Raw genomic sequence first — 144179 nt, forward strand, 5'->3', positions numbered from 1 at the left:
TAACAGATGATGTGGCGTGAGTTGGCAGAGAGAGAAAACATGATGGAGGAGAGAGAGTGACGGTGTTATAACGGAAGGGGGTCATATGGGTATTTCTTGTAAAGTAGGGGGCCAGGCGGGAAGCTGGTCACAAAGTAGGTGGTCATTAGGGAAATAACCCAAAAAAAAACTATGCCCAAAATTCTCAACTACCATCTTCACCAAACACAATAAACAACTACTTTTCTGTATTCTCTCCCTACAACTCTTTATAAAACCCCTTCATATCTCTGTACTCTGCAGCAGCCTCTCTCTCTCTCTACATTTCCCACATTACTTTCTCTCTCCTTTCTGAAGAAGAGAAAAAACAATGGCTCTTACTAGCAATTCTCATCTTTCTACCAAATCACTTCTCCAATCTCAATCTTTCACCTCTTCCTCCAAATCCAATCAATCTTCTTCACTCCCCTTCCTCCCCACCAAACCCAAATCCAGATTCCTCAAATCCATCATATCAGCTGTTCATGCTGCTGATTCCTCCAAGAACAATCTAGTTACAGAGAAACCTACCAAACCAACATCATCTCCTGTAACAAAATCTACTCCTTTAAAATGGACCATTGATAGCTGGAAATCAAAGAAAGCTCTTCAATTACCAGAATACCCAGATCAAAAAGATCTTGAATCTGTACTTAAAACCCTAGATGATTTCCCTCCAATTGTTTTTGCTGGAGAGGCGAGAAATTTGGAAGAACGTCTTGCTGAAGCCGCCATGGGTAGGGCTTTTCTTCTCCAAGGAGGAGATTGTGCTGAAAGTTTTAAGGAATTTAATGCTGTTAATATTCGTGATACTTTCCGTATTCTTCTTCAGATGGCTGTTGTTCTTATGTTTGGTGGTCAAATGCCTGTTATCAAGGTTAGATCTTAATTACTTTTTTTTTTTTTTATTCAGATCTCTTTATTTGTTCCTTGATTGAATTGATTTGAGATTGAAAATTGTGGATTTTTTTGTTTTGGGGTGAAATGATTGTTTAGGTAGGAAGAATGGCAGGTCAATTTGCAAAACCTAGATCAGATGCATTTGAGGAGAAAGATGGAGTTAAATTGCCTAGTTATAGAGGAGATAATGTTAATGGTGATGCTTTTGATCTGAAATCAAGAACTCCTGATCCCCAAAGGTTGATTAGGGCTTACTGTCAAGCTGCTGCAACTTTGAATCTTCTTAGGGCCTTTGCTACTGGAGGTTATGCAGCTATGCAAAGGGTTACTCAATGGAATCTTGATTTCACAGAGCATAGTGAACAAGGAGATAGGTAATTATAATTCACCCAAATCTCCTCATTTTCACTCGGTAACTCTGTTTTATAAACTCCATTATAAATTAAAACGATACAAATCTATATATGTTATCAACCTATTACTTTGCAAATATACCTTTTAATATCGATATGACGTAAAAGATGTGAATCTCCATGAAATGTCGATAATAAATGTTAGATTATCCCGAAAGCTCAAGTACCGGTCGTTGTCCTTATAATGTTTTAGAAACAATAATGCTTAGATTCGTGTCATATCTGACTGTCATTCTACTTTTGCTCTCAATATTTTCGAGATTTGAAATTGCCTATTTTGAGGAAGTGTTGGTATTAACTGATCACAATTTGTCAAGTAGGGGATCACTGTGGTACTACTGATCTCTTAAAATAGTGAACTCGGAGAATTTGTGTTCTTGAATTTGTTATTCATTGCTTGTTATACCAACCCAAATTTTAAAATTTGACATTTTTGAAGGGTAATTGCTTAAGGCTGATTATTCTTGTTCTGGGGTTCGACAGGTATCGGGAGTTGGCTCGCCGAGTTGATGAAGCCTTAGGGTTCATGAGTGCTGCTGGACTCACTGTGGATCACCCGATTATGACATCCACCGAGTTTTGGACATCACATGAGTGCTTGCACTTGCCTTATGAACAATCTCTTACCAGAGAGGATTCAACGTCTGGACATTACTATGATTGCTCCGCTCACATGCTTTGGGTTGGAGAACGAACTAGGCAACTCGATGGGGCTCATGTGGAGTTCTTGAGAGGTGTTGGTAATCCACTTGGAATCAAGGTACCTATTCCATTTTCTTTTGATATTATTTTTATCTTATTACTATTCAATTAAGCAAAATCTACCCGATTTTGAATGAGAAAAGAGAAGCTACTTACCAAAATTAGTTCGTAATCCGAAAAATCTCTAGTAAATCTAATGCGAACTAAGTTGTGATACAGATTAAATTCATCTATAGACATCTAGATTGATGACTAACTGAAGTATACTTGTAATGCAGGTAAGTGATAAGATGGATCCAAATGAGCTAGTGAAGCTCATTGACATCCTGAATCCCAAGAATAAAGCAGGAAGGATAACGGTAATCGTTAGAATGGGTGCTGAGAATATGAGAGTGAAGTTTCCCCATTTAATTAGGGCTGTCCGAAGAGGAGGGCAAATTGTTACTTGGGTCAGTGACCCTATGCATGGCAACACCATCAAAGCTCCATGTGGTCTAAAAACTCGTCCTTTCGATGCAATCAGAGTAAGATCTTTATTTGGTGTCTATTTCTCACATTTAGTAAACATAGAAAGTTTTGTCTATCTGTAAATATTTTCTAAATTTGCATCAAACTACGACAACCGTCAACCCGCAACTTGGAAATTTAATTATTGGCGTGGTGTTGCTGTCTTGTCTTAAAAGCTTTTAGTTAGGTCGAAATCAATTATAAATTTATTAACAAATATTCAATTAGCATAATAAAATATTTTCTCTATTTAATCAATGTAGGCTGAGGTGAGGGCATTCTTCGATGTCCATGAGCAAGAAGGAAGCAACCCAGGAGGAATTCATCTCGAAATGACGGGGCAGAATGTGACAGAGTGCATTGGAGGATCAAGAACTGTGACTTTCGATGATTTGAGTTCTCGTTACCACACTCACTGTGACCCTAGGCTCAACGCTTCTCAATCTCTTGAGCTTGCTTTCATCATCGCAGAGAGGCTTAGAAAGAGGAGAATTGAAACACAGGCTCCTCTCAACTCCTCCTTGGGCTTATAAAAGAGAAGAGTAATATGCAGTGACTAATAGTCATCCCCCCTTATTTGGTTCATTTATTAGAGTATTATTTTGATCAATGTGGTTTCCTTTATCTTTGAGAATTGAATTTTACTACTTTTTCTGTATGGACCATTATTTGCTACGATGTATCAAGAGTCGAAATAAAACAAAAGCTGCTAAAACAATTAAGCTAGTTTATTGATGTATGAGTGACCGGAACCGTGTTGCCCACATAAATCTAAAAAAATGAAAATTAATAACAGATGGATTCAGGTTCTTCATTTAGATTTCACAAATGTGTTGATCTTCATTCAGATTCTTCAATTCGAGTGTTATGTGCCCTAGAGATTTTGACTTAATTTGTGATTTGAAGACTTACTTTCACTGAAAGACAAAATAATTCTAAGTTTGACTAGGATCTGGACCGTTCTTTTACGCGAGTGAGTCATCTCATAAATTAAGTTAAGATCTTTTGTTTCAACAAAAAAAAAAGTTAAGATCTTTTGTATACTAAGGTTGTGTTTATTTTTTATGTATTTGAATCTGAAATGTCCGAATCTGAAAAGGCTGAATCTGAATTAGCTGAATAATTTTACCAATTAGATGTTTGTAAAAAAAAGAGAATTGTAACGATTTGTATTGATTTTCATAGCTATTACATAAGATCTTTATAAGGAGTACAAGAGAGAAGTTTAAGTAATTGGACAATGTGGGACTATAACTTTTCAAACAATGTGTCTTTTAAATCTGAATCGTTTGGTCTGAACCGTCTGAAATAACATTTTTACCTTTATACCCTTGAACAATTTATTTGACCAAAACAAAACTCATCTTTGTCATTCTTCGAGGATAAAAATAAAACTAAAAAAATGGTACAAACCATATTAGGATTTCTTTCCCTTTCTCCTTCAACTGTTCAACAATAGAACAAACCTCTCAGATCCCTCTCTATCTCTCTCCACCTCTCTCTCTCTCTCTCTCACTCTCTCTCTTTCTTTCTCTCTCTCTCTCTCTCACTCTCTCTCTTTCTTTCTCTCTCTCTCTCTCTCTCTCTCTAACGAAGACCTGGAAAGAAGTCTCGCCAGATCTCTCTTTCTTTCTCTAACAATGGTTTGGCAAGAAGTCTCGCCAGATCTCTCTTCCTCTCTAGCTGAAGATCTGGTAAGATGTCTCGCCATATCTCACTTTCTCTTTAACCGAAGGCATGAAAAGCTAAAGTCTCGTCGGATCTCTGACTTTGTCTCTAATCGAACTAAAGCCTCACAAAATCTCTCGTTATATCTTTCTATAACAAAAGGTCTGGAAAACTAAACCCTCGTCAGATCCGGTGAGGGTTTCGAATAAGATGCATAAATGACGCTCGCCAGATCCAGTGTGTGGTGGTCTCGTTTGTAAAAGGTTGTGTTCTGTTGGTGGTGTCGGTGTTGTGTAGGTGGTGGTGATATGGTCTGCTGGTGCTTTTGCCGGTAATGGTGCTTTTGCCGGTGGTTGATTTTGAATATGAGACGAGATTTTTTAGATCATATGGGTAGTAGCGTCATTTGACTAATTTCAGAAATTGGTCTTATGTTTCAAAAAAATTTGAAGTCTGAAAAATGTGGATTTCTTTTCAGCCTATTCAGACCAATGGATAAATTCAGCTAACTTTTCAGAATTTCTTAAGTTAACAGCAAGCATCTCAAATCTGAAAAAAAACAGTACATAAGCATTTCGCTTCTTCAAAAGCTCTAGACGAAAGTCGAAAATAGATAGAGAAGAGGATGAGAGAGAATGGGGTCTCCATTCAAATTATTATTTTTTGGTTAGCTCTTTCTATTTTGTACAAAACACGCGCGAGGAAATTGGTCTGAAAAATGTGGATTGGTCTTATGTTTCAAAAAAAATTTGAAGTCTGAAAAATGTGGATTTTTTTTCAGCCTATTCAGACCAATGGATAAATTCAGCTAACTTTTCAGAATTTCTTAAGTTAAAAACAAGCATCTCAAATCTGAATTGGTTTCCAATTCAGATTTCAAATCTGAAAAAAAAACAGTACCTAAGCATTTTGCTTCTTCAAAAGCTCTAAACGAAAGTCGGAGATAGATAGAGAAGAAGATGAGAGAGAATGGGGTCTCCATTCAAATTATTATTTTTTGTTAGCTCCTTCTGTTTTGTACAAAACACACGCGAGGAAGAAGATGAAATTTCACAACAGAAATTTTTTAATTTTCTGTTCAGAAATGCTACGTTCTCGTAAGAATTTGACGAATTTTCACAAGATGACAGGGGAACTCCTTTTTGAAAATTTAACCAAATCTGGACCGTTAACGACCCATAGTGATTCTTTTTGTCAACCCCAGTTAGTCTGTCACCCACTTTTGAGAGAGAGAGGGGGAGCAAAAAGAGAGAAGATCAAGAATTTTTTAGTTAATTTTCTTTATGTCCTAAACCTCTCTACTTTAGAGATTTTTCTACTAATTTATGTTCCTAAACTGATTTTAGGCCTTTTTGTTATTGATGTAAACGTATTAGGATTTTTTGCTACTGATTTTAGGACTTTTATCTACTAATTATAGGGTATAGGATTTTTTGCTATTGCCTTAAGGTTTTCATATTGAAATCCATAACACATCTAAGTTGGCATAGATAAAATTAGTAATAGTATTTGAAATTGGAAGAGAAGGAAATGTACAATATTGATTTATATTTGTTGTTTAAGGAGTTTTATGTGAGATGTGGTGTTTTAGTTTTAGAGAGAGAAGAAGTGACAGAAAAGTAGAAGGAGAAGAAGAATTACCTTTTCTTCTCCCTCTCGTACACTCTCTCTCAAAGCATTACAGACATTCGAATCTGGGTCGTTAACAGATTAACGACACAGATTGGTTGAATTTGTAAAAAGGAGTTGCCATATCATTTTGTTAAAAAATTCGTCAAATTCTTACTGAAACGTAGCATTCTCGTTTTCTGTTCTGCAAGAAAAACGAAGTAAGTTTCATATCGAAATATCTTTCGACTTGTTAACATTTGGTTCTCCAAGTGGTTAACATTGTTGACCAAAACTCCAAAACCCTAGAGGTCCAAGGCTCGATTCCTAGAAGAGGATTTTATTAAACTTCATTTATTAAATGTATAAATAAAAAAACTTAGTTGGCTTTAGACCGTAGTTTTAGATAGATAGTCTCTTATAAAATTTAAGATTTAACAGTTATCATACTTATCACATCTTTGATGTATCTTGCAGTGACATTCCTAGTCAATTTTCACAAAACATACCACTTAACAAAAGAACCCTCAATAAATTATAGAAGAGAGAGAAAAAAAAAGTATACCTTGATAAACACATGGGAATCATCTGCCCACGTGAACCTCGCGCATTCCTCACCTGTTTGAGGTTCATTTCCATTCGTGTCCACAGAGGCACACACATGTGAGAGTAAATATAGCAATAAACAAGTGCATTAAATTATTAAGATATGATTGCATTTAGATGATTTCTTGTTCGTTGTCTAACCTTGACCAGACCTGAATTTAATAAACTAAAAATCAAATTATTATCAGTTCTTTCAAATCTGAATCAAATCCTTTTAAAACTCAAACAAGATTTCCCTAAAAAAAACAAAACACTATCTTAATCGATAATTATAGTATAAACGTGAATATATTCTTTTGAGGAATTATCACATTTATTTTCTTTACTATAATTTCTAATATCTATTATTTATATAATAATTGATGTAGGTTTGTTGCTATTTCATTATTTTTATGTGCAAATCTGAGATGTTAAAATAGTTTGAGTAAATCGTGATCTTTCTTTTTAAACAATCTTATATAAAAATCAAAACAACTACTCACTTATAATTCTCACGCTATTTTTATCTCTCTTATCATAAAACTTCAAATTCACGGTTCTTTTTGGCTTTTGGTATAGGAAGAACACTATTTAGTAAAGATAGTGCGTTAGAAAGGTCAATTTATATATTTGCTCTTCCTTTACCAAATTAGTTTAAGGAGGGCGTTATAAGGATCATTTAACAAATAATGCCAAAATATAAGGACTTAGATAAAAATTAATAATAAATGTAAATTTTTTTTTACTTGTAGTTTCTCTCACATGAACAACCAAAACTCTAATATCGTCACTACTATCAACATCACCATTAGTATTAAAAAGCTTGCAAAGTTTACTATCACTATAGTCTTAGTTTCGAGCTTTTAATGATGCCTCAAGATCTCATGGATAAGGAACCACCGTTAATGAAGGATACAACCTACATCAAGAAAGAAGATTTCCTTGACTTAAATGTAGACATCAACTTAAACGAAATCATCGACTTAAACAAGGTTAAACGAAGTTATTGACTTAAAAAAAGACATTTATAATTAAGATAATATGTCTTAGGTAAAGAAATACCATTTTCTTGTCTTCCTCTATGGTGGAACAAACGTTTCAGGATTAGGTCGCTTTTTTTCGTAAAGAATTTTCGGTTGGATCGGCTGAAAAAGACAACAAATTTCGGTTGGGTCGATTGAAAAAGATAACAAATTTCGGCCGGTCCCGCTGAAAATAGTAATAAATTTCACATGAGATGGCTAAAATTAGTCTCTTTTCAACCGCTCTGGCCGAATTTTTTAAAAAATTTCAGTTAGTATTCATGAATTTTTATTTATGCTAAGCGAAATTTCTTTCATGTAAATGTCACTTATATATTTTTCGAGTTACATCTTATTGGTATTCTTCATTGCAATATTGATACTTGAAATCTTTAAAAGTTACTTAGTTAGTGTTAAAACCCTAAAAATCTAGGTGGCCACTACGTGGACAACCGTTTTTCCTATATGGACAACTATCTTATGTGGACAACCAAAATAATTAATTTTTTTATATGGACACCCGTTCTAAGGGGACAACTCTCTATTATTTTCACTCAAGTCCTATTTGAATTAGATGTATTATTTTAACACCTCCCTCTTTTCTCCATAAATCCTAAGTAAGTTTGGTCTTTTTCTACTACTTCATCTTCATCATCAACCCAAAATTCTAGAGAGAATTTTTTGGAGAAGATTATGACATCAAACAAAGGGAAGGGAGTTGTTGAAGGATATTCCTAACCAAAAAGATCAGATCTAAAAACCCTAAAACCCGTTAAACTTTTAAAACTTAGAAATCAAAAATTTCAAAACCCTAGATTTTTTTACAAACAAGTAGAGTTGCTCGTGCTTCGTGGAAAATCGACAAAACACAAGAGATCTTAATTTCTGACTTTTTGTAAAAAAAATAAAAATAAACTCTGACTTGCCAATTTCGTAAATTTGCCACGAAAATTTTGCAAGACAGAACGATACTTGCCACGAAAATCTAGCATATTTTCGTGGATTTCCCACGAAATTCTGGGAATTTTTTCTTCACTTCGATTTTTTGCCTTGAAATTGTTTTGTATTCTTTCAAACTACCAAACGAAAATACAAAATAAAATTAAAAAAATTAGAGTTTTACCTCATCAATGTAAGGTTTGATTAAAACCCATCTACGGTTTGATAAAAAAACAAAGGGAAGTATTAGAAACTATAGTTCACTAAAAAACAAAGAGAAGTGGTAGAAACTATAGTAAAAAAACAAGGGAAGTGGAGATTGATGAGTTTTATCTTCTTCATTCATCTAGGGTTTGATAAAAAAACAAAAGGAAGTGGTAGAAACTATAGTTTACTTTTAGTAGTAGTAAAAGAATAAAAATAAGACTAAGAAGAAGGGAGAAGAAGAAGATGATGAAGAAGATGATGAAGAAGAAGACAACTTAGGTTTTCAATTTTGAACTATTATTTTGTTAATGGTCCACGAGTTAGTAACTGTTAGTATTTAAGACTTTATGGAGTTGCCCCCTTATTAAATCAAAGTCAACTAAGTCAAGCATAATTGACTCACACCGGGCCCGAAAATAGTTGTCCATATAAAAAAAACAGTTGTCCACGTATTGGCCACCAAAATTTATGGAGAAATCAAGCAATAAAAAAAATTACAAACTCTCTATGGAGATGAGTGTTGTGTTAGTCATCTAGGATTTAGGTTTCTATCTCTATATCTCTCTTTTTGATAGAATCAAATAGATTTAGTGTTTTTCTCCTTTTCAGGATGTTTATCTCTCTTCTCTCTCTTTTGGTCCAAAATAGTTTGATGGGAGGGACCAAAGTATAAATTTGAGATATTTGAAAAAAAATGTTTATCCCTCCCTATTCTAAAAAGAGTGCTCTCCCTATCTAATGCACTACCTTTCCTAAAAAGTGCTCTTCCTATACCAAAACCCCTTTTTTTTCTCTTCATGTTCTCTTCAAACAACAAGGGCCGAATCCACATTAAGGTCTGCCGAGGCACGTACTCCCACAATCCAATGAGAGTTCCCCTTAATAGTAGCTAGTAGGTAGGTTTTTAGCTTAAATTGAAATCCTACTTTAATGGTCAAGCACAGACCACGGAATACTCAACGAAATTTTTTTTTTGAGTTAATTCCTATTTGACCTCCTACTTTGTGACCAGCTTCCTTTATGGTCTCATGTTTTCTGTAAATTCAAATATGACTCCCTTTTTTGAGATAAATAACATAACTACCCTTCCTATATATATTTTTTCAGATAAAATTAATTATAAAACATGAAATTCCACCTCACTTCCACCTCACCTCTCTCTCCACCTCACATCTCTCTCTCTCTCTCTCTTTAACTCACCCCTCTCTCTCTCTCTCTTCAACTCACCCCTCTCTCTCTCTCTTCAACTCACCTCTCTTTTCTCCGACGAAGGTCGTCGACCGGAAAATTTTTAACCGGCGACCTTCAAACATAAAAAAAAATAAAAAATTCTCTCATCTTTCTCTCTCTCTAAACATTAATCAATACTATGCCATTCTACTACATAATCAAAAGCACAGATGGCAACCATCAAATTATACCTCATTATAAGCAGAATCTAGCTAACAGTGTTGAAGAAACTGGATCTGGGTTTTTGCCTAATCTTCACTTCACTTGAATTTGAAGGAATGAAGTTGATGTAATCTCCATTAACAATGTTAGCAAAATTTGAAAGCCTAGCAGCTCGGTCAATCATATCCATGTTCGAAATGAAGACTGGAGAAGAATTAGATGAGTAACTTAGATATTGTTGTTCCTTTGGTGTTGCTTCTCCAAATTCCATGGAGGATATCGCCGTATAACTTCTAGATACCGGTTCCTGATGAAGAAGTTCCATTGCTTGATTCGGTGGAAGTTCAAGAAGTGCAGTAAAAGAGTTACCAATTTCAGGCGGTGGCACTTCCAGTTCCAGAGTGTTTTCCGTCATAAATCTTCAATTTATGCAACAATCAGATAAACGCAAGTGAGTACGTTAAATCAAACTAGATCTATAAAATTTTCAAATAAATTCCAAAATTTCTGTTTGAAACTTGAACAACAAGAAGCATTTCTGGAGTACAAATTGACATTTAATTACTCTTTTGTACTTCTGTTTTTGTTGTTTTGTTGCTTCCACCACCGGGATTTTCCGATTTTAGTTCTTGAATAAATTCAAGAGAAGAGAGAGAAAATAGAGAGAGAGAGAGAGAAGAAGAAGGAATGCGTGTGAGATTTATTTATGAAATGGTTTAATGGACGTCTTATGTTTCTATCTCTTTAATATTATGTTCACTGGGATCGGGTCATGGCCGTTCATGTCAAGATTGGGTTTTTTTTAATGTTTAGAGAGAGAGATGAGAGATTTTTTTTTTTTTTTTTTTAATGTTTGAAGGTTGCCGGCCGAAAATTTTTCTGGTCAATGACGTTCGTCGGAGGAGAGAGAGAGGTGAGGTGGAGAGAGAGAGAGAGAGGTGAGTTGGAGAGAGAGAGATGTGAGGTGGAGAGAGAGGTGAGGTGGAATTTCATGTTTTATAATTAATTTTATTTTGAAAAAATATATATAGGAAGGGTAGTTATGACATTTACCTCAAAAAAGGGGGTCATATTTGAATTTACGGAAAACAGGGGGCCATAAAGGAAGCTGGTCACAAAGTAGGGGGCCAAATAGGAATTAACTCCTTTTTTTGTTGAGAGTACAGAAACAGTCTATTACAACCTAGCTAGTACGCGAAAAGAAAGATGGAGTTGAGTTCCATATGCGCTTTTGATTGTTCATTCTGGCCCACTTGTCAGTAAGTCCGTTTGCTGGTTGTGTTGCCTTGTGATGTGACTGAAGACAATGCCCGCGAAGCTTGAAGATAATTGCCTGATTTGCTTGAGGTGCTTATCGGTTTGCCATTGAATGCTCACCTCTTTACTCTTAAGATAATTGATAATGTTGTTGTTGTCGCTTTCAATGTGGACATGGTTGAGACCCATAAAATGGCTTGATGAATCGCTAAGCTTTCACATTCTTCTGAATTTTGTCCTCTGATTTTGTTTGCTAAGGCTGCTAAGAATTTTCCTTGGTCATCGTGTATGACACATCCTATACCTGCTATTTCAGTGTTTTTAGTAAACGACTCGTCAACATTGATTTTTAGGAATGGAGCTTCAGGTGGTTTTTCAAGTTGGTTGATCCTTCTGTTGCGGAGTTGTTGTTACTTGTATTCTGCCAATAATTTCCATTGGAGTGACGTCTTGCTTTGCGAAGCATTTTTCACATCGTGCCTTCCAAATAGTCCAAAGGATAGTTGCATATAGGTTTTGTAGATTCATATCTAGGTCTTTCTATTGTAGCATCCATTGTCTCACCGAGGTTATATTGTTTGTTCTTACCCGAAAGGCAAACCAAATAGTACGCGCAAAGTGACAGTGGATAAGAGTATGGTCAATCGTTTCATTGTAATCACAATAAGGACATGTAAAATAGTTGCCTATATATTTACCTATTTTACCACGCACTGGTAAACTATTAGTACAACATTTCCACGTAAATAGTTTGATTCTTGATATTGTATTAATGTTCCATATAAATACCCATTCGACAGTTTGATTAGTCTTATCATACTTGTTTGTTTTGATGTGTTGGTACATGGAATTGATAGTGTATTTACCTGCTTTTGTCAACAGTCATTTCATTTGATCTTCAGACTCCGCTTGCAAATTAATACTAAGAATAGCGTTCTTAATATCATTATCGAAGTAAGCATCAATAATATTCATATTGGTTGTTATTAATGAGTTGGGCCACCCAAGTAAGGCCAAGGTTTATAGTATTAGGTAATGGAGGTGGGTGGTTGGGTATCCAATAATCTTCCCAAATGTTAATGTGCGAGCCTTTGTTAACATTCCAGAAAATGAGGTTGGTAACTTGGTCGAGGTGTTTCCTAATGGATTTTGGTCCAAGAGTGAGAGGGTTTAGCTTGTCTGGGCTTGGGGTTGTCTGGGAAATACTTAGCTTTGAGAAGACGTTAAGTTATACTCCCTCCGTCCCATTTTGTTTGACTTTTTGGGAGATCCAACTTACTAAGGATTTTCATTTATTGCTTCCTAACTAAATGTATTTTCCTATATTACCCATATTTACTTTAGAGTATTACAATGAAAACTACATTGAAACTAGTGTAGAACCAATAGAAATTTTTTATTAGTATTAAAAGTAAAGGTAGATTGGGAAACATCAATAAAACTAGTAATAAATGAGTCTTATTTCAAGTAAGTGGACAAACATTTTGGGACTTCCTTAAAAGAAATAACACCCAAACAAAATGGGACGGAGGGAGTATAATTTTTTAGATCATTAAAAAAATGCACAATCTCTATAGGGAGAAACTAATCTCAGACGAATCTCTAAAGAGAGAAAATGGGCCATCTTTCCCACTCAGTGTTCGTGGTGGTTGGGATCAAACTTCCCGTCGGATACTGCTGTTGTGTTTAGTTCTTTTAGATCATTACTCAGTCAAAGAAGTTCAGAATATGGCAATATCATCATTAAAGGATTAGCTATTTCGTGGCTTAAAACCCAAGTTACAGCTTGTCAGCTTAGCATTAACATAGGAAATATCATAGTTGTAGAGAAATTTAGCATCATGGCTTTGTTTGCCACTTTGTCGCCCATTAGCATAGGCAGTGATACGATCCTGTCGGTTTCGACTCTGTTGGCGTCGAATCCTGTTAGGCAAGATTTGTAAGGTGGAAGGTGTTGAGGTCTTACCTTGAGTTTCTGGAAGCACGCCCTGCTCATGACCTCGGTCGAGCTACCCGTGTCGGCTAATATACGTCCGACGTTCCAACTGGCTACCACGACCGTTTTTACCAGTGGGTCAGTATGCGGGGTAATTACTCCGGCCAAGTCGTCATTCGTGAAAACGATCGACGGAACCTCTACGCTTGTTTAGTAAACAGGGCTGGCAGAGTCTTTGCTTCATTAGCGTACCTGCACTGCTTGTTTTCCGTGTCCCCTTTGAGGGTCGCACCCCTGGCTATGGTGATGATGTTACCCTTTGCTCCTGGGTGTCGCTTGAATCCTCCCTTGTCTGAGGGTCTTTTATCTTTGTAATTCGGAGGTTGCCCTCCCTTCTCATGTTCGTTGGACCAACACTCTCTTTTCGTGCGTTGATCGAGTTCTTCCTCTCTTGCGAGTTGTTCTGCTAGAGTTTCTGACACTCCGTTGAGTTTCCGAGTCAGCTCCACCATCTGTTGTGCCAGTATCTCATTGATCGTCATGGCGTTTGTGCGCTCAGGATCGGTCGTCGATCGCTTTGGAATACTTGGTCGGTCCAAGTTGGGTATTCTGACATCATCTGATACTCTTCCTTAATTCCCCCGACCAGGGTGACCGATAGTCTAGTGGCATGTTCATTCGTGAAGATGCCTTCGGGCGTGAAGAGAAACTTTCGGGCTCGGCTTTTGATCGCTCCCATCATTTCCTCCATCATTACCTCTTTCCGAGTAGTTCTGGCCTTGCAGAGGTTTTCCAACAGTTGCTTCATCTCTTGTTCTTTTTGTAGCTGGTACACTTATAGTTGTTTGATTTCACCTAGGAGTTCGTCTGCAGTGGGAGTTTTAAGTTGAGTCTCTCGTGGAGAGTGGTCGTCTGAAGACATGATTGCCTGAAGGGCTAAAGGAAACGGTTAATTTTGAGATTTTGGGAGAATTCGGGTTACCGAATTGATGATATCACTGGAGAGACTCCACCCCCCCCCTCTAGCGCCAAATGTTAATGTCAAAAAATGGTTTTCCGTTATATCAGCATGAAACATGGACTTGATGGATGACAACGTCCGTTATGATTGAGTATTTTGTTAAGTTGAATGAGATTCCTTTCATCTGCTCCTAGCTCCAGCTCCAACTCCTTGCTCTAGCTTCCTGTTCTTTGCTCTAGCTCCTGCTCCTTGTTCTAGCTCCTGTTCCATCTCCTTGCTCCTTGTTTCTTGGGGGGAAAACCTACAAAGGGTTCGAAAACCGCTCCGACGCTCAAGACAGTCAGGGTGTTCTTTGTAGTAAAGGATTGAATATTGATTGAACCTTTTGGGGGGCGAGTATGGGAACTCTCTATGAAGTGCTTGTGTTTCAACCTGTCTTGTGGAAGACGATGGGGGCCCTCTTATAGGCTGAAGTAGACCGACTGTGATTAGACGGTCTAGATTAGGTGGGTGTGACCCACCGTTTAGGAAGTTTCCCACTGTTCATGGTTAGGATTTCCCTTGTAGTTATCCCGTATCTAGGATAAATAGAAGTTCTTAAGTTCAAGGATCCTTCGTAGATATCCTGCCGAGGTGATAGATCTTCTAAGAGATGCTTCCTCTATTGAGACTCTTGAACTCCAAGCTTGCTTAAACACTTAAGATCTTTAGCCGACTGGGATCTCTTAAGGAGATTCCGAGATCAAGTTGGTAAGTTGTTGGCGCATTTCCGCCTTCCCAGTTTAGGGTGTGAGGCATCGGCCTAACTTATGTTGATCCCCCTCATTCCTTTAGAAAACTCAAGAGTTGATTTGTGTGTGTCGAGGGCGAAACAGAGTTGATACCTCTAGCCGACCTCCTAGTTAGGGGCATAGGTGGCGAAATGTTGAGGGTTTAGGTGTTCTATTACCTTAAGTCGGGTTGACCCGTTGACATTTTGTGCATCATCAACTACTACTACTACTACTACGACTACTACTACGACCACCACGACCACTACGACCACCATTCTAGATATCCATTTAAGGTGAAACAACTCTTCGAATCATGTCCAACCATCTTGCAATATGAACATACCAAGCTGGATTTCTCGCGTCCATCTGACCGTGTTTTGATAGTAAGGGCCATGATATCTGCTCGTTCATCCTTTCCCCGAGATATCGTTTTGACTCGCTCTTCTTGAATCAAAGTTGAGTATACTTTGTTCAAATTAGGAAGTCGATCTTGAGCTAAGATGTTAGGTCTGACTGCGCCATACACATTATCATCTAACCCTATAAGGAATGAATGCACTTTTTATTCTTCATGTTTCTTCTCCAAAATTGACTTGATATCACAGGTACACCTTCCAAACTTGCACGTCGGCAGTTTTCATAATTTCCGAGTTCATCCCAAATTTTCTTGAGTCGACCACAATAGTCTACAATAGGCACACCTCTTTGCTTGCAATCAGCAAGTTCAGATTTCAATTGTTAAATTCGTGGTCCATTAGTGATAGAAAACTGATCTCAAATATCATTCCAAAGAACTTGTGCTACTTCCACGTGCGAGATTGTAGATCGCAATGTCGGTACAATAGTATTACAAATCCAAGAAACCAACAATGAATTAATAGTCCACCAATCTTCATAGTCACCCAAGTTTTCGTCTGGTTCCACTATCGTTCCATCAATGATCCAAACTTCTTTCGAGCTCTCAAGACCGTTCTGAATGAACGAGCCCATTCATCATAATTTTATTCTTTAAGTTGAACTTGAGTGATCAAAAAACCTGGATTATCAAAAAGAAGTGATATCATATGGTGATATCGTCTTCCTCATCTCACCGATAGGGTTATTCCCACCGTCAGCCATGTTTGAATTCTGAAACGACTATGGCTCTAATCCCATAATAAGTTGCGTAAAATCAAGTTGTCTTATTCTGCTTTTAGGGTTTTGTATATATACAAATAAAACTACTAAAAGAAAAGGATCTTATCTTGATCCAGAATAACAGAAAATAACTATTATCTTAAAATCTAAGATATTCTTGAACACATTCCTAAATATAATATTTTCTTAATATTCTCAATACTACATTCCTAAATATAATATTACCAAATATTCTCAATACATACTGTTAAGTTTGTGGTCATCCAACTCAAAACCAATTGCCAATGAGTGGAGAGAAGATCTAGACTTTATATTCTTGGTTGCTAGTTATCCCTTCTCTGATGTGGGACTATTCTCACACTGCCCCCTCACATATGGCGGGGTTAGCCTAACACGTGTATTTTTTTTTCAGGGTGGCGTGCAGCACGTGGGGCTTTTAAGTCTATCACGCGTGGGCCTAGCTCTTATACCATGTTCAGTTTGTGGTCGTCCAACTCATAACCAATTAGCAATTAGTGGAGAGAGGACTAAAACATTATATTCTTGGTTGCTAGTTACCCCTTATCACATATGAGACTATCCTCACACATACATCTCCAAGTTTAACTTTTGTTAAATTTGCTTTTTCCCTACTCTCATTTTTATTCCGACAAGTCTATCAATGACCATCTTTTATTACAAAAAAATAAAAAAAAAAATCTAACAATGTAAACAACTATTACCCCCTTATTGGTTGGTGAAGATTAGAATCCAGAAAATAAAAACAGCAACCAATAAAAAAACATTAGAGAGAAAAACAGAAGTACTTCAGTGGCTGGGCCGTATTTGGGCACGTGCGGGCAGGGCGCTCGCAGGGCCCCCACCTATAAGGGCCCATTCTTCATAATTTCCAACTGTTAAAATATATAAGACTTAAAATACATTGTATAACATAAAAGTCTCTTAGCCGAGTTGGTTTGGGATTTTTAGTTCCACCAAGGAGAGGAGGGTTCTCTGTGTGTGATGTCAATGGTACTATTGTTAATTAACTCTTTCTTTATACTCTCTTACACTTCATTTTAACATATTATTATTTGGGGGGATTTTTTGAACTGTGTTTAGAAATAGATATCTAAAAATTGTAAAAACTTCGAAAATATGTAAATATATATGTACAAAATCGTGATACTAAACGTACTACATAAAAATTCGCTTTCTAAACTATATCTTGTACAAAAAAAAACACACCTATAACAAAGAAACTATACATTGTTCAGATTTTGTTTGTAATTTTTTTGTCTTTTTAAAAGGTCCAGATTTGAATTTCGCACGGGGCCCCTAAATTCTCAACCACGGTGGTGGATTGGAGAATAAGAGCTTCAGACAAACATGTCGTGTTAACAAAGAAAGTTATAACAAACCGTAAAAAGGAGTCAAAGTTGGAGTACAATATAGAGAGAAGTGATGGGTCAATGAATATAGAAAAAGGGAAAGAGAGAGCTCCATAAAAAGAGAATAATTGAGGAAACGAGACTCATCCTTACTGAGAGAGAGAAAGAAAGAGAAAAAGAGAGACAGAATGGCAACAGTTGAAGGTCTCCTAGTTAATGGTGTAAGTGAAATCTTGAAGAAACTGGTGGGTGTTATCTCGAATGAGATCATTCCTGTTTGGAACGTGAGAGGTGACCTGAAAACTCTTGAGAAGACAATGGAGATGATTTTGGCTGTAATATCTGATGCCGAGGATCGACAAGTGAATGAAAATTCAGTCAAGCTTTGGTTGAAACGCCTCAGAGATGTGGCTTATGATGCTGATGACGTGCTTGAGGAGTTTGCCTACGAATTAATGCGTCGAGACGCAATTATGAACCTTGGTCGTAAGCGAGACAAGGTACGCAATTATTTATTTTCAGTACCCAAGTACATCTCATTTGATTCCAAGATGGCTACTAAAATCAAAACTATCAACACAAAGTTAGATGCTGTTACCAAAGATATGGCTAGCTTTGGATTCAACCTGCTGGGTAGTTGTACTAGTACTAGTGATCATCTTCAATGGGACCGCAGAAACAACACCGACTCCTATGGAGACGAATCCGAAATCAATGTCGAAAGAGAGAATGATATAACCCACATAGTTGGCTTACTAATCAACTCAAATGGTGGTGAAAAAGTTTCTGTCATATCCATTGTGGGTATGGGAGGGATTGGAAAGACAACACTTGCTCAACGAGTCTATAATCACGAGAATGGAACCAAACACTTTGACTTAAAAATATGGGTTTATGTCTCTAATCGGGATATTGTTGTCGATAAAGTTTCAAAAGATATACTTGACACAATTACTGGATCCACTTCCGACACACCTACTACTGACGTGTTGGTAGGTCGACTTCGTAGAGAGTTGAACGGTAAGAAATATTTGTTAGTCCTCGACGATTTTTGGGACAAAGACATGGGAAAATGGGCAAGTCTTAAAAGTCGGCTGGCAGTCGGCGCTCAAGGGAGCCAAATTTTAGTAACTACACGAAGCGTTGATGTTGCATCAAACATTAAGGGAGCGATTTCTCCATATATTTTGCAACAGATTTCGGACGAGGGTTGTTGGTCTATTATCAAACACCGAGCATTTTCTCCTGGCGGAGCACGGGAGAGCTCAAACATGATAGATCTAGGAAAGGGCATAGCAAGTAAATGTGGCGGTATTCCCCTTGCAGCACGAATACTAGGAAGTCTCATGCACAACAAAAATCAAGAAAACGACTGGGTGAAAATAGAAGACATGCCCGTGATGAAAATCTTAGAAAATGAAAGTAGAATAAAGGAAGTACTGAAATTAAGTTACGATCATTTGTCGCCTAATCTAAAACAGTGTTTCTCTTATTGTTCTATGTTTCCAAGGGGCTGGGAATTTGAGAGAAAAACTATGGTACAATTGTGGATAGCAGAAAGGTTTGTTCCATCACAAATGGAAGAAGAAGGAAATAAATGTTTTGATATTTTGGTAAACAATTCATTATTCCAAAAGTATTCAGCAAAAGTGTATTGGTTGAGAAATAATAACTACAAGATGCATGATCTTATATATGACCTTGCACAAAGTGTTAGTGAGAGTAATGAGTTCTTAAATATGAAGGAGAGCGAAATGGATGCCATTTCTAACAAAGAAGTTCGTCGCCTAGGGGTGGTTTTTGACAAGGAAGAAATTCCAATAAAATTTCCAAAGAAATTGCGCACTTTTCTTACCTTCAATGCAAGAGATCCGTGGGCATCCAATTGTGTCTTTAATAATGAGTACTTACGGATATTAAGTTTGAGTCATCCAGCAATTACCAGTTCACCTCTTTCTTTTGCCAAATTGAAACACTTAAGATACCTTAGCCTCTCAAACTGCTCACTCCAAATACATGATTTGACTATCGGTGCTCTATATAATTTGCAAACACTCCTTTTAAAGAATTGTGATGATCTTCGAAGTCTCCCTAATGACATCGGAGCATTAAAAAATCTAACACATCTTGCTCTGTCTTACTGTCCACAATTTGAAGAACTGCCCAAGTCTAGTTGTAGCCTGTCTAACTTGCAGTTTTTGTTCCTCCAGGATTGTGTTAAATTACAAGGGTTACCCAGTGACATTGGAAATTTGAAAAAACTGAGGATTCTTGATCTCGATCATAGTCGGATAAATAAATTACCTGACTCCATTTCTGATTGTCATGGTTTGGAAGTGTTGAATGTTGCAAGCTGTGCAAACCTTAGTAGGCTACCGAAAGAGTTGGGAGCTTTGAAACGTTTACGTGTCCTAAATATTTCTTCAACAAGTATAAGACATTTGCCTGACAGTATTACTGAGTTGATGGGATTGACCGAATTAGATTTGGGATGTAACGGCATAGAAGTATTACCCAAAAGAATAGGAGATTTGAAACTTAGGAAACTCAACCTGAAAGATAGTAAAATCAGATTTTTACCAGAGTCGTGTACTAATACCGGGGGGCTATGCAATCTGGAGGAAGTAAATCTGAGGAACTGTCAGCCTCCCAAATACATAGGAAATTGGACCAACCTGAGAATTCTTACATGGCCTGAATACTACACAATCGGAACAATGCTAGGTATGGATCGCCTAACTCGCCTTGAAAGATTAAATAGGTATGATGTGAGTGGATCACATTGTGCTGTTGGTGGTGGTGGTATTGGAGACCTGGGAGGTCTAAACCTCATTCATGGTGAGTTAAGGATCAATTGTTTGGAGAGGGTAAGAGGTGGTGGAATAGAGGAAGCCAAACGAGCTAATTTAAAGGAAAAATCATATATTACCCATTTGACACTAAACTGGGGTCATCGTTCAGATATTGATATTGATGATGTTGACGAAAACGGATATTTGGATGAAGACGTACTGGAGGGCCTTCAAGCTCATTCTAATCTGGAGATAATGATAATTGATGGCTATAAAGGTTTGAAACTTCCATCATGGACGACTAATACATTGTCTCTACCAAATTTGTTAAGGCTAGAACTGGACAACTGCAAGAGCATTCAACAACTTGGAGGCCTTGGTCAACTTCCTCACTTGAAAAAGCTTAGTTTAGTTCATTTAGAAAATTTAGAAGGATGGATTGAAGAGGAGAAGGCTGCTATTGCAGCAGAATCCACCAGAGTTTCGGAACATTCTTATTTTCCCATGCTTGTTGAGTTGGTCATTAAATATTGCCCAAAGTTGATTACACTGCCAACTACTTTTCACTGTCTTGAGGAGATCTCCCTTGAACAAGTCAATTCCAAGGTATTGAATATCATCAACATGACTTCTCTAGACCGCCTTGGAATATGGGATGTTCCACAACTTGAGTTTCTACCGCGCCAGATATTACATCCTACACTAAGCTATCTGTTAATTAGAAAATGTCCTAATTTCCAAGGTTTCCTTCTGTGAAATTGTAAATACGATGTAAATGCTAATGAATGTAAGTTTAGAGTAATGAGAGAAGACGAGATTTAGAGATGAAATTCTCAGTGGTTTTGTATTGATAATCATATCTATTTATAGAGTACAAGTCGGTGTTAGGATATACATCAAAAGATACACATAAAATCATAACTAATATGTATACAAATCACATGAAATCATAACAGTTTGGTTAGATCCGATTGTGCTGTTGTGGCGCCTCTATGCTGCTGGTCCGTGGGCTATGTTGCTGGTCCGTGGGTTATCTTTGGTATTTGACCCGTAATACTCCCCCTCAAGGTGGAGCAGATATAGTAATGATGCCCAACTTGCCAATTGTTTTCATAAACGCGTCACCACCAAGTGGTTTGGTAAAAATGTCGGCAAGCTGATCAGCAGTTGGTGTAAAACGAGGAGCAATGGTATTGTCTTTAATCTTTTCACGAACGAAGTGACAGTCGATTTCAATGTGTTTCGTTCGTTCATGAAAGACTGGGTTGTCGGCTATGTGAAGGGCCGCACGATTGTCACAATAAATAGACATAGGAGAAGAATGATTAATACCAAGGTCACGGAGAAGTGACTTAATCCATTTGAAGTTCACAAGTGAGATTTGCTAATGCACGATATTCAGCTTCGGCCGAAGATTTTGCAACAGTGGGTTGTTTCTTGGATTTCCAAGATAATGGGCTGGATCCAAGCATAGTGAAAAACCCAGTAGTGGATCGTCTGGTTGTAGGGCAACCAGCCCAGTCTGAATCACAATAGCCCGAAATGTGAAGTGGACTTGTGGCTGAGAGAAATAAACCATGATTAATACTTCCCTTAAGATAACGAAGTATTCGATGAGCCGCATCTAAATGCAAGTTTGTTGGATGTTGTAAAAATTGACTTAAATTATTTACTGCGTAACAAATGTCAGGCCGAGTGACGGTAAGATAGAGTAGTCGGCCAATGAGGCGACGGTAGATGGATGGATCGGAAAGAGGATCCCCATCAGAAGGACCTAAGCGTAATTTTTGTTCCATTGGAAATGAGGATGGACGAGAAGCTGTGAGTCCTGAATCATTGATGATGTCAAGAGCATATTTTCTCTGACATAAAAAAATACCTTTCGAAGACCGGGATACCTCAATCCCTAGGAAGTATTGTAAGCGTCCAAGGTCTTTGATAGAAAAGGTGGTATGTAAGAAAGATTTCAAATCAGAAATCGCAGAATCATTGTTACCTGTGATGATGATATCATCTACATAGACAAGGACATAAAGGACGATGGAAGACGTCTGCAGAGAGAAAAGAGAATAGTCAGAGAGTGATTGAGTGAAACCGCGACGGATAAGAACAGAGGAGAATTTCGAGAACCATTGCCGAGAAGCCTGTTTAAGGCCGTAAAGGGATTTATGAAGTTTACAAACTTTCGACTCCCCCTGTCGAGTGAATCCTGGAGGAAGTTTCATAAAAATTTCTTCATCGAGATCTCCTTGAAGAAACGCATTGTTGACATCTAACTGATGAAGGGACCATCCCTTGATGGCAACAATGGAGAGTAGAATTCGAACGGTGACAAGTTTAGCGACCGGAGCAAACGTGTCATGATAATCGAGACCCTCTATTTGAGTGTAGCCTTTTGCAACAAGACGTGCCTTATACCGTTCAATAGAACCGTCGGAACGAAACTTGATCTTGTAAACCCATTTACAACCAATGGGTCGTTTACCTTGAGGAAGATCAACAATGGACCAAGTTTTATTTGATTCTAAGGCCGAGATTTCTTTGGACATGGCGTCCCGCCAATGTGATGATTTCATTGCTTGGGAAAAAGAAGTGGGTTCATTATTGGAAATGACTGAACCAAGAAATGCTTGATGAGTTACTGAAAAAGCATCCAAGGAAAAATAATTGACTAGAGGGTAAGGAATATTGGATTTTATAAGAGGAGGTTCAGTACTTGGTGGTCGAGAAGGATGTCCAACAGCCAAGGTTGCAGCTTCGGTGACGATAGAGTTGGAGTTCATGATATTCTGCTGGACCTCTTCTTGTTTAACCAAGGAATGGATCCGTAAAATGGACGGAAAAGGGTCCATGAGAAGAATCTGGCTCCTGATAGCAGAAAAGCGATCGTGGAGCCCTTGAAGGAACTCCATTGCACGTTCCTGATTAAGTCGATCAAGTAAGGACTTACCTTGTGTACAGATGCATGGTTCAACGATCATAAGAGATTGCAACTCGTCCTGTAATGACTTCAATTGGGTGAAATAAGTGGATACATCCAATCCCTCTTGTTTCAATGAAGATATCGCTCTTTTAAGTTGATATATCTTTGGAGCATTTGTTTGAAAGAAGCGATCGTATAGGTTTTTCCAAGTTTCAGCAGCCGATTCATCATATAAAATAGATGATTGAATATCCGGGGATACGGAGTTGAGAATCCAACTTGCAACTAAGTCGTTGCAACGTTCCCATGAATGTAAATCCGCGGGAGAGGTTGGTTTGACAATAGTACCGTCAACGAAGCCAAGTTTATCCTTGGCACGAAGAGCTTTTGTCATACCACGAGACCAGGAGGCATAGTTATCTCCTGTGAGTAGCGGAGTTATCAACACCGTAGTGGGTGAATCGGAATGATGAACGTCAAAAACTTGAGAGTTTTGAGCAGCGGAATGAGAAACAGTAGTACCATCAGAAGAAGACATCGTAAAAAAATCAAATCAAAAGCAACGAGGCTCTTATACCATGTGAAATTGTAAATACGATGTAAATGCTAATGAATGTAAGTTTAGAGTAATGAGAGAAGACGAGATTTAGAGATGAAATTCTCAGTGGTTTTGTATTGATAATCATATCTATTTATAGAGTACAAGTCGGTGTTAGGATATACATCAAAAGATACACATAAAATCATAACTAATATGTATACAAATCACATGAAATCATAACAGTTTGGTTAGATCCGATTGTGCTGTTGTGGCGCCTCTATGCTGCTGGTCCGTGGGCTATGTTGCTGGTCCGTGGGTTATCTTTGGTATTTGACCCGTAATACCTTCCACATATACAAGACATTGATTTACAAGCCCTCGAGAGAATACATCGTTTAGATATTGAATGGTTACATCCTCAATCTGATAGTACAAAGAAGATTCTTTCGAAAAAGTTTAAACACCTAAAGTGACATATATGGGGGCTACAGGTTCGTCTTATTTACTATTTTCCTGTTTTACCTTTACACATTTTATACTCCTATACTAGTTAGTAGATTGATACTTCATCTTGTTCTATTATTTTTTCTAGATTGAGGCAGCAGTGATATGCAACCAACTGAGGCATCCAATAACACAAAGCCCAGACTGAAGAAAACAAAGATGTTATTGATGATAGAGTTATGTTTTCCCACGTCAAACACTTCTCTAGATCAGTTCTAGTACATTTTCCGTTACTCCACTTGTATTTGTTGTTCGATGTTAAAAGATATAATCAGAAAACCATGAGCAATAAGACCCAATACTATCAATCAACTAAATTTCATCAAGCTTAGATTCAAAATATGAAAGACCTAAAAAAGTTAAATATCCAGAAATAACTACTAAGCTTTAAAAATATAAAAAAAAAAACACCATTAATTAAACTCAAGAAACTTGTTCCATTAGTCTCTCTATCTAAAATAACACATACTCTTCCAAATATGCCACCAAGAACACTATCACCAAAAAATTGTTTAAACACGAATGAAATAAGGAAGATAATAAGTTTGATTTTTTGTATTATGTTTCTATTGAGAAATTACAATTCTTATATTGGACAGTTATATCCCTAATTGAGAAAAATAAATCTAGTAACATATAATATGATAATATATTGGTCACTTCTGAGCGATGAGAATGTATGGCAATGAATCAATTACCATATATTCTTGATTTTAGTAACAAATGTCAACATCCCCCTCAAGTTGGCGCATATATATCACACATGCCCAACTTGTCCAAAAACTTCGTGAGCAATTGATTACATATGCTTTTGGTGAGTATATCAGCTAGTTGGTCTTCAGATCGAATCTCTAGAAGTTCCACAGTCTTTTCGTCGAGTTTTTCTTTAATGAAGAACCTATCAACCACGACATCTTTGGTTCTATCATGTTGAACTCGATAATGAGCTATATCACATGCTGCTTTGTTGTTACAATAAAGTCGGATGGGATCTTCTAGAGGGTACCCTAAACCTTGTAAGAAATTTTTCAGCCATAGTGCTTCGCAAATACCTAAAGTCATTTTTCTATATTTTGATTCCGCACTAGAACGTGCAAAAACATTTTGTTTCTTGCTTCTCCATGTCACTAAATTTCCTCCTACAAAAGTGAAATATGCAAAAGTTGATCTTCTATCATCAACTGCTCCTGCCGTGTCAGCATTAGTATAAATTTTGATATCTCTTTTATTTGTATTTTTGGAGAACAAAATTTCTTTCCCCAGAGCAGATTTAAGATACCTCAAAATTCGCGTAACAGCATTCATATGTTGTTCTCCTTCATTATGCATGAATTGAATAACGACACTTAGATCATATACAAGATCAGGTCTTGTGTGGCCAAGATACATTAATCTTCTAGCAAGTCTTTGGTATCTCCCCCTGTCTACAGACACTTGACTTAGCTCAATACACAATTTTTTATTTTCTTCCAATGGAGTGTCCACTGGCTGGCTGACAGTTATACCTGTTTCTTGTAATAAATCTAACGCATACTTTCTTTGGGATAAAAATATTCCTTTATCACAACGAGAGACTTTAATTCCCAGAAAGTATTTCAAAGGGCCTAAGTCTTTCATTTTGAATTCCTTGAATAAGTATTCTTGCAAAGCCTTCATTTCTTCTGGATCGTTGCCTGTTACTATCATGTCATCTACATAAACAATAAGTGCAGTAATCTTTCTGTGTTGCCTTTTTAGAAATAACGTGTAATCTGAATTGCTTTATTTGTATCCAGATGTTGTCATAGATTTGGTGAATGTTTTGAACGAAGCTCTAGCCGATTGTTTTAGTCCATATAACGCTTTCTTCAGTCTGTGTCCAAATGTTGTCAAGATCTAGGTGATTGTTTTAGTCCATATAAAGCTTTCTTCATTCTGCACACCTTATGTTTTTTCTTTTCTGTTATCATGCATTCAGGTGGAAGATCCATATATACTTCTTCAGATAGCTCACCATGAAGAATGCATTTTTTACATCGAATTGTTGTAATGGCCAATTAAAATTTGCACCTAAGGATAATAGAACTCTGAGGGTGTTGATTTTCGCTACAAGTGAAAATATTTCAGTGTAGTCAATCCCATATGTTTGCGTATATCCTTTTGCAACTAATCTTGCTTTAAAACGTTCCACTGTACCATCTGCTTTATATTTTACGGAGAAGATCCACCGACATCCATTTGTCTTCTTCCCGGTAGGACGATCTACTAATTCCCAGGTTTGGTTCTTTTGTAAAGAGCCATTTCTTCATTCATTGCTGCTTTCCATTTAGGATCAGTTAATGCTTCCTGCACATTGTTAGGTACAGCTACAGTAAATAAATAATTGACAAATGATTGATTCTTTTTTGACAATCGATAAGTAGATACATAATGACTCATGGGATATTTTACTTTAATTACTAGACAATTGAGGTTCATATGAAGTTTTTGGCATACGTATATTGACACGTTCTGGCAACTGTCTCCGGAATGGCTCAGGTGTTGAAGAACAAACCTCTTCTAATAACGATTGATTTTATGTATTGATCGAGAAAAACTCGGACTCATTTTTTGGAATGGTATGTCTTTCTGGATATCCATCCTCATAATGATTCAAGATTTGCTCATTTTGGTCTGGTTCATTTTTTCTGTATTCACTGTATCTAGCAAGTTATCACCACTCACATCTGAATTTTGCTCATTTTGATCCGAATGGCCTACTAATTGGTAAGTAACTTCTACTTCATTGTTCTCAAGGTCACAAGTACTTGACCACTTAATTCTAAATCGCCTACCATTTGGTCAGAAATTCCTACCTCATTATTCTCAAGATTATATTTTAGAGTCTGAATTTCCTCAAAAGACTCCCGCTGATATTCAGACTTAGCGAAATACATAGTTTCTTCATTAACGACGACATCTAGAGTAACAAACATGTGCTTGGTGGGAGGATGGTAACACCGATAACCCTTTTGATGAAGGGCATATCCCACAAAGACACATTTTAGAGCGCGTGGCATTAACTTACTTTCTGCTCGGGTGTGAACATAAACAACACAACCGAATACATGAGGAGGTAAATTAGATACTGTTTGAGCAATAACTGCATTAGCAAGTGTCTGAAAGGGTGTGTTGAAATTAAGAGATCGTGATGGTACACGGTTGATGAGATATGAAGCAGAAAGAAGAGCTTCTCCCCAGTAACATAAAAGCATGTGAGCCTCGATCAAGGAAGCGCGAACAATCTCTAATTAGTGGTGATTTTTGCGTTCAGCTACACCATTTTGTTGTGGTGTTCCTGGACAAATGGTTTGATGAATGTCACCATTAGAATCCAAAAAAATTTGAAGTTGAGCGTCACGATATTCACCACCATTGTCACTACGTAACACCTGAACTCGAACATTATATTGTGTTTCAATGGTTTTATAAAATTTTTTAAACAACATGTTAACTTCAGATTTAGATTTCATTAAACATAACCAAGTCATCCTAGTACAGTCATCGATGAAAGTAACAAACCACCGTGTCCCTCCTAGTCTTGGGACTTTTGAGGTCCCCAAACATCAGAATGAATTACAATAAAAGGAAGACGACTTTTATTCAAAACCAAAGGGTATGAAGTGCGATGACTTTTAGCAAGTTCACACACATCACATCTAAAAGAGGAATCATCTAAATTTGTAAATAAATTAACAAAAAACTTTTTTAAATAACCAAATGAGGCATGACCTAGTCGTCGATGTCATAGCTTTATTTCAATTAGTCTCTTATGGAAACTAGTGGTATCAACAACCAATGCATGTTGTAATCGATTAGAATGCTCTGACTCCAAGTCCAAATAGTAGAGCTTCCCCTTCTTAACACCATAACCAATCGTCTGTCGAGTCTGAATATCCGTAAACACGCAATGATTAGGCCAAAAAATAACAATACATGATAAAGTAGAAGTAATTTGAGAGACAGACAATAAATTATAATCTGACGAAGGAACAACTAAGATGGAATCAAGATGTAAAGTATTAGTTAGAAGGGATGATCCTTCCCCAAGTACTCAGGTGGTATGCCCATTGGTTGTGGAGACAGATTTTTGCGAGGAGGGTCGAAGGTTTCTGACTTGTCCGACATCACATGTCATATGATCAGTTACTCCGAATCAATTATCCATGCATTATTAGAAACATGTTAAGAGGTATTTAAAACCGTACCTTCGGTTGTAGTAGTGGTATTAATGCGGAAGACGTTGTAGGTGTGTGATCCTGTTTTGTTTAAGCAATAGCAGCAGTAGAAGGTCTTTTGGCATTCCGATGCCTTGTAGGATCCCACCGGTCGGGATAGCCTATAAGTGCAAAACAACGACTCTTCAAATGACCTGTTTAATGACAATGAGTACATTTTAGGTTAGATTTTTCAAAACTATGAGGATTTTTGTAGCTGACGGATTTTGACCAATCTTGAGATGATTGTGGTGGTCGATGTTGTGAAAGAATAGCGAAACCATCAGAAATGTCAATATCTGTATTTAGAGTTGTAGCTCGAACTGATTCATGACGTACTAATGAATAATATGCCTTCAAACTGAAAGGAGGATCATGGCGTAAAATTTCACGGCGAAGCTGATCTAAACTTTTATCTAGACCTCAATGGATTTGTGGTATGTTGTTACATAGTCTGGATCTTTCATGACCACTTTATCACCATGATCCGGTTCTCTAAAGATTTCTGTGAGTTCACCATAAAGAGAGGGATTTAGACCCTTGTTTAGCAGAGAATGCATGTTAATGAAGTGAATAAACCCGCATTTCATCATTACCATAAAAAAAGCAGTAGAGAGGGTTTTCCGAATTTCTCGTGCAGTAGGTATACGAAGATAACGTTTCATGATATCAGGAGACATAGACATCAAAAACCAGCGTTTCACTTTTTGATTTTCAGCATACCACTTATCATAACATTTATCAGATTCAGTAGGTTGTGTAGCGGTACCCCCTGATGTAAGCCAATTTTTCTCGTTCAACAATATCCATTTCCATCAGTTGTGACCAGATACCATAATTTGTTTCAGTAAGTAGAACACTAGTATTAAAAACACCTTCTGGCTGAACATTTTCTATTAAACCCTCCCTTTTTATCTAACCCTTCCATATTGAATACCAACTCTAACACTTCGGTTGGACCAACTTGAAGGCATTAAAGATGCTTCAACATATTTCTTAACCAAATGGCATGAGAAACCATAGAGCTAGTGGCTACATATTCCGTTTTACAAGTAGATAAAGTCACAATAGGTTGTTTCTTTGAAGACCAAGTAATGTCGTATAACCCATGACAAATACAATCACTATCGGAATAACCATTAAGCTTAAAATCTTGTGCACAGGAGAAAAAAAAACCCTTCATTGAGCGTACCTTTAATATATCGAAGAAGCCTCTTCGCAACATTAAAATAAGATTCATCCGGTGTCTAAGTGTACCTACTCACTAGCCCAACTCCATAGAGAATAACTAGTCTTGTACATATAAGATAACGTAGACTTCTAATCAAACTCTTGAAATATGTAGGATCCGCATGGCTTCTTCTTGTGCATTTTCTCAATTTCACTCCACTTTCGAGGGGGATTTTATCGGATTACACAAATCCATCTTAAATCTTTTAAAGACTTTCTTACCATATCCACTTTAAAAAATAAATATACCATTTTCCATTTGCTTCACTTCCCAAGGAAATGACCCGTTAACCCAATATTGGTCATATCAAATTCCTTGATCATGCTTTTCCTGAACTCTTAAAATAATATTGAATCATTACTGGTGAATATCAAATCATCAACATGGAGACAAACAAATAGCATACCTTCATCTTCTTTCACTCTCATATACAAAGTGTGCTCATGGGGACACTTTTCAAACCCATTTTCTTGAAAATACTTATGAATTCTTCCATTATATGCACGTGGAGCTTGTTTAACCCATAAAGTGTTTGTTTCAACTTATAAACTCTATCTTCTTTGCCCTTTTGTAACATACCCTAAAGGTTTTTCAACATATATCTCTTTCTCAAGGATATCATTCAAGAATGTCGACTTGACATCAAGTTGATAAATCTTTCATGACTATTGAGGCTCTATAGAGATTAACAATCTAATTGTTTCCATGCAAGCAACGGGAGCAAACACCTCACTACAATCATTGCCAGCCCTTTGCTTGTAAACTTTAGCTACAACTCTTACCTTGTATCTTTGGACTTCTCCACTTGCATTCTTCGTTGTCTTATACACCCTCTTCACACCAATAGGCTTATATCCATTTGGAAAACTTGATAACTCCCATCTATCATTCTTTTCAATAGCACTAATTTCTCCATTCATCGCATTTTTCCATTTTTTTTTCTCGAGTGCCTTCTTCATAACTAATAGGATCGCAACCCATAAGGAAACAACGTAAGTTCAATTCTTCTTCATTATTCATAAATTTCTCTCATGCTTCTTGTTTTCATTGGTCTTTCACTAGAGCCTCCTCCCGATGATGATGATGGAGACAAGGATGAAGGTGATAATGGTGTTTCTCTATCTACAGTGGGGTTTGTGGTTCTTTTTGAACTTTTCTTGGTGTTTCTTATTGTTCATGTTCTTGTCCTTCAAGCTCGAGTTCAACTTAAGTAATTTCTTTTCCTTTCCACTCTCATGTCATCTCTTCTTCACATACAACAACTTTACTAAGGAAAATTTTATTGGAAATTGGGTTAAATAACTTGTAGCATTTTGTTTGCTCATTATAACCAAGAAATATGCATTTCTCACCTTTATCATCAAGTTTTTTCCTTTTTGCTTCCAGTATCTTTGCATAAACAATACACCAAAATACTTTTAAATGAGCCACACTTGGTTTGTAATAGCCCCACGCCTCTTTTAGAGTCTTCATATACACACTTTTTATGGGGCATCTATTCAACAAATACGGCACATGACTTCTCCCCGAAAATTTCTAGCCAACATTTTTTCTTTAACATGCTTCTTTCCATATTTAATATGGTGTGATTTTCCTCTCGGATAATCCATTTAGTTGTGGTGTATATGATATAGTAAGTTCATGAATAATCCCATGATTTTTACAGAATATATCAAAATATCTTGAATTGTATTCTCCACCTCTATCGGATCTTAATTTCTTGATCACATATCCACTTTGTTTTTCAACCATACTCTTGAGTTCCTTAAATGTTTCAAATACTTCAAGTTTATTAAAGAAGTATACCCATGTTTTTCTACTATAATCATCAATGAAAGTAAGAAAACAGTTGTTACCTCCATTTATCATCGACTTCAATGGACCACAAACAACCCCTAATCTAAATATACACGGAGGTGGAACACAATTATAAATGCACAAGAGAAGAGAGAGAGAGAGAGAGAGAGAGAGAGAGAGAGAGAAAGAGGACTACCGAGAGGAGGTCTGCATAAGGGCTGAGGTTCTCAGCGCATACATTTTTAAGTGTTCGGGGAATCCGACGATGAATTCTTCTCTGATTGAGCTTAAATTTTGTACAGGTATTCCAGACTTGTTTATCTAGTGTTTGAGACGGAGAGATTCATGTTTGATAGCCGGAATCTTAGTGAGTTTAGGGTCGTGTTGAACTGCATATATATTTCAGGGTTGTTCTACTCTTTCTTGTGAGGTTTTTTTCCTGTTTGAGATCGAATCTTTTGGAGTCTGTGGTCTCTGGTTTTGTTTTATTGGAACAAGTAGGACGTAGTTTGTAACTCAATTGCTTATTATAGTGGATTTGGAGTGGACTACTTGTACCATAGTTTTTACTTCTCATACTGAGGAGGTTTTCCACGCTAAAATCGTTGGCTTATTTACTTTTTGTGCTTCGTTTATTAATGTCACTACGAGTGGGGGAAACTTTATTTCCGGTGCGCCGTCGCTCCTCGTTATTCCCAATGCCTAGGTACTTATTTACATGGTAGTGTTTCCAAATTGATCCAGACGACTTACCCACTTAACACCTCCATCAAATTCTTGCACTAACAACTTAAAATTCATCCCTTTTATTAGGATTTGGGATATTTGTTGTTTGGATCCCCTTTCTTATAATTAATTTGTTGTTTGGACTCCCTTTTTTCAGTGTTGCACTTTGGACTCCCTTTTGATGGAATCACCTAGGAATATTCCATCTCTAAGGTTAAACTTTAAATAGTTCCCAATTTACCCTTATATAATCAATATTTGGACTCATCTTCTTCTTTTATCTTTATCTCATCTTCTTCCTCACCTAAAATGTATTATAAACTCATCTTCTTTTTCATTTTTTATCTTTAACTCCCATTTTTAATGTCATGGTGAATATGAGTGGATTCATGTATAATGGTTGTGATGGTTTAACCGAATTGTTTCTCTGACCCAAGGCTCAAAACACCATGCTCTTGCATCTTAATAATCTCTGAAGTCAAACCAGATTGGAAGAAAATAATTCACCATGACATTAAAGCATCACAGAATTGAATAAATATTGCCCTGAGACTACAACACTTTCCTCTTTTGATCTTTCAAATTGACCTGTTCAAACAGATCTTCTCCTTCATGTGATTCACCACCCAAATCTTCAATTGTCGTGATTGTACTCAACAAACCTACCACTTGAGACGACTTCTTAATTTTTGATTCCTTCCGTTCATCACTGGCACCCCCAAAAGTAGATACTTCGAGTTCTGCTTCAACTTCTAGTACATCTACATCGTCCAGAGACTTATTTTCAGAAGCTTCCCCCTGTTCTAGTTGCTCTTATTCCATTATAATACTTTTTTTTACCTAGTAAGCCATCATCTATTACCCCCCAAATCAACTCTAAAGAAACAAACAAAAGAAATTATTTTTATAACCTTAAATAATGGATCTAGAATTTTTTTGTTCTTTCAATCTGATTAATGTAGAGAGAAAGAGAGATTTGCTATCTTCTTAACTTAAATTAAAAGTTCAAAAGCTTTGGGGTGAATAAAAATGGAAAGTATATAAATTAAAGAAATGATCTAAGAAGAAGAAGAATATGTAGAGAGAGAAAGTAAACATAGAAAGATGGGAAACCCAAGGGGTCTAAATAAGATGTGAATTAGGAGCCAGAGAAAGGGGTCATTCTTCTTTTCTATCCGCATTAGTTGAAGGTATCTCAATTTATGGGACTCCAAATTGGAGTTGAAGATAAAAAATGAAGAAGATGAGTTTATAATACATTTTAGGCGAGGATGAAGACGAGTTAAAGATAGAATAAGAAGATGAGTTAAATAAACTAGGGACTAAAAGTGCAATATTGATTATATAAGGGTAAACTGGGAATTAGTTAAAGTTTAACCTTAGAGATGGAATATTCCCAGGTGATTCCGTCAAAAGGGAGCCCAAAATGCAACACTGGAAAAAGGGAGTCCAAACAGCAAGTAAATTATAAGAAAGGAGGTCCAAACAACAAATCTCCCTCAGGATTTTCTGGTCATTAGAAATCATGAAATAATTTCAATGATTTGGTGTTGCTATGACTAACCTATCTTGCTTCCATAACTAGTTCTTGCTTTGTTATTTCACCATCTTTATTTGCAATTATAGTTTGAATTTCATTACTGAGAGCTCCTTACTCTCATTTCCTCTTCATGTTTTTCATCATCTCAATTTTCTTTCTCTACTCATCTTCATTTCTTCTCATTTATTCAAACAAAAACTTAATTACCCAAATTCTGATTTCATCTACTTGTCATGTTGTATTCCTTTTACCAGTTTATTCTTCTCTCACATGCAAAATTCTTCATCTTGACATAATCTTATAGTTTCATTCTAATTCAATTCTTTAATCTCGTAAGTAGCTTACTTTCGCTCTCTAGATTTGAATGAGAACACCAATAGTTGAGAAGAGAAGTTCTTGATCACGAACAAGTTAACTCAGAAGAAGGGACTAGTAAAGGAATTCCATTTGCCTAAATGTATCTTTATCTTACCTCTTCAATAAATGCACGCTAATGGATTTGTTTTCATTAAAACTAATGAACTTACCAATCTGTCTATGTCTGAATGAAACAAATGCGTCATCATTATCTTTCTTCAATATCATCTTCTAGTTGTTGAAGCTTTGCATTGGTGTATTAATGGTGAAAACCAAGAAAAAAAAATCAGATTCTTATTTTGATCCCAAAAAATAAAAATAAGTCCAGGCGGCCTGTGTGAACAGACCGTCCCTTGAACTCTTGTCCACATGGACAAGACGACAATGGAATTCCACATGGTCGTGAGACTTTTTGAGAGGATTGAAGAGAGAGAAGTAAAAGTTTTATTGAGGCAAGTCCAGATTGAAAAAAACGGCCCCAAAGTTAGTAGCTGAGAAATGGGAGTCTAAGTCTGAGAAGAAATGGGAGAGGATACCAATCAACGTGCAAGTAGCTGAAAATAGGGGTGGTTATGGTGTTTCACGGATCAACGAAACAAATTGAAGCGGCCGTCGGATGGTTTAACTGCAGATGTGTCGCAACAGGATTTGTTGGAACATGTGGGGGCACCAGGCTATTACTTACCGCATTACACTGAATCAGAGCCATATGTTGTCTCGAAACACATCCGAGTGCCTTCCTGAACGTCCCAACAGCATACCACATGAGCCAACTATCGTTCGATCTTCCATGTTGTTGTCACCACGTGTCCAACTTTGTTCTGGTCAATTGATTTTGAATAAAACTTTGACTTAGGCTAACTTTCTCATCCGGGTTCCGATTTGAGTTCCGCTTTCACCGTTAGCTTCGTCTTGGGCTCTACTTCTCATCTGACAACCAATGTTGACCAAAATTACCAAAACCAGCAAATGACTAAAATGCCCTGACATTTCTTTCTCTCGATTTTAATCATTTTTCGCACCGAATTCCTTATAAGACACCTGACTAAGAAAAAAATAATTCATCAGACTAACTGCTCGGAATGGAGTAACTAGCCTGAGTTAGAGATTCAGATGGGACATTTTCATGTGTCGTCACTTTGCGTTATTTTTCTTGGCGTTTAAGGTAGATTTCTATCTCTCTAGGGCTTGAATGGCCATTTTTATAGAAAACCTAGACAACTAAATGACACTACAACCACTAAATCTTGGTATTACTTAAACATAGATTAGGGTTCTTGAAATAAATATATATATATATATATATATATATATATTAGAAGTAGTAGATTTATACTCTTACAACCCCAATTTTAGGTTACTTTGAAACCCATTTATGTGTTAGATTTTGAAGGAAATTTGCCTTAATAACATAGTTGATGAACGATACAATCTCTATTAACATTCTCATACTACATTCATGTACTACAATAATAATTAGGGCTAAACCCCTTTACTTGCCATGATTTTAATATATAACTCCTGTAATTAGATGCCTCTCACTAATGGACAATGTTATTTATGTAGATACATGTACATGTGTTTGAATTTAACATGATATGAGAATTGTAGGCTATTATTTTACATCGATCATTACTTGCAAAACGTTATAGATATGAAACTCGTATGTCGTAATATATTGGCGAATATCATTTTGATTTATGTATTTTGTGGTGTGATACTATTATATTTGTGTGATGTGATGGAGTTGGTGGAGGGTTGTGCGAGTTTTGTGGTTGGTTCGACTCCCTCTACTAGATGTTTATTGCTATGACCGACGGGTTCGCATGGTAAAGCCTTACGGAGGTGCGACCTAGGTATGGAGCGTATGGGGTCGGCGCTAACACAAGGATAGCCTTGTGGACCATACTCTTATACAACATGGACACCAACTTGTCATATCGTTTTTGGTTGTTTGTTAGAAATGTCGTTTACTTTATTATAACGGTCACAACATGTATACTTATTTTTTAACACCTTTATATGTTATAGGGTTGTCTATTTTAGGGGTGAGCAGAAACCGAACCAATTGGCCGAACCAAACCAAGTCGAACCGTACCGACCGATTTTTAGGCCGAACCGATCACCGTTCGACTCGGTTCGGCCGAAAAACCGAACAACCCTAATTCGGCTTGGTTTGGCCTCGACTTGAGTTTCTAGAAACCGCCCAAACCGAACCGACCGAACCCTAAGGAAAAATGAAATAATAAATTTGTAAAGTTAGAAAGTGCTAAACTAAAAAGTAAAAAAATTAGAAAATCCCTAATCGAATCTTCCATACTACTATCCGTCCTCCTCCCTAGTTGTTGTTGTCGGCTTCATCAACCACCTATTCAACTTGATTGAAAAGTTTTGAAGGTAAGTCTTCACTGATTTTCTATTTACCACAACCTATTCTTAGTTAATAACTTACAATTATAGATTTTCTATTCGTACTTCTATTTATTTATTTATTTATTTTTGTAATCGTGGAAAATTACGATGAATTTTTAATTTTTATTTTCAGCATATGTAATGGTGGAAAAGTATGATAAGTTTTTAATTTTTATTTTCGGTGTATGCAATGAAATGAATGACATTAGTTTACAATTTTCTCTAAATTGTGATCGGTTAAACCGATCAATCGAACTCAACCGAGCCGAACCAAACCGAGTCGAACCATGTCGACCGGCCGAATGTTCGGCTCGACTTCGGCCGACGATTTAGTCAAACCGTCACTTATTGGTTCGGCTTCGGCTCGAGCCAAAACCGAAAAAAACCGACCGTTGCTCACCCCTAGTCTATTTGTTTTGGTAGCTCTTGAAACTGTCTATTAAGACTTTAGAGGTTTTGAAATCTACTTGTTGGGGTCTGACCTAACCTATTATTTTTTGCGACAAGGAAATTGGGAAGTGCCACCTGCTTGAGTCGTAGTTAGCCTTGGAGGAGTTTCTCAGCATTCTTCTTTTTTTCTTTAGGTAGTTACTTTGGAGTTGCATCTCCTAAATACTTGTTTTTGCTTTTATTTGATCTAGTCTGACATATGTGTCGATGATTTAGAGACATCATGCGAGTTTTGAGAAGCTTGGTAAAATTTCATTAGTGGATATATTGTTACATTTGAGCTTCATGTTCGATGTTATTTGTCTCTTTGATGAGTATATCGTATATGCTCATTGTTCTGCGGAGAAATGCTTTTAGTTTAGGTTTTCATGGCGGCCGACGTGGAAATCTGGATTTTGGGCGTTATAAAGTGGTATCAGAGCTCTAGGTTCAGAAATCCTAGGGGTTGTGTCGAAGGCTTAAGATAATTAGAAGTAGTAGTGGCACTTTAGTCCTTCTTGGGTCTTTGTGTGTGATAGTTAGTTTAGTTTCTCTTTTATTTTTTTCTTTGTTATAATCATGGACGGAGGAGCTACTGGTCAGGGAAGAGGGCGTCGCAGTGATCGCACCCGAGGAGGTGGTAGAGGTAGAGGTCAAGGTCGAGGTGTTTTAGCTGAGGAAAGGGGATTTGCAGGACCAGAGGATTTACAGTCACAATTAGGGGGTCATACAGGCTCAAATCCTAATATGAGTGGAGCACTGTGACTATAGGAGTCGGGGAATTATGTAATATTGTTAGCATCATTGTGCAAGCTGTAATGCGGGCTAATGAGATCCTACAACATTCAACACCTGTTAGACATGAACGTGTTGCAGAACCGGCACCGAAAGTTATTGTGAATCAGTGGTAACAAGTTGAGATGACGTGGTTGCAATACTATCACGAGTTTCAGAAGATGAGGCCACCAATATTTGATGGGACTAAAGAACCTTTAGAGGCGTATGAGTGCCGCAAGGAGATAGAGAGGATGTTCGTGGCATTTGATTGCTCTGAGGTGTATAAGCAACGAATGAAGATATTCCAGTTAAAGAAGCATGAAGCTAATTAGTGGGACGCTCATTTTAGATTAGTGGATCCGTTGAGGTGCACATGAGAAGAATTTAAGAAGGCCTTCATGGAAAATTTTGTTCTTTTCTCAGCACAACAGACACTTAAGATAGAATTTCAAAACTTGAAGCAAGGAAAGAATCAATCCGTATTGGAGTATGAAAATGAGTTTCACATACTCTCCCTCTTTGCTATTCAACTAATCCCCACAGAGGACGAAAAAATTAAGAGGTTTGTGAATGGGTTGCATGACAACATTGCTAGGTACATTGCTAGGTACATTGCTGGGCAACCAGGTTTCGGCACCTATCAGAAGGTGGTTTCTTGTGCTAAGGTTCACGATGCTCGGATACAGAAGCAAAAAAGTAGAGAGGGATCAAAGTGCAAGGCAAAGGTGGACAAAAGGGGAATGGTAGAAATTATGTGAAGGTTGGTTGGAATCGCAATGACTACAATGGTCAATGGGATGGCAAGAGGGCTCGTACAGACCGAGGTGATAGAGAAGTTGTAGCAACTGGTGGACAACCGAAACCACTAAATGGCAATTGGGGGAGACAGAGGGCTTTCCAAGGAACTTGCTACAATTGTCATGAGCAAGGTCATAGAGCAGCTTATTGTTCTAAGAAGAATAGGACTCGAAATGGTAATTAAGGGCGACAACATGATCATAATCAATAAGGGAGGTTGCAGGGACGTGGTCGGCAACTGCAGCTGAATGGTGTAGTTCCTAGAGATGTTGGAGCACCCGCTAAGGTGGTTGAAGGTACCTTTCTTATTCATAGCAATCTGGAAAGAGTATTATCTGATGTCATGGATACCTTTATTTTTATTTCTTTTGTACACACTTTGCCTATAGTGTTAGATCGATGTGTGAGCCATTTTATTGTGTCGTCACCTTGGGGTGGATCTATAGTGATAGATCACATTTGTTTGGGGTGCATTATTAAGTTAGGCGAACGAGAGTTTGCTTCACACCTCTTTGTACTTCAGTTAGTATGTTATGATGTCATCCTAGGTATGGATTGGCTTGCTTCATATCATGCACTTGTGGATTGTTTTGCCAAGACGGTCACATTTTCTCTTTCAGGTGAAGAGATGTTGGTTGTCTGTGGACTTACGAGACAGATGAGGGAGATGCACTTGGGTAACGTGGAACTGATAAAGCATCCGGTAATGGGTAAGACGCTAGAGATGATTGATGTGGTATGTGAGTACCATTGGGTGTTCAGCGATATACCAAGGCTACCACCGCGCAAAGAGGTTGATTTCTGCATTGAGTTGGAACTGGGAACTCCACCGATAACTCGAACTCATTACTGAAAGGCTCCAGTTGAACTACGTGAGCTCAAGGACCAGATTCAACAGTTACTTGACCTGGGCTTCATACGCCAAAATAGTTCCCCGTGGGGTACGCCTTTTCTTTTAGTTAAAAAGAAAGACGGGTCGATGAGGTTGTGTATCGATTATAGGGAGTTGAATAAGGTTACTATGAGGAATAAGTAGCCTTGACCGAGGATCAATGATTTATTCGATCAACAGAGAGGGATCCAAGTGATTTTTAAAGATTGACTTGAGATCAGGGTATCACCAGCTACGGGTTAGAGAGGAGGACAGGCCGAAGACTGCATTTGTGACACGATATGGTTTTTATGAGTTTTTTGTTATGCCATTTGGCATGACTAATGCTCTGGCAGTTTTCATGGATTTAATAAACCGGGTGTTTCAGGATTTCTTAGATAAGTTTGTTATCATATTATCGATGATATCCTTATCTACTCCAGAACTAAGGAAGATCATGAGGATCACCTACGACAGATACTAGAAAGACTGATGGAACATCAGTTATATGCCAAGTTCGAAAAGGGTGAATTTTGGCAAGAAGAAGTAAAGTTCTTGGGCCATGTTATTTCTAGCATTGGAGTATCAGACGACCCTTCTAAGGTCGAGGCAGTGCTTAATTGGAAGCAACCCACATCAGTGACGGAGGTTCGTAGTTTTCTGGGTTTTGATGGATATTACAAACGGTTTATCAAGGAGTTCTCAATAATTACAAGGCCTTTGACGAACCTAATTACTAAGAAGGAAGTTCCGTTTTGATGGTCTACAGAGTGTGACCAGGCATTTCAAGAACTAAAGCCGAGGTTAACTACTGCACTAGTTTTGACCATTCCTGAGAGTGGTGTTCGGTTAGTTGATTTACATTGATGCTTCCATTCAGGGTTTGGGTTGTGTTCTTATGAAGGGTGATAGGGTGGTTGTTTATGCTTCGAGGTAGTTGAGACCGCATGAGCGAAATTACCTAACTCACGAGTTAGAGTTGGCGGCTGTAATGTTTGCTTTGAAGATTTGGAGGCATTATTTGTACCATGAAAAATTTGACATCTTTACCGACCATAAGAGCCTCAAGTATCTATTTTCTCAAAAGGAATTGAATATGCGGCAACGTCGGTGGTTGGAGCTAATGAAAGACTATGACTTCATGTTGCAATACCACCCGGGTAAGGGTAATGTGGTAACTAATGCTCTAAGCCGACAACCGAAGGGTATCGTAGCAACATTGATGATGAATCGATGGAAGATGTTATAAGATGTGGCGACGTATGATATTGATGTTGTTGGGTTAGGAGTTGACTCGATATTTCTGGGTAGTATGGTAGTTAGACCATCTTTGATGGGTCGTATAATGAATGCACATATAGATGATGTGTGGTGTCAAAAACAAATATCTTCAGTTTGAGAGTCGGACATTGAGTTCAGAATGGGGCAAGACGGCGGATTTAGATATCGAAGGAGATTATTTGTACCCGCATACCCAGTGTTCAAAAGGGATATACTAGATGAGGCACACCGGAGTAAGTACACGGTTCATTCTGGTGGTAAAAAGATGTGCAGAGACTTGAAGAGGCAGTACTGGTGGTCCGGAATAAAGAAAGATGTTGTTGAACATGTGAGGTGTGTCAGATGGTGAAAGCAGAAAATCGACATCCGTTGGGAATTCTAGAACCGTTGCCTATTCCCGAGTGGAAATGGGAAAATATACCGATGGACTTCATCACAGGTTTAACGCGCTCGAGTCGAGGCTTTGATGCCATTTGGGTGATAGTTGATAGGTTGACTAAGTCGGCTTACTTCTTACCAGTGAAGACGACAGATAGTGGAGATCGACTGACACAATTTTACATCAAGGAGATTGTCAGGTTGCACGGTGTTCCAGTGTCTATTGTGTTACGTAGATATTCATCCTTTACTTCTCAGTTTTGGAAGAGTTTTTAGGCGTCTATGGGAACATCATTACATTTTAGTACAACTTTTTACCCTCAGATCGATCGGCAGACAGAGAGAGTCAACAAAGTACTCGAGGATATGTTACGGTGCTCGACACTAGATCTTGGTGGTAGTTGACAAGATCACTTTCCTTTGGTAGAGTTCACATATAATAATAGTTACCAATCTAGCATTGGAATGCCTCCTTTCGAGGCATTATATAGAAGGCCTTGTCGATCACCATTATGTTGGACAGAGGAAGGAGATGCTAAACTAGAAGGACCAGACGTGGTTCAGGACACTTCTGAAAAGATTGCATTAATTCGGAGAAGGCTCCAAGCAGCTCAAAGTCGTCAGAAGACTTATGCTGACAAGCGACATAAAGATTTGGAGTTTATCGTCGTAGAGGAGGTCTTGTTGAAGGTTTCACCTATGAAAGGTGTTTTACGGTTTGGTAAAAAAACGAAAATTGGCTCCGAGATACATTGGACCTTTCAGGATAGTTGAGAAGGTGGGCAAAATAGCTTATCGTCTAGACTTGCCTGCAAGTTTGGCAGGAGTGCACAATGTATTTTATGTTTAGATGCTTCGGAAGCATGTGAGAGATGGGGATCAACATTCGGTGGTTGACTACCATGATTTAGATCTCCAACCAAATGCATCATATGAAGAGGAACCAGTTCGCATCGTTGACCGTAGAGAGCATGTTCTTCGCCGAAAGACTATTCTCATGGTCAAAGTACAGTAGAATCATCACAATGATAAAGAAGTTACTTAGGAGCGCGAGGATGATATGCCGCTTCGTTATCCCCATCTTTTCCTCTCGTCGGGTACGTTCAATTTCGAGGATGAAATTTCCTTTTAGGAGGGGAGATTGTAGTGACCTTATCTAATTTATGGAGTGCCTATAGCACCAGCCCTTTTAAACCTCCTTTTAAAAAAAACTACTGTCCACATTTTCTTCATTTCCTTTTTCCCATCAGTCGTGAGTTAGTGAGAGAGAAGGGGGTATTGTATGTTCTAGAGAGAGAAAGAGCTAGGAAGGAGAAGAAGGGATCGAAAACATCAGGTTTTCTTTGTTGGTTCTTCGTGTGGGAGATTCTTTGTGTTGTTTTTCTTGGCGTTTAAGGTAGATTTCTATCTCTCTAGGGCTTGAATAGACATTTTTTATAAAAAACCTAGATGACACTACAAACCCTAGATCTTGGTATTACTTGAACATAGATTAGGGTTCTTGAAACAAATATATATATATATATATATATATATATATATATATATATATATATAAGAAGTAGTAGATTTATACTCTTACAAAACCAATTTTTAGGTTACTTGGAAACCCATTTATGTGTTAGATTTTGAAGGAAATTTGCCCTAATGAAATAGTTGATGAACCATACAATCTCTATTAACATTCTCATGCTACATCATGTACTACAACAATAATTAGGGCTAAACCCCTTCACTTTTAACATATAATTCCTATAATTAGATGTCTCTCACTAATGGACAATATCCTTTATGTAGATATGAGAATTGTACGCTATTATTATACATTGATCATTACTTATAAAATGTTATAGATATGAAACTCGTATGTCGTAATATATAGGCGAATATGATTTTGATTTATGTATGTTGTGATGTGATGCTATTATATGTGTGTGATGTGATGGAGTTGGTGGAGGGTTGTGGGAGTTTTGTGGTTTGTTCGACCCTCTCTACCGGATGTTTATTGCGATGACCGACGGGTCCGCATTGTTTAGGCGTATGGAGGTGTGACCTAGGTTTGGAGCGTATGGAGTCGGAACTAACACAAGGATAGCCTTGTGGACCAGACTCTTATACAACATGGACACCAACATGTCATACTTATTTTTTAACACCTTTATATGTTATAGGGTTGTTTATTTTTCTATTATGGCTTTGGAGGTTTTGAAATCTACTTGTTGGGGTCTGGCCCAACCTATTATTTTTCCGGACAAGGAAATCGGGAAGTGCCACATGCTTGAGTCGTAGTTAGCCTTGGAGGAGTATCTTAGCATTCTTCTTTCTTTCTTTAGGTAGTTATTTGGAGTTGCATCTCCTAAATACTTGGTTTTGCTTTTATTTGATCTTGTCTAACATATGTCTTGATGATTTATAGACATCATATGAGTTTTGAGAACCTTGGTAAAGTTTCATTAGTTGATTTATTGTTACATTTGAGCTTCATGTTCGATGTTATTTGTCTCTTTGATGAGTATATCGTGTATGTTCACTGTTCTGCGGAGAAATGTTTTAAGTTTAGGTTTTCATGACGGCCGATGTGTAAATCTAGATTTGGGGCGTTACAATTTTGATGTTGAAAACAGTTTAGAACTGACTCAATAAAAGGACCACACACAAGGTGAATGGTTTTTGGGCATCAAAGATCTATAGAAATAGATCGAGAAAATGATAAGATTCGTTCAAGAAAAGGTCTTGAAAAGTCTAATGAGAAAGACTCAAGTAGAGTTTTTCTACCCAAGTCTCATGGCACAAAGCTTTGCAAGTCAGCGTCCAAGAGATTTTGTTGAGCAAACACGCATGAGAAAAGATGGTTATGTTAAAGATATAAGATCGGTTATGTTAGACATGCTCAATGTTCACCTCGACGCCTCGAAATACTTGGAGTATTTATGGTCGTCACTAATCAAATCCAGATAAGCTGATCTGGATCGCAACTGAGAATTATCATAAAGTACTTGAGCAAGACTTACGCAAAATTCTCGGTGTAAACTAGGGAAAAGTCATATGCTCCAAACTTCCAGAATAAGATGACAATCTTTACTTGGAAGAACAGTTTGCTGGAAAGGTTTCAGGCGAAGACTGTTGCAAACATTACAAATAAAAGAAAATATTTAAAGCTTTAGAAGTTTTAATTAGTATTGAAATACTAAAGATCATCATCCTTCAGTCGGGATGATAACCAGCAAAATTCAATTAGATAACATCTATCACCTTAGACTAAGTATGGCAGTCATACTAGGTCATAGGCATTAAGCTTTCCTGAAAAGCTTAGACTTGTAAATTGAAGGTGTAAAGAGTTACACGGGAAGGCTCAAATTTACAAACTCTTATTATCAGAAATAAGTTCATTATTTCGTCGTTAAAGCGTGGTTTAGTATTTAACTTACAGTCCAAAGTGACGAAGCATTCCAAGTAGGCTTACCAGATACTTGATCTATTAAATGAAACCCTACTAAGTGAATTTGGAATAGATTCATTATTAAGTCCATATTCCAGATCATTGCATGGACAACAATGACTTACGAAGACTAACATGTGAGATTGACTGATAGCGCAGTTGCATTGGCTATAAGAATATGGTATTCAAGTCAATTACATGGGTATATGATTGGGAATATACACTAGATAACCTAAATATGAGAGTTCTTCATGTTATGAAAAACGTCATGAACTCTCATAGGAAAGATTGGAAAGTTTCTTAAAACATGAGTGCTCCACTCATTTTATGTAAAGAAGTCGAAACTTTGGTGCCGCCAAACACCGCGCCGTCAAAGGAGGTTATAAAAGTGGTCACCAAGCTAGACATGAAGTTGAGTGAGAGTACAAGACTGGATTATGTCCTTCTAATTACGTTAGGATAGTATCTCTTGGCCACTTGAGGAGAAGCAACTGGAAAATGTACGCCTGTACTCAAATGGATTAATAGTTAATCATTTCCTTCGACAGTTGGTCTCCAGATCAAGAAAGTCTGAAAAGATATGACGTATCAGATGAGATGCGATGTGATATGGGAATCGAGCATTGCACTTGTTCCAAGTACAAGTGGGAGACTGAAGGATATATCTGTTCAGTCTGAAGAAGATGTCCTTTTGAAGGAGTGTCCTTCGACCAAGATAACAATGCGCTCAATTTTTCAATTAGGATAACGATGACTTTATCCGGAAGATCATCTTGTCTGGTCTAATTAGGGATCGTAATGCTTAGCTAGAAGTCGCTTACGATCGTCGGGTCACTTCACTAATCCGCAGTTAACATAGATCGGATCCTACAACGGGTTACAACAAAGAGTGGTATCTTGATCGGAGAGAGTTGACTCGTGGGAGCTTTCTTATATATGGATATGATCCAGTTTGATATGCGCAAAAAGATAGAGAAAAACGGACTCGAAAGGGAAGCCCTAAAAAAGTGTAAAACCCATTTTTGGGTCAGCCAGATCATGCCCAATAATGGGTTGATCAGGACCGTCCATAAGAAGGGAATGGGCCGGAAAGAGCAAGCCCATTAAGGAGCTGGTCTTTCCAGCCACATCAAAGGGGAAACCCTAATGGAATCCCTCCCATTTGAGATTCCCAGTTAGAAAGGGTTTTTGACAAGTTTATTTTTTCTGGGGCTCTTATTGAAACCTAATTGGAATGGGATTCCTATTAGGATTTCTCTATATAAGAGCAATTATAGAACATAAAAGGTGTTGATTTTTCTCAGGAGAAGAATATCCTCTCTCTCTCTCTGAAATAGCAAAGTGAAAAGAGAAGGTTTTGAAAAAAAGCTCTTAATCTATCTACTCAGTCACAAGAAGAATGGTTCTTCTTCTCAACCTTCAATGGAGTCCTAGATGACATTAAATAAGGGAGATCAAGTCACTTGCTCGGGTGTCTCAAGTAGAGGAGCTACACATGAAGCTCTCATCTTAGGGATAATGGAGTTGGAATCTTATTCGGGATAGGGAATCCAGGTATTCTCTCTATGTTTCTAGTTCATTATTAGTCTTTGCATGCGATCCTGGTAGAATATTATTAAACATATGATGTTTGAGATTCCGCTTACAACACTAGTTTGGTGATTAAGTAGTCTTAGAGACGTACAAAACCCTACAAATGGTCCATCTCTGAGTCAACCACATGTACAAAAAGTCTGATTAAAAGAATGGGGCCCAATGTTTATAAATCTTTTTAAGTTTTTCATATGAAGTGTTTGAAAGTTAAAGAAGCTTGTACCATGGTGTAATCAAATTGGTGGACGACACAAGTTCATCATTTGCATAAGCAGTTCAAACAACTAATTCAATGGAAGAAAACCTCGACTAAAACTTATTGGGAAAGGAGTTGTTTCTCGGTCTCTATGTTGTTATTTCTAATATTGAGATTGTATTAGTCAACTAAGCCATCACAAACAAATGCATGTCAGATTTTCATTGGTAGAATAAGTATCGACGTTCAAACATCAAAGTCAGATGCTTCTTTTTTATTTAGTTCAAATGTTGTCGACAATCATTTTTAATGAAAAAAAAATAATAGTTAACCACCTTTATAAAATATTTCTCATGATTTTTCGTCAGTACGATGAGTATCGACGACTGAACATCTAAATAAGAGGTATCTTTCTGGCTTTACCCAAGTAACGTTAGTAATCGCCTTATCGACAAAAATAATTTTGACTTAAATATGTGTATACATGAAAAGTGAGTGTATCAGGATAAAAATGAATTCGGACCATGCGTGCGAATAATTGACATTGTTGCAACTAAAAACGCTAAATGCATATTAAATTTCTTAATCTTTGTATAATTTTTGGGTTTATAGTCCAAAAACCTACCTTTAAACACACATTTAGTCCTCTATAATCCTAAAATGGGTTTGTAAACCAAAATATGAATGTAAATGGATATCTAGTCCATTTGTATCCATCTCGAGAGACTAGAATACATATTAAATCATAATACCTAAACTAACCTTCTTTATATATAAAAATTGTTTTTCCTTCAAAATCTCCAAATATCCGTTTCCATTTTTGTCTCCCACCTTCTCTCCCCAATACGATTCTATTAAAAGCAACCATGAATATTCTCTCACTAAAACATAATCCTCTGTTCAACCTCCATGATTGAGTCTCGAAATCTGCTTCATCTTTATTAGACCAGCTGAAAACTCCATTATTTATTTCGATTTCCATCATCAAAGATTCACGTTCGTACCTTTGTTAAGATCTACAGTTGTTTATGAGGTTAAAATAGCAAGTTTAATCTTTCTTTGTAATGATTTTCATCATCATCATCTTTAAAGATATTTATGATTTTCATTATAATCGCTTTCATCTCTGTATCATCTTTTCAAATATTCATCATTATTCATGATTTTCTCTCTCTAAGATCTTCATAACCGATTTATGATGTTAATGTTAAATCCTTGTTTACTAATTTATTATCTTCGATTATGTTATATTTGTATCCATGTATTATTTTATTTTTCATTAGATTTAGGTTATAGATCTTGATGTTTAGAACATTTCTTGATATCAGATCTGGTAACAATATCATTTCTTATCCAGAGAAGATTCCGTACGTTTTTTTGTAACAGAATGTAAAAGATGTGTAATTTATACGAAATTATGTGTACTGATGTTTGATGATTTCAAATTCATCAAAAATGATTTAAAATGTGTAACTGATGTTTGTCCTGTTCAAGACTGTAAATGGAGAGTACATGGATGGGAACCATTTCTGAACTAGCGAAGATTTTGTACGTTTTTTTTTTTTTCAACAGAATGTAAACGATCTGTAATTTAAAACAAATTATGTGTAATTTATTGAACATGACACATATACATTTGATAAATTACGTTGTATACATGACAAATGATGGTTTCCTCGTCATAAATAATACATAATTTACGAACTTGTTTCATAATTTGTATCCAGTGTGTGGTTTTGTATGAGTAAAAACAAAAACATATGCTGTTGTGATGTTCTCAGAAAAATATACTCTTTCCATATCTGAAAGTTAAGTGAGAGAAAGTGATATATACATTTTGTATATTAACCCCCAAATCATGCTAAATTGATTCCAGAAAATATACTCTTTCTAAATCTGAAAGTTAAGTGAGAGAAAGTGATATATACGTTTTATATATTAACTCCCCAAATCATGCTAATTGATCTCAGAAAATATACTCTTTCCAAATCTGAAAGTTAAATGAGAGAAAGTGATATATACGTTTTGTATATTAACCCCCAAATCACGTTAAATTGATCCCAGAAAAATTCGGTTCTTGATCTGATTCGGAAAGAGGGAGATTCGATTATGGTTTCCAAATTTGAAAGGATGAGAGAGAAATTCTATTTTGGAAAATATCTGTTTTTCCTATTTAATTCCCCAAAATCACGCTAGAGTGATGCTGTTTCAAATTTAGTTTGGTCCCAATTTAGCGGGAAATCTGTTGGGGACATGGACGGAAATGTTTATTATATAGTAAGGGTTTATAGGTCCAAAGTGCAAAAGGACTAAAACCCATTTTTTGGGAAGATTGAACCCTAAACACTTTCTGAACATTATTTTGGGCCTTATACCCATGGACTCATCTTTATAGCCTATTCTTTAATCTTGTTGAATGGTTCACAATTTAGGTTCACTTAGGTGGATATTTTTGTTGAAGGATATGTTGCCTAAAGTCTGAAGGAATGGTATCCTTCCGAAGGAGTGTCCTTCGACCAAGGATGCAATGCGTACAATTTGGCTATTAGGATCTTAATGACCTTATTCGGAAGATCATTAGTCCGGTCCAATTAGGGGTCGTAATGCTTAGCTAGAAGCCAACTACGATCGTCGAATCAAGAGTTGATTCGCAGCTAACATAGACCGGATCCTACAAGGGTTACACAACAGAATAATGATTTGAACGGAGAGAATTGACTAGATGGATGAAGGCAAATAAGTGGATTGGATCCGTTATTGGTAAGTCCTGAAAGATTCGGAGAAGTCCGAAAGAGATAAACATGTCCGGGCCCAAAAGGGAGGCCCGGAATGGCTTTAGGGAAGCCGGCCATGTGATGGCCGGCCAAGGCAATAGGGCCGGCCATGTGATGGCCGGCTAGGCCCTAAGTGGGCCGGCCAAGGAAGCCCATAAAGGGCTATGTTGGCCGGCCACACTTAAGTGACCCAATGGAGGGTATTTTGGGTGTTGCCTAATAATTAGGTTTATGGAATCCTAGTTTGAGTCTAATACCTCTTCTAGGGATTTCTATATATACCTAATTATACAACCTAAAGAAAAAGAGAAGAGAAAAAATTGAGAGGCAATTTCAGAAGAGAAATTTCCAAGAGTCTGAAAGAGTTTCAGAATATACATCTCAGAGAGAGAGAGAGAAAAGGAGTTTTCTCAAGTATCTAGTCAAGAAGAAGGAGTTCTTCATCTCAACCTTCAAGAAGGTCCTAGCTGACTGGAAGGAGGGGGTTCAAGTCATTATTCGGTGTCTCAAGTAGAGGAGCTACACTTGGAGCTCTTATCTTCCGAATACTGATCGGAATTTAGTTCGTGGGAAAGCGATTAAGAGGTAATCATCTTTCCAATCTAGTTCATTGGTATGTTCATGTATAGATCCTGGAATTAGTGTTAAACATATGATGTTTGAGATTCCGCTACCAACACTAATAGACAATTAGGTGTATGAGATACACTAGGTTATTCCCCTACAGTGGCATCACGAGCCGTTTGCATGAACTATCTTTGACTAGGTGAATTAGATTCATACTTGAACAACTAGATATTAGTGTTTTAATGTTTGAATAGAGATTTAAACATAAGTTTGATGAGATCAAATTAGGGTTTTGGATGAGATTCATAACCTAGAAACACTAGAAACATAGTTTTGTGAAAAGAGTTTTCATAAACAAGTGTTAGGGTTTTAGAATTTTGATAAAAATCATCAAAACCATGAAGATTGGTTGATGAATTGATCAAAAACAGTACCTAACAGCAGCTGGAACAGAAAGAAAGAAAAGAAAAAGAAGTTGGAACGGCAGGATTTTCCAAAAATTTGGAAACCCTACTGGCCGGACCGGCCAGGACGCGTCCGGGCCGGACCAGCACGTCTCGGACAGACAGTCCGAGACAGATAGGGACACGGACTGGAAATCCCAGTCCGTGAAGGACCGGGAATCCTAGTCCGAGCTGGACTAGGAGTCCGAGACTCTCGGGTCTCGGACATCCCAGAGCGTCTAGGACGCGTCTGGGAATCCCAGTCCATCACGGACTAGGAGTCCGAGACTCTCGGGTCTCGGACGTCCCAACGCGTGGGACGCGTCTGGGACATCCCAGTCCGAGACGGAATAGGATTCCGAGACAGGAGCGTCTCGGATATCCCTGACGCGTCTGGGACGCGCTCGAGGGAACCTATTTAGAGTCTCGGTCTAGGACCGAGACACTGGACGAGCGTCCGGATGCATCCAGGATGCGTCTGGAGCAACCAGAAGCATCTCGGATGCGACTGGAAGCTTCCGGACGCAACTCGGATGCAACCGGAGCATCCAGAAGCGTCTAGGACGCGTCTGGACGCGTCCAGAAGGCATCCCAGATGGGATGGCCTAGCCGTCTGTGCACAGAAGCGTCTGGGACGCGACTGTGGTGCACGGGTGCATCCCGGACCAAAAATCCGAGATGGCACGTGTGCTGTCCCGAGACCAGACACGTCGGGGACGCGTCTGGGAGTTCCAACAGCTCTCGGATTAAGCGTCCGAGAGGCATATGCAGCGACCGGATGGTCTGGACGCGTCTAGGACGCAACCAGGACGCATCCTAGACATCTCACCCGAGATGTCTATGGTCTGTCCTAGGACAGAAGCGTCTAGCTGGGCTAGGACGCGTCTGCCCGAGAGACATAGCACGGCAGGAAGGTGCTGTCTCTAGGACCGGACCTTGACCAGGCCTAGTCAAGAGTTGACCAGAGACCAGTCAAGGGGCTTTGACCAGGTTTGACTCAGATCTTTTTGAGTGAGACTCAAGGGCCTTTTGGGCCATGATCTGAAAGGGAGTTTTTCAGACTTTTCTCCCGGTTCCGAGCATAGTTTTTCCGATTTAGACCCGGATTAGAGGAGTACCCGAACGGAGTTTTTCCTTATTTTGGTTTTGGAAACAATTAAGGAAGAAACGTAATGTTCTAGTTTGAGTATTGAGAATACGAAACTTAAGAAACATTAGACATAGAGATGTCACAAATTCCCACGAATAGCTATACGATAGCAAAACCTAGAAACGAATCTAGGATACATACTTTATTTATTATGATTGTCATATTTTTGTATGTATGGATATATGTGATTACGAAGAATAGTATACCTTTAGATAGGATTATCGTTTCTTGTTCTAAGCGCAAGGAGTTGTGCCCGAATAATACTTAGAGTATAGGGTCTTAGAATCTATTGACGAACTGAATGATGAGATCATGGTTCAAGTGGGAGTAGTCAATAGAGGTTCTTGGATATGAATCCAATCGAACCATAGGCGAACAAGAAATAAACTTAAAAGATGGGATCTTTTAAGGGGTAATACTAAGATTTAACAAATCATTACGCAAACCCACATAAACTTTTACATAATAAATCATGAATGGTTATGCAAGAGTTCACAGTAACGCAACTTGATAAATTACGTAATAAGTCCCAAAAAGAATTTTGAGTAAAGCCTACCCAGATTAAGACACCTGTTGAGCCCTTGTTCATCGATGGTGGGTCATGCCAAAGCAGGGTGCCATCTTTTACCTCGAGACAATACGGTTAGATCTATGAAGAGGTCTACATGTCTAAATGGTTATTCTCAAACGAGTCAGCAAAAAGGTTTTGGATTTCGAGGCTAAAGGACGATTTAATGTTTAAATCGTTAACCAAGAGTCATATGAGATATGATCAGTAAGGAGTTACTCACCCAGGAGGGTGAAGTTAAGGGCAGTGCCAAAGTACGCTTAGCTTCACAGGAATGGGATCTTGGAATTATATTATTCTAAGGGGACGACAAAAGTAGAATAATATAGGCAAATTAAGAAAATTGCCAGGATAACAAGTTTAATCACTTTCGCATTTCTTACATGTAGTTTAATTATGACAACAAACATCTTCAACCTCTACACCATACTTGAGAAATTGAACGATACCAACTTCGTTCAATGGGAGAGGAACCTAAGAAAGGTTCTAGGAAAAAGCGCAGAAATATTGGACATTCCGATCCCCGTGCTTTCAGAAACTTCTTCTGATGAAGAACGTAAGCAAGTAGACGATATTCGAAGGAAGTCAGCGCCAATAACCGGTTTAATGCTAATGGCCATGGAAAGAAAATATATAGATATGTTCATTGAAATGGAGGCATACACCATTATTCGACAGCTAAGAGAAGTGTTTGGAACACAATGTCGAATAGAAAGATTTAGAATCACAATGGTGATACTGGGAATGCGACTGGAGAAAGGGAAACCCGTTCGTTATCATGTTTTGGAGATGATTGATCACTTCAAAGACATGGAATGGATGGGGTCTCCTATGGCAGTCGAACTGGCGGTTGACATCATCCTGAATTCATTGGATGAAAGGTTTAAGGATGTAGTAGCAAACTTTGAAGATAAGTTTGGACGGGTATCTTTCGAAAGTCTACTTGCGATTCTGGAAGTTGCTGAAAGTGGTTTCAGCACCCCTGAAACTCTAGAAGAGATTCTAGGAATTCAGGAGACTGTAAATACGGGAACGGAAGACGTTAGGAGAAGGAAGCCGTCTGGCAGGAGAATGGGCAAGAAAGCACCAAGACCCAGAACTATCCTTCCTAACAAGAGATGTCTTGTGTGCGGTAGTACATCTCATATTCGATTAAGAGATTGCCCGCGATTCTTGGAAGAACAAAACGACGGAGCTGGGAGTTCCGGTCAAGGTAAAAATTATTAAAAGTTATTCAATTAAATACACATTCCTCAAGGTATGCGATACCTAAAAGACTCTTATCATTGTGAATGACAGGAGCAAGAGGGAGCTGAGTATTTATTGAAGAGGAGATGAACCTGTCGAAAGCTGAGAAGGCAAGAGTTGCTGGAAAAGCTCAAGAAGGATCATAAACTCGATAGGCAATACTTTAAAGTAGTTTTAGTATTTCTTTTTCCTTTTAGAACATTGACTCTGTAATGAGATTATGGGAGTGAATAAAATATGAGATATTTTATGATGTTCTTAAAAGAGCCTATCTAACTTTTAAGTAAATTTTAACGAACGATCCGACTTAGTCATTCTAAATCTTGTAAGAGTACAAGAGTTCAGTTAATCGTAGAAAACAATGTTGGACATGAAAGTCTGCGATTAGTATGATTAGAATGGACGTAAGACTTGATTGAGGAGGAGTTTTAGAAACAAATCCAAAATCGAGGAGTGGGTCTGGATGACTAAAGAATATGATGAGATCATGAGTTCGATAGTCATCGGTCTTCCAAAACACAATGTCTAATACGTATCTGCCAAACCACTAAAAACCTTAAAAGCTGTAGTGAATAATTGAGTCCATCTGGATATGGATACTATTTTAGAAGGAGTTCTAAAATTATCAATTATTCTAATGTCTAAAGAGTGTTAGACATAAGTTTTTCAAGAAGAAGAACGGGGTTTTCTCGCCAAACATCGGAACACAATGAGATTGTTGCTCTCGATGGTGTCTTCATTAAAAGGAGGGTCCTTTTAAGAAGACAAGTGGGAGGAAAAATCGAATGGGATTCGGTAAAGAGCAACGAAAGAGAGTAAGAGTTACTCGACTTAAAACGAAAGAGAGTAAGAGTTACTCATCTTACGTAACAAGGGATGTCAACTTGAATGGTTCAAGGGACGATCGCCTAGAAACTTCCTAAGGAGTTAAGAAGGTTGCTCAAAAACCCCAATGAGTCTTGAGAAGATTCAAAAAGAACTATAGCAGAAACCACTCTGAAATTGGAGCGGAAATCCAAAGAGATAAGAGTAAGAATGGTTGAATCTTGTGAGACAAGAAGGTAAGTGGGAGTGAAACAAGAGTTGTTTCAGGTCCTGTATGTGGGAGACATACAAGAAAGGACAAGAAGACGAGGGTAAATTAACCATGGGCATCAAAAGTCTATGGAGATAGACCTGAGATGATAAAGACTCGTTCAAAAGGAGTTTTGGAGAGGTCTGAATAAGAAGTTCTCTTAGAGAGAAATTCTACCCAACTCCCGTGATAAACACAGGAGAGACACTTATGTTAGAAAACATAAGAACGATCATGAGATGATTGTTGTTTACCCGTACATCTAAAAAGCACTTGGAGTACGAAAAGATGTCGTCGCCCATACAAGTCAGAAGATTGAAGAAAGTCATAAAAGTAATCTTCCGAAAATAAAGATAGGAATCTTTTAGGAAGGGCTAACAGATGGGAAAGAGTTTTCCATGCTGGGAGTCGTTACTTAACTCTACTAGATAAGAAAGTAAAATTAGAACTTGGGAAGTACTAATTTCAGTGGGAGAAAACTGATATCATCATAACAGCTTACGAAGAGTTCGAAAGCAAGATAATAACAAAGCGAAGTGAAAAGGAAACTAAACTGTCACCTTAGAACGATCATGAGATGCTCGAGTCTAAGGAATTAGGATCCGGGAGGAGAATCCTAAAAGGACTTGTAAAATTGAGAACGTGAAGGAGTTCACGCGGGTGCTCAAATTTTACAAACTCTTGTTATCCGAAATAAACTGGGTTTATTTCGTCATCTAAATTGTGGTTTAGAATTTAGACGACAGTCCAAAAGGATGGAGTGTTCCAGGTAGGTTTATTAGATACGTGATCTAATGAAAGAAACCCTATTAAGTGAACATGGAAGCACATCATCCTACTATCCCTAGTCCAGGTCATTAGTTGGACAATAATGACTTATGAAGACTAGCATGAGTGATTGACAAGATAGCGCTGTTTCTTGGGCTATGGGAATAGGAGTATTCAAAGGTCAACTTCATGGGTGTATAGTTGATACACTGGAAACCCGCCGAATGAGAGTACTTCAAGAGTTGAAGTTATAAGGTGTCATAACTCTCATTTAAGCAAATTGGAGAGATTCCTCAAAACATGAGTACTCACTCAGTTTATGGAAGGAATGTCGAACTTTGGTACCGTCAAACGCCATCCGTAAAAAGTGGTTATAAAAGCGGCATACTGGGGGAGACAGGATAGACATGAAATTGAGTGGGAGTACAAGAATGGATTATGTTTTCCTGAGTAAAATCAGGATAAAGTATCTCCGGGCCACTTGATGAGAAACAACTGAAAAATGCATGGTCGTGCTCAAACGGATTAAGAGTTAATCGTTTGGATTGGAAGTTGTTCTCGGGATCAAGAGAGTCTGATAAATATGACATATCAGATGAGATACGAAAAAACATGGGAATCGAGCATTGCACTTGTTCTAAGTACAAGTGGGAGACTGAAGGATATGGTGCCTAAAGTCTGAAGGAATGGTATCCTTCCGAAGGAGTGTCCTTCGACCAAGGATGCAATGCGTACAATTTGGCTATTAGGATCTTAATGACCTTATTCGGAAGATCATTAGTCCGGTCCAATTAGGGGTCGTAATGCTTAGCTAGAAGCCAACTACGATCGTCGAATCAAGAGTTGATTCGCAGCTAACATAGACCGGATCCTACAAGGGTTACACAACAGAATAATGATTTGAACGGAGAGAATTGACTAGATGGATGAAGGCAAATAAGTGGATTGGATCCGTTATTGGTAAGTCCTGAAAGATTCGGAGAAGTCCGAAAGAGATAAACATGTCCGGGCCCAAAAGGGAGGCCCGGAATGGCTTTAGGGAAGCCGGCCATGTGATGGCCGGCCAAGGCAATAGGGCCGGCCATGTGATGGCCGGCTAGGCCCTAAGTGGGCCGGCCAAGGAAGCCCATAAAGGGCTATGTTGGCCGGCCACACTTAAGTGACCCAATGGAGGGTATTTTGGGTGTTGCCTAATAATTAGGTTTATGGAATCCTAGTTTGAGTCTAATACCTCTTCTAGGGATTTCTATATATACCTAATTATACAACCTAAAGAAAAAGAGAAGAGAAAAAATTGAGAGGCAATTTCAGAAGAGAAATTTCCAAGAGTCTGAAAGAGTTTCAGAATATACATCTCAGAGAGAGAGAGAGAAAAGGAGTTTTCTCAAGTATCTAGTCAAGAAGAAGGAGTTCTTCATCTCAACCTTCAAGAAGGTCCTAGCTGACTGGAAGGAGGGAGTTCAAGTCATTATTCGGTGTCTCAAGTAGAGGAGCTACACTTGGAGCTCTTATCTTCCGAATACTGATCGGAATTTAGTTCGTGGGAAAGCGATTAAGAGGTAATCATCTTTCCAATCTAGTTCATTGGTATGTTCATGTATAGATCCTGGAATTAGTGTTAAACATATGATGTTTGAGATTCCGCTACCAACACTAATAGACAATTAGGTGTATGAGATACACTAGGTTATTCCCCTACATTTGTTCTCTCTCTCATGATAAATACTAAGAAGTCGACAAATCATTATGTAAACCGTAAGCTGAAATTCTTAAATTCAACATATTTTCGGTGGTTTTAGTCAAACTATTTTTTTTAATGTAACCAATGTTAAAGGATGTCTCTCTCGAGTTTGTTCTTATGAATTATACCTTCCCTACCTTTAAACAATCCAATCTCTGAAATAAAGATTCACATCTGAACATTAATACAAACGCATCATTTATCAAGATTAACATGAAAATTGGTATAAGCTTCATTTGTCATGATTACTTGACACATTTTATTATAGCAAAGACTTCTTCATCCAGAGCTTGAAACAGTGAAGAAACGAGACAAAAGTTATTCTAATGGGCAACAGATAACCAATACAAGAACGTCAATATTGAGGTGACAACCAATATCTCATCTATGACCTTATATATGCAAAAAAGTAACATGCAGTGGCAACCCCTCTATCACATCCAACAAGTAAATAATTTACTTCCACGGTTTCATCACACTTCTTTCGCCTATATCAACCGATCATAGAACATTCCACCTTAGCAAAATGGCTTACGACTCAAGAAGAAGATAGATTTTGGAATGATATTCCGCCCTTAATTTCTCATTTGTATTGTAATAGAACTTTGATTCATTAATGTTATTCCTAGATTCTCAACAACAAAAAAAGTTAGGGATACTCCAAGTCTTCGGAGCCTAAAGCGGTGTTAGAAAATGTGGCCCAATGGAGAATGGCCTAAAAGGCAAAATATATTTTTATCATAATAGTCATTTACAAAATTTAGTAAGATTTAAACAATAAAAAAATTAATAATATAAATGTACCCACAAAATTGTATTCCTAACATTTACTTATTATATTTTATAAGTAATGTGGTTCAACTTAAATCTAAATTTGATTAGAAAATGAAATAAAATTAGGACTGAAGAGAAACAAAACTAGAAAATTAAAATAGTTCAATAATAATAATAATAATAGAATTTAAGAACTCGATATAGAAAGAAATAATAGTGAAAGAAGAAGAAAGATAGATACTTGTTAGATATTGATTGATTAAGAAAAAGAAAGAGATTGAACAATGAAAAAAGGAAAAAGATGTAGACCATTTATTGAAACAATGAAAAATGTTAAGGAATTATGGTTTTGTTCTCCGCTTGGACTGAGAATGGAGGGTAGTATGACTCTTCGAGAAATTAACAAGCATTGGTTTGAACAACACAACAAGGAAGGGGTAAAACTCGGAGTACATCTGATGTGGTTTTTATGGAAAGGAAGGAACAAAAAAAGTTTTGAAGGGGTTGAAGTAAGTTATGCAAGAATTATAGAAGAAGCTTTAACCATGAGACATGAACTTGACACTTATGGTACTCTTCAGGGTCGTGAAAGTAACCAAGAAACAAACCCAACGTCATAGTAGTTTTTGGGGACCTTCTACTGAAGGTGTGGCCTGCAAGAAAGTGTATCTTTGAGGGAGACTCAAAGACTGTCATCAAGGCTTGCACCTAACAAATTGAAGAATCATTGTGGAGAATTAGAAACATTAACGCAGATATCTTTGACCGATTGAGTACTTTCGAAGAATTTATTTTCAAATTTACACATAGAGAAGCCAATTTTGTGTCTCATACTCTTGTTAGATATGCAGTTGATAACCGAGTTGTAAACACTTGGGTAGACCAAGTACCACCTAAATGTATGGGCGAATCTGTGTAGGTTTATAGTCTTCACATTACTTCTTTGGTTCTTAATAAGTAATAGACTAAGGGTCCGTTTGATACATGATAAGAAAGAAAGTCATTTTTTCTGATGGGAAAGAAAGTCAATTTTTTCTGATGGAAAATAAAGTAATTTTTTTTCTCATGGAAAATTACACTTTTAACTGTTTGGTAGGATTGTAAGGAAAATAAATGTTGCCCTTAAAAGTCATGTATAAGTTTGATTTTGAAGGGGTGCTTTTATAAAATAATATATAAAATGGACTTCTTAGGAGTGCCTTTAGAATTTCAAAAATTCTCCTCTTCCCCAAATCTCGTCTTCACCATACGAGAGAGAAAAAGGTTTAGAGATATAATGTTTCAAAATATCTTCTGGCAGTTCGGTAATGGAAAAGAAATAAATATTCTCATCTTCCCCTAAATCTTCTCAACCAAATCCCTCTACCAGTGTTCGAACTACCTCCCTCCCCCCCCCCTACCTCACTCCCCCCTCTCATAACGAAAGTGTCTCGCCTCATACATCATACTACTAATAGTTGAAAAATATCAATTTTACATCAACATTTCGACAATGAAACAGTAGAAGCTATCGTGGAGATATTTATTCCAACTATGAATCAGGAAAACATATTGATTTGGTGTAACAAAGAATCAGGTAAGTTCTCATCTAAATCATTTTATTATATCATTAAAGGCAGACCATCTTTACCATCTCATTTACTTGACTTCCCACGGAGCAAGTTGTGGAGAAAACAAACATGCAACCCAAAATCCAATTATCATGTAGATAACACAATGGCATAGCAGTCGCTGGAATACAGGAAAAATCATTCATACAATCAATCAAACATGCAAGATGTGTAACTTTGAAGATGAAACAGTTCAACATTTATTTGGGAGATGTTCGGGTTTTAGAACATTACTCTTTTCTAGATCCGGAACTTAAAAACCAGATCGACTTGAATCCTATCATCACACTTCGAAATTTACTAAACAAAGGAATAAGCAATGATGAAAGTTGGTTAAGGTTTACTTCATCTTATTAGGGGCGTGAGGGAGGGGGTGCAACCGGTGCCGTCGCACCAGCCCCCCTCTATATGAGGGCCCCATTTTTCTCATGTTAGCTTTGTGTATTTAAAAATAAATCGTAGTATAAAGGCAAGAAGATTTGGTAGCCTAGCTGGTTGGAACACATTCATGTGCATAAGAGGTTATGGGTTCGAGTTCCTCTGTTTACAATGTTCTCCACTTTTTTTGAGAAAAAATTAATGCTAAAACGCTCAACCCAACATAAGGCTCATATTTTTTTTTTAGCATAAGCCCATGCTTTTATGTTATAGATATTATGAAGGTATCTCTAATCTCTTCCTCTCTTTGTTTCTTTATATTATTATTTCTTTTTGTGTGTATGTTTTTCATTTTTTTTTTCTCTATACTTTTGTCTCTGTTTTCTTTAATCCTTTCATTTCTCTTTTTTTTTCTCTCTCTCTTAGCTAATAAAATACAATTGGGTTGTGTATATTCTTTTATAGGTGTCCATATTTTTATTTGTCATCGTAATAATCTTATGCAAAGAGTATAGGTCTTACGTGTTGAATTGGATTTTCCATATCATACTTACATTCTTATGTTATTTTATTTTGTTGAAAGAACTTATATTCATATTAGTATTATGTAATCATTGCATGCATTAATATTTTTACATAATGTGTTCTTTTTTTCATGATAATATTTTAGGGCCCCGTTTAAAACTTCGCACCGGGCCCCCAAAATCTCAGCCACGCCACTGCATCTTATATGGCAGTGGTGGAAAGCAAGAAAGGAATTAATCTTCCAACACCGACTAATCAACCGCCGACAGATCTTCTTCAAAGCTCAAAGAGAATTCAACTATGCATTTCAACTTTCTCTCAACATTAATCATGATTTTTTACAACTATATGAATGGACCTCCCTCAACAAGGAACGATTAAAATTAATGTGGATGGGCTTACACGGATAGCCGAGCATCAGCAGCAGCAATAGCAAAAAACAGCGATGGCGAAAATCTAGGAAGTAACGTAAGAAATTTCTGGCGAAAATCGGCCTTACGCAGTGAGTTAATGGCAGTGGAGTTGGGTTTAGATCTAGCACAGGAGCTAGAGTTTCCACTTTATATAGTGGAGACAATTCCCAAAATTTGGTCTCATTCTTATGGGACGGCACACATGACATACCTTGGAGATTAAGCAATGGAATCAAAAGTACACGTGGTAGAATCTTGGCTTTACATGCAACGATTCAGTACAGCAGAAGAGAAAGTAACAAAGAAGCGCATGACCTGGCGCATTAAACTTAAGTCCAAATTGTGGCAACTTGTGTGCTGCCCCTTTCTTTTAAAGTTATTGTTATCAATCCCTGATGTTACTCTACTTTTTGTGGACTCCTTTTATTTGAATGGAAAGATTAATTAAAAAAATAGTCTTTGGAAAGGGATCTGCAATATCCAGTGTGACTGCTTTCTATTTCATCCATATATCCCCTCTTACTCTTTGATGCTTTTAACTTTTTCTCTCTACACTCGGTTTTGTGTTCATAATTTCTTAGCAAAGCTAAATGTATAAAACATTGAGGACGGAAAACGTCAAAAGGAAAGAAGGGTTTGATCATCAAGACATGGGAACAATGTTGATCATTAGGCCACAGCAGTAAAGGAGCGCCTTTCAACTATAATTTCAAGCGAAGGAAAATTGTGGTCTGGAATTCAAGTAAGGAAGAGGAATCTTGGTCTATAACTCCATTTGACCATTCATTATCATCAAGTAAAAAGAGTGAATATGGAGTAACCCCAAGTGATTGTGTTTACTGTCGGGCTATGTTGGTGAAGAAAGACAAATTTGTGATAAAAACTAGATACGTAAACCATGCATTATCCAAGAATTTTCTTTGAAGAAGAAATTGATTTTAGATAGAGAAATATGAGGAGAAGAGAGAGTGTTACTTTGAGAGGGTGATAAATCAACTTTCTCACATTTTTAGTGAGTAAAAATTTTAAGCTTTTTCCCACTTTATTTTCCAACAGAAATCGACTTTCCAATGTTTTTAAGTCTGCCAAACAACAGAAAATCGAAGATGAAGAGAGAAAATAAGGCCTTAAAGTCAATTTTTCATAAAAAGAAAAAAACAGAACCTAAAGCCACTTTTTCATAAAAAAAAAATCCAAAAAAAGAAATTGAAAGAGAAAAAAATAAAAAACTTTCTGTTTTAATGATCTTGATGATAAAATTTGTGAATGATCTTTTTTTTGTTGTAACAACCGGTATTCTAACGGCATCATTTCCCGTCACGTTAGAGAGAGAAATTTTTTTCTCTCCTAACGTTGTAACAAGTTCAAGTGACTTCTTTCAACAACAAAAAAAATTCAAGAAATTTAAAAGTTTTCGTCTTTTAGTCTACGTGGAATGGACGGTTCACTTAACGGGCTATCTAGACTTATTCAAGTTAGTAAGTTATAATTTTCATCTAAAACAATTTTTTCGTCAAAAATGATAGTATGCACGGCTAATATCCCGACCGAGTTCTGGCAGGAGATCTATTGAGAGAAAGCCTAACACTTTCTCTCACATATGTAATTGAGGAAGAAGACGAAATAAAAGATGAATATTCATCCCAATGTCCCATTTCAAACCAATGGATGAGATGAAGGAAAGATTAAATGAAAAAGAAAAGGAGGACACATACACTTATGGTGGTGGGTGGATGATGACGGGTGGTTGTGGTGGTGGGTGGATGATGACAGGTGGTTGTGGTAGTGGGGTGGTAGTGGGTAGTTGGTGGGCAGTAGTTGTGGTTGTAATTAGTGGTGGGGGTGGTTTTGGTGGTGGTGGTAGTAGGTGGTGAATGGTTGTGGCCACCTCACCCATACCTCCAACCTGCCTCACTACCTCATAATTGATGCCTCGTCTATTTAACTTCCCCACCCCCTTAAACCTCTTCACAGAAAACCCCCAACAAACAATCTCCCCAAAATGGATCAGCCTTCATCTTCTTCTTCTCCAGTTGTTGAACCAGGAATTGAAATCGAAAAAAAAAACGAATCCTCACAAGATCCCAAAACTTCAATTCCCAAAAAAATCCCTCCACTCCCATGGACACACCCTGAAACTGTAAACCTAATTCAAGTTTACCAAGAAAAATGGTATTCTCTTCATCGAGGTCAACTCAGAGCTAATCAATGGGAAGAAGTAGCTATCTCCATCGCTGCTCGTTGTGGTTACGATATTCCTTCAAAATCTGGTACTCAATGTCGCCATAAAATGGAAAAACTTCGAAAACGTTATCGATCAGAAAAACAAAGATCTACAATTTCTTCTTGGTTTCTTTTTAATCTCATGGATCAAATGGAACGAGGTCCTTTCCCTATTTCTGTACTTCCAAATCCAATCGTTTCAGTTGTTCATCCTAATCAAATTTCTGAATCAACTGATGAAGACGACGATGCCGGTGATCATCGTAATCATTTTTTATCAAATGGGTCGAGGTTTTTTGAGTCAGATTTACCTCGGAGATGTAATAATTGCATGAATCCGGTGAATCGGAAAAGAAGAAGGTCGTCTGAGATAGAGGAAGAAGAAGAAGAAGAAGATAATGAAAGAGGAAGAAGAGAGTTATTAATGGAATTGGGTTCAGTTGTTAGAAGATTTGAAGAAGGGATAATGAAAATTGAGAAAATGAAGATAGAAATGATGAAAGAAACAGAGAGATATCGAATGGAAATGGAAGCAAAAACAACTGAAATGATTATTGATTCTCATAAACGAATGGTTGATGTTATTGCTAGATCTTTTCATACTCAGAAGAAATTTAAGAAATCTTTTCTAGGAGATGTTAATTTGAGATATTCCAGTCAGATTTAATTGGGGTTAAACTTGTTTTAATTTTGATTAGTAAAAGAATTGGAATTGATTAATTTGGTTTGAGGGACACTACATGTTTGTGAAATTGTAGATCATGTCTCAGGTTTCAAGAAACCTAAACTAGAAAACAATTTAAGAACATGGTTACAATATCGTGGAAATGATCATAAAACTGAAATATAAGAACAATAAAGTGGTATTTCATTAGTTTGCTATAACCTTACAAAGACTCCTCGAACACTTTTTTTTTTTTTTTTGGGTTATCTCCCAAATGGCCCCCAACTTTGTGACCAACTTCCTCCTCCTACTTTAGCAATAATCCCCGTATGACCCCCTTTTCTCCGTTAGTCTAACTTTCTGTTACTCTCTCTCCTCCATCTCATTTACTCTCTCTGCCACATCATTTCAACACGCCACATCATCGTCTTCATCGGCAGGGGTTGCCGGTCGGCCAAATTTTCGACCGGCGACCATCAAACTTTTTTTTCCTCTCTCCTTTCTCTCTCTCTAAAAAAAAATAAAATAAAATTTTCATTCCTCTCTCTCTAGAACAGATCTAGAGAGAGAAGATTCATCACGAACAGAGGTCTGGTTCACCGGATCTGTTCGTGATGAATCCTCTCTCTCTAGGTTTGTTCTAGAGAGAGAGGAATGAAAAAAAAAAATATTTTTTTTTAGAGAGAGAGAAAAAAAAAGTTTGAAGGTCGCCGGCCGGTGAAGACGATGATGTGGCGTGTTGAAATGATGTGGTAGAAAGAGAAAATGAGATGGAGGAGAGAGAGTAACGAAAAGTTAAAGATAACGGGAAAAGGGGGTCATACGGGAATTATTGCTAAAGTAGGGGGCAGGCAGGAAGCGGGTCACAAAGTTGGGGGCCATTTGGGAAATAACCCGCAAAGAGTAATAACTTAATATATAAGAGTATTAGTACAATATAAGTGCGACAAAAAATGAGGAATAACAGTAAATATCCTATCACTTTCAACAGCAAAAATGTAAATGTCCTATCACTCTTGTGATTTCTTTCCCATTTTGTCGATTGGTCTAACTTGCGTGGAATGTGAGTGAATTTGATTCGGTGGAGCTGAGTTACGAGTTTTCGAATGCTTCTGATGTGTGATGTAGAATGCCACTAGATTTAGGAGTGTGCAAAAATAGACCGAATCAATCAAACCAAACCAATCCAAACTGGTCCAGTCGGTTTTCAAACCAAACCAAACAACGAGTGGTTTGGTACGGTTGTAGATTTCAAAAAACCAACTGGTTTGGTTCAGTAAGTGGATGCACTCTTTAGGAACCATTAAAACCAAACCGAACCAGTCAAGTTCAATTAATATATATAATTATATATTTACATAATTTTTTCTAAAATACATCTATCATATCTCTATAATTTCATACAAATACATATCTTTCATCAAGTTGCTATAAATAAGAATAACTACTACCCATACAAAACAACAACACTACTACAATATAATGTTACTAGCTAGTATTAGATTAAAACAATTCATGTATCATCAATGTTACTAGCTACTATATAATATTTCATCGGGGGACCTGCACATGTCTTTCATGTTTCTAATGTTTTTTCGATGCATTATGTTAGTTTGATTGCTTCTCCAGGTTTTTCAGGAGTGTTGTCTTGATTTTATACGTCAATGTATCATGAAAGTAACTCGATTCGCCGATTTTCATGGAGAACAAATTGCGTTTTATGGATGGTTTGGTATCCAGTAGTATCCAAACCGCTTATGATGGTTTGGTTAGTAACCGAACCAAACTCTGACCGGTTTGGTAACGATTTGAAAAATCACTAACCAAACCATGAGTGGTTTGGTAACGGATGACACCAAAATACCGGATACCGAACCAACGAACACCCCTAACTAGATTAACTTCCTAGCGTATTAAAGATGGTTAATCAGCGCTAAATTGTCTTTTCCCACTTGAATGTATTTGTAATTACTATTGACTGCCCATTTGATGCTAGTGAGTATAACATTTGCTTCGCTTTCTTCGGCCTTTCTTGCTCTGCATGTGGTAATTTTAGCAATAATAAAATGTGTCATATGATCATGAATAACACAACTGGTTTCAGTTATTTCATTTGTGTTGATAAATGATGCATCCGTGTTTAGTTTGACATATAGTATTGGTGGTAACCATTTGAATATTTTGGCTTTAGTAGCAGTTTGTTTATGCTTAACATTAAGATTGGGGAAGACAATAATTTGAGCAATGACATTATTATTTGAGACTATCGTTTGCAGAAAACAGTTATCACATCTGGCCTTCTAGATGAACCATAAGATGGTTGCATTCGAGTTAATTTAATCGTTATTACCTGTATCAAGCAGAGCTTTCCATGAGGTAATCCATTTTGTCAAAGATGTTATGTTCGCACAAATGATATTAAAATAAAGTCATATGCTTTTAGCAAAGGAGCAATGAAACGTGGGCAGTTTAAGTCATTGCTGAGACAACAATTGTGCGACCAGCTTGTGACAGAAATTTATTATGCCACCTCGAAAGTTTGGATTGGATTTGTTCAATTGGAGAATTGAATACTTTCGTTTTATTGGCTCCAATGAAGAGTTGGTCCCCTAAGTACTTGTCAGACAGAGAACCATGTTTGACTTTCAAATTTCTAATAATCATTCTTTTAAACTTCGGGTGGGAGTTTTTTGTAAATAAGATACTCCCTCTGTCCCAATTTAAGAGTCCCGTATTCCTTTTTCGTCTGTCCCAAATTAAGAGTCTCATTCCTCTTTTATCATATAAAATCCATAGATTTTCCAATTATACCCGTGTTGACAATATATAATGTATTTATTACTTAATTAAAACAATTCGTATTTTGGTAATCTTTTAGAAAGAGATGAGAATAATTTGTGTTTATGGAAACTAATATTATATATAGTACTAATTCTTTTGAATTCCAAAAAACATGTTAAAAATTAATGTGGGTAAAAAATGGAAAAGTAAAAGTTGTGAAAAAAAGTTACGTTTTTAAAATGGGACTCTTAATTTGGGACGGAGGGAGTATTAGATTTAGCATAATTTATCATTTGACCTGAAGCACTGCAGAAAGTTTTTAAGATTTGTTTGAGGTTATGAATGTTATCAAGAAAGATCTACCAAAGATAATGCAATCATCTGCGAAGAGAAGATGCTTAAGCACCAGATTAGGGTTGGTTGTGGGGAAGACAACAAAAGGAGTTGCAAGTTGCTCAGATTCCAAAAGTCAACTTAACCCTTCCATTGCTAGAGTAAACAGGAAAGGAGATAGGGGTCTCCTTGGCGAATACCTCTACTTGAGTTAAAAGTAGGCCCAGGTCTACCGTTAATTAAAACTGCCACAGTATAAGTAGAAATGCAAGCTTGAATCATTTCAATCCATCTGCATGAAAAGCCTAATCTAGTCATGATGTCCACTGAGAACGACCATTCAATGCGATCAAAAGCTTTAGACATATCTAGTTTTATACCAAAATAGCTTTTCGTTCCTTTGATCTTTTTATAGGAGTGAACTAATTCCTGGCCTATTATAATGTTATCCGTGATTTGACAACCAGGAATATAAGTTGCTTGATATGGAGAGATGATTTCACCAAGGATCGCTTTTAGTCTATCCGCGAGATTTTTGGTAATGATTTTATAGGTGGCATTCAAAAAACGAATAGGTCTATAATCTGCAGGAGTTTGGGGGGTATTTGATTTGGCAAGCAGGCAAATGTGAGTATGGTTGGTATTCTGTGGCAGTCTATCTGTGGAGAAGAAAGTTTGAACCATCTCCACAATGTCACTATTCACCGTGTCCAAGTTCGAACGGTAGAAGAAGGGAGGAAAGCCGTCAGGACTTAAAGATGCATTTACCTTGAGGCTATTGGTTGTTATTTCGACTTCTTCTCTAGAAGGTATTGCAGTGAGAGTTCTATTTTGCAAATCGAAGATCGAATTATGGAATAAGTTGGGAATCTCTCTGGGAGTAGAGGAGTTACTCGAAGTAGAGATATTTTGTAAATGAGATGTGAATATCTGAGCAATGTCTGCTTCTTTCGAAATCCAATCTCCGTTGTTATTTTTTGTAGAGTAAATTATATTTTTCCTACTTCTGCTAATGGTTGTAGAGTGCAAAAAATTTCGTATTTTTATCTCCGAGGGTGATGAAATTATTTCTGGACTTTCCTTTCCAAATATTCTCTTGTTATTTATATAATTCTTCAAGTACTGAGAATTAGATACTGGGATTTGTTAACCGTAGTTTGTAAGAGCTCAGAAATCTTGGAAATTTGAAAAAATCGATGTTTTCAAAGACAGCTTTATTCCAATGAGCTAAGTTTTTACCCAGACTCTTCAGCTTGAATTGAATTTGGCGACCTCTACTGGGGATTTCGCTAGATGGCCAATCGTGAGCGATAAAATTATGACAGTCCAGGTGTCGTTCGGAGGAATTTAAAAGGTTTGGGAGATTTGGAGATATTATGAGAAGTTGTGAGCATAATAGGAATGTGATCTGGATCGACCCTTCTAGATGAGTAATCTGAGAGTTCGGGGAGAAGGTAAGCCAGTCATTATTGGACAATGCTCTATCAAGTCTCTCCTGAATAAGAGTACCCTGAAATTGCTTGTTCGACCAAGTGTATGGTGAACCAGTATACCCTAGGCCCGTCAATTCCAAACCATAAACCCGTAAGTGTGCACATAACCGTTAAAAGGAACCTCGTTTTATTCGAAGTTGTTTGTGGCAATATCGATCACTTTCAAAATACATTCTTTGCAAAACCTTATTTCTCTCTTGGTCTCAATTTATGTAAGGTCTCATATTAATAATTTCATTGTTTCTACGACGACTACGTAAATACGTATAAATAATGATTATCATCATCATAGATGCAATACATAATCGTAGTTGTCGTGTCAACATACTGTAGCAGTCAACTAAAACGAGATAAAAAATCTATAAGATAAATTTTACTATATTGATAAACATACATAAAAATTGAGCAAACAATAAAGAATAAATAAATTTAAAACCAGTCACATTATGAATATAAACAAAAAATGGCTAAACAAAACATTATTATCTTGTTAGTCATTTTAGCCTCAATAGTAGGAGGGAAAAGTAAAAACCTACTAGAAAATAAAAATAGCTTGAATACATCCTTCTAAAATGTATTCTTCTTGTTATTGATTCTTCATCTAGTTGACTATTCATCATCAGGATTCTTGTTCATGCACTTTTTTCCCCAATTTCATCTATACTCATGATTCCTGATCATGCTAGCTAGTTAGAGAAAATCCATTTTCAACACTAGTTCATTATCATTTCTTTTTTTCTGAGAATATGTTACTGGTGATTATTTATGTAAAAAGAAAAATCTGTGAAAGAGATTTTGCTCTGATTTAGTCATCAGCATGTCTAGTTCTTAGGGTTTCATGAAGAGTATTGCCACTTACAGAACAAAGCATCTAATTTGTTAAGGAATGTGTCATTTTTCTTCATGATTTGAAGGTTTTTACAGACAACATGGAGATTGATTAGAATTTAACATAACCAAGTGCAAGGAGTGTAAGAACTGGACTATGGTTTCTTGGATTCAATCTAAATAATCAATCTTACAATCTTTGAATCTAAATACCAGAGAAATACCAACTTCTTACTCATTGATTTTCTTTGTATATCCACAAAAGTTGGATTCAAGAGAGTGATGGAAAGAGACTAAATACCTGGTGTGAGTCTCTAATCTTCCTAATTATCTTCTTCTTGGGTTTAATCTCTATGACTTCTCTGTTTCAGTTCTTCTTCGTTGAGTAGCAAGCTTTATAGCTCAACTGACTTCATCTTCAAATGCCTAAGAAGAAGCAGTAAATAAAGGAAGGTTAGTTGTGCAGTTTAAACGAGTAAGAGTTTCCGAGATTTATTTGGAGAAAAATATTCCCTCGTGGGAGGTGGGTAAAAAATTCCCCTAGTTTTGAGGAAATATTGGAAAAATCTATTATGTGAGGGAAACTCAAGCTTTCCCTAATATGTGCACCAAACAGTTGGAGAATATCATCTTTAGAGAAACTATTTCTTTTTTTCCTAAGAAGAATCCCTATCAAACACGACCCTAGTTAACAGAATCATACAAAGAAGTGACTCCATAGACATGTGAAATCAGTTGTGAAATTGGGGGAAGATGGTTTAGAGAAATCCATAATGTGTGATATGAAAGGAGGTTATGCATTTTGATTTATAAAACTACTCTAATACTCTTCTCTTTTGAGTCAATTTACATGATTAGGATTTTGTATATGTTGTTGGATGTGATCTGACCTAAGTTTCAAACTCTAAATATACCATTAGACGTATCTCTTGAGTAATTGATTGAGTTGTTTTATATAAAATGATGAACTTTGATTTAGTATACGCACGATGTAATCAACACCTTATAAGATGTTTGAGAATTTTTATTACAATCCAAACAATAAGGAAAAAGAAAAAATAATGGGGTAAAAAATCATGTGAGAAATATATTTTTAGAGAAAACGATTTTTGAGAAATATTTTCGTATTTTTATTATTTAGTTCGAGATGAAAAAAACTTTATTAACTTTTCCAATTTTCAAGTTCATCTTTAAATCATTTTCCTAATAATATATCATAATCGAAGTACTTCTAGTTCGTTCATGTTGTTGTAAGATTCTACGAATGAAGCTTTAATGTTTTGAGACAACTATTTCGCTAGAATACAAATTTTCAAATACAAAAATTACCACTACAAAACTTATAAAAAAAATTTAACCTCATAAAGTTAAATTAAAACTAAAACATGTCATATTCAACTGATCATATAAAGAACTGACTAATTTTTTTTTAGATATGGAAGAGAGAGTCGTATGAAGACAATAACAAAAACAAACCTAAAGAAATAACTAAATTACAAAATAACACTGAACTAGAGAAAAAGACGGAAGAAAACAATATGTGCTTTTATCAATAATAAAATATAATTACGAACATAATTGAATAGGGGAAGCAAATTCGAAAGAATGCATGAAAAGCCCAGTATCTGCGCCCAAGTAGAGAAAAAAACCACTCGGAAAAATTAATGTAAAAAACATATTTTTTAACACTTTTTAAATTGTCGACAACATATATAATTATGTTGTAAACAAGACAACCATATTTTTCTCATAATCTCTTTTTTACCCCTCTATGTGTCAATATGTTGTCATAAACTGTGGACAACATAAATAAATGTGTTGTTACAAACGGTTGAAAACATTGTAAATGTTGACAACATATATAATTATGTTGTTAACAACATATATAATGCATTAACCAAAATATTATTTGTCTGTTAATGAGTTTGTTAAATACAAAGGATAATACGCATATAATTTAAATGTTTCTGTCGAAAGCAAAACAAAAAAAATGTGAAAACCATCTCTTTCTTCACAAGACAAATCGAAAAATGTTTTAGCCAAAATTTTAGTAGCAGTCTGGGTTTGTCAAGTGCGAAAGATAAAATGCAACATATTTGCAAAACAATTTTTGAGCACAAACAAATTTGTTCCAAAATTTAGAATTAAAATTGTTGAGAGCAAACTAAGATTTGTTTAGAATTTTTCAAAAATGTTTTTGACATTGATTTCGGGGGTAAAGTTGTACTTTTACAAAATGAATGTTTTTTTTTCAAATATTATTTGAAATTGGGCATGATTTCCTATTATCCCCCAAATTTTGGTTTTTTTTTACAAAATGGCTCGCCAACAACTGCTTGGCCAGTTGGTTGTGCGTTCACTAAAAAAACCCCGAGTCAAAGGTTCGATTGACATTGTAGGTTGAATCGATCATTCATTTGAATTGTGTTAAAGGATATAAATAAATTAAAGGTACGAATGGTCTTTTATGCCCCTTAGATAGCCTTATAAGGGTTCTACATGGCCTTTAGGATCCAAGATGTCTTTAAGATGATCTAATTCACGTATTTATTCATATATAATGTATCCGTACGACCAACACACACCCTCTCTTCTTCTTTTCATCTTCGTTACTGCTTCTTTCTCTCTCAATTTTCAATCTTCAATCTAAAAATCAATCGAAAAGATTAAACCAACAAAAACCCATTAAGCTATCAACAAATATTATCATTAAACATCAAGAAGGAAAACAAAATTCTCTCTCTATCTCTCTCTTCTGATTTTGATTCAAAAATCCGTTGATTCAAAAATCCGAACAAGGCCTGATGATGAGCATGAGCAGGAACTATGTCAACAGTCGAAGGTCTTTTATCCACCAAAATTTCGATACCAACACAGAAAGGCCTAAAGATGAGCATGAGCATGAACTAAGTCAGCAGTCGAAGGTCTTTTATCCACCAAAAGTTCGATACCAACACAGGAAGGCAATTCTGTTTTTTTCCCACGTAGGTTTGTAAAAGGATTTATCGCATTGTTGTCCTAGTGCCCTGAAGAACCCACACATGCGTACTTAAAATCCCTAGGACTCCAACACTCTTTCGAAGCTTCAACCTCAAATTCTCCAATAATGTAATTAGGAACTTGTTGCAGAGTTCTACAGATGCCAACCAACATAACGAGAGTAAACGATTTTACTCTTTGGATTCAGGAACGGAAGAGTGGTAGATAGAACTTGAGGGGAGACCCTCAGGACTGGCTCAATTGGAGGTCATGCTTAAGGTCTCGGATGGGTCAGTCCGGCTGGGGCGTGCCTACAGTTGTCGGGAATTGACCACCGTGAAACACCTTTGGGGGCCTATAACAATTTTGGGGTGCCCATATAGAGGCACCTTTTTTTTGATGAAAGATATAGAGGCACCTAAAAAAGAAAAGAAAGAGATGGATCAGTATTAACGTTTTGCCCCCGCGCATTTTAGTCATTATTCGCCACGGACTGCCTTTCTTCTCCTTATCAGAGTCCACCCACCTCCACCGCCACAGCCACAGCCACCGCTACGCCACCCCCGAATTCCAAATTCAACCACCACCATCTTTATCCAATAACCCTAACAGGCGATCACAGAACAAAAGATACCCTAAAAAATGTCTCAAACTTCTCCACCTTCCGCTCCTCCTGAAACAGGAAAGGAGATCGAAATCCAAAACGAAAGCAATATTCCTTCACAAGATCTAAAAACCACAACTCCTAAGAAAACCCCTCCACTTCCATGGACACATCTCGAAACCCTAAACCTAATACAGGTCTACGAACAAAAATGGTATTCTCTGAATAGAGGTCAACTGAAAGCTAGTCAATGGGAAGAAGTATCAATCTCCGTCGCTGCCCACTGCGGTTTCGATGAACCTTCAAAAACTGGAACACAGTGCCGTCACAAAATGGAGAAGCTTCGTAAACGTTATCGATCTGAGAGACAAAGATCAACAATTTCGGCTTGGACTTACTTTAGTCTCATGGATCAAATGGAACGTGGTCCTCTTCCTCCTATATCTGCTCTTCCGATCGCTTCGATTGATCCCCGTAATCGAATTCCTGAATCGACTGATGAAGAAGAAGATGATGATGACGACGAAGACGATGTTAATGTCCCTAATGTGACTAATAAATCAAGAAGTATTAATCATATATTAAGAAGACCCCCAATTGTTTCGAGATTTATCGAAAATTCAGCTTCATTGTTACCCAGGACATTTAATAGCATTGATAATTCTAGGGTTTACACGAGTGATCGCAAGAGGGGAAGATCTTTTGTGGAGAAGGAAGAAGATGAAGGTGAAGAGGAAGAAGGAAAAGGAGGAGAGTTAATGATGGAATTGGCTAAAGTTGTTCGAAATTTCGGTGAAGGTTTCATGAAAATTGAAAAAAGGAAGATGGAGATAATGAAGGAGAGAGAGAGGTATAAGATGGAAATGGAAGCTAAGAGAACGAAAATGATTCTTGATTCGCAACATCGAATCGTGGATGCCATTGCTAAAGCTTTTAGCTCACAAAAGAAGTTGAATGAATCTTCAGGAGATGTGAATTGCTAACTTTCAGGTCATAAAAATTGAAACTTCACTTTTTATTTTGTTTTCTTAATATTTTTTTTGTTACAAGAATTGTAATTGGGTAACTTGCTTTGATGCTCACTACTTGTTTTATATTGTTAAAAGAATTTAGAATCCGATTTATTAGGTTGTTGTTCGAATGACATAATAGAATAAGTTGCCGGTTCAATTCGTTTCAACAATCTTATGAGTTCGTTTACATTTTGTTTTATTGTTTAATGGCTAATGAAAGAAAGAAGGTAAAAGCTTTTCCTTTTTGGTGTAAGATTATCGGAAAGATGTTCGCTTCAATTTTCTTTTGCCTAGGTGTTCTAACGAACAAAATGCTTGGACTTACGAAGTTGTAATCCTCAGTATAGTTCCATTCTGACCTGAAAATTGTAGTGGTATTCTTCGATGTTTGTTCAATCACTTTATAGACGATAGAAGTATAAAATTACAAGCTTGCTTTTGGCATGTTGTGAATTTGGAAAAGTAGATATAGTTCCACTTGTTTTTTGTTATGACTACTTTGCCTTATTTTTTGTTTCCTTGAGCTATCTTTCATTGTTATTGTGTTCCGTTAGCTATTCATTTATTTGGTTTCATAGTTATGGATTTCTTTTGGCTCTAGTTTGGGGTAATGGTCTGGCTTGGATTCAAATGTGATAATAAATGTTCTGAATTCTGATGGCCTGTAATTCGGATAATTCTTTTGTGTCATATCATGAACGTGTCTTTGAATTTCGCAACACTGAAGTTCAACTTGAAGCTGCAGTTCTGTGCACAAACAAATAAAGTCCCTGCCCGAAAGGCGGGAGCCAAAATCAGCCGTGCTACTCGAATCTCCGGCTGATTTCAGCCCCTTTGTTAATGTGCACAGACAAAATTGGATCTCTTTTGGGTAGCATGCATATGATGTAGTAATTATGCTTAACATATTGTCCAAGCTCTTTATTGTACTCTAAATGAAATCGAAAACTTCAACTTGCACCAACGTATTCGCTTCTGCATTCGGAGAACCTCATTGGTATGGCGATTTGGATAACTAGTAGGTAAGGAGGTACTCTTTGATCATGAAGTTTAACAATCCAGGGGAAGTACACAAGTGCTCAGATATCGTAGGTGAAAGCTATCTTGTTAGAGGCTCGCCCCAGCTCTAAAAAATTCAATTTTGCAAACGAGGGCCCTTTTCATCCAATTTAGTACCTTTTGTAATCTAGTGTCTATTGGTGTACAAGGGTATAACCTGTGTGCCGTGGGCACAAACTCTATACTCCCAACAGTTGGAGATAAGTTTAGGAGGTGTAATCTGACCCATTGAAGAGAAGGGTATATTCTAAAAAAGATACTCTTCTCCCCCTTTACTATATAGATTGAATATCCATATCCAAAAATTTAAATTATATGATCGCACTATAACTGATGAAATCATGGAGCAGGAACTATACAAGTTGTCAGGGGAGCTGGAAAAGGTACGCGATGACAATATAAGGTACGCGAAGGTTAATTGCATTGGTTCATTACTTCTATTTTTGTTGAAACAGATCTCATTATTTACTTAAGTCGGTTTTGTAGCATTCCATTACTACCGAGGGTAATGGGCCGAGGGTAATGGGCCATGGCCCTCCAAACTCAAATCTGTTAGAAGAATTTCATATATGGGCACTCACGATTCAGACGCTCTTTTACCCTCGTACACTCACTTTATACATACCCGCATAGTTTTGTTAAAAACTTTCCTAATCGAAATATGTTTTCGATTTAGATGTTTGACAGGTACTCATCCTACCAACTAAAAATTGGGATCGATATTGTATAGGGGTAGGTCTTGTTCTTCCGTTAGTAAGACGATCACCGACCGACGCCATTTGAACCAATCGAAAACAAGCATCTGACTTTGATTCCTGGACGTCAGTACTCATCCTACCGATGAAAAACTGAGTAATATTCAGCTCTTGGTTTTCTTCGGTAAGACGACTACCCCTTCCATATGAATTAAATTGGGAAGATGCCTTTGGTCACATCTCGCTTTCCATATGAATCATACAATTGTAGCATAAAGAATCTCTGGGGGTGTGTTAGAAACCTCGTATAAGTCTTGGCAAGATATAATCAAGTCCGATATAGATTGAGTACTTCTAGATTTAACATTAAAATAGAATCATATATTTCTAGCAAATAGGCAATAAAGTAAGGCGTGTTCAATCCTTTGGATTTGGTTCCAAGGGAAACACTATTATGATTATTAATGTATTTAACAATACGATGTCAAATTGGCAAGGCTCCCGTACAACATTTCTAAAGGAAGAGTGAAATGCGAGGAACGGTCTTTATGTGCCAAATCAAGTTCCAATGAATAACATTCCGAAAATCTGTGTCGTGTCCAGTCGGTAAGTGTTGACACATTAGACCAGCGAAAGGTGTTCTGACCCTCTTCCTGGACCTCAATAGATTTAACGAGATTACAAGTTAGATTGTCAAATGTACTGTTCAGAACCGTGTAAGTTCCATTGTTTTTTTTTTTTGTAATATGGATTACGATCTACGTTAGTCACTACATGGTACTGATACATCATCAAGATGTGATAAGCACGATAACTGCCTAAGTTAAACTAGGAATGGAAGGGGTCCAAAGCCCAACAACATACTAAAGAGGCCTAAAAGCGACAAATTTTATTATTTATATGTTTTAATAACCCAAATTCAGTAACCATAAATCTCACCTCTTCTGGGAATCGATCCTGGGACCTTTAGAATTTTTAAATTGATGTCAATACTGTCGATCACTTGGGCAAACAAGTGTTGATATTTCCATTGGTTATTGTGTGTGAATTGGGAGACAGTCGTAAGAGTGGAATTTCTCAAGTTACCGGGAATTTGGAATTCAATAATCGATCCAAATATTAACTTGCGGACTTTTGTGTACTTCCCATAATGCGAGTGGTGTCATAATATTTATATGTTTACGAGTTGATTTTCAAATAAAATACTATTACCTAGTCGAATATGGAAAGCAAATCTCATATTTTAATGGGTAATTTTATAGCTAATGTCCTTTATTATTGTACTAGGTATGACCCGTGCTTATGGCACGATGAAATTCAGTGCACTTACAATACACTTAAGTTCCACTCACAACATTTTTTCCTACTATGTACTTAATGGAAAACTCACAGTTGTTTGTTATAGTAAAGCTGGAACAACTTTTACATAAAAGCGAAGAAAACAATGAAGTGAATCAATTAAGAAATCGTCTCAAGATCAAATTCATGAGGTAATGAATGTAACCGAAAACAGTAACTAAGATAAGTCGCATGTGTAACACTTTCCCCAGATGATATTTTCCACCCATTCTATTTGACCAATATTCAGCACCGTATAGATATCCATACTACATATTGTGAAACAAATTCTTGATAGAAAGACCGAATGCAAATAAATATTACATGAAAAATATATGTTAAATTCCTAATCTTATAAGCTAATCAAACTTATTTCATCTATTTGGTCTTCCAAAATCTTCTTTTTAAGAAATCTAATATATTTCTTAGAAATAAAAGTGTTTTCAAGAACCCAAATGAACTATGGAATCCTTATAACCTTATAAATATTTGGAACTAAAAGCATAAAATCACGTGTTCTTTTGGGTCAAACAATTTGATACACGTGGTTTAGATTGATGTCTATGTTGCATCTTCAAGCCTCGTTGTTTCGGTCCTCCATTAGACAATTATCATCAGTAAGAAGAGTTTTGATTAGAAGGTGCATAATAAACTGAAGATTCAGTAAGAGAAAAAAAACAAAAATATTTAGCTACAAAATTACGAAGTCGAGTCCATGGATGTTTGCATAAATTTATCAACTATATCACAATGAATCATACAGAAGAAGAAATCAATTCCTTAAAGTTAATTCAAATTGAATTAACTCAAATTTCAAGGTATAATCGAAGTACCACATAATCTTGTGGTTTCGTCTTGTAATAAGCGAGTTACAAATATTCAAGCCCAAAATACGACATATGAATGAAAGAATCAAATCGACTATGAATCCTTTATTCCTTTATACACAAATTTCTGCTTTGTTGCTATCTCGCAACTTCGATCTCCACAAACAGTAAATCAACACCACCTTAATCATCAATAACCTCAACAAATGAGGAAAATCATTTTCAGATCGGATTTCAAATCAGGAACTCAACTATTTTAAGTCATTTACAATCAAATCTAACCAAATATTTCAAAAGAATAGAGACGTTAAAACCCATGATATCTTGTTATTAAGGCATGACTGAAAAAAATGAAATTAAATTTAAAACATAATAATAACTCACCTCAGTTGCACCTAAATTCTTTAAACAATCTTATTTCTTGCCAAAAACAAATTCTTTAAAAGAGAAAAATAAAGTTAGGGCTAAAGAAGAATATGAAATAGAAAATGATTTAAAGTTCTTGACATAGAAGGTAAAAGAATAAGCACGGTAAGGGTTTTGTCAGGGAAAGAAATTGACAATGAACCTCACAATTTCTTCTTGTTTATTCATTTTTCTTTCTACTGAAATAGTTGTTATACAAACCGAAGAATAAGCCATTAAATTGAATCGAGGGAAGAGAAAGCATCACAAAGTGAGAGACATAGGGTCAAAAATAATAAAGAAAACATGTGACAGTAAATGGCACAAAACAACGAACATTGTATAATGGGTGGTTTTTTTTTTTTGATGAAAGGTATAATGGGTGGTTGATATGGAACTTTTTTTTTTTTTTTTTTTGTTAAAGAGTGCATTAAATTACTTAAACCAAAATACTATTACAATAATGTTTATATAAAAAGAAAGGGACATTCTTCCATGTTTAGCGCTTGTTCTTCTTTCTAGCCCATTTAGCCAGCTGGTCAGCTTGAGAGTTGAGTTTTTTATTGGCATACATGTAAATGACACTGTCAAAATAATTTCCTATATCCTGAATTTTGTTGATATAAGTTGTAGACCGCCACTGGATTTTGTGCGTGTTATCTTGGAGATGCTTGATTAGATTGCAGTTATCACTTTCTATGATAATATTTTTATGTTCGTTGTCCTTCGCCCATGTCAAGCCTCTAAGAATAGCAATTGCTTCACTCTCTTCACTGTTTCAAGCTCTGGTGAAGTCTGCTTCTGTTTGGATGAATCTCGAGTCTGCACTATGAACTATCAATCCTGTTCCTATATAGGATTCTACTGTTGTAAACGAAGCGTCTACATTGATCTTGATATATGGGTTATTTGGAGGTTTCCATTTCTCTACTTTCTGGCTGATATTTCTTGAAACTTTTTCTTGTTTTTTCAGCAATTGATGTATCCTAGTGATAATTGAATTGGTATCATTTGTACTTTTTTGGAAACACCCCTCACATCTATTCTTCCATATTATCCACAGAATTGTTGCGAAGTGAGTATTATTATTCGTATTACACCTATGCTTCGAGTGTTGCCAAGAGAAAATCCATTCCTTTATAGAGGTAATATTCTCCGAGATTAATTTAAAATGAAACCAGACGTTTTTGGCTATCGTACAGTGCAGTAAAGCATGCTCCATAGATTCAGTTTTCGTGCATATATGACACTGAAATTTGTTACCTATGTATTTTCCTATACGTTCTTTAACTGGTAGGGCATTATTGCAAATTTTCCATATGAATAACTGTATTCTTGGTATTATTGGTAAATCCCATATAAATTTCCAGTTGTAGTTGCTTGGCACTACTGTAATGTTTTCTCGTCTGAGATGATTGTACATAGATTTAACTGTGTATTTTCCAGATTCTGTGAGTCTCCATTTCATTTCATCCTTTCCATTCATAGAAATGGGGATGGATTTTATTAATTTTTTAGTATTTTCATCAAAATTCCGATTCAGCAAATTCTCATTCCATTCATTGTTTTCAATTAATTGTGATACTTTGGTCAGGTTTGAGTTATTAAGATTTGTGATAGGGTCATTAATAGTGGGAATCCAAATGTCTTGCCAAATGTTTATATCTTCTCCAGTGTGGACTTCCCGAATGGATAAGTTCTTGATTTGATTGAGATTTTTGTTTATGTTTTTCCATATCCATGAGTGGTTTTGTTTCACTGGACCTGGGTTGTTTGAGTTCGGGTAGTATTTTGCCATCATAAATTTCACCCATGCCGCTTTTGGGTCCGTAATGATTCGCCATGCTTGTTTACTTAACATGGCTTTGTTGTCCAGATCTGGGAGATGAATGCCAAGGCCTCCCAAATCTTTAGGAAGACAAATCGAGTTCCATGCTTTCGTACATATGCCTTTTGACTTACCCCACCAGAACGACTTTTGTAGAGTCATTATGCGTTTGCTTACACTTTTTGGAATTGCGAAGCATTGCATCTGGTATCGGGGTACGGCCGCTACAATCGCCGAAATAACCACCGTTCGACCTGCTTGTGATCGAAAAGAATTATTCCATTTTGTAAGTTTTCCATTAATTTGCTCCAGTATTTCTTTGAAGACTCTCGTCTTAGGAGTACCTATAAATAATTGAGCTCCTAGGTACTTCTCCGAGGTGGAAGCGTATTTGACTTTTAGAGCCCTCATGATCATTCGTTTGAATTTAGGGTGAGAGTTCTTTGAGTAGAATATGTTCGATTTAGCATAGTTTATCATTTGTCCTGATGTCTCGCAAAAAGTGTTCAGTATTCATTTGAGAATCGATATGTTTTCCAATGAGTTTCGACCGAAAATAATGCAATCATCTGCAAAAAGTAAGTGATTAATCTCGAAGTTATTATTATTACTCGGAAAACCTTGGAATTTAATATTCCCCATCTCTGTGTTGATAAGGCGGCTGAGCCCCTCCATAGCTAGAGTGAACAGAAAAGGCGACAAAGGAACTTCCTGCCTGATTCCTTTCGAAGGGAAGAAAGTTGGCCCGGGTCGCCCGTTCACTAAAACTGCCATAGAGGAGGACGTGATACAGTTCTTAATCATTTTGACCCAGTGATCTGAGTAGCCTAATTGTTTCATAATATCTGTAAGGAAATTCCACTCCAGTTTGTCGAAAGCTTTCGACATATCAAGCTTAAGGCCAAAATATCCTTTAGAACCTTTCATCTTTTTGTAAGAGTGGATAATTTCCTGACCGATGATAATATTGTCCGATATCTGTCTCCCCGGGACATACGCTGCCTGAAAAGGGGAGATAATCGAGTTCAGAGTTTGTTTTAAGCGATCCGCTAAAATTTTGGTGATGATCTTATAAGTTGTGTTCAGCAGACTAATGGGCCTATAGTCTGCAGGGGAATTCGGAGTAGGGGTTTTTGGAATGAGACAAATGTGTGTATGGTTGGTTCCTTGAGGGAGTTCCGCAGTCACAAAAAAAGATTGAACAAGAAGGTAAATGACACTGCTAATAGTATCCCAATTAGATTGGAAAAAGAAATGTGTGTATGGTTGATATCGAACTTAGATCTAGTTTTTTTTTTGTTGAACTAACTTGGATCTAGTTGCACAGATGGATGTTAGTAATTTTAATACTAATGACTAATGTGGACTGATATATGTATTAGTTACATAGTACACGTTATTTCACTCAAGGGTCCCAAAAGGTGATCTAGTTGATTTATACATTATGGACCATAAAATATTAGTTTGAAGTGTGGGGAGCATATTATCAATATGTCATGTATAAAGCCCTCAAAAGTAATCATCAAAGAATAATGGGCTCTTTAATAATTACTTGGGTAAGTGCTAGTAACCACTTAGGCAGTTCCCATTTTATTAAAGACAAATCCCTAAACCAGGGAAGAGAGACGTGATTTCCCAACTCCCATTTTTTGAGAAATCAGAAACAACGTCCATTCTCAAGGATTAGAAGATCTTGTCCAAAAATTAAGAAGATTTTGTCCAAATCTTAAGGGTAACACTGAAACCTACTATATCTTCAAGTTATGGATTCGGGTAAGTACCTACAGCCTTTTACATCTCTTTAATTCATCAAATAGAGATCTTGGGTTACTTTCATTATTTGTGTTTTTGTTATTCATATGTATGAGTAGTGAAATCTCCATCAAGTGGTATCAGAGCCAGGTTAGACATATCCATAATGTACTCCCTTATGTTCACCTTACGGTTATACCGCATGATGACAAGCTTAGATAATGCAATGCTTGTCTCCACTTTCCCACTCGCTGAAAAGTGAACAGAGAGTTGCTTGAGGAACTCCTTAGCACTCGCCTTAGTCAGTTCACTGCTTATCGAGTCTGGAATTGAATATTGCATGATCATCAGGCTCATCCGATCAATGGATTCTACCAAGCACTGAGTTTTGTCTTTCTTTATAAAAACATTAACTAAATTTTTTTTTTTGAGAATAAATCTTCATACCATAAATAAGTTCACAATTGGTCCAGCAAAAGATATGACTATGATACAAAAGTTGGGCGAAAATTGTAACCTGGTTAAGATAGGTGTTAAATGACAAATAAGGAAGTGTTATTCCGGTAATAACAATTCTGTGGGCTAAACTTAGAGGTGCTCAAAAGGCCGGGCCGGTCCCGGGCTCGTACGGAAAACGGGCCAGGTCAACCCGGGTTCTATCCCGGGCCCGGTCTGGTACCTATTTTGGGCCCGACGGGCTAGGCCCGACCCGGAAAAGCCCGGGTTGAGCCTGGCAATTTGTTTTTTTTTTTTTTCTTTTTCTATTTTTCTTTCTTTCTTTAAATATTTATATTCCTCCTAATCATTTATATCCTATTTAGAAAATATAACAAACTTAAGTTGGAGAAGAAATTTTTGGTATGCTTTAAAAAATCTTATCTAAAAATAAATTTAGGTAAATTTTTGAGTTAGAAAGAAATATTTATATTTATGTTAAGGATTCATATCCTTATGTAAGTTTAGAAAATCTTTTCCTTTTTTAAGTTAGAGAATATAAAAAGAATATAGGTAAGTTTCATTAAACCATTTTTGTGTAAGTTTTAGAAAATCTTTTCTTTTCGAGTAAGAGAAGAAATTTTCAGTAAATACTATATTTTTTAAGTAAGTTTTATTTTGTTTTAATTTACTTTAGGTAAGTTCGATTTTTTTAGGTAAATAGTTATTACTTTAATACTACGTGATAAATCTTATTTTCTTTTAAGTAAGTTCGTTAAGTTTCATATTAAAAAACAAGAAAAAAAAAAACAAATTAGCCTGGTCAAACCCGGGTTTGGCCTGGCCCGGCCCAGACAGGCCTGGCCTGGGTCAAGTCACGGTCCCGGGTTGGGCCATAGGTTTAGCCAACCCGGGACCGGCCCGGCCCGGGGCTATTCCAGCCCGGGTTGCTTGGGCCCGGCCCGCAACCCGGCCTGGACCGTTCTATTCCAGGCCGGGCCGGGCCGGCCTTTTGAGCACCACTACCTAAACTGTTGTTTTCCTAAGTCACTTTTACGTGGCAATAATATTTATTAAAGGGAACTAATAAGGCATTATTAATGGAGAATTAAAGAAGAGAAAATAGCTATTTAGGTTGAGAAAATTATCATAATAACTAAAAAAACCATCATCTTCTCCTATTAACTAAAAGTTGTTATAATATTATGGGAAATGATACATAAAGTTTAAACTAATATAGGTAATTATCAATCACGTCATTTTCTATCTTTTTCATTCCCAAAATACCCTTATACATCAAAATCACCTTTCTCGTAAAAAACAGAGAAATTTTTCTCATCTTTTAGGGTTTTGCATTTTGTTCTTCTTTCGCCAATGAAGGTGTTTTCTCCTCTTCTTCTTCTTCTTCTTCTGATCATCTTCGTCTTCATTGGTTAATCTTCGTCGTCGCCATTTTTCTTCTGTTTGTGTCGGTGCATCTGAACCTTTTCCAGCGTATTCACCGGTTGATTCGGTCTTATAAACCTTATACTCATGAAGATCTGTAGAGCTCCAAGACTGATTTCTCCTCTGTAGAGCAACCGGAAACTAACTGAGATTGGATTGGGTTTTGCATCGGTTGTTTTTATTGAATCTTTAAGAAGTATTGGAATTGCTTTAAGAAGATTTGCAAAAGCTGAAATTTTGATTGAATCATCTTTATCAACTGAGATTGATAAATCACCTTCTAACTCCTCTTTACTATCTCCATCTCCTCAACATGATAATAATAATGCTGAAACTTCTGATTCACCACTTCATAATGAAAGCCCTAGTTCACCTTCGCTTTCAACCATTAGTTATATGAGATTAGATAGAAATCGTGTTGTTACTGTTAAGTTTGATCCTAATTTGAATAGCTTTACTGAAATTGAATCTCTAACTTTTCATCCACCACCTCCATCTCCTAAATGGATTCTTCTTGGGATTTCTTTCAACCAAATTAAAATGTTAGAGAAAATGGGTTTGATCATAATTTTGAAAATGTTAATGAAAAATGGGAGAAGTTTAGTTTGAAGAGTAATGAGAAGAATGAGATTCATCTTGAATCGAAAGGCCATGGATGATGGAACTGAGAAAAGGGTTCATGAATTTGCAGTTAATACTTCTATTAGAAGTAAAGGTAGTAGTGATCAATTATCAAATTGTGAGAATTTACCAAAGTTTCATGATTTCGAACGAGATAGAAAAGATAATGATACATTGATCAAGTCTGATTCTATTAGTGGGGAAGGTGAAATTTTGGTTGGGAGTTCGGGTTTGGATCGGTCTATCTCTAAGAGGGAAGCAATTACGACAGAAATTGAAGCTCATGTATTAAGTTTCAAGTATCTGGAAATTTTCGAACAAATCTTCGATTCTTTAACGAACTAAGGCGGACATCTACGATCGTACTTCTTAGCTTGAGCACCCATATGAAATCCTTGTGTGACTGCTGTGTTCTTGAAAGTCATCTGCATAAAGCAAGGTATAAGCAAGACTTGTCGATTGACTCGTTTAAGACATGCATTTATTCTCTAAGAAGACCGTATAAGATAGAGACTCACCGCTAGGCTTTCCAAGTCCAGGCTCAGATGTTTTCTTACACCAGCAGAAACCAAGGCCGCAAGCTCATCCCCTTGATGTAACTAGGTTCCTTTGTGATCTGTATCATTCACTTGTCAATGGGTATTATCTGCATATACTTTGAAAGTTTTGTAGTTATAGAAAATCAAATTCGACTAACCTCTGAAACCACCAATGCGGATGTTTTACTTATGATGTTCTCAACAAATTTCCCAACGTCGGCACCGTTACTTGAGGGGTTTGCAGCAGCTTTTGGCTTTTCCTTGACTCTCTGTATGCTATTAGATGGCTTTGTGACTTTTCCTATATCAACGAAAGAGAAGATAGTGGTTGAGAAATAGATATCGACAATAAGCCAAGAGAACTGAGATGTACTTAATGTATGGACACAGCTTGATGTGTCCATACATTAGGTATTTCAATGGGTTTACCCTCGTCAACAGTTGGTAGCCCAAGTGGTTCCAAGGTGTTGACATAAACTCCAGAAATCCCTGGCAGTCTCAGGTTCGAATCCCAGAGAAGGTGGAATCTTTGGTTATTTGAATTGGGATTATTAGGGTGTAAATAATGTTGTTGGGCTTTAGGCCATGTCTTGTTGGGCTATAGGCCCGGTTCTGTTAGTGTTTGAGTGGGCGGTTATCGAGCTTATCACATCTATGATGTATCAAGTGCCAAATGTAACGACATACGTAGATCGTAGTCGACTTCCAAAAAAAAAATGGGTTTACCCTTAGAGTGGTTTTACCCTTAGAATCAGAGACAAGAGATAAAAACAAATTTAGGTATTTCAATGGGTTTTATATCTTTGATCTATGCAAGTTTTGGAGCTTTGGGTTACTTTGCTTTTGGACAAGAAATAAAAGATATAATCACAACAAATTTAGGTCAAGGATTGATTAGTGTGGTTCAATTGGGTTGATGTATTAATCAATTCTTCACTTTTCCTTTGATGATGAATCCAGTTTATGAAGTTTGTGAAAGAATGTTTTGTGATGGAAGATATTGTTTGTGGTTGAGATGGATTATGATTCTGTGAGTTTGGTAGCTTTATTAGTACCTAATTTTGTTGATTTCTTGTCATTGGTGGGTAGTAGTTTTTGTGTTGTATTAGGGTTTATATTACCATCTTTGTTTCATTTGATAGTATTCTACACTATCTAAATAGTTATTTTCTCTTTAAATTATGTGATTTTTCAATTTCAATCTATATTATGCAACACATATTTGCAGTTTACATTATGCAAACACATGTTAGCAGAACTTGTTGCAACCACATGTTTGCAGAACAGATAGTTGCAAACAAATGTTTGCATAACTTGTTTGCAAACACTTGTTTGCATAACAGATTGTTGCAAGCACGTTTGCATAACAGATTGTTGCAAACACGTTTGCAGAAAAACGTAAAGAAAAAAAACGTCGTTTTTTTTTGTGGGATTTTTATAAAAAAAAAGTATTGAAAGTGGATCTTGTTAGAAAGCTAATGAAAAATCATTTTAAAATATATAATTTTTATAGAAATCCGACATCTCAAACAAAACTTATATCGATTTAAAGTTTAAAGAAAAATAAAAGAATTTAGTTACACAAAATGAAAAAACAGGGTATTTTAGTATTTGCACACTTTTTTACCTAAATAATAATTTTCAAATGTTTTGTGCTTTTATATTCATTTTCAATATTATTTTGACCTTTCTAGAAATTACCCCTAACTAATAAGGCATTATGTATGATTAAAGGGAAATAATATTTTATACCAGAAGATTAAATATGAATGAGATTTTGTTACTATTTACCAAAGGAGCCTATCGTAAATTGAGAAGAGCTTCTAAATAATCCACATAATTAAATAAGGATGTTTGACCCAGTCATTGTTTTCCATTCTGTTTTATATAATAGATATCGTCTAGAAGCCCTTTCCAAAATTTAAAATATAGTTCTTCTTAGAAATAAAATAATTATTTAAAAAAAAGATTACCGTGTCCTTACAAAAATAACTAATTTAAGAAAAAAGAAAACAAAAGAAATTTCAAAGATTAAAAAAAAGAAATTAAAATCTTTCTCTCTCAATAAAATAATAACTAATTTAAGAAAAAAGAAACAAAAGAAAATAATACCAAAACGTTAGGGTATCCAGAAGAATATACTATAATAAATATGAAAAATTGGGTGACATGTTTGGGGAGAGTGTCTAGAACAATACTATGGGGTCACTCTAGAAACAGTGAGTTAACATTTCGTCACATTTGATTGATACAGCTGTTTGGTGTCTTTAGGCACGAGATGCACCGTAGTATATATAGAGAGAGAAAGAGAGTACAATAACGTAATTATGGCATTGTTTGGTCTGTATATTGACTGACGATACTCTATTTAACTAAATAATTTATGATGACCAATTATATCAGATCAAATAGTTTTAATGGGGTATGGGGAGATTGGTCCACCTTACTTATTTTGTGGAGAGAATTTATTGAAACTACAATTATAAAAACAATTATGTTAATATTTTTTAACAAATCTTTAAACTACAAACATAATGAATGAAATTAAAGTGGCTGAACCGTGATCATAGAAAAAATTGAAATATCGTACATTTGTTGCAATATTGAGTTCTATGAATAATCATTTTGTTTTTGTAAGTCAACTTGGCAAGTTCAAGCTCTCAAGCTATGTTTGAATTTCCTTCCGTTGTCCGCAAAAAACAATTTCAATGTTTCTTTTTTACTAAAACACTATGGAGAAAAGTGAAATTTCGAGCCTTAAACCAATTTCTCATATACTAAGTGTGATACTATTAAGAAATCAATAAAGATCCCCGGCACATCTCCCAGTTGAATCTCGGTCGGTTAATGTGTAGTATCACGGCTGTTAAGAAATCTGTATCAAAAAATGGAAAATGCAAGCAAACATTTATATTAAAGTTTCAAATAATATGTTTGTGACTGAACTAATAAGAAATTTACGACAAACACTTTATAATTTTATTTCAATATCTTGTATTTGTTTAAGTCCATTACTATTACCAGTATGAGAAAAACTTATGTTGCACGTGATGATGCGTCTATCATATGTTACTGTAATTATAGGGGTTATTTCCCTAATGGCCCCCAACTTTGTGACCAGCTTCCCGCCTGGCCCCTACTTTACGAAAAATACCCATATGGCTCCCTTCCGTTATAACACCGTCACTCTCTCTCCTCCATCATGTTTTCTTTCTCTGCCAAGTCATGCCACATCATCTGTTACGCCACCTCATCACCTTCTCCGGCGAGAGTCGCCGGCCGGCCAATTTCCGGCCGGCGACTTCAAACCTAAAAAAAAAAAAAAATTCTCTCTTCCTCTCTCTCTCTCTCTAAATTTTTTTTTTTTTTAGAGAGAGAGAGGAAGAGAGAAATTTTTTTATTTTTTTGGTTTGAAGTCGCCGGCCGGAAATTGGCCGGCGACTCTTGCCGGAGAAGGTGATGAGGTGGCGTAACAGATGATGTGGCATGACTTGGCAGAGAGACAAAACATGATGGAGGAGAGAGAGAGTGACGGTGTTATAACGGAAGGGGGCCATATAGGTATTTTTCGTAAAGTAGGGGGCCAGGCGGGAAGCTGGTCACAAAGTTGGGGGCCATTAAGAAAATAACCCTAATTATAGATATATCACTATTTATTTTTGTTAAGACTTAGGGTCATGGCTTGCCTAGGTTTTGTGCCAAGTTAATGAACATCAAAATTTGATGTAGATACACATACTTAAAATCACTTAAAGGTTAGAGAGAAAATTACAGATTAAAGTTTACGCAACATTTTCCAATTTTATTGTAGAATTCCAGTATGTGTATCTACATCAAATTTTGATGTTCATTAACTTGGACAAATATTAGAGAAAGAATATAGTGATTTCTTCTTTTTTTCCTTCCTCTATTGTGTTTGGAGAGGACATATATCTCTCAATTACCTAAAAATCCGTAAGAACCCTTAATCTTCTCTACTCTTGATTTCTCTTTTTGTATCTTCCTTCCCTTTCTCTCTCTCTCTACAAAATTGTGAATCTCTTTTGAAATCTTAAATTCAATTTGCTCCATCATCTCAATCATCTCAACCATATATTTGTAATTGCTAATTTAACTCAATGGCAATGAAAAAAAAAGAACCATTCATTTTAAACAAAATATCAAAAGGACTTGCAAAAGATTCAGATAACTCTTCTGATATCTTTATTGGTTCTTCGATTTTTCATAAAATTTTCATTTTCTTTCTTACAATTACTATGATAAAAGAAAATGAAAATTAAATTTGGAGTCACACTAAATTTGCTCCTATGAACAATAGTTAGGAATATTAGGTTGGTAATTGTCCGGTATTATTGTAGTTTGTACTTACTACTCAATTTCATATAGACCAAAATTTTAGTGATGTCCTCTGCCACATTTCCAATTATGCTAAGGTAATAATGAACATCAAAATTTGATGTTTTTGAAAACAATAATTGATATTACTTTAGGTTCATTTATGCTATGATTAAGGAAGAACTTCTTTCAACAAAAAAAAAAGGAAAGAATTTTAAATTTATGGGCAATTTAGCGATACCCCCTCACCACTGATTTCTATTTTGACGATACTCTTTTTTTGATTAGGTATTCGTGGAACCCCATTTTTTATATTTAAAAAATACTAAAACACCTTTGTGCTTATTGTTTTATATGTCTTTTTTTTCGATCTCTTATACCTCTTCGATGTTTTGTCGACATATCTTTATTTTTGCATACCTATTTTTTCTCTCTTATCCATTTTTTTCTACTTTACCATAACATTTATCGAAAAATTAAAAATAATAAATCACAATAATTTGAAATAAAAATCGTAAATTCAAAAAAAATATTTAACTTCTCATTTGTTCTATGTTGTACATTAAAATAATAATTTCAAGTGTAATCAATTTGAAAAAGACCTCTTGATATCTATTGTTTTATCTATTAATTATAATTCGTATACATTCAAAAAATACAAATGCAAATTAAAATTGTGAATTGAACGAAAAATTAAAATGTGAGAATAATTGAACTTGCAAATTAGATAAAACAATCCATGGAAATACCGAATTTAGAGTGTTATGTCGATCGTGAACTTACAAATTAGATAGAAAAATTTATGTAAAGACCCAAGTTAAAGAGTTACGTCGGTCGTAGTCATATGAGAGGGAAAAAATATAATAAGTGTAGGTCTATTTTCATATTTTTAAGTATAAGAAAAGGAAGTTTCACTAATATCCAATTAAAAAAAAAAAAATATCGCTAATTGGACATTAGAGGTGAAGGGGTGTCGCTAATTCCCCTAAATTTATTTCAAAGAACTCCAAGTTATGGAACCAACTCAACAATACTAGTATTTGCTTGGTTCAGAGTTTGTTGGAAAACAATTGTCACTGGTTCAGTGGTCTCATTTTTCATTCATATCACCACAAAAAAATTTCATGAATTTTAATTTCTTTGAGATGAAAAAAATGACTCGGTTTGTATTCATAACTTATTCATCTAAAATGTTATGTGATCGTCTGGAACAATTAGGCACTCCTGTAAAACACTCAAGGAAGAAAATACGCACCATTGTAAATTTTTTTGACATTGATTGGTAAACGCTCATCGTCATAATGTGCAAAACCGAATTTTTTGTATCGGACACGGATAACATTAGTTGATCAGCATCTCATAGGGATTTGTATTTTTAGAAAAGTTAAATTCAAATCATGATCTCTCATTTGAAAGACATTAGGTACATAACACCACCAAACTAAAATGAACTTCACGTCTAGTTTCACTTTTCAACAAAACCTTAAAAAGTATTCTGTACAAGTGTCCAGTTAAAAGGAGTAAAGGTGGGTGGTTAATCATTACAATCAGCATCAACATGAATGATAAATGACTTGATAACATATTAGGATCTCATAATACTACGCATGGGTATCCTTTATTAAATACCAAATATCCATTTAATTATCATAATTAAGACACTAATAAGAGAGTAAATGTACTGATTAACCTTTCATGTTATAGATAAATTAGTTATAACCCGTGCCCCTAAGACACGGACAATTGTGTCTTACAAATCATAGAAAGTCAATGATTTTTAACCGATGAATACGAAGTACATCACATTTACAAATAATAAGACACAAAAGAACATTGACGAACATAAGATCATAAATAAAAATTAAAAATAAGTTAATAGTGTTTAATTCAAAAAAGTCTGAAATCGATAATTAGTTTTGGAAGCAGCATAAAAATTCACAGAAGTTTTCAGGTTGTATAATGAAGGTAAAAATTCATTTTACTTTTATAAGAGGTAATTCGAATTGTTCAAAAGAATATTGACAAAAAAATTCATTTTTATTGAAATTTAAAGAAGAAATCAAGAGAAAATTTATAACAAAGAAAATCCTGATAAAAATTTACCGGCAAAGATCTATATAATAAAACAGGTGGATGGGTGCTGACTGGGACAAACTCCTGGATAAATCCAGCCGTTTGTTCAGTTTATCATTTAGTATTGGCCTTCAGATTTCTTACCTCCCTATTTTTTTTATTCGTTCACCTTCTTTTCTTAAATCTTGGGTGAGTTTTTAAAACCTCAAAAATCTGGCCTTTGTTTTGGGTCAGATTAAATCCTACCATTTAAATCATATCAAACTCTTCAAATCGGGAAGAAGATTGACTCTTCAATTCCATCCGTTACTTTCCTTCAAATCCCGGATCCCCACGTACGCTTAAATCTTAATATTCCTTACTTGCACTTTCCATCAGTATTACAAACTCTCTCTTTATTTCTTTCTTCCCCTCTCTCGATTTTCTATCTCTATCTCTCATTTCAGAATCAGACTAGGAGATCCAGATCAAGTTAAGGTATTAGTCAATCTTCTTTCTCTTAATTTTTACAATCTCCTTTCTCTCAATTTTTATGGTTTTCGTTTACTTTACTGTTATGGGTTCATGAGTGAGGGTTTTCTGGGATTCCCATAAGTTGAAGGGGCTTTAGATCTCCCAACCTCTCAAACCATTACCTTCTTCTTAAACGCTGGTGTATTTATTCTTTGGTTTAGGATTTCAGTTACCAACTATTGTTGATGCAGGCGCATAACACGTGGGCCCACGTCCACGCGTGCCCACATCCCATTCGGCCATAATAGTAGGAATTTTTGGGCTTATAATCCAAAAAACGGGTCCTAATAGGACTTTTAGTCCTCTCTAATCCTATAAAGGGTTTAAAAACCAAAAAAATAATACAAATGGATATCTAGTCCATTTGGTGTCATCTAGAGAGAAAACACAAATCTCTAGAATCCCAAATAATTTATAATACCTAAACTAACCTTCCATATATATAAGATCTAATTTAAGCTCAAATCAACCAATATTCGTTTTCCTATTTTATCTCCCTGTTTCTCTCTCCAATTACCGACTCTAAAGGAAGAAAGAAATCTTTATCTTCCTTAAATTTGTAACCGAAACCTTCTATTCCTATCTTTCTCTCTCTCTCTACATCTTCATCTTCTGAAACTATCCTCCATTAAAACAAAAAACTTTGTAACCGAAACCTTCTCGTCCTATCTTTCTCTCTCTCTACATCTTCATCTTCTGAAACTATCCTCCATTAAAACAGAAAACTGAGTTTCTAAGTTTAGGTAAAACTCAAACCAGATTTTATGTTTTCTGATTATGTTTCGATTGAAAATCTTCCATTAACTTGTTTCATTATCATTAGAGCTATTCAAAATCATCATCTTAATTGTTAATCAGGTAAACAATTTTCTTATTTGATGATTTGTTTCAGATCAAGAAAGTTATTATTGTCTTTCTCTCTCTAAAGTTTGTATTAATGATCACGATCTTCATGAGATTAATACTTCATTTCTAAATCTTACAAATCGAGTTTACTTATTGTTTTCAATCAATCGTCATATCAGTTATCAATAGATTTGGAGTTTATGCAAAGTATGATATTCAAATTTTCTCCAGATCTGATTTTTTTTCCGTACAGATTGATGAAACGTGATTCTGTCACACGGTTACTCGTAACAGAATTAACATTATATATACTTTAGAATAAATTACCATAATGTAACGTAAATTATATAAACTTTTTCCTGCGATGTATATCAAATTGAGAACATGATATATGTTCTGGTTCTGCAAATTTTTCAAGAAATAACATTAACATTATATTATTTTGTGTAAATCATATGTAATTTATGAAACATTATATATGATTTAATATCAAAACTGTTCTCGTTTCATTATTAGAACATCTTTGGTTTGCATATGTAAATCCTCTGTACATTTCTGTAAAGTACATATAATTTATTCAAATGTTCATATAATTTACTGCAAATAATATACTTGTATGTATAATTTATTTGAATTAATCTATCTCACTTTGTTATCACAGATGGAGTTCCAGGCAGAATCATCAAATCAAGATAAGGAAATCAAACTGAAATCAGATGGTTGGGATAAGATATTTACAGAACCATGACAGTTATTTCCTGGGGGTGCAAAAGCTTTTCGATATGCTCTTAGGCAATATAGCATCAACACCGGTCATGATTTCAAATTCATAAAGAATGATTCTAAGCGTGTAACTTCTGTGTGTCCTGTTGAAGATTGCAAATGGATAGTGCATGGATGGACACCATTGAAATGCGATTCTATGTTCATATTGAAAGACATGGAAATGAAACATGATTTCATTATTTGTGATAAATGTCTCATTATTTTTCATAAAGTTTGCATAATTTATTGTAAATTATACAATATAAATTCATTCATATAAATGACTTCTATCAGAAATTACAAGGTTTGATCAATAAAAAACTTTTAAATTTTTGCTGTTATCATCGGTTATTTATAAAACATTACCAAATCCTGTGGTAAATCACGGATACTTGTGAATAAATTATACATACTTTACAGTAGTTTAAGTTATACCAGACAAAAATTAACATAATTTATCAAACAGATCTCTAAAAATTGATTTATGACGAAGCTTTGAACATCAGAAACTATGTCACAACATAAAAAACCATAAAAATCAACCCAAAATCTCACCATAACGTTGAAACAAACTTCTTTATGATGAAAAATAACCATCCAAACTCGATTTTATAAAGATTTTCACCTGAAAGTGATGATTGTTCGAAACCCAAACTAATCAAGAAACCTTTTCGTTTTAATGGCGATGATACCTCTTCAACTGAATCAGAATCTTGAAAGATTAAGAAAGTTGAAGAATAAAGCCCGTTTCTTACCTTCTGGAAGATGGCGATTCAATTTTCTCGTTAGGATTTTGGAGCGTCAATTTGGGGAAAGTTGTGATTTTTACCTAAACAGTACAACTGATGAGAGAGAAAGTCGATTAAGAGATTTTGTTATAAACGGAAATACCCAAAAATCACGTTTCATTTAACCGTTACCAAGATTCGCTCGACCCCACATTTAGAAATCCCGTGTAAATAGAGTTGGGACATAACTGGAAATAAAATAGAGATGGTAAGGGTTTTTTTGACCAAAGAGTAAAAGGACTAAAAATCCATGTTTTGAGAAGATTGGACCCTAAACCCTTTTTGAACATTATTTTGGGCTATATACTCACGGACCCTAATAGTAGTCTTAATTAGTATAGGATTAGGAAGTTACTTTAAATTGGTATTTCTTTATTTTAAAGTTTCTATGTTTTAAGTATTTTATTATTTAGGAATCCTAGTTTGAGTCTATCTAGGAAAGTCTTATATCCTATAAAAGGAGGTCTAGTCTATTTTATTATTCACCTTGAAGAGAAAAACCATTGAAGTTATTAAGAATTTTAGTTTATTTATCGTTTCTTATCGTTTTCTTTATTGTTCTTAGTTTATTTTATTGTTCTTCGTTAATTCCGCTGCGTCTACATCAAGTGGTATCAGAGCCATTTTTTTTAACCAATCACAATGGTTAATCCTACCGTTCCTGCTACAACAATCAAAGAGAAGACACCAACTTTTGCCTCCGAATGGGACAACATCAACAAGAAGTTATCCTCGGTTACAAAATTAGAAGAAGCTTTCGAAAATTACAAGAAGGAAAATATGGAAAAATTCGACAATATCAATCATCGATTCGATCAAGTCAATGATTCCATCATGAAGTTATCTAAACAACTCGAAGGCATATGTAAGTCTCCCTCTTCTACCACCACTCCTTCATCTTCTACTTCAATTCAAACATCATCACAACAACCACCTCCAACCACCACAAACACAACCGTTGACACCACCACACCAATTCCAATACCCCAATTCGGTCACACTATCACCAACCCATGCCCGACTACAATCCTACCACCGATTTACACCAACCCTACACCACCACTCTCACCGGTTTTACCATTAACATACATAAACCCTATAACCGTTCCAACCACACCACCTTTCTCCTTCACCGATCAACAAACATCAAACCTAACTTCTATTCGTGATGTGAAGAAACCATGTTCGGACGAATTATTTGATGCATATGCAATTCCGGGAGAAGACATCCTTGTTTCGAATCATAAAATTTTTCCTACACCATATTCAATGCAAAATTCGTCATATTCACCATCACCTCCATCTTCTAATTCTAGTTATACACGAAATATTTCCGCTACAAAACTGCAATTTTGTCATATATCGGCTAAGGTAGTATATGTGGGTTCTTTCATCGATTTAAAGGACGACGGGCGATGTCTAAATTTATTGGACGTTTATACGTTGGCATTATTTTTGCGAGTATCTTGGCAATATATGATTCAGCTTATAGTTGGTGGTATGGTCCAGATTTGTCTTCTACGGATTTTCAGCAAATTTCGTGAAAAGTGGGAATTAAGGATAGCTATGGCGAAGTTCATCATATGCGGGTGCATCAAAAGATTTTCTTCATTGAAAAGGTTCGGGACGAACATTCTGGGGAACAGGGTGCTGATGCAGGCGCATAACACGTGGGCTCACGTCCACACGTGCCCACATCCCATTCGGCCATAATAGTAGTCTTAATTAGTATAGGATTAGGAAGTTACTTTAAATTGGTATTTCTTTATTTTAAAGTTTCTATGTTTTAAGTATTTTATTATTTAGGAATCCTAGTTTGAGTCTATCTAGGAAAGTCTTATATCCTATAAAAGGAGGTCTAGTCTATTTTATTATTCACCTTGAAGAAAAAAACCATTGAAGTTATTAAGAATTTTAGTTTATTTATCGTTTCTTATCGTTTTCTTTATTGTTCTTAGTTTATTTTATTGTTCTTCGTTAATTCCGCTGCGTCTACATCAATTGTACTAAATGCTCTTAATCTTGCCTAATCTGGATTAAATCACTTTTCACATCTCCTGTAAGTTTTATCACATCTCCTGATCTACCCATTTTTATTTCTGTAATCTCTCTGATAGAAATGGTTTATGGTTTGCCTATTTTTTGCAGAAGAAAGCACATCAGGCTTTCTCTCGTGACGAAGAATAGGAAATACACTCTTGTCTCTCTGTCTCTACCGGCAATGAGTTTTAATAGATGTTTGAATTGAATCTGCATCGACAATTTCAATAAGTCAACAGTCTATTTGAATCCAATTCTCATAGAGGTGAGAAGCATTTTTCAATTCTTTGAAATCTAACAGAATTTAGACCCTGATTATCACTTATTTTTATTGGTATTTTTCTTTGGATAGTTTGCTTGAATTATGATCTCTGTTGTATTAGGGTATACTCATATAGGTTACTTGTATACCCCCTAGTCGAGGCTTCATTTCTTTGCTTAAGTTTCGTTCTGATAGACTATTTTGATTTGAAGAAACATACATCTAAAAGGACGATAGTGAGTTGCACTTGGAGTTGTTTGTACGCAAAACAAAAGTCTCATATGGAAACTCCATCATCTTGAGGAAGCTAATACCAATCTATCAAACATACTCGAACTTGATACATTCCATTCGTGTGCTCAAAGAAAGACATTGATCTTTGGGATACTCTTTGAACATTAAGCATTTTTCGTCCGAGCCCAAGTCGATATGGCATTTCAAAATGTTAACTCTCATCCCTATCTCTCTCTCTCTCTCTCTCTCTATATATATATAATTCAAATTGTCTTGAAAATGATTGAGTGAATATATGATGAAAAAACCAGCAAGTTCGAGAATGCAGTTCAGCTGCTGAAAAAATTAGGCGAATTGATACTTGAAATATTGAAGTTAAGATGTTGCTTAAGCATGTAAGATTGGTGGCCGAAGCTCCTTCCAATCCAAGGCCATGGTATTCTTAGGTCACAGTGAAAGGCTTAACCATGCCAACTATGTGCTCCATTGTAATTGAGATGTTTGCTGGTCACTTGTAAATGGGAAATTTATGTTGAAAAAATAATTTAGCTAATAAATTTCAATCTAAATGTATTAAAGCGCTTCTTAGCTGGGCTGCATCTAAATGATAGCTTGAATCAGTAAGAGATACGAGGTTTTGAGTAGGCAACTTGCATGTCTATGAGAATTTCGACTGATATGAACGTTCTTGGACCATTGAAGTTATGAAACACTGTTAACTAGATTGCCATTTAGATTGGAATTCCAAGCACAATAGTTATACACTTGTTCTATATCTTTTAAGGCCTCTTTGAGACTGACTATTTTTATCTTTTCATTCATTCTTACAGGTATGAAGATACGCCTTGTATTTGGATAAAGAAGCTGGTAGAAGCACGCAACTTATTGTGTACAATGTTCATGCCAAAGGGGGTGTATTCTGCTGCCAAATTTGGCATGTTGGAAGAATTTGTTGTTCAGGTTAGCTTCAAACTTGTAACATTTTCCTTTAATTACTGACGATGAGTCTCTTAATTTTCAATAGTCTTTTCCAACTGAGTTACTACATCAAAGCTACTTGGTGATGGCATTCAGCAAAATAACAACATTAGTCTTTTACAAATAATTAATAAACCTCTCAACCTTCGAAATGACAATCAAAACAAATCCTTAAATGCCTAGCTTAAGCAAGTATTGGAACTACACGATTACTCAGATGCATACATGTTCCTTCGATCTACCATGTATATGTAAAATGCCATTGGTACCCCAACGTCGATTGAATGGGAACTCAACAGAATTCAATTTTCCACGAAAGTTAAGGATCGATGACATTCCACAAATAATTCATGACTTCAGAGTGGTTGCAAGGAACGCTATAGAGCCCGTTATATTTTTCTTGCCTTACGGAAACTTTTGCATTAATGTTTTTTTATTATGGCACAAGAACAAGCTAATTAAAAGATTGAAAAACAGTTATGAAGTTCTATTATGGGAAAAAAAATCTTTACTCAATGATGTAAACTTTTATTTTATTTTTGTATCTAATGAACTCTATACCTTCTAATAAGGCTAACTTAGTTGTGTGAAGGTTTTGACTGAGTGGAAATTTGATGTGGTCATTAGTCATGGCTACCTAATCGACTTGTTTATGAAAATTCAAATCAATGACCGAACAAATGGATATGGAGAAAATCTCGGTCTTTTCGCATCACAGGTCGCTTAAGCCATTGTCAATGAGATAGGATCTGGTAATGAAAAATTAAGTCTTTCTCCCTTTGCACATTATATGCAGTCAGGCTGAGCCATTGAAACAAATATGGAATTGTCTACTGTCATATGGTTAAGCGAGGATGAAAATGGTTCCGGAGAAGGTTGACAGTCATCGTATTCTTGGACCATGAGGCATCAAGGGTGGAATTTATGGTTGCCTATGAGTATGGTGAAGAAAATGGTGACAATGCAATATTGAGTTATGCTGCTGATTTGTTGTTTATGGTTGAACATTCTTAATGAATCTAATTTACTGTAGAAAGTAAGCATTGTAAGCGAACGGGAAAAAACTATCATTAATTAATCTATAATTGTTAAGAAAATGTATTATCGTATATGATGTATATAGTTATCAAAGAATTATAATTATGTTCTACTGTACTTTTTTTTCGTTTCGACTACATTCTACTTGTGTTTCATGATCTTAATTTATATGAAGATACAGAAACGTGGTGAATTTGTTCTTAATTAAAAGTAACAAAATCTCTGTTTTGCCCATAATCCTACTGTAATATGTGTATTTTCATTTGAGATTGAATTATTTGACTTCTTTTGGTTCATTTTAATGGACATCACGTTTACACATTTGAGTTTGAATTATTTGACTTCTTTTGGTTCATTTAATGGGCAACACATTTACACATTTGGTTACTACAGTCCTAACACATTATGGATATGTATGTTTTTGGGTATTGTTGGTATGGTTATTTGTTATTTTTTTTTGGTTAAATTGAAAAGAAAAGAGGATTTTATTTTACCTGAATTGTCTAAGTTTGATTCACGTATGTTTTTGTTTTTTATAAAATTTATTTGTAATTGTTTATGTTCTTCAGTAAAGTCACTTCATTTTTGTACGCTTGTATCATGTTGTTACTTGAGCCACGAAAGCAACTAGCCAATCTGGTAGATGAATATAGAAAGTTTGTACAATTTCATGTCCTTTTTCATGTGTATTTACTCTCTTCCCTCTGTAATTTTTATTTTATTTTTACACATCTCGATTTTGTTTACCACCTTCTAAACCTTTCAAGGTCTCTCTTAATCCTACCAATATTCCTCCAATTTTGAATACTATTTTTTTAGGTTCATACGAGTAACGCAAGACTAAGACATAACATTATACCAAGGTTGCCGTGACGGGAGGCACGGGCTATACCCTAGTATATATATATATAATATATGCGTCTTATATCTATCTGTTTAGATAATTTGTAAAGTCTAGTTAAAAGATTGTAAGACTACCACCTAATTGACTCTTACTCATCTCAAAAAAAATTTTGAAAAGTAAAAAAGATAATAAATTTAAATCGTAAAATCAGAGAAAGAATAACTATTAACTCTTCAAAATAGATGTTTTTCAAATCTAGTAGAAAAGATTGAAAATCAAAACTTCAATAAAAAAAAAATCAATTCTTCGCTTTAGAAAGATTAACATAGAAAGCGAAAATAAAGTACAGAAAGCGAAAATAAAGTAGATCGATATAGAAAGAGATACATGTAGAGAGAAGGAGATTTACCATACAACAATTGTATTTACAATTATATATTTCAGTAAACTTATGGAGAATGCAAAATATTAATAAAAGATCTATATATACTGAATTTTATGTATTAATCATACATTACTAATTACATATTAACAAAATTAAGAAAAGCTAATATTAAATCAACTAAGAAAAACTAATATTGAACCATCGACAAAAATTTCTTCTACTAACAAATGAGAAATTTGGTAAGAAAGAGGGAGATAGAAGTGTAAGAAAGAAAGATTGTGGGAGGAAAGTATGTATAGAGAAAGGATTGAGAGGTAAAATCCATTAATCTTCTTCTTTTATAACCGAAAGACAATTATTTTTTGGAAAATTATGGAGATAGAGAGGTTATGAGGGAGATATCAAGGTGATAAGAACCTTCAAGTTCTTCTCTAGGCCAGCCAAAGATAAACGTAATACTAAAATAAAACTTTATTAATAACATCAATATTCATATTCATATCTAACTACTATGCAGGGACGGAACCAGAATCAAAAATAAAAGGGGGCCGATATTAAACCATATTTCTTAACATTCATGGGGTTATACGAGAAAATTGATGATTTAAGTTTTAAGCACAATTTTATTCACAACTTGTTGGTAAACTGCAATCGCTCTAATGAACTAAAATATATAACTTTTGGTTATATTTCAGTTGTCTTTTCAGATAACTTGAAAAAAAGAAAAGAAATTGTATCTAAATTTTTCACTTGAATCAAAAAACATAATCGAAGTATAAAAACATTTAAGTCTTTACATACATTTTCATTTATTTTAGAATTGATTCTGAAATAAATAAATTAATTCCATTGATTAAAAAGTACTATATTAACAACAAAAAATATTAACAAGAAATGCTTTTATTTGATGCTTAACCAAAAACTTTACAAAGATTGGAAAAATTAAGCCTAACAAGATTCGAACTTAGGTCCCCCACGCTCACAACCCCCACATCTACCATCTCACCGTCACCACATGGCTGTCTTATTTTGACTTGAAAATTATTTATCTAATGAACCAGTGAGCAATAAGCAATTAAATGAATTTACATCCAACCAAGGGGGGCCATGGCCCCTCTTGGCCTGGCTGTAGATCCGTCCCTGCTACTATGAACTCAGCCATGTATATAGGCTACAACTAGACAAATTAGACTCTAACTAGGACTCAATATTTAGAATTATAAAAATATAGAAACTCCTAAATTACTTGGAAACTTTAAAATATAGAAACTCCTAAATTACTTAGAAACTCTAAAATATGGAAACTCCTAATATTAGATAACTATAGAATATCTTCTAAAATATGGAAACTCCTAATATTAAATAGCTATAGAATATTTTCTAAAATATATCATAATATTAAATATAGAGAATATCTTTCTCTATCATTCCTCCTCCCTTGACAGCATCCTTGCCCTCAAGGATGTTCTCGGTCATTGTTAACACCGGGTCTCCCTCATCTTCGACAATTGGTATTTCATCATCAATCACAATATAGAGGATAAGTGCCTTCTTCAAAACAGAAACATGAAAAACAAGATGAATTTTAGTTTCCTCTGGTAATTCCAAACGATACACTATTGGACCGATTTTTTCCAGTATTCTGTATGGACCATAGTACTTTGGAGATAACTTTAGAGACACCCTTCTTACTGTAGAACTTCTCTTCTCAGAGCAGTTAATCTTATTAGATGCTACTTGTTTGGAATATCCTCCATATATGAACAGTTTTGTTTCCTTCAGTAGATTGATGTTCATCGAACAGTTTGATCGAGGATAAGGTCTAGGAACATTTTCTTCAATGTGAATTTCCTTCTTTTTGGATTCTTCTTTTTGTATATTCATCAGGATGGCATCAATGTCGTCTTCCTCTGAGATTTTTGTGTTCTCTTTGTGAGCTTCCATCTCCTCTACTTTGGTTGTTTTTCTCTTTGTCTTCTCATCTTTTTCGGGCTTATTAACCATATTTGAAAGACAATCAAATTTTTCTTGATATTCATTGTATGGGGTTGTTTGTTGTAATTTTGCTTGTGCATCCCCTGCGTCGTTCTCCCGAAGCGATCGACAACCGCTTCGACAAACTCTTCTCATGAACGAATACTTCTTTTAGCCCAACGACACCATTGCAATGCTTTTCCATCCAAGTAATTGATTGCAAACTGAATCTTTTGGTCTTCTGCAGTGTCATAGATTTCAAAATATTGTTGAGCTTGAAAAATCCATCCTTCCACATCTGATCCGTTAAACCGTTTAAAATATAACCTTTCACCTTTAAAATGATTACCTCTTTGAGACACAATCTCTCTATTGTTGGCCAATCGAGATTTACCGTCATCTCAGTCATCTTCTCTGCCAATTTACCCAATTGCTTCTCCATTCTTCTTTTTTTTTTTTTTTTTTTTTGAGTTTATACCAAAAACAAGATTCTCTAACGAAGGGAAAAAAAATAGTGCGAAAGCGAATGATAGGAGCGTTTGCTCTGGATACCAATTGATAAGAACCTTCAAGTTCTCATCTAGGCCAGCCAAAGATAAACATAATACTAATAGAAAACTTCATTAATAACTTCAATATTCATATTCATATTCATATCTAACTACTATGAACTCAACCATATATATAGGCTACAACTAGACAAATTAGACTCTAACTAGGACTCAATATTTAGAAATATAAAAATATAGAAACTCCTAAATTACTTGGAAACTTTAAAATATAGAAACTCCTAAATTACTTAGAAACTCTAAAATATGGAAACTCCTAATATTAGATAACTATAGAATATCTTCTAAAATATAGAAACTCCTAATATTAAATAGCTATAGAATATCTTCTAAAATATATCATAATATTAAATATAGAGAATATCTTTCTAAGTAATGTTTTCATAACCTAAAACACAATTTTATGTTTTCATAACCTAAAACACAATTAATATTGAAAAAGTTATGGAGATAATAAATTGTGAAAATGGTCATTAGTATAAAATTAATCTGTCATTAATTTTATGATGGTGGTTATAATTTGAGTTTAGTAAGGATTGAGATTTAACTGTGGAAATTGAACGGTCAAAATTTATCGTGAGTTTGTATAATAGATTTAGTGAGTGGGTGAACGAGTTGTGTTTTTTTAGGTAGGTAAGAGATCTAATGGCTAATATCTGAGAAAAAAACAACAGACGGTTAAATTTATCTTTTGGTTTGTCCCAGTCGGCAAAAAACATTGCGTTTTATGGAGATAGAGAGGTTATGAGGGAGATATCAAGAGTTAAGATTTAAGGAGATTTTAGGGATTAAGATCTAAGGGTTATGATTTCATGACCTAAAACACAATTAATATTGAAAAAGTTATGGAGATAATAAATTGTGAAAATAGTCATTAGTATAAAATTAATTTTTCATTAATTTTACGACGGTGGTTATAATTTGAGATAAGAATTAAGGGTTGAGATTTAACTGTGGAAATTGAACGGTCAAAATTTGTCGTGGGTTTGTATAATAGATTTATTGAGTGGGTGAAAGAATTGTGTTTTTTAGGTAGGCAAGAAATCTAATGGCTAATATCTGAGAAAAAACACAACGGACGGTTAGATTTATCTTTTGGTTTGTCCCAGTCAGCAAAAAAACATTGCGTTTTATGTAATAGACTAGGTAAAGCCCGTGCCTCGGCACGGTGATAGTCTACATTCAAACCCATAGTTTGATCATCATAGCTTGAGAAACTAAAGAACCTCCCACATATTTGAGTTCTATTCAGATCCCCAACAACTCGACAAAATTTAAAAGAACGTTGAACAAGTGAGAAGATATAAACACCTTAAGATATGGAAAGATGAAAAAAATATTTAGAACAAAGTAAACCTAAAATGATGAAAGAGATCGTGAGAAAACATAACATAAATTACAGAGAGAACACAAATGATGTTTCCTACTTGCTTGCGATAATAAAATAAAAAAATATTAACAAAAAACTTAAACTTCCGTAGGCCACGGACAGGTTCTTTTATCATATATATCGCAAATTATATACAATTATACAACTCAAATTTTATTGGCCATAACACATTAAATTTTAAAAGAGGAACAAAAACATATCTGTTTAAAGACCAAATCTTTCAACAAAAACAAAAGACCAAATCTAGCATACAATCAAATAAAACATGAAAGTAACTAACGCCTCGCGAACTATGAATAGTCAGATGACATATATGAGTTTAGCAGGTCATAGCATGGTAGATGTTAAGGACTGAATTTACATATTATGTTAACTTACCGGGTGATGCAATTGTTTCTTCGATTTGTTAGGCAACTTCAGAATAGCTGAAGTTAATGTTTTTTAGTCTAGTTTGTTTTAATAAGTTATTGCACCTCTTTATTTTCTCTCTGGTTTATTAGTTGTACTCCTTCGGTCTTCTTTCATCCTTTTCTTAAAAGTCTTGATTTGGTTTGTTTCTTTAGATTTTTGTGTTTGATAATACACAACTGTATATGCAAGAAACTTTATTGGAAGGCATTTTTAAGAAAATTTTGAACAAACACGATTGGACCAAAATAAAATAAAATCTAACTCTTTAACTAACACACATTGAAATTGGAAACGGTTTACCTCTGAGAATCCAATCGAATTGTCATGTGATTTGGTCAATGCCGACATCATGGATCAATCAGTGAGTAGAAAACCTAATTAGCGGAGAACCATTGAACAAAATCAGAGAGAGCTAAGAGAGAGGGAGATATACAGAGAGAGGAGTGTGAATCATACCTGCAAGAGAGCTGCTAATGCAAAACCCTAATTTAAGAAGGGAGAATCAATCATAAATGCCAGGCGATTGTCCTAATCTGCCATCATAAAAAGAGAAAGAGTGAGAGAAGAATAATCGAAACAAATTAGAAAAATAGAGAAAGGGAAAAGATTGAATCAACCTATCGGTTGTTCTCAACATATTATTAAACATATCGACGAAGAAAAATGGAGTAAGGAGAATATACCTGATAGCGGTAGAAGGGAAAGAATTGATGTCTTATTGCAATTGCAGGGCTCTGGGAAAGATTAATAGTGGGGAATGTTACGGCTGATGCAATTAAGGTTCTTTTTGTTGAGAATGCACTTAAGTCTCTAGTCCTAATGGAATGAAACGGCTGGAAAAAAAGACTTAAGTGTCCATTAATTAAAAAAAAAATTACTTATCGGGTTCAATGACATTAAGAGAGAAGAATGTGGGAGTACATGCACATTTACTGTTTTAAGATATGGATGGATCTAATGCATCTAACGGTTCAAACTTTATCTAAAACAAAATAGACCATCACGATTGTCATAGAGTTTGTTAAATAGATTTACTGAGTGGGGAACAAATTTTGGTTTTTTGAGGTAGGTAACAGATCTGATGATCAAGATTTGAGGAAAAACACAATAAACGGCTAAGATTTGTCTTTGGTTTGTACCAGTCAGCAAAAAAACATTGTGTTTTATATAATAGATTTTGCAAGCCTGACTTGGTCAATTTCTTATGACAAGTTTGGTTAAAAGCAATGATATTTTTGAAGGTCAATTTTACTCATCCGACAAAACGTCATCGGTTGAAGACTACCGCGATTTCAAGAAAAATAAAATAAAATTGCTTCATCTTCTTGACCTTCCTTCTTCTTCATCTCTCTCGTCACTTTCTTTTTTCTCCATTTGTCGGCAATGGGGAGGACCTCCTGCGTCGACTGAATCTGGGGAAGATTAAATAAAAATACGGAATCAAATTGAAGAAAATTAGTTAGGAATTGTTAGTACTAAAAGTTCCGGAAGCTATCGAACCTATCCTAGAAATTAATCCGATTATGAAGATTAATCAAAAAGCTATGCCAAAACTAAATATGCAAGCAGAATTAACGAGGTTCGGCTTAAAGCCTACGTCCTCGGGCGAACAAGAAATCTTTATTGAAGGATAGATGAAGACGACTCACACAACCCGCAAGTTCGTCCCAAGATAGTACCGTATAGAAATTAACCTTCTATACTAGATCTTCGACGACCGAGAAATTAAACACCGCTCAAAACTATGAACAAAATTTCTCTCTCACTTGCTCTCTCTCTAGCTCTCTCTAAAGAAGAGTTGTTGTTAAGTTGTTGTGTTGATGTTGCGTTGATTGCTCAACCCCTATTTATATAATGTATAAACCGAAAATTTGAAGCCAATAATTGGAAACCATCCAATTTTGGATTGAAACCGCCATCAACCATACCACCCCATTGGTTCTACCAAAAATTGGAAACAATCCAATTTGGATTGAAACCGCCATCAACCATAACCGCCTCTTACGATTCTCTACCTCGTTCACAATTTGATACTCTTCAAATTTTGGACGAACACCAGGATACTCCTTGTGAGATATATCTGCTTCTTGTTGCTTCATCCGACTGCACCATATGACCATGGTTGCCTACGTACCGTTTTATAGGATCAAACCTACCGTAGTTCTACCAACCCTTTACATAAAGTTTACCTTGTCACCATTACGCCCTTTCGGGCAACTTAACACGAGTCGATTTGTAGCAATTCCAGGCAATGCTGAAACTTGCTACACGTCACCACTTTAGTCAACATGTCTGCGGGATTCCCATTTGTGTGTACCTTCATAAGAGAAACATCACCTTCCTCTATGACATCTCGTATAAAGTGATACCTGACATCGATATGCTTAGTACGAGCATGATGATCCTGATTCTTTGCCAAGTGGATCGCACTTTAACTATCACACCATACATCTACGCGCTCCTGCTTAACCCCTAGATCATCCAGAAGACCCCACAACCACAATGCTTCCTTCACACCCTCGGCCATAGCTATATACTCGGCCTCCGTAGTAGATAACGCAACTGTAGATCGTAACATCGATCGCCAACTAACTGGAGCACCATGTACCCTAAGTACATAACCAGTAGTAGATCGTCTTCTATCTAGATCGCCAGCATAATCCGAGTCAACATAACCGCTTACCTGACATGTGTCTCCACCAAAGCACAAACCCGTATCAGCGGTACCCTTTAAGTACCTCAAGACCCACTTCACAGCTTCCCAATGTGTCTTCCCCGGGTTTGCCATAAACCTACTAACCACACCGACCGGTTGTGAAATATCCGGACGAGTACACACCATAGCGTACATCAAACTGCCAACTGCACTAGCATACAGTACACGATCCGTATGATCCTTCTCCACCGTAGTAGTGGGAGATTGTCTTCCCGAGAGCCTGAAGTGTGGTGCCAAAGGTGTCGACACCGCCTTCGCATTCTGCATCCCGAATCGAGAAACTACTCGTTCGATGTAACCTTTCTGATTCAAGTATAGTTTCTTACTTGACCGCTCTCTCTTAATCTCCATTCACAGTATCTTCTTTGTAGCGCCTCTCTCTTGACTGAGTTGAGATTTCAACTTATCTATCTCCGCCATGCTTCGAGAAGCAATAAGCATGTCATCCACATACAAAAGGAGATAAATAAAGTCACCTTCGCGAAACTTCTTGATGTATACACAACAATCATAGTCACTTCTGCGAAAACCATGCTTTAGCATGAAAAAATCAAATCGTTTGTACCATTGGCGAGGGGATTGTTTTAATCCGTAAAGAGACTTCCTCAAACAACATACTTGATTTTCTTTGCCCTCAACCTTGTATCCCTCAGGTTGAGCCATATAAATTTCTTCTTCCAAATGTCCGTGCAAGAAGGCGGTTTTAACATCGAGTTGTTCCAGCTCAAGATCACTGTGAGCAACAATACTCAATAGCACCCGAATAGAAGTATGTTTCACTACCGGTGAGAAAATCTCATTGTAGTCGACCCCTTCTTTCTGTGCATAACCCTTGGCCACTAGTCTTGCCTTATACCTTGTACCCTTGATCTCGGAAGAATCCTCTTTCTTCTTGTACACCCCCATTTACAACAATAAAAGACTTACCTTCGGGCAATGGGACAACCTCCCATGTCTTGTTCTTGTGAAGAGACTCCATCTCTTCTTGCATAGCAACCAACCAACTCTCTCTTTCTTCCGCGGTAATAGCTTGTTTGAAGGTGACCGGCTCGTCGTCTTCCACCGAGAGTACATATTCAACCACATTTGCCTGCCCGTAATGCCTAAGAGGTTTGTCTGCCCCTAACCTCTATACCGGTTTATATAACCGTTTCGGCCTAGTGTGTACCGAAACATCCTGCTGTTGTTGTTGTAAAACTTGTGTACCTTCCCCTTGAACCTCTTCATGATCGGGTTCATCAATTTCCTCATCCTGAATATTATCCTGATGCTCCACCTGATCATGATTCCTAGAAACCCGTTGGTCTTCGGCTTCTACTTCCACTACTTGAGCTTTAGTAGACCCAACATCACCACAACTAGGCACCGTAGCTTTCGCCATAGCTACAATAGATGACTCATCAAACACCACATCTCTGCCGATTACAAACTTCTTGCCTTCCGTACACCATAGCCGATAACCCTTGACTCCTGTAGCATATCCTAAGAAAATTGCCTTCTTTCCTCTATTATCAAGTTTGTTACCTTTGACATGGTAATAGGTTGTAAAACCGAAAACCCTGTCTCCCGTAATCTGCATGTTCACCTGACCACACCTCGTAAGGTATGCCGCCATCTAAAGAAGAATGTGGAGACCTGTTCACAATATAACAAGCTGTAGCAACAGATTCTGCCCACCATTCTACGCCTAATCCCGAATTGGAGCGCATACATCTAGCCTTCTCAAGTAGTTTACGGTTCAATCTCTCTGCGACTCCATTCTGCTGAGGTGTGTTTACTACTGTCCAATGCTTCACAACGCCTTCCTGATTACAAAACTCCTTGAATGCCCCATCCGTATACTCGGTCCCATTATCCGATCTTAACGTCTTCAGCTTTCGACCAGTTTTGTTCTCAACCATTGCTTTCGACACTAGGAATGTGTTGAATACCTCATTCTTATGCTTCAGAAAATAAAGCCAGACAAATCTCGAATGATCATCAACGAATGTAACAAAATACCTGGAACCACCCTTGGAAGGTAACTTTGCCGGTCCCCAGACATCGGTATGTACGTAGTCTAATACCTCTTTTCTCCTGTGCTTGCTTGTATAGAACGTCACCCTGTGTGCCTTCCCGAACACGCAATGCTCACAAAACTCCATGCAAGGCTTCTTCATGTCCTTCAACAAGTCTTTCTCGCACATCAAAGATAGACCTTTTTTTGACATATGCCCAAGGTGCATATGCCAAAGCCTCGTACTAGCCGTTGGATCCCTTCGACTGATTCCTACTACTACATCTCCCGTAATTGTTGTCCCAAAAGTTTGTATAAAATACCGTAACGAGTACCTCTCATTACCACCAAAGAACCCTTAACGACTTTTATGGAACCATTCTCTATAATTATCTTACAGTCGTTCCGCTCTAACACACCGAGGAAAATTAGATTTTTCCGCAAATCGGGTATGTGTATTACGTCCGTCAATGTTCTCACCACTCCATCGTGCATCTTGATACGTATTGTTCCGAGTCCCACAGTTTTACATATACTATCATCACCCAGTATAACTGTACCACCATCTATACTCCTATAGGTAGTAAACCACTCCTTATTTGGACACATATGGTGTGACGCCCCAGAATCAAGCATCCACTTATCGGAGATCTTCTCAGACACCTCTGTTACCGAGAAACATTCGTCAGGGTCTTCTGACACATATCCCGCCTCTTGCATCTCTTGTTTCCCCTTGTAGCCTTCGTTCTTTTGTTTCAACTTTCTCTTTGGACAAGCCGCTTTAAAGTGGCCAAGCTCACCACAACTAAAACACGTTTTATTGAAAGAGCCTCTAGATTTGGATCTAGGTTTTCCGCCCTTTCCCTTTCCTCTTTCATTACTCCTTCCCCTCATTGCCAACAACCCTTGTGCTTGTTCCTTGTCTACTCCACCCGACGTCAAACTGCTAGTAGCAACCTTACGAAGGTCATCCGCAAATAACGAATTTCTCGTCTCTTCCATGCTTAGACTGTCACCAACAAGCATCAAAGTTTGAACAAGGTTCTCATAGGATTTAGGCAATGAAAGTAACAATATGAGGGCTTGGTCCTCATCCTCAACCTTAACATCAATATCCTTCAAATCTGAGATAATCCTATCAAACCTATTCACATATTCCTGAATAGAAGAACCCTCTTCCATTCTACATGTGAATAATTTGGATATTAAGTAGACCCAATTCGTTAAAGTTTTCGTCATGAAAGTGCTTTCTAGCTTTAACCACACACTCGCCGTCGTTTTTTCTTCGTCTACTAGGAACGCCACGTCCCTCTCAAGACACAACATAATGGTGGCCCGTGCTTCGAGGTCTAACTCCTCCCAATCCTCATCTGACATATCTCCTGGTTTCTTTCCCGTCAACGTCTTGTGTAATTTCTGCAAAATTAACAGATTTTTCATCTGCATCCGCCAATAAAAAAAATCGTTTTTCCATTGAACTTCTCTATCTCATATTTTCCTGATTTGACCGTACCACTTCTCGATCCCATCTTCTTTTCGTTCAATCTCAACAAGGCTCTGGTACCAATTGTTAGTACTAAAAGTCGCAGAAGCTATCGAACCTATCCTAAAATTGATCTGATTATGAAGATTAATCGAAAAGTTATGCCAAAACTAAATATGCAAGCAGAATTAACGAGGTTCGGCTTAAAGCCTACGTCCTCGGGCGAACAAGAAATCTTTATTGAAGGATAGATGAAGACGACTCACACAATCCGCAAGTTCGTCCCAAGATGGTACCGTATAGAAATTAACCTTCTATACTAGATCTTTGACGACCGAGAAATTAAACACCGCTCAAAACTATGAACAAAATTTCTCTCACTTGCTCTCTCTCTGGCTCTCTCTAAAGAAGAGTTGTTGTTGAGTTGTTGTGTTGATGTTGTGTTGATTGCTCAACCTCCTATTTATCCAATGTATAAACCGACAATTTGAAGCCAATAATTGGAAACCATCCAATTTTGGATTGAAACCGCCATCAACCATACCACCCCATTGGTTCTACCAAAAATTGGAAACCATCCAATTTGGATTGAAACCGCCATCAACCATAACCGCCTCTTACAGGAATAATGGCAACCCAGTTAACAGGAAGAGGATTGAAATCCGCTCTTGCATATACAGTAGTGTTCCTAGATTAGATGAATCTCACAAATGGGGAGAACTTGAAAGTGGTCAAACCACCATAGCCTTCACACACCTGCCCATCAGCACGAGACAGATGATATAACTGGACAAGTTGTTAATCCAATTTCACAACATGGTAGTCATCAAATTAGACCCCCTATTGAGGATTGTTATGCTTATGCTGAGATTGATGGTGCTTACAGGGAGGTTATCTCTTTACTCCCTCTCTAGATCTCATACTCTCTCCAGTCTTATGATGTATGTTATGGCCTCTAGGTTTTGAGAGGGAAGAAGATGAAGAAAGAACAAGATGAAGATGAAGAAGAAAGGAAGAAGATAGAAAAAAAATCGTCGGTTGGAGCATGTCGGAGGCGAGTCAAACTTTGGTTGAGGTATTGCCTCTTAAACACACATTCCTTTTAACCAAAATTGGGATTGCTTTAGCGAGATTGCTTTAACAATTTTGAGCATTGCCTGGAAAATGGCCCTATTTTAATATAGGTATTTCAACAAAAAAATACAAATAGCTCAAACCTGCCCCACACTTGATTGCTATGTGCCCAACCACACAAGTGCATCCTAACACATCATTTTGTTGCTCATAATCACTTCAAAATGATGTTTTTTTTTTGTTGCAAAAAAATGATGTGAAACTTGGCATCTTATTTGTTTGAAATTAGAGTACAAAGGCACTTACATTTGATATATGGTAGTTCACATTTATTATTATATGCTTGAAAAACAAACAAACTACCCTGTATTCTTCAAGAAGGGACAAGTTGAAGTTTCAGCCATGTACTTGTCTGAGTTAGCAGGACCTTTCAAAAGAGCTCCAAGCAATTCTCCTCTGTCATAGAAGAACTCAACTTTCACTATCTTCTTTTGTTCATCCAACTGTACCAACACATTATGAATAAATAAGCAAAGATAATCTCTTTTAATATGGGCATACTTGAGTTTATAGATTTACCATATATAGAAGGGATGAAAAGTTGAAGTACCTGAAAAATGGCCATGCCATAGAAATCTATTTTCTCTCCAGTTGGAGCATGTCCTTTGAAAGGACCATCCATGAAGCCCCAGTGTCTGAATTTATAAACTATGACTGGTGGTCCAGAATAAACTTGAAGAACTTCGAGAGCAAACCCACGTGGGAATGCCGTTGTAAAGGCTAGATGAGATGAATCTGCTGTTTCAAAGGCCGGATTGTAGCAGCGGTACTTCTCGGGCATTGATGTTTGCAACAATGAGTTGTATCCTCCACCAAGCTTGCGCTTTTCTTCCAGAGATATTGCTTTTCTACCTGTATAGAAGTTTGTTATGGTGTCGTTTGGCAACATAAAAATAATTAACTTTCTATTTACATAAGTAGAAATGTTAGTTTGGTAACGGACAGATTTTCAACTTTACTTATATTAAAACATGTGTTGTTTTAGTTCTAGTATATTTTATGTACGGCTTTAAATCTAGAAAACATAAGTTTAATATGAATTTTATTCGAACTAATTTTATTTGTGTCTACTCCGTTGGGCACGCGACTACCGCCACTGCGCTTTCACCACCCTTACCATCATCACCATGCCTCCACTATGATACTTCCACAACCATGCACCAACAACTCCAACACCACCAGTACACCTCCATTACCACCTTCATTGTACCCTCACCTCCATCACTACCACCATAACCACCACCATACCTCTACTACAACCACTAGACGTATACCCCACTAACACATGACCACCACCATACCCCTACTATCACCACAAGACCTATACCCCACCAGAACATGACACCACCATCACCACCATACCCGTACTGACACGACTCCAGACCTACACCCCACCAACACATGACCCGCACGGCCGCACCACAACTAGATCACCACTTAAACTCCTTCATCACCACCATCACATCCCAACCCCGTAAGCAATTTCTTCACCACTACAAACAATATCCCCACTATCACTCAAATTGTAAGGCTAGATAACAGGGCTCTACTTTGCCCAACATGATGTCGGGCTGCAGTGGCAGCCCTTCTCACCGAATCTTCCGAAGCTGGAATATGGGCAGAGGGTCTAGGGCGTCTGCCTTGTCCAGTTTACTGAGTAAGAATACAATTACTTCGTATTGTTCACTGAAACCTAAATAAAACACTAGGGAAATGAAAGAACTACATATATACACATATATATATATATGTGTGTGTGTGTGTGTGTGTGTGTGTGTGTGTGTGTGTGTGTGTGTGTGTGTAGTGTTTCTTACATCCCTGTTTCACATGCCTTGCCTTGCTCTAGGGATAAACATACCAGTAACAAGTCATCACTTCACTACGACTTGAGCAAAAGCAACAGTTTCGACAAACATGACAATCGCTTCTCAGTTACTTTCCATCACGAATATTATTTTTTTTCTTTTAAAACACAAGACGGTCATAGAAGTTGATCTTTTCACTATAACTAAAATTTTCCATTGTTATTCCCTTATAAGTTAGAATAATCTTAGTCAGGGCATCGTTTTCGTACTATCTTTTACCACTAGTAGAGGGAGGTCTAGATTTCTACTAGATTTTAACAGAATAACTACTAATTCAACATAATTAGTAGATAATACCATTAAGACTGAAGGTGTATTTTGACGGATCTACGGTTTTGTAATCGTCGAAACATGTTTTATGGAACATTTCCATTTCCCATGTCTTGACTAGGTTCTGCACTTCTTCTTCAAGGGAACCTGGAGGCCAAACCTACAAACATTCAGGGAAAAGAAGGCTATATTCAGCTTGTAGAAGAAAAAATGAAGAAAACAATAGGTATATCATGATATTTACCCTAGTTCTTCCTTGTTCAAAGAGTTCGTTAACTATATCATAATTTGGGGGAGACCCATATCTCCACTTGGTGTTTCTTTCTCCTTCTCCATTCAAGTAAGAACGATACTTATCTCCTTCCTCAACAATATCAGTTGCAGACTCCATCATCACCTAGCCTCCTAACACTGGTGTTCAACAAGGACCAATATTACTACTTAACATAAGAACAACAATGATACTCTGTCAGACACGCAGACCAGCAGAATCCCAACCAATTTAGGTGGACGACTAAGATTGAGAGAGAACCTTGAGATTGGTATACCTCTATTAGTCTTAGCCGTCTACCTAGGCTGATTGGGAATGACAATTTTTATTTTTATTTTTGTTGAAGAGGGAATGACAATCTTAAGTGTAACAAGTGCATAATTTGACTAGTTTTAGCCTAAAAAGTCAAAAATGGCATAATTTTCTTTCTTCCCACTATTGACAGCCTATCCTATCCCATTAATCTAGTCCAAAAGCAAGTCGTGTCCATTGTTCATTGGATTGGATCTCTAGTTAATGTTCTTATTTGTTTATCCTTGGTGGTGGGCTTTAAAAAAATTGGATAAAAAAAGTATATGTGGACGGATGATGCTTCCCATATTTCCAAATGAAATGTCAAAAAGATTTGTGATATTATTAAAAGAGATAGGGTGACGGATGCGTATATATTTAAGTCAAATTCAGTCGGGGGAGTGTGCACGCGAGTATCATTTTTTTGAGTTTTTTGGTTCCCTAATTTGTGACCAGCTTCTTTCTTGGAGATCTATTTTTCAGAAATTTAAAAACAATTCTTTTTTATAAAATCGTTAGTTAACTTTACGGAGTTAAAAAAACTAGAGAAAGTACGCAAAGACGTTCTCGGGAGAAAAATATTGACCCTGACACGAACTTGACGAAGTTAAGGAAAAGGGGATCACTTTTCAGTTTAAAAAAAATAAATAACCGAAAAAAGAAAGTTACTTACAAACTAGGGGGCTAAAAGAGAAATAACCGTTTTTTGTTTGTTTCTCTTCCCACTCTCTATGAAATGTATCATAAAAAACAAAGTGTCAGAAGTCCAAGAAGCCCCACCCGCCTTTTATAAGGAAAAACCGTTCAAGCAAAGGTTTTTGAAACAATCAAGTCAGAGTCGAGGGTATGATTTTGTTTGCCGTCATGATTAGAGAAAACGGATTACAAAGGAAAGTAATGTTTGAAATTGTTCTAGTAGACCTACCATTTGCTTACGATACCATCTTTATGCAAAGGTTTCTTCAATCCTTTAGAGCCATACTGTATATACCCATTTAAGATTGAACTTCCCAGTCTCAAGTGCTAACCTAGTGGGAAAAGTTAGAGGTGATCTTCGCGAGTGCTACATAGTGAATTTCGTTCTCATCAACCAATTCAATAGGATGCCTTCTGAGTATACAAAGAGGGAAGTGTCTGATAGGGACTCGTGAAACCCAAAAGCCAAAAGAGAGTCAACTAGTTCTTTATAACATGCCCTGGTGGATTGCTTTAAACCATAAAGAGATTTATGAAGTTTGGACACATGATTAGGTCTCAATTTGTCTTGAAACCTTAGAGGTTGGTCCATATACACATCTTCTTTCAACTGACCATGAAGAAAGGCATTACTCACATCAAGTTGCTTGATCAACCAGTCATTGTGGACTGCAAGAGTAAGCAAAACTCTGATTATAGTAAGTTTAGCTACTAGACTAAAAGTCTCACAGTAGTCTATCCCCTCCCTCTGATGGAACCCTTTAGCAACCAGCCGAGCCTTGTACCTTTCAATGCTCCCATCTGATTTTTGCTTGAGTTTAAACACTCATTTACAACCAACCATGTTTTGAGAGGGATATGGAGGAACAAGAGTCCAAGTATTGAAATCCTGCAAAGCCTTGAACTCAGTTGCCATTGCATCTCTCCAATTAGGGTCTTTGTTAGCTTGAGTGAAGCAAGATGGAGTGTTGGGCAAAGAAATAGCACTCAAAGTAGCAGGAATTGGGTGTTTTGTGGCAACTAGAAATGTTTTAGTTTTGTAAATACCAGACTTAGCCCTTGTTTGCATTGGATGGAGAGATGAAGTGGGAAGAGAAATAGGAGGTAAAGGGACGGGTATAGGCTCAATGGATGATGCAGGAGATAAAGGAGTTGGTGTTGGTGGATGATCAGGAGTAGAGTTGGAGTGTGATTTTGAAATAGGAGATGGTTGTTGAGCAATGGTGTTGGTAGGAGTTGTAGGATTGGTAGAAGTGTCTTGAATTGGGAACAAAGTGACTGGATTAGACCCAGTGGTACTGGGAATGATAGAAGACAGTGGAGTTGAAGTATCTCTTAAAGAAAAATGATCTTCATTAAAAACCACATGTCTGGATGCATAAATTCTGCCTGAATCAATGTCAAGACACTTGTAACCTTTTTTATTCAGAGCAAAACCAATAAAAATGCACTTCTTGCTTCTGGGTTCAAGTTTGTTATTGGCATAAGGTCGCAACCATGGATAGCAAGCACAACCAAAAACCCTCAAAAAGTCATAATCAGGTTGAGAGTAAAATAACTTCTCTAATGGTGATATAAACTCTAAAACCTGAAGTGGGAGTCTATTGATAAGATAATTAGTTGTGTTGAGAGCTTCAAGCTAGTATGAACTAGAGAGAGAAGATTGAACAAGCAATGTTCTGGTGAGATCAATTAAGTGTTTGTGTTTGGACTCAGCTACACCATTTTGTTCAGGTGTATGAACACAAGTCATTTGGTGTGAAATGCCTTTATCTTGAAGAGACAATCTAAGAGAAGTAGACATAAACTCTCCACCACCATCAGTTCGAATGGTTTGAATCTTGTGACCCAATTGATTTTCAATAGTATTAACAAAAGATACAAATGAAAATGTAAAAAGGGATTTGTTTGCTAGAGGAAGGATCCAACAGTACTTAGTACATTCATCTATAATATTTGCATAGTATTGAATGCCACTAATAGAAGAGGCAGGTGCAGGACCACATAGATCAATGTGCAAAAGTTGTAAAAGAGGAGAAGCTACAGTAGTAGAACAAAGAAATGGTAGTTTCCTACTTCTACCAAGTTGACTATCTGAACAAAAAATTGGCTTTAGAGGAGTAGTAGGAAACAAATGCTTCAACTTTTGTAAAGACTGAAAAGAGGGATGTCCCGGCCATTTATGCTAAATAGCAGTAGAAATAGGTCGAGCACTCAAAGCCTTTATTTAGGTTTTTATTGTGGAAGAAGGTTCGGTTTGAAGTTGAATTGGATAGAGACCTCCTCTAGGTGACCCTTTGAAAAGTGTCTGGTTCGAAGACAGATCCTTCACATAATATTGAAATGAATCAAAAGTTAAATAACAGTGATTGTCCTTAGTAAATTTATCTACTGAAAGGAGATTATGAATAGCTTGAGGCACTACTAACACATTTTTGGGAGAAATTATTATTCTTAGTTCTAAAAGAAGAATAACCAATTTTGGTAATAACCATACCCTGACCATTGCCAGCAGCAATTGTCTCTTTGCCTTTATAGACAGAGGAAGAAGAAGAAGCTAGATTAGATGCATCAGGTGTAATATGTTGTGAAGCTCCACTATCAGCAAACCAGGGATTTTTGCCAAAAATATTTGTCGAGGAAAGCATTGCAGCTAGATTGTTTGGAGGTTTTCGACCTTGATAAGAGAAATTCATTCTGTGATAGCATTCAACAGTTGTGTGCCCCACCTTGTGACAGATTTGACAAATAGGTCCATCTCCATTACTGTTTCTTGGAGCTGGATTAGGTTTCATCTGAGTAGAACCATTGTTTGGTGTAAAATTTCTTCCATGATAAGATGAATTAGTAAAACCTCTTGATCCTTTGTTTCAATTCCTGTTCTGATTAAAAGAACTGTTATTGGTAGATCTAGCTTGAGGAAATCGATTATAATATGGTGGATTTGTGAACAAAACCTGACTGATATTAAGAACGGGTCTCTTTTGCCTTTCAGATATGGTAATTTCCTCACTTATTAGAAGATTTTGAAGTTCAGTGACTGAAACAAGAGGTTCTCTCAATCTGATAGCAGCAAAAAAGGAGTCATATTCAGGTGGTAAAGCTCTTAGAATACTTACCACTAACTCAACACTAGATTTTGGACTGCCAGCAGCAGCTAGAGAGTCGGAAATCTTCTTCACTTTTGTGAGAAATTCTGGCATCTTTTCACTTTCTTTCTTCAAATCTCGAAAATTTTCTTGAAGTTGAAAGAGATATGAGAAGTTGATGTTGAAGCAAAAGAGCCTTCATGATTCTGCCATAACTTTTATGAAGAAGTATTCCCAACAACATAAGGAATTACTGAATCTGAAAGTGCGGAATTAAACCAAATCAAAAGAGTTTGATCTTCTTCAACCCAATCAATGTAGGCTGGATTGGTTTCCTATTTTTCATCATCTAAGAACTGATCTGGTGGAGGTCGAGAACCATCAATAAGACCTAGTACCTTGTATTTCTTGAGTATAGGTAAGCACAAAGATCTCCAAGCAAGATAATAATCACTTTGGAGCTTGATAGGGATGACATTTCCCATGGAGGTGATAGCTAATGAAGTAATTTTAGGATGATCCATGATATAGAAAGAGAATAGAAGAGAGAATCAAAGAAGATGAAGAAGAAATCAGAAGAGAATGAGACGAAGAATTTTACAGAGAGAAAGCAAAGAAAGAGATTGATCTTAGCTCTGATACCATAGTGAATTTCATTCTCATTAACCAATTCAATAGGATTACATTTGGTATTTAAAGAGAAAGAGAAACAAACAACTAACTGAATAACAAACTATTCACCTTCCTCTAACTAACTCTGAACAAACTTAAGAGAACATGATCAAGTGTGACGCCAGTAGTTAAAGAGAGGAACATCACATAACTAACTTAACAACCAAATAAAATCTGATTAGGTGAGATGAAGACGTTGAGGAGTGGTCCAGCTCTTATCAATGGAAACCGAGAATTTATGTCTCTATTATTGCATGATCTCAGCCAAGACATGCCTAGTGATGGAAATAGATGAGCTTAAAGAAAAACCATTTGTGTATCTGGGCAAGGATCAACGAAAGAAGCTGAGGCCTTGAGCTCGGTAAAAACAAACATCATAGAGCTGGAAACGAGCCATGAAATAGTTGTAGTTGTAGTTGTTGTTTTAGGATAACCTCAACATGAAGCATCGAGAAGGTATCAGTGACCAAGAAATTGGGAAAAGCTTTCTAAGGTGCTTCTTATCTTTTAGAATTTCTTTGTAGAAACAAGAATTTGTCAAAGGAAACATCAATTTCGAAATGATTGAATATATATGATGAATTACTTGTTATGACTCGCAATAACTTGAATTAAGTGTTACTCAACCAGACATCAAATAAACCCCCTCGCAAAACCCTAGCAGAATGAAGCGCCTTCAGGCCTGATATCTAATACTCCCTTTGTCCCAAATTAAGAGTATCATATTGGTAATCCAACTTTTTTCATATTTATTTCTTCTTCAAGGTTTCCTTTATCTATTTGATAACTTTTCTTGAAGTAATTCAAAGATTACAACTTTCATTATAGAAATACATGTAACTATTTACTACATATTTGATTTTTCACTTGATTGCCACTAAAATTCTAGTTGTGAGTCAATGAAATTTGGTTATTAATAATTTAGAGTAATTAGATTAGTCTCAAAAATGGATTTGGCTATTGGAAAAACTTATTTTTGTATTGAAAAGTGTCAAATGTCTTGATTAGGTTAATTAATGCACCATATATATTAAAAATATTGAAGAAATGATATTCATGGAAAAGTAAGGGATTTTATATGATATATTAGGAATGAGACTCTTAACTTGAGATATCTAAAAAAAGAATAGTAAACTCTTAATTTGGACGGAGGGAGTAGTTAAAAGGTCCAAATCCAATTTTGTATTCATCATACTACCCATTTACAATTATTAATGAGAAATATGGAAAAAAAAACTTTATGTTTCTCTCTCTTCCATTCTCTCTCTCCTTCATTAAGGAAATTGCAGCCGCCAGCTACCATTCAAGTTCTCTAACGCGGTCATCTGCTCTTCGTGCCATCTTCATCAAGCAAGTATATAGATCTCATGTTCATATAGAGAATAAAATATCAGTACTTTGGGATTGTCTTTCTTTCCTTTTCTTCATCCAAAAAGGATCTTATTTCATCATTTTATAATCTATTAAGAAGATTCATTACTATATCAACCATGGCACGAATCTTGAATGGGTTGCCCAACTCATCACTAATAACACCTGAAATATAAATTTGATTAACAACTGTTTTGATAGTGATATTTGTAGCTCGATTGTAAGTATAAATTTGCAAACAGGCAAGGAGGACACGACAAAATGGACGCTCACAAAATCCGGTAATTTCACTATTAAGTCTATGTATAATTATCTTAGAACAGGTAGCTCTGGACCGGTGCATGATCAAAATGAGTTGTTCTTCATTTGGAACATGAACACGATACCTCGCATAAAATTATTCTTATGGAAATGTTGCACAAATAGTCTACCAGTAAAGGACAAAATCGGTAAGTATATTGGCAACTCTTACTCTTGTATCAATTGCAATGAAAATGAAACGCTAGACCATGTGATGTTACACTGCAACTACGCTAGAGCGATATGGTTCAATTTTCAGGTCAGATCGGAATAATTAAACACTGTTAGTCTATGGATCAAAGAATGGAAAAATTTGGATGAGGATACAACTAATTTATATGCCAAAATTCTATGGTTTATATGAAAAACCAGGTGCGAAAAGTGCTTTGCGGCTAATAAACAAACCCCCTACAGATGATTGCTCGTATACACAACACCTCAACCACGCCTCTCAAAATGGAATCTATTACTACTAACAAATGCAGGGAAAAACCAAAGCAACAAAAATGGAGACCTCCATTGACACCATTCTTGAAAGTCAATGTAGACACTTCATTCACGAAACTCTCAGAGCTAGCAGGAATTAGATATATCATACATGATGAAGAAGCAAATTTCATTATAGCAGCAGCAGACTGATGGGCCTAGAAGGTTGCCCTAAAAGGTCTCCACCCGCAAGTATACGGGCGTCAAGTAATAGTTCCGGTAAGACCGGTTTGTTCCTCAGAGACTAAGTCAAACTAAATTCTAACCTTAAAACTATTGAGATTTAAAAATGGTTTAATGGAGGTAAAATAAAAATAAAATATAAAACTCAAAAATAAATATAGAAATAAGTCGGTATTCAGAAAAAGGGAACCTAGGGTTTTCGAATCCGTCTTCCTAACAATTCTAACGACAATTTAATTTTGATCTAATTAGATAGTTCTTTATATAACTCAGGTTTTAGTCCATGAACGGTCTAAAAACCCGGAAGATATTATCGTTAAAATAGTAAAAACTTTAATAAATTTATTGAGAAAATAATTATTATGACTTCATCTAAAACCCTAGATAGAAAAGATTTAGCTACTCATGCTAGAAACGATAAATATTTGAATTAGTATAAGAAAAAGAAGAAAGAAACTTAACTTTTCTGCGATTTTCCCACCAAACAGAGCCTAAGGAAGTGATTTCCTTCTGATTTTCAGAGAATCCTGCCAAACGCACCCCTAGGGAAAACGATTTTCTCGTCTTCCCGGAAATATTTTCCTCTCTGAGAAAATTATTTTCTCATCTTCTTCAACTTTCTTTCTCTCTCTAACTTTTCTGTTTCTTTCTCACTCTTTCTGTAATCTCTCTCTCTCTCTCTTTCTCTGTAATCTCCCTCTCTCTCACTAAGAAGTAGAAAACAACAAGAGAAATCAAAAAAATCACGAAAAATCAAATTAATTTCTTAAAACCGAGTTTCTGTTTCTCTCTCTCTCTCTCTCTACAATAACTCTCTTATTAATCTCTCTGTCTCTCTCTAATTCTCTTTCTTCCTCTGTAATCTCTCTCTCTCTCTCACTAAGAAGCAGAGGAAACAAAAGGAAAATCAAAAATTCAAGAAAAACTAAAACTGATAAGCTCTCGGTTTCTGTCTCTCTCTCCTGTTCTCTTTTTAAAACTCTTTTTCTTCCTTAAAACCCTACAACTCGTCCTTCTTCTTTCCAAAAAGTCTCGTCTGTTTTATAGACCAAAAACCAATCGAAATCTCTCCTCTTCTGTTTTGATTCTTGCCGAGAATATCTCCTTCTCTCTCTCGGTCTTATCTCTCTTTCTGTTTGATAGTAAGATGAGAAAGAGAATCGAATGTGAGCACCAGTGAGATATGGACGTATTCTCGCAAATCAGCCACGGAAATCTCTTGAAAATCTTCAACTGAATTGAATGTTTCTTCCATCTCTATCTCTCGGTTCTCTCTCTCTCTAAACTGTTTTTGAATAGTTCCTAAAGAAGCCGGGAGAGAGGGAAAATTTGAATTCAGTTGGTGGTACATGGACCGCCCGATCTAGTCTTCCTTTCTCCCTGTCCGTTGGATGTCCCGGTCCTATCGTAATAAGATGAAACCCATGCACTGGATCTTCACAACGTGAAACCCCTGAGCGCCTTCCTTCCTTACCCGAATGTAGCCCGCGTCTCTTCTGGTTCGTGCGATTGTTTCATGGATGCATGCCATGTGTCCGTCTTGTCATTTAGTCTACCAAGTTTGACCCGAACTTTGACCTTCTCTATTTTATTGATCCGGACTCCGATTTGACTTCCGTTTTCGCCTACGGGCTCGTCTTGGACTCTACTTTCCATCCGAACACTAATCCTGACCAAGAAGTCAGAATCAACAAATGACCAAAATGCCCCTAGTCTGTATTCTTTCCGACTTTATCCATTTTGCACGCGTAACTCTGTAAAAAGGTACCTGAACATAAAAGAGAGTAATTCATGAGAGTAACTGCTCTAGAGAGACTAACTCGTCTAAATTAAGAGACTCAGATGAGACATTTTCATGTCTCATCACAGACACAGTTCGGAGTCAAAATGCGGAAGAATGTGAAAGCATGGCGATTCACTTTAGCATTTTATAGGCCATTCAACTGCACATCCAACATGTGCACATAGAGAGCGACAATCAAAATTTAATCCAGTACATAAACGACAAAAGTGATGGTCTACACTGGCAATCCAAACAAGTCATAGCATTATCTCTTGCTCTCAAGGATCAGTTCACAGACATAGTCTTCTTTTATGCTCCCAGGGAATGCAACGCCAAAGCCGATGCTCTTGCTAAATGGGGTAGAACCAATTGTCAGAAAAGAATTTGGATTGTTGTACCCTCTTTTCTTTCCGCTTTAAATTAGACTCTTTGTATGGTTCGCTTTTGTTTTAATGCTAGTCTATTTCATAAAAAAAATTCATTACTTTCACAATATGTGTAGACTGATAACGCAAACTCATAAAGGTCTGACATCAAAACCTTTGACACCAAAAGAGAACAAATTGATGGAGAAGAAATATTGAAGCTCAATTTCGTGAAGAACAAAACATGGTGTAATAAATTTTTACATATTTATATAATAAAACAGAAGGGGAAAACGCTGACTGGGACAAATATTTTTTTTTAACAAAGGATATTGTGTAGAAGTCCTTCGAAAATTTAAAATATAGTCCTTCTTAGAAATAAAATAACCTATTTAAAAAAAATCGTGTCCTTCTTAGAAATAAAATAACTAATTTAAGAAAAGATGTAACAAAAGAGATTGCAGGGGTTTAAAAAAAATTTAAAATATCTCTCTCAATAAAACTTTGTCCTTCTTAGAAATAAAATAACTAATTTATGAGAAAAAATGAAACAAAAGAAATTGGAAAGATTAAAAAAAAGAAATTGAAATCTCTCTCTCTCACTCTCAATAAAATAACTAATTTAAGAAAAAAAAAAGATAAAAAAAAAATTTAGTCAAATTTCGGGCACAAGATATACCCTAATATTGTTACAAACCGTAGTGTAATATGTTTTCACATTATGTAATATGATAATACATAATGTGAAAACATATTACACTTGGGAAGTTCATTCAGGAGAAAACATAAATATATGGAAAGATAATTGGATACCGGGTGAAATTCAACAACTTCAAAACATCAATAACTCAAATTTAAATAAAGTTTCTGAACTTATTATCGATAATAAATGGAATGAAAACATCCTCAGTCATACATTCCCTGAAAATATTTGTAATCTGGTAAAAGCAATTCCGATTCAACCTGAAGGAATAGATAAAATGAAATGGAATTTAACGCAATCTGGTAATTTCTCGGTTAAATCTATGTATCAGCATTTTACCTCAGCCGACCAATCTTCTTCCCAAGGAGAAGTTAATTGGAGTTTCATTTGATCCATACCCACTATTTCTCGAATCCAACTATTCATATGGAAAATATGTACGAAAGCCTTACCAGTCAGACAACGCATAGGTAAATACATTGGGAATATAACTAATTGTCCGAACTGTACTGATATTGAATCTATAGAGCATGCTCTTTTGCATTGTCCCATAGCTAGGAGGATATGGTTTCACTTTAATATTATTTCAGAACATATCCCATCGCTAACTGAATGGATTATGTCGTGGGAAAATCCGGATCAAACCAGTTGTACTACCGATAATATTCATTTTGTTACAATATTATGGTACATATGGAAAACTAGATGTGATCACTGCTTTCAACAATCTTTATATAATGTGGATACAATCATAGAACTGATCAAAACCTTTCCTAAAATTAGTACAGATAAATTAAATCATGATAACATTACTAAGACCAAATGGCAACCTCCTACCCACCCTTTTGTGAAAATTAATGTGGATGCATCCTTTGTTAATGTGGCACAAATTATAGGAACTAGTCTTATTGTCCATGATTATCGGTCAAAGTTTATCTCTGCGAGTGTGAAAATTGAAAGAGCAAGGAACAGTGAGGAAGGAGAGGCTTTAGCTATCCTCAACAGTATTATTTGGGCAAAAGAAAACAATTATATGCAGGTCATCATTGAAAGCGACAATATCAATCTGATCAAACATTTGAATAACCCAAAGCATCAGGTTCAATGGCAATCGCTAGTGCGCATTCGGCAAATCAGGAACGTAAAGCAGGAGATGCAACAGGTTAAATTCAGTTACATCAAGTGAGATAAGAATACTCAAGCGAACAAGCTAGCGAAATGGGCGCGTAGAAAGGAAAGATATAAAAATTGGGACTGTATTCCGTATTTTCTTCTTAACATGTATTGTAATGCGACTATTATTTCGTAAAGTAATATGTATACCTTTAACAAAAAAAAATGTAATATGATAGTACACATTGTATTATAATTTTACATTTTTTTTTTTTGTTAATAGGTATTATAATTTTACATAGTAGTATAATATGAACTTTCAAATTGTTATATGAGGAATTATTCGATGTAATGTAATTAGTTATAAGTCAGACGCTCGTAGACATAGCCATAGACATGTGACAATTTATAATATGTTATGAACATAAAATAAATTAGTATAAACTAACACAATATAACATGAAAATTCAAAAGAAATTGTGTTATGCAGGAAAGGAATAACATATGAAAGTCTTTTTTTTTTGTTAAGAGGTTCTAATCACATTAAGAAATTAAAGTGTTATTACAGTACAAAGGAACTAAAAAGAAAGGAATTCTACTCCAAGATTCAGATTTGTTCTTCTTCCTCGCCCGCTTCGCGAGCTTGTCCGCTGGCGTATTAAATTTCCTGTTAATGTAATTAAATTTCACTCTATTAATCTAGTTTTTGATTTCATGGATTTTCTTGATGTGAACTCGCGATTGCCAATGAACCTCGTGCTTGGAATTCTGGATATGTCGGATGATATTAATGTTATCACTTTCTATGATGATATCTTTATAGTTATGTTCAGCCGCCCAGAGAAGACCATTTAGAATAGCGACAGTCTCGCCTTCTTCACTATTTCTGTTCCTGGATATAGACGTATGAGCTTCTATGAAATTTGCTCCAACGTCATGAATAATTAAACTAGTACCTGTTGTTTCATTCACATTAATAAACGATGCATCTACATTAATTTTCAACCAAGAATATTCTGGAGGATTCCATTTAGTTTGTATGGGTTTGTTTTTGTTATTATTTAAAAGCACCTTTTTAGGAAAGTTATAGATCATTCTGATAATATGGGAGAGGTCAGTAATTTCATATTGAAAACAATGATCACATCTAGTTTTCCATATTATCCACAGAATAGTGGATAGAAGGTTCTGATAAGCCGCATCGCTAAATTGAGGGGTGCGTTCCCATGAAAAGATCCATTCTGTCAAATTCACAATATTTTCTGAGATAATATTAAAATAGAACCAAATATTCTTAGCTAGAGGACAATGTAAGAGTGCGTGCTCTATAGATTCAATCTCATTACAATTTGGGCAAAGTAGATTATTATTGATAAATTTCCCGATTCTCTTCCTAACTGGGAGGGCTTTAGTACAGATCTTCCATATAAAGATTTGAATTCTAGGAACATTAGGGATATTCCAAATAAACTTCCAATTTGGATTAAAAATTGTGGGGGAATTCATACTAGTGCAAAGGTAATTATACATAGATTTAACTGTGAATTTACCCGATTTTGTTAGTTTCCACATCCGCTGGTCTTCTCCTACCGTACAAATAGGGATTGATTTGATTAGGTTTTGTGTCTGGTGATCAAAGATATTATTAAGGGTCTCGTCATCCCATCTATTATTATTAATTAACTATGCCACCTTCGTTATTTGAATTTCACTATTTGTATTTTGCGGAAGTTTATTTTCTGGGATCCAATTATCTGATCAAATATTAATCTGATTACCGTTATGGACCTCCCAAGTCGTTAAATCATCAATCTGATATAGCTGTTTACTAATAGTCTTCCATAGCCAAGAGTGATGGGATTTAACAGGACCTGGGGACTCTGAACGAGGAAAATACTTAGCTTTCAGAAACCGAACCCACATAGCATTAGGTTCCGCCTTAAGCCTCCAGGCTAATTTACTGAGCATTGCTGAGTTGTCTAGCTCAGTACGATGAATACCCAAACCTCCCAAGGCTTTAGGAAGGCAAATGGACGACCACGATTTCGTACAGATGCCTTTAGACTTACCCCACCAGAACGACTTTTGAATAGTCGTAATGCTTTTGTTGATGCCTTTAGGAATGGAAAAGCATTGCATTTGGTATCGGGGTACGGCGGCTGCTATTGTTGATATAACAATAATGCGCCCAGCTTGAGAAAGGAATGAAAAATTCCATTTCTCTAGTTTATTCTTAATCTGCTGGAGGATATCCTTAAAAGCATTTTGTTTGTTAGCTCCGATAAAGAGTTGCGCCCCTAGATATTTATCTGAAGGAGACGCGTTTTTAACTTTCAGTGAGCGCATTATAATACGTTTAAACTTCGGATGAGAGTTTTTAGAGTAGAAAATATTAGACTTCTTATAATTAATCATCTGACCTGAAGAATCACAGAAAGTGTTAAGAATGCTTTTAAGAATGTGAATGTTATCCAAGGAGTTACGACCGAAGATAATGCAATCATCAGCAAACAGAAGATGTGAAATGGTAAGGTCCGTATTATTAGTAGGGAACCCCTTAAAAGTATCTTGGTCCTGATTAGCTGCTAACAATCTACTCAGGCCCTCCATAGCTAAAATAAAGAGGAAAGAGGAGAGGGGGTCACCTTGTCTAATACCTCTGGTCGGATAAAAGGTGCGCCCGGGATGACCATTTATCAGAACTGCCATAGAGGAGGTAGTAAAGCACGTATTAATCATCCTAATCCAATGTTCCGGAATATCCTAGCTTCCTCATAATGTCTGTTAAAAAATTCCACTCAATTCTGTCAAAAGCTTTGGACATATCTAGTTTCAATCCAAAGTATCCTGTCGCTCCTTTCATCTTTTTCATGGAATGTATTATTTCCTGTCCAATGATAATATTATCTGAAATTTGTCTACCCGGAAGATAAGCTGCCTGAACCGGAGTGATAATGTCGTTAAGAGTATCTTTGAACCTATCAGCTAGAATTTTAGTGATAATCTTATAAGTAGTATTCAGGAGACTAATAGGCCTGTAGTCCGCCGGGATCTGTGGTGTAGCCGTTTTTGGGATAAGACAGATGTGTGTGTGGTTGGCTTCACCAGGAAGAGAGGCGGAGAGAAAAAAATTGTGAACCAGCTGATGAATATCAGGGCTGACAGTATCCTAATTGGTTTGAAAGAAAAAAGGAGGGTAACCATCGGGGCCCGGAGCCGCTTCTCTCTTAAGACCCTTAATAGCATTATTAATCTCATATTCATCAGGTATGGCATTAAGTTTATTATTTTGTAGAGTGGAGATAATCGGGTGAAAAAGATTGAGAATGTTAGGTGCAGTAGTAGTGTGGTCTGAAGTATTAATATCTAAAAGATGTGTGGTAAAAATGTCTTAAATATGTTCTATATTCTCCTGCCAGTCACCATTGCTATCTTTAATAGCCCTAATCTTGTTATGGCGATTACGCTGAATGACCTGTGAATGAAAGAATTTGGTATTCTTATCACCCACCGTAATAAAGTTGTTTCTGGATTTTTCTTTCCAGGTATTTTCTTGGTTAAGGAACAATTGTTCCAGCTGCTCATTCAACCTAATGAGCTCCTCTTTATTGCTACAATTGTTGATTCTTTCGGTAAGGCTCTTAATATTACTATCTATATTACCGTAAACATTTTTATTCCAAACTGTTAAGTGCTTACTTAACTTCTTCAGCTTCCCTTGAATGTCCTGATTGACACTCCATTTCTCCGCAATGAAATCATGGCAATCTGGATGATTCATCCAAGTACGCATGAATTTAAAGGGTTTAGTCTTACTATAAATATTATTATTATCAGCCAGTAGAATGGGAAGGTGATCCGATCCCACAGAATCTAGATGAGTAATACTAGCTAGTTGGTAAGTCTGTAGCCAATGAAAGTTAGAGAGAGCTCTATCTAGCCTTTCTTGGATCAATTTCTCGCCAAATTTCTTATTACTCCATGTGTACGGACTCCCCTTGAATCCCATATCTGCAAGTTCCAGCTGACTGATGATAGATAGGATCCTAGCTAAGTGAGAGTTTGTGGCTGAGGAGCCACCTTTTTTCTCCGCTTTATCTAAGACACTATTAAAGTCTCCTATGACCGTCCATGGCATATTCTTGTCTACTTTAAGGTTGCTAAGAGTTTTCCAAGGTTTCAGTTTATTCTTGTGATAAGGACAGCCATAAAATCCCGTAATAAAGGTATTAAAACTATTGTTAGAGTAGACAATATTAGCATGTATCACATTATTATCAGAGTATAAAATGGTAGTGTTTAAATGGTGTTTCCAGTACATTACAAGGCCTCCCGCTTTATTGCTAGGATCAACAAAGTGACTGCTATAACATTTTTGAAGCTTTATGTGTTTATTAATTAAGTTGGCTCTATTCTTAGTTTCCGCTAGGAAAATTATATCCGGGTTATATTTATTAATTAAGTTCAAAAGATGCTTTTTGGTGAGGAATTGGGCTATCCCTCTAACATTCCAACTAAGGATAGTGGGGCACTGATTTGGTGGGCTCTGCATTAGGGCCCAAGGGATAAACAGGCCCTACTACTAAAGGCTGTCCCCGAACTAATCCCACCCCTACCTCTAAGAAACTTGTGACAAATGATCTAACTTAAGGCCCTCACTACTAGATTAATGAAGGAAACCTACTGAGAAGGGACAAAATAAAACCTAGATGAATAAGCAAACTAACTAAACTAATGACTATGCTGATTCTACAATAAAGCTCTTAAATCAAGTAGAGAATATTAAACTAAAGGAGAGAAATTAACCTAATATATTAGAGAACCAGAAGAGATTAAAACAACTTAAGATTAAAGGTACTAGCATACATACGTTAACTAAAACAGTGATAGAATCCGATCATTACAAAGATTATGAACAAAAGAGCATCTATCTTATATTAGATGCCTAAGACAGTAACCAAAAGATAACAAAATAAACTAACTTAACACCTGATTAAACTTCAACCAGGAGTAACCAAAATGCCTAAGACAGTAACCAAAAGATAACAAAATAAACTTCAACCGAGTAAACTAATCTTGATCCCCCTCCTCTCTAGTCTCATTAGCTGAACCAGGAGATGCCATGAGTGTATCAGCAAAAAGATGCCTACGTCGTTCTGCTGGGCGGTCAATGGACTCCATGGGAGGAGAGAACCAGCTTGGAGGAATGGAAGAAGAGTGAAAAGAAGACGATGATGACTGACCAGAATACCACCCAACTTGATTCTCCATCAAATAAACATCCTTCATCTTCTCAAGCTCAAAAGCTTTCCTAAGATTAGACTTCCTCCTGACATCTTCTTCAATTTTTACCTCCATGATCATGTCTAGATCTTTCCTCTTTCCTCTGCCTTGAAAAATCTCATGAGGAGGAATAGGAGGATTCATCATATCATTAGCAACAGTAGACGTGACCACAGAGAGTGCCCAAGTTTCAGTGGAGAGGGGAACAGAGGGCTGAGTCTTTATATTATTACCAAAAGCATGAGGTTGAGGTATCACACAAGGAGTAATCGAATGCTCAACTAATCTACACTTGTGACAAATGGCTTTTGGAAACTTATAATAGCTAAAGTTCACTGGCTTACCTCTGTCAGTGAAGATGGAGTTGAGAGTGGCCAAGAGAGGAGTCCTCACGTCGTACATGAACTGGATTCTGATGGTGGAGTTGGACCCTGAGCTAAAATTCCTAGGCTGAATTTGGATGATATACCCCATGCAAGAGAAAATAAGCACTAAGTCTTGCCTATTCTGGATAGAGGAAGGCAGACCCGAGAAGATACACCACATGGGCTCTAGCATGAGTGCCGAAATGACCTCTTTAAGTGGGAATTCCACCTCCTGCATCACCACCAGATAACCCCTAATAATCCATGGTCTACCTGATGCAGGCGCATACGGGGCGGGCCCGCAAACCCGCGCGCCCGCGGCCTAGTCGGTCGTTCTAGAAGTTTAGGAGAGTCCTAATTTAGAAGGATTCATAATGAATCTAGGTTTAGGAAGTTTTAGTATTTTTATTATTTTGGAAAGTCCAGTTTGTGTTTATCTAGGAAAGTTTAGTAGTCTATAAAAGAGGGTCTAGTCTTTGTTTATGAATATGTTGAAGAGAAAACCCAATCAAGTTTAATCAAGTTACAGTTATTTTATCTTTCTTTTATCGTTATTTTATCGTTCTTCGTTTATTTTATTGTCTACTTTTAATTCCGCTGCGTTCTACATCATGTGGTATTCAGAGCGACCAAAGTTTTGGGTGAATGATTCTGAATTTTTTCTTCCAAACCAGTTAAATCAGTATCGATTAATTCTATCCCGCAAGAAGATTATAATCAACCAGATTATACTCATCAAGAGATAACGAATCGATGTTCATGCTCATCATGTTTATATGCGAATAACGACTCGTACAATTATCATTGGAATCCGGGAGAAACCGTACGAGAAAACCCTCCACAATCGTCTCTTCATCAATACCAACCGTCACCACCACCAGTGTTTCCTACACCACCACCTCCCTCTTATTATCCGACACCATCCTCACCACCACCACCACCTTCGTACTCTTGTTATACACCACCACCGTATTCAACAACGTATTCACCACCATATTCACCACCTCCGATACATTCCTCTTCACCACCACCACCTCCGTACTCTTATTATTCACCATCACCTCAATCATCTTATTATTTTACACCTACGACAGTTACTACAACTTTCGAAGCCGAATGGGAGAACATTGAAAGAGAACCCGTAAGAGAAATTTCACCACCACCACCTCCATACTCTTATTATTCACCACCGTATTCACCACCTCTCATGCAACCGTATTCACTGCCACCACCAATACAATCATCTTCTCTTCCTTATCCACCACAACCGACTTTTGCCGAAATGGTTCAATCACTACTGTCCGATTCAGCTAAGATTCAACATATCTGTGACGACCTCAGAACAATAATACGTGAACCATCTTCTTCGCCTATTTTACCGTGCGATCGGGAAAAAGAAATAGAAAAAGAAGATTGCGAAGAAGATGAAGTTGTTGAAGAAGAAGATGACTCTTCCTTGGAAGTAGAAGAAGAGAAGGTCGAAGATAACATAAGCGAAGATAAGGTTGGTTCTGATTCAAGCCCTACTAAAGAACAATCACCTCCGTCTTCCTTTGAACCGTCAACCAAAAACCTAGCAATGACAAATATTGAACTTACTAATCAAAAACTCCAATATTTTGAGCCACTAATCTATGATGAAGATGATAAAAGAAATCTCGATATTTTCCGAACCGCAATTCTCCATCCCAATGGTCATCTCAATGGAACCACTTTTTCGACTACAATGTCAAAGCTCAAACATTACAAACCTCTTCATGGAATTCCTTCTTTTCTAGAAAAATTCAAATCTCTTCCTGATCTCCACATTGAACGATGTTTGACTCGGGTAATTAATTTATATGGTCGCACTGGAATTGCCGACAACTCTATCACGACTTTTCAGCAAGTGGAACATATAGGTATTTCTCTATCAACTAAAACCCTAAATTCTCTTATTTTAGCTGGTGTTCTTGCAAACAAATATGATGAGGTAAATAGGGTTTTTCATGAATCCCCCAAAATTTATAATCGTAAGCCAAATATTGATACTTATGATTCTGTTGTTCTGGGTCTTTATAAATCTGGTTCTCCTAGTTCTGGTTATTCACTTTTATCTGACAGGGAGAAAGATAAGTATAAACCAGATACTGCTACTTTTCGAACTATACTTCGTCAATTTTTGAAGGAAGGTAAGTTAGTTGATGTTGAGACAGTGTTTTCTTCTTGTTGTTATGGTATGGATGTTTCATAGACGGAAGAGCTATAACGATTGACGGAGAACGACGAGTTCTCTTGTCTGGTTCCATTCTTTATCCCCGTAGCACACCCGAGATTTTGCCTGATTTGATAAAGAAAGCGAAAGAAGGTGGACTTGATACTATTGAGACTTATGTCTTTTGGAACTCTCATGAACCACAACGTTGGCAGTATGATTTTTCAGATAATTTGGATCTTGTAAGATTTCTTAAAACCGTGCAAGACGCAGGATTGTACGATGTACTTCGTATCGGACCTTCTGTCTCTGTTGAATGGAACTATGGAGGGTTACCAGTGTGGCTACACAATATGGATGGTGTTGAAATCAGGACTGATGATAATGTTTTCAAGAATGAGATGACAAATTTCACAACTCTGATAGTAGATATGATGAGAAAAGAGAAGCTATTTGCATCACAAGGTGGTCCTATCATTATTGCTCAGATTGAGAATGAATATGGTAATGTCAAATCAATATACGGTGACGCAGATAACGCATACATCAACTGGTGTGCCAAATTGGCTGAATCATTACAGACAGGTGTCCCTCATCTTATGTTGTTGTTCTCTGGAAGTAATGACACAACAGTTAGAGTTTGGGATCTTGTCGGAAAGAAAAGTGTGGTTGTGCTAGAAAAGTATTTCTCGGTCGTAACTTCATTGGTTGTATCTGAGAGTGAGTGGACCTTGGTAAGCGCTAGAGCAGACAAGGTAGTGAACTTATGGGACCTGCATAACTACAACTTCAAGCCTATTGTACCGACATACGAGACGGTTGAAACTGTTGGTGTTATTTATCCGGGAACTAGTTTTGCTGCTTTGTTGGGATTAAACGAAAAGAGTAATGTGAAGAAAAAGAAATGAATCTCGTCACCAGTTTACTTTCTTACTTCTGGTGTACGTGGGCTCGTGATGGATTGGAAGTTGAATTTGAAGGTTCGAATTTTCATGGAGGAATATGTGGTGTTCGGAATCATCTTCATCCCACTAAAAGATGACGGTAGTTGTCACAATTTGTTGGATGTTTCTTAGCTACAGTTGATTTTAAGAATCTTGTCGCATCAAGGAGTCCGAATTATAGTGGGTTCGTTAGTCCATCATTGTCTTCTTCGAATTTTCGGCTACTTTCGTGAAAAATGGGAATTGAGGATCGGTATAGCGAAAGTTATCGTCTGCGGGTGCATCCCATTGTTTTCTTCATCGAAACGGTTCGGGACGAACCTTCTGGGGAACGACAAGCTGATGCAGGCGCATACGGGACCGGCCCGCAAACCCGCGCGCCCGCGCCCTAGTCGGCCGTTCTAGAAGTTTAGGAGAGTCCTAATTTAGAAGGATTCATAATGAATCTAGGTTTAGGAAGTTTAAGTATTTTTATTATTTTGGAAAGTCCAGTTTGTGTTTATCTAGGAAAGTTTAGTAGTCTATAAAAGAGGGTCTAGTCTTTGTTTATGAATATGTTGAAGAGAAAACCCAATCAAGTTTAATCAAGTTACAGTTATTTTATCTTTCTTTTATCGTTATTTTATCGTTCTTCGTTTACTTTATTGTCTACTTTTAATTCCGCTGCGTTCTACATCACTACCTTGGTGAATCTCGTTCAAAAACATCTATTCATGATACGTTATAAACCATTATACCATGTTATGTGGTTTCACCGGTCCCTACTATGTAATGTGGTTTCATAATACATTATAAGGAGTTGCTTTTATCCCTTAAAATCATAACCTGAGTAGTAAATTCAAGATTACTTTCATGGGCTATCTAGAATTCTTACATCAAAGTAGTGACAACATTTGTCTAAATTACACTTTCACAATTTGTTAAAATTTTGCTACGCGTAAGACATAAACTTTTTTTTCTCAAAAAACTTTTACTATTTTGAGATTTGAGCTCCTAACGTAAGGTTCGCATGGAATTTCACGGATTTGCATAAGTAAAGTTAACGTAATAATCCGCATGTATTTAAACAAACTTCGCAATTACGCATTAGACGGTTAGACCTCTAGCATTTTTTCCGTTTCAAATGATTATTTTCATATCAACAGTAGGTTTTTTTACCAACTCCAATTTAAAAAAAAGAAATTGATGTTCAGTTTCGATTGGTATAGGACAAAATTGGTACGACTTGCAGCCCTCAATACAAGCCATGCACAATGTTATTGTGGATTTCCGTTCCCCTTAGGCTAACTATTAACTTACGCATTTGCCAGAACCAACACTAAATTTATTTCAGCCTCCTAGCCTCGGCTAGTTTTTTTCCCTTTTAACCTATACTCTCAATCATTATGTAGTGAAACACACTAATGAGCGAATAATGTGTTGGGTTTTCCTCCTAGTGGAGAAACTTAGTTGAGTATATTTAGTACGTAAACCAAATCGGAACCCAAGTTGGATTTCTATGGGTTTGTGGAATTAGGGTTATGAGGGAGTATATATATATATGTGTGTGTGTGTGTGTCCGTGTGTGTCCGTGTGTGTCCGTGTGTGTATTACCCTTAATCTAAGTACACACTGAGGTGGAACACAATTTTATTGTTTTTTGTTGAAACAGGTGGAACACAATTAGAAATTCACAAGATAAGAGAGGAGAGAGAAACAAGAGGTCTGCCGAGAGGAGGTCTGAAGTAGGACTAAATTTTTCAACACGTACAGGCTTCGGTGTTTGGAAAATCAGATGGTGAATTCTTCTCCGATTGAGCTGAAATTTTGCAGAGGTATTCCTGATGACTTGTTTATCTAGTGCTTAGACGGTTGGTTTGGTATTTGGTGGCTGAAATCCTAGTCAATTTAGCGTCGCTTTGGACTGCAGATGTTTGGGGTGGTTTACTCTTTCTTGTGAGGTTTTTTTCGTGTTTGAGATTGATTTTTTTGGAGTCTGAGTCTCTGGTTTTGTTCTAATGGAACAAGGAGGACGTAGTTTGTAATTCAATTGCTTATTATATGGATCTAAAATAGACTACCCCGCGGTTTTTATTTTTCATATTGAGGAGGTTTTCCACGTTAAAATCGTTTTCTTATTTACTTTGTGTTCTTCGTCTATTGCTCCCACTATTCTATACGGAGTATATTTTTTTCTCATAACTATTACAACTGAGGGAAAACTTCTGTTCAGTTGCGGCGTCGCGCCCCTTTTTTCTCAACATACTCTTTAGTAATTAATTTTCAAATTTGGGTACGCAACTCCTTAATTACTATTAACTGAACTTCAAACTCTTTAAATTCAATAAGGGGAAACATAAGTTAATGCAGCAACAGGAAGTTTACAAATAATTACTAAAGTTGGAAGAAAGATACTAAATAGAGCTTTTAATACGAAACATAACATAATGTATTTTCTTTTCTTTTCCGTAAAGATACTAAATCTGACTCACAAGTTTAGAACTTCCTCCTCCAAGGTGGAAAGCAACCCAACCCAGTTTTAATGAATTGTGCATGATAAAGTTGACATCTTCCTTAGCTTTTCCACTAACATAAACCCACAAATCTCATATCTTTATTCGGATTTCTTCTTTTATATTCTATTTTTAACCTTTTAGAAAAGTTGATAAAGTTGTGTGGTTGGTAATTGTCTCATCCTTTGGACTTCATTTCTTCCTTCCTACTCTACCAGTTGAAGGGTGTCTCTCTATCTCTCCTCCCCCTGACAGATCTATAGATATATTGACAATAAGCTTGTCACAAATGCTTTCTTACCCGAAAATAAAGACCATCTGAATCGTGATGTGTCCAGTTCCCACTGATCTGAACACTTCTGATATAAAATAGTCCAGTAATTAAAGGCTAATATTACTTTTCCTGGAAATCACGTCGGGGGAAAATTAACCTATGCAATTAAAATAAAATTTTAAAAGAATAAACCTTGACTTCGCCAAGAAATCAAATAGCTCTGATTGCATTTATTGAAAAATGAAAGATAAACTTAGCATATAGTAGAATAAAACATTTCCTCTTGTACCCAAATCTCAAATCTAGAAGTTGTTTAAACCTAAAAGTGCAGTTTTCTTTCTTTCAATGGTAAAGGAGTGAAATGGTGTAAGAAAGTAGAGAAAGAAGCAACAGAATACACACCAACCAACTTCATTTCTATTGAAACACATACATTCTTTAAGCAATATAAAAGTTCCAAGCAGAGTAGAAGTTGCAGATTACCTAAATTTTAAAATAGTTGGTTTTACTTAGTAGTAGTAATTCTAATAGAATTACTACTAAACCTTCATTTATAACAAGAACAAACACATAAACATTCTAAACATACGGGGGCCACTCGACATCTGCCTCGTTAAGTCCTTCATAAAACCTCATTTCAAGCTCCTCCAGTCTCTGTTCATCGTCCCAAACCTCATCGGAACTTAAGTCATCATAATCATCGATTCCACCAGCGACAAAATCCCAAGCCAAGTAACCAGAAGAGTCTGAATAATAAGAGCAATCATCCCAATAATCCATATCATCGTCATCAACAAATGGCCCCAATACTTTTAACTTCGGAAAATTCTCTTTCAGGAACTTATCATCAAGCTTGACATCCCAGCAACCTCTGAGATCCAACAGTTCAAGATGCTTACAGTTTGAGATGATCTCACGAACACTGTTAGTACTGAGACGTAAATATGCCACTTCGAGATGTTTAAGTTTCGGCATTGTTGCTGCAATTGCTAGGGCTTCGTCATCTTGGGAATCTATCTCTTCAACGTCTAATGGATGCAAGACCCGTTTGAGAACCTTAAGTGATTTGCAGTTCCTACCAATCGCCTCTAAAGCAGGAGACCCGAGCTTGGTGCAGTAGCTAATATCCAATTCAGTAATCGAGGGTAGTCTCCCAGCAACTTGATCCATTATTAAATCGCTAATATCGCTACTCGGTATGTTCAATGTTTGAAGAGATCCCGCACTACGAGAAACAAAAAATAGGCAAGTAACCAAGTTTAAGTTCCCTAACTCGGTATCCTGTAACCGGAAAAGTTTTGCAATTATTCACATCCCATTTGTGCATGGTTTGTGTTCTATTAAGTGCTATGATATGAACTAATTTTTGGTTACTATACATGAATTTAGTTAAAATAGGGTGGCAGAATTTCTTGCCCAATTCAAGTGTGTTAACTAAAAATTAGCTTGTGTGCCAGTATTTGCATAATCAAAACCAAGATGTGAGTAGTTCGAAAATCCCCTGAAAACCAAGCGGAGCGACAAATACAATTCTAACCTCCTAAGAAACCCATTCTTGTTTACCGAAGACAAATAAAGTTTTCATAGCACAAAATAGGTAGTGGTAGACGCATTAGTAAACTACCCCATGCACGTCTAGCCTAATTCTGGTTTCGTGCAAATAGGCTTAATAGGTTCCATTTAGGGTTTGTACCAATTAATTAGCTGAGTCATACCAATTAGGTCACGAATTCTTTTGAAAATTAGGTCACGAATTCAACGTCTTCGGGTAATACCCATGCACTACCGATCAACGTGTACTAAATAAGCAAGTGAAATAAATATGAAGAATCTAAATTGGTATCAAGGGGTTCATCTAAGCTAATAAATCAAGCAATCGAAAAACAAATACCCCTACTAAGGACGTAAATTTGACTTACTGATTAGCAATGAAGGACAAGCTGGAGTCCTTGCGAAGGTTAGAAACTGATAACTTCCGAAGCGAACCAGAGCTTCGGGTGATAAGCATTTCAAGCATTCGATCGAGGTGTTGAGGTGGGCAATGTCGACTCCATTCTTGGATATCAATCTCTTGCCAACAGTAAGGACCAGAAACAACTTTGCCCCAAGATTTGCATACTCTAGGAACCACAGTTAATATCTCTTGAAGAGAAACAAAACTGAAGATTAACCCTAGAGTATCTGGTATTAGTTCTTCCCAACATCGATACTCTCCCTCTTCCATCTTATCTTCTTCCTCAATTAGCCCCTAAATTGAGAAATACCCATTAATAGATATCAAGGGTTTATCACAATGAACTTAAAAAGATCATATTATTGTTCAATTATAACCTAGAGAATTGCAATGAACAGATCAAGATCCAAAACAAAAACCCACATTTGATTTCCAAATACAGATAAAAATATGAGATTTTTTTAGTTGCTATAAAGGGTTAAACTGTTCCATATGATCAACAAGGTAGATCGGATCTCAAAATCAAGATATAAGAGAGGTTGGAGAGAGAGACCCAAGGAGAAAGAAAAGAACCCAATCAATGAAAGATGTGGGTTTTAAGACAAGATCAGAGAATAGGTCTAAGAATACAAGAAACCAGTTCATGAATCATGGTCATACCCATATGAAAACGATAGATCAACAAAAACAAATTGCATGTTAGAGAGAGAGAAAGAAAACATTTTACATCAGAATCAATTAATTGACAGAACCCAAAAATAAATAAACAGATCAAGAAAGAAAGCAATACCCACAAGCAATATACAGAAAAGAAAACATCTATCCTCACAAGTCACCCCATTTTCACACGTTATCTCCTAAAAAAAGCTTCCATTTTTACCATTAAAAACCTCAAATTAGTCATGAAATAAAGAAATTTTAATTACCCACCATAAAAAAAGTTACCTTTTTTCTGTTCCGACTTCTTTTCTCTCGGATCTACACAGACTCACCGATTTATCCGCCTGAGAATGATAAGATGAGAAAGAAAGTGAAGTAGTAGTAGTGAGAGAAAGTGAAGTGTATACACAGAGGAAAAGGAGGAGCTTCTCCACCTACCCCACAGAGATACTACTGTAACCACTTAAAAACCAAGAAGAAAGAAGAAGAAGAGAGATAAAACAACAACTAGAAAAGCAAACCCAATTTAAGAGACCCAAAAAAAGAGTAACAGAAGCAAATAAAAAAAAATTAATAATTCAGGCAGAAATTGACAAATGGGAATGTTAAGTACTTGAAACAGAGTAACAGAAGATGCTGTTTTTATGAACATGTATGTATTTGTGTGGTTTAAAACTTGGAATCGGTTTGACCCACATGAGTTTGTTGTGAATGACTCAGTCGGTCACTCAGACAAAAGTCTATTTACTACTAGCTTAAATAAAAAAAAGTTAGGGCTTTTCTTTCATAATAATAATGAGATTTCAAGATTGAAAAAGTAAATGCTTACCCATTCTTTTTTTTTCTTCAATACCTTTGACTGTGTTTTTGTTTTCATGGATTTGGGTTTGAAGTGGTTCAATTTATAGGGACTTCATGTTCCAAAGCATTCTTTTCTGTGAAATCTTTTAGATTCTCATTTATTATATTTCTTGTTGATTTATTTATTTTCTCTCTCTCAAATCTAATTGGGTGCTTTTTTAATTATGATCTTGCTTTATTTAGCTCAATTCTCACTCAATTGTTAACTAAATATAATTTGAGATTATGTTTAAATATTATGGCAAATTGAATTTGTCAATCTCATGAGATGAGAGTCAATCTTGACAGATTACCTTTTAATAGAAAACAATCTAGTTAGCGTTAAACTTTTTTATTACAACAAATTTAAATGATACCGGTAAGATTTTGAAATGAAAAGGTTTACCATAAAATCATGATACTTGTTACGAACATCTCGTCATTTTTTTGTGGTACATAATCTTTGACAAGTCTCGTTACTACTCCTATACAAAAGTAATGGAGAAATCATCATTGTGACTAATATATATGCTACATCTTTCGATTTAACAAGATGGGATGACTTCTCTCATCAAAAAAAAAAAGATGGGATGACTTTCAATACATTATTCTAGAATATAGCAAGTGATATGTTTAGAATAGAACTTAACTTGTTATAATAGAACTTAACATGTAACACTATAAGAAAATTGTCATGACTAACTACAATGTGAAGTAAGAATTTATGAACTGCTATTTAAAGCGTTACAATATAACAATATATTACGTGTTATTGTTTCTTGTCTAAGCTGGCAATATAACAAACAAATCATTATTGCGGCAAAATATTATAACAAGATTATTCAAATGATTACAATCAATCTTGACGTACACTTGAGGAACCTAGTTTGAATCGAACAAGACACGTTAGATTAGAATAAATTTAAGTGAAGCTAGTACGACAAAACCAATGAGGAAGTAGTTATAAATCACTATTTTATTAAATGCGGGAATTTTTTGCAATGCACACCATTTTATCTGATCAAGCTAAAAATAAGAAATATATTATTATCGACTAATACTATGAAACCCTAGTTTTTGTTTCAAACGAAAAGGAAATCGCTCCTTCTCTGAAGAGATTCAAGCCAAAGAAATTCCATAACAGATTGACATGACTAACAAAACAAAAATCTCTCCTCTTTTGGAGAGACTAGAAATTAACATGTTACACTATAAGAAATTGACATGACTAACAACTATAGGAAGTAAGAATTTATAAACCACAATTTAAACCTTATACTATAACAATCTTTTACATGTTCATCTATTTTGTCAGAGCTGATGAGCGAAGCAAACGATTCATTATTATGACATAATTGTTCAAAATATTATAATCAATCTTGACGTACACTTCGCAAATCTAGTTTGAATCGAACAAGACACGATATACTAAAATAAATTTACGTGAAGTTAGTTAAATTTACGATACCAATCAGGAAGTTATGAATACTTCATGAACAGATTGGAGATTTTTCCATGCACGTAATTGTATCTAGTCAAGTTAAAAATAAGAAATAAATTACTATGGACTAAATATTATGAAACCCCAAATTTATTAGTTTCATAAGCATCACTTCATAATAGATTGAGCAAATCTAGTCGAGCATGATGTTCTATATTAGAATAGGTTAATGAGAAGATAGTTAGATATTAAGATTGATGATATGAAAAATAATAGATTACAGTCAATAATTCAAGAAAAGACTAAAATCAAACCTTAGAACTCTACCTGCTTTTTGGAAACCCTAGGTGTTTAGATGCATTTTCTATCTCCCATCAGAATTTAGCTTTTCTTTTCCACCCAAAATCAAACCCTTGACTTGGTCTAAACCATTTGACTTGGTCTTCTAAAAGGGTGTGCTCATAAAATCTTTATTTGTCCTTCTTCTTTGGACTCTTGAGCTTGGGCTTTGATTTTGGGCTTTCATTTAGAAACCAAATGGTTGTCTTCATCTTAAATTTCTAGAAAGGACAAAAATACCCCTCCATTTCTTTCTTTCATAATTCTCCGTTTGAACTCCAATTCGACTTCTGATTTTGCCGGCATGTTTACCATTGACTCTACTTGTAATTTAACCTTTCATTTTGAATAAATTAACCAAAATACCCATGCCGCTCTATTCTTTCGGTCTCAGTCACATGAGATGACCATGTGATGATTTGCTCCTTTTTGATCTGAATCAAACGCCTAACTCCAATTAAGCTATCTAACAAGATAAACACATAAGTTGTTAGAAATAAACCCGAAACGAATTAATTCATCTAAGTTAATGACCTAAATGTGGCATTTTTATGCCACGTCACACCTCGATCACAAGCTAATTCTCAAGTTTCACGATCAACTAAAGGTCCAATTCCTAAACTCATAATCATTCAAAACTCAATCATTTAACTGCAAGGGAAATCTGGTTGTCTTGAACACTGGGGAGGTTTCCCAGTTCCTTGCAAGTTTCACCCCCAGATCGAGAGGACCAAAGCATGATTTAACGTACCAGTTTCAACCCCTTGAATGATTCAAGAAAGACAATTCTGACATTAATAAATTAACGCTATAAGGAGGGTTGATTCCAGCAGATCACCATCCTTCGATAACCCAAATTGTAACTCGATTCCTCGCAGAATCGTATCCTACTTCACTTTCAAAAGCTGCGATGTCTTCTGAAGAAGATTTAGCTAATGAGGATGAATGCCTCAGAGCTACCTGCTAAGGTTAAATGCCTCACAGTTGAAAATTTTCGAGATCCAAAAATCATCAAGTCCGGTCCATTTAGGGATTAATTGCAGTGTTTGGATAAAAACCAACTACGATCGTCGAATCACTCGGATGATTCGCGATAACTTCGACCGGATCCTACAACGGGTTATACCGAAGAGTATCGATTTGATCGGAAGACATGACTAAAGGGATTGGACATAAAATTATGGATTGCATCCATAAATATGTCCAAAAGGTCTGGCAAAAGGCCGAGACAAATATAGCAAAAGCCTAAAACAAAAGGGTAATGGGTCGGCATAATGGTCGGCCAGGCCCATCCCATTAAGGGCAGATCTAGCCTGCCACACCTTTAGGGTTTCCCAGATGATTGTCTCATTTGGGAATCCCAGTCAAAGTGGGACTTAAAGATCTGTGTATAGTCCATATTAAATCCTAGTCGGAATGATATTTTGACTTCTGGAGTTTTATAAAAGACCACATTAAAACATAAACAGTTTTGTAATTTTCTCAAAAGGATCTCTATCTTTGCAACATCAAGTAGAGAGAGAAAAAAAAAATGGTCCTTGCTATCTGTCTAGTCTAAAGAAGAAAGGTGTTCTTCGTCTAACTATCGGAGATAGTTCTAGCTAACTGAAGAGGCGGGAAGATCAAGTCAATTGCAGGTGTCTCAAGTAGGGGAGCTACAACTGAAGCTTTTGGTCTTCGAGATAAGGCGATCAATTTAGTCCGTGGGGATAACGATTCAGGTATATCTCTAACCCCTTATTTCATTATCAATTCTTACATGAGATCTAGGGGATACTAGCGTTAGACGTATTAGAGGTCTGAGATTCCGCTTATAATAGTAAATGATACCATAATCCAACAGTGATATCAGAGCCTCTTTCACGAAGCTAATTTTGACTAAGTTGCAGACTGAATTCGAACTTGTTTAGATAGATATAAAAGAGTTTTGGACATCAATTTGTTTAGTTTTAAATTATATTTAAAAGTTATTTAAATTGATTTCAAAATTGGTGTTTGAAAAAGATTCAAAAGGAATCGATTTTGAAAATTTCGGTTTTAAAACGTTCCAAAAGAAAATTCTGAACTTCATAAGTTTTGAAAATTTTGGAAATTCAATTTTTATTTTGAAAAGAGTTCAAAACAGTAAGTGGAACATCAAAAAAATCATGAAGTTTCTATCTTGCCATGATGCATCTGGGATGCGCCCCGGCCAGGCGTGCGCGTCTGTATGGAAGTCGGAGACAGAGATAAAAAAAAACCCTTACAAAAGGGGAACTTGTCGGGCATAAGGCATGGCTACCGGAGGGTCGGCCAGCCCAACCCTGTAAGGGCATATCTGGCTGGCCACACCATTAGGGTTTCCCAAATGATTATCTCATTTGGGAATCTCAATATAGGTGGGACTTAAATATCTGTTTGTGGTACATACTGAATCCTAGTCCGAATAGGATTCTGATTTCTGGAGTTCTATATAAGGACCACATTAGAACATAAACAGGTGTTGAATTTTCTCAAAAGAGTCTCTATCTTTGCAACATCAAGTTGAGAGAGAAAAAATGGTTCTTGTTATCTGTCTAGTCTAAACAAGAAAGGTGTTATTCAATTAACTGTCAGAGATATTTCTTGCTAACTGGGAAGGCGGGAAGATCAAGTCGATTGTTTGGGTGTCTCAAGTAGAGGGCTACAATTAGAGCTCTTGGTCTTCGAGATAAGGCATCCGTTTAGTCCGTGAGAATAACGATTTAGGTATATATATCTTCCCTTATTAGTTCTTGCATGACATTCTGGGATATTAGCGTTAGACGTATTAGACATTTGAAATTCCATTTAAAATACTAAACGACGCCATAACCCAACAGGCTTGAGAAGAGACAGTGTCCTTAAACGATCGAGTTGGACATGAATATTAAAACAGATATAAGTGAAGCTGGTTAAGGTAAAATTGGACATGAAGGGGAACAATACTTGACACGTCTCCCTATCTACTGGTTAGTCTATAGAAGAAGTTAAACTTTGACTTATTAAAAACAGAAAGAACTATTTGCTTACCTGCAGAAAAAACCTAATA

At 36.3% G+C, this 144179-nt stretch overlaps 7 protein-coding genes and 3 long non-coding RNA genes across 22 annotated transcripts; 5 read left to right on the plus strand and 5 right to left on the minus strand.

The window, feature by feature from the left end:
- Positions 1–136: 136 nt before the first annotated feature.
- LOC147537662 (phospho-2-dehydro-3-deoxyheptonate aldolase 2, chloroplastic-like) lies at positions 137–3266 on the plus strand. The gene is made up of 5 exons (XM_086641448.1): positions 137–895; positions 1015–1292; positions 1815–2091; positions 2312–2557; positions 2804–3266. The coding sequence occupies exons 1-5, from the start codon at positions 350–352 to the stop codon at positions 3071–3073; spliced, it is 1617 nt and encodes a 538-aa protein (XP_086497574.1). The 5' UTR covers positions 137–349; the 3' UTR covers positions 3074–3266.
- A 14188-nt stretch (positions 3267–17454) lies between these two features.
- LOC147537663 (uncharacterized) lies at positions 17455–21017 on the plus strand. Its single transcript, XM_086644460.1, has one exon. It carries the CDS (start codon positions 17584–17586, stop codon positions 20941–20943), a length of 3360 nt encoding a protein of 1119 aa, XP_086500586.1. The 5' UTR covers positions 17455–17583; the 3' UTR covers positions 20944–21017.
- A 6609-nt stretch (positions 21018–27626) lies between these two features.
- On the minus strand, positions 27627–68940 carry LOC147537664 (uncharacterized). Its single transcript, XR_015225789.1, has 4 exons — positions 68873–68940; positions 34727–35082; positions 28382–28545; positions 27627–28062 (listed from the first exon to the last, which is right to left on the minus strand). It is a non-coding gene; the product is annotated as an uncharacterized LOC147537664 (long non-coding RNA).
- On the plus strand, positions 62133–63357 carry LOC147537665 (uncharacterized). Its single transcript, XM_086642398.1, has one exon. The coding sequence runs from the start codon at positions 62252–62254 to the stop codon at positions 63137–63139; it is 888 nt and encodes a 295-aa protein (XP_086498524.1). The 5' UTR covers positions 62133–62251; the 3' UTR covers positions 63140–63357.
- Positions 68941–71990: 3050 nt separating the features above from the next.
- On the plus strand, positions 71991–76943 carry LOC147537666 (uncharacterized). Of its 2 annotated transcripts, none has more exons than XM_086642396.1 (2): positions 71991–73144; positions 74577–76943. In XM_086642396.1, exon 1 carries the CDS (start codon positions 72193–72195, stop codon positions 73135–73137), a length of 945 nt encoding a protein of 314 aa, XP_086498522.1. In that variant the 5' UTR covers positions 71991–72192; the 3' UTR covers positions 73138–73144; positions 74577–76943. The 2 variants fall into 2 exon arrangements, with proteins under 2 accessions (XP_086498522.1, XP_086498523.1); XM_086642397.1 differs by lacking the exon at positions 74577–76943 and adding an exon at positions 74190–74329 and having other exon boundaries at positions 72072–73144.
- Positions 76944–83742: 6799 nt separating this feature from the next.
- On the minus strand, positions 83743–84409 carry LOC147537667 (uncharacterized). The gene is made up of 3 exons (XR_015226174.1): positions 84271–84409; positions 84092–84189; positions 83743–83998 (listed from the first exon to the last, which is right to left on the minus strand). It is a non-coding gene; the product is annotated as an uncharacterized LOC147537667 (long non-coding RNA).
- A 10966-nt stretch (positions 84410–95375) lies between these two features.
- LOC147537668 (uncharacterized) lies at positions 95376–98101 on the plus strand. Of its 3 annotated transcripts, none has more exons than XR_015226133.1 (4): positions 95376–95491; positions 95581–95737; positions 96799–96928; positions 97743–98101. It is a non-coding gene; the product is annotated as an uncharacterized LOC147537668 (long non-coding RNA). The 3 variants fall into 3 exon arrangements; XR_015226134.1 differs by lacking the exon at positions 97743–98101 and adding an exon at positions 97539–97675; XR_015226132.1 differs by lacking the exon at positions 97743–98101 and having other exon boundaries at positions 96799–96986.
- Positions 98102–111078: 12977 nt separating this feature from the next.
- On the minus strand, positions 111079–113780 carry LOC147537669 (pathogen-related protein-like). The gene is made up of 4 exons (XM_086643847.1): positions 113266–113780; positions 113049–113181; positions 111437–111738; positions 111079–111329 (listed from the first exon to the last, which is right to left on the minus strand). The coding sequence occupies exons 1-4, from the start codon at positions 113413–113415 to the stop codon at positions 111186–111188; spliced, it is 729 nt and encodes a 242-aa protein (XP_086499973.1). The 5' UTR covers positions 113416–113780; the 3' UTR covers positions 111079–111185.
- Positions 113781–127735: 13955 nt separating this feature from the next.
- LOC147537670 (uncharacterized) lies at positions 127736–128482 on the minus strand. The gene has a single exon (XM_086642815.1). The coding sequence runs from the start codon at positions 128480–128482 to the stop codon at positions 127736–127738; it is 747 nt and encodes a 248-aa protein (XP_086498941.1).
- Positions 128483–136291: 7809 nt separating this feature from the next.
- Positions 136292–139507, minus strand: FBW2 (F-BOX WITH WD-40 2). Of its 10 annotated transcripts, none has more exons than XM_086640952.1 (4): positions 139340–139507; positions 138796–138854; positions 137816–138144; positions 136292–137121 (listed from the first exon to the last, which is right to left on the minus strand). In XM_086640952.1, the coding sequence occupies exons 3-4, from the start codon at positions 138118–138120 to the stop codon at positions 136476–136478; spliced, it is 951 nt and encodes a 316-aa protein (XP_086497078.1). In that variant the 5' UTR covers positions 138121–138144; positions 138796–138854; positions 139340–139507; the 3' UTR covers positions 136292–136475. The 10 variants fall into 10 exon arrangements, with proteins under 10 accessions (XP_086497078.1, XP_086497079.1, XP_086497077.1 ...); XM_086640953.1 differs by lacking the exon at positions 139340–139507 and adding an exon at positions 139124–139256; XM_086640951.1 differs by lacking the exon at positions 139340–139507 and adding an exon at positions 138949–139240.
- Between the last annotated feature and the right edge of the window lie 4672 nt (positions 139508–144179).

The sequence above is a fragment of the Eschscholzia californica genome, unplaced genomic scaffold (assembly GCF_041429995.1).
Source record: "Eschscholzia californica isolate CP2 unplaced genomic scaffold, dmEscCali1.0.p SCAF_5, whole genome shotgun sequence".
NCBI classification, from domain to species: domain Eukaryota; kingdom Viridiplantae; phylum Streptophyta; class Magnoliopsida; order Ranunculales; family Papaveraceae; genus Eschscholzia; species Eschscholzia californica.

Coding starts and splice junctions, on each gene's coding strand:
- LOC147537662 (XM_086641448.1), top strand. CDS start 350: ATGGCTCTTACTAGCAATTCTCATCTTTCTACCAAATCACTTCTCCAA. Junction 896..1,014: donor GTCAAATGCCTGTTATCAAG/GTTAGATCTTAA, acceptor ATGATTGTTTAG/GTAGGAAGAATGGCAGGTCA. Junction 2,558..2,803: donor GTCCTTTCGATGCAATCAGA/GTAAGATCTTTA, acceptor TAATCAATGTAG/GCTGAGGTGAGGGCATTCTT.
- LOC147537663 (XM_086644460.1), top strand. CDS start 17,584: ATGGCAACAGTTGAAGGTCTCCTAGTTAATGGTGTAAGTGAAATCTTG.
- LOC147537665 (XM_086642398.1), top strand. CDS start 62,252: ATGGATCAGCCTTCATCTTCTTCTTCTCCAGTTGTTGAACCAGGAATT.
- LOC147537666 (XM_086642396.1), top strand. CDS start 72,193: ATGTCTCAAACTTCTCCACCTTCCGCTCCTCCTGAAACAGGAAAGGAG.
- LOC147537669 (XM_086643847.1), bottom strand. CDS start 113,415: ATGATGGAGTCTGCAACTGATATTGTTGAGGAAGGAGATAAGTATCGT. Junction 113,182..113,265: donor TTGAACAAGGAAGAACTAGG/GTAAATATCATG, acceptor GAATGTTTGTAG/GTTTGGCCTCCAGGTTCCCT. Junction 111,330..111,436: donor ATGGCATGGCCATTTTTCAG/GTACTTCAACTT, acceptor GTGTTGGTACAG/TTGGATGAACAAAAGAAGAT.
- LOC147537670 (XM_086642815.1), bottom strand. CDS start 128,482: ATGCCATGGACGGTCATAGGAGACTTTAATAGTGTCTTAGATAAAGCG.
- FBW2 (XM_086640947.1), bottom strand. Junction 137,122..137,815: donor TTGTCCTTCATTGCTAATCA/GTAAGTCAAATT, acceptor TGTTTCTCGTAG/TGCGGGATCTCTTCAAACAT.